A 129,138-nucleotide genomic window follows, 5' to 3' on the forward strand; every position below is an offset into this window, starting at 1 on the left:
GGAACAAAGACCTAGTATGTTTTCTGGAGGACCTTGGAAACCAAAGTCTTAGGTGCCCCAACTCACGATGTCAGCTTGGAGGAAAGATTTGGGTTAGCACCAGTTTCTGAGGATTTGCGTCCCTCAGATCTTTATCCTCCCAGGTCGTCCCTTGCTCCTATGTAGCCCTAAGTGGATTTGTTTGTTTCCCTTTGTAAGTTCTTCTCTCATAGCCTGCTGCATTCAGACCCGTCCTCTGCTTCTCCAGGAGAGGTTAGTAATTCTCTCCACCTTGTTCAAAGACCCCCGTGACTGACGCCATCCACAGTGTTAGAACTGTCCAACTGGTCTCCTCTGTTCCAGGTCTGCCATTCTCTGCCTCCCCATCACCCTTACTTTTACTTTGCCAGGAAGAATTTTAGGGTCTGATGGGCATTTTGTGTGTTGTCTCCTTAGCATGATTTCCCAGTTGGAAACAAAAAACCCCAACTTTTTCCAGGTATCTATTCTCAACTAGCATACCCAATGTGTCCTGGGAGCAACTGGCTCCAAGCCTAGCTCCAAACGCTGGCCTGAGTAGAGCAGGAAGGTGGCATGGATGGTGACAGAAGGCTCACCCTCTGCATCACTGACAGATGCAGACTTGAGTATGCGACTCAAATTGGTCCAATGGCATCAAAGGAAGGTGTGACTCAGAGGGAGGCAGACATGGCTGCTCCCCACTTGCTACCAGGATGAGGATGAAGCCAACTGGCAGAGCTGCAGAGCAAGGCAATGGTGGGAAGGCCACGCCGGAGCTGCTGCTGATGTCAGCCCCAAAGCCTCTGCGTTGTCCAGACACAAGCGTCAATCCCTGTCCTCGTTGTTTAAGCCAATTTGAGTTGGGGTTTTTGTGTATGTAGCTGAAAACATCCTAAGCTCTACAAGGCCCCTTGAATACCAAAAATTAAAGTGCTTGCTCTTTAGAGTCTTAGAAGAGTGAGAACCATCACCTGCTAAAATCCTCCAGGCTGAGCAGACCTGCCATGGCGCCTCATTTGGGAGATTCCAAACAGCTTGGGCAGGTGGCGCCACAGAAACCTCCAAGGTCCCTTTGACAAAATGCCGACTATGACAACTTCTCAGAGGCCCTGAGGCACATATGCATATGGATCCTTCTATTTACTGCCTCACCAAAATCTCCAGAAGCCAGCCACAGCCATCAGAAAATACAGCCATCTAAATTACAAGAATAAGCAGAGGGAAATATGCAAAACATTATGCTTGGGAAACACTCATCCTGAAGATTTACATAAAATGGTTGTTATTGAGTAAAGTAACGGTAATCTATTGACTGGGCTTCCGAAAATCAAATCATGGAAAGTCAGGCTATGGCTAAACTCCAAGCCCTTATGCTTGTAACTACAGCAAAAATTCCATCTTCATTTGGCAGTGTCTTTTCCTGTGCTTATTTGTTATCTATCTTCTGTGAAAGAAAAATAAAAACTCCAAACTTCAATTTACTATGCCAAAAGGAAAAAGGAAACTAAGCTGAAAGCTGAGGCATGCAAGAAGCTGCCTTTCCTTTTGTTCCTAAGCAGAAAGCTACAGATAAAATGTTAAATATCTCCACAGGTAGTTACTCTATGTTCACCTTATCTTATGTAAATGCCTATTTACTGAGTGTGAGACAAACTCATGATTGACTATCCCCTACCTGCTCCTTTTCTTAAGACTTTAAAAACATTTTTAAAGTAATTGAGTTAAGATTATTGATTGGGAAGGAAAAAAAATTAACACAATGAAATGTAGGAACAGAGATTCAAGAGAAGTTGCTTAATCCTATGCCTTCCAGCCTGAGCCGCACAGCATAGACATGTGGATGACCACACCTCCCTCTTTCCCTGCCAGCCATCTTTTCCCCTTTAAGTATTGAAGCCCACAAAATCATCTTGGGACCACAAGCTTTTTCTGTGATTGTGTGTGTGTGTGTGTGTGTGTGTTTGTTTTTTCTATTTCTAGTCATGTCCTTAACCTTGGCAAAATAAACTTTTAAATCAATTGAGACCTGTCTTAGATACCTTTTGGTTTACAAATTGGTGACCAACTGAAGAGACTCTGAGTGGAGGTGCCCCTGACCTTTGATGCATCTCCTATGGATGTTTGGTACCAGCTTGGGCTATCTTTATTGCTCAAACCAATGGGACAATTTGCTGAGGCCTTGGAGCTTCCCCACTCCAGAGAATCCCTGATCTCCCCCAAAATTGGGTGAGATCTAAGGTGTATTTCACCGTACAACTGCTTTTCTGGAGTTTTACTCACTTCTAACAAGGAAGGCAAGTTGTCCTGCTTTCCATGACATTGGAAACAGGAAAGCAAGTCCTTCCTGGAATCTCCACTTACTTGCAACAGGGAAGGTGAGTTTGAGTTTCTTTCCTGCTTCTAAGATGGTAGACAGCGATCTTCAGCCTGGGCCCCATTCCTGGGTAAGTAGCTGAATTGGGATATTGTGTTGAAAATTCTCCTTAATGACTACAAGTTAAGACTGATAACCAGCTGGTCTTAATTTCTCCTTACCATTAGAGCGTTCAGTGGGGCAGGTGGTGACACAGAAACCTTCCAGGTCCCTTTGACTAAATGCTGACTATGTCAACTTCTCAGAGGCCCTGAGGAGCATGTACGTATTGGCTCCTTCAGTTTACTACTTCACCAAAATCTCCCAATAGCCATCCTCAGCCATCCAAAAAATACAACTATGTGAATAAGAAGAATAAGCATATTGTTTGGCTTTTCACTGTTTTTATTTTTTTTTCAGTCTTTCTCCCATTGGATTTGACCAACTGTACTGGACTTGGTCAAATCCGGATAAGAATTCCAAATTATGGAGGCCTCTGAATTGGCTAAAATCCCCCACAGCTGCAAAAAGAAAAACAAAAAGGCGCTTGGCTTCTCAGTTCACTTCCTTTCTTAAAAATTGTTATTTCACTTACTTCCACCCTGTTGCCATCTTCAGTACCAAGTGAAAAAAATATGTAGAAAGGCTTCTAATAATTTGGATCTCTTAAAGAGCTCAGGATAAAGGCACCACTTTCAAGAGTCGTCGGCAGATTGTTCTCAGGTCTAAAGCTCTTCTGTCTTGTATTGCATTACCTGGTTTCTTTGGCTTTGGGGGATACCAGAGATTACCTTGTACTGTGAGAGGATCTGACTTTAGTGTGTGTAATGGCAGACGATAGCTACAATTTTAGGGGTGGCTGAGGACAGTTGGCAGGAAATGGTCATTACTACAGGGAGGTACTCCTTTCTTCACATATTGAGATACTAACATTGTGGTTCAGTCCTTAAAAAAGGCATGCATTCTTGGCCCTGTTACCCAAAGATCTGTACCCTAAAGCTGGTAATCTAATCAAGCTAAGTTAAAAGACCACCTGTCATTAGCCGGGCATGGCAGCGGGCCCCTGTAGTCCCAGCTACTCAGGAGGCTGAGGCAGGAGAATGGCATGAACCCAGGAGGCGGAGGTTGCGGTGAGCCGAGATTGTGCCACTGCACTCCAGCCTGGGCAATAGAGCAAGACTCTCTCTCAAAAACAAACAAGCAAATAAAAACACCTATCAAATTAACTCACTTTAATAAAAACATTTTGTAAAGAAAATTTACATCATTAAAGGAAATCTCCCTTTTGTAAGAGTATCTCTGTCTCTACATCTGTACCACTAGGAACCTTAACTAGGGGGAAGACAATGGCTTAAAGTTTACATAACAGACCTTGACTTCGTTTAGGTCTAAGTCTGTGCCTTTGAGATGTACATTTTCTACCCTGTTTCACCAAAGTCATGACTTTGGAGTTGTATATTTAGAGTTGCTTAGTTAACAATTATTTTGGACATGGAACAGATCATCAGGAGATTAATAATCTGAAGTAGGGGACAGAAAAATTTTGAAAACACACAAATGAAAAATCTAAAATGTGTAAGATCTGCCTCTGTCTGTGTCCATCTATAGAACTGTATGTGTCATGTGGAAGTGATATTTCATGACCAAGTTATATGAAACAGCGCTAATTAATTGTCTTAAAGAAAAGTCTAAAGAACTCTAATTAATTGTCTTAAAGAAAAGTCTAAGTGTTTATTAGACTAACAGAAACTAGTTCAGAGGCTTTTCAGTTCACATGACTTTGGTAATCTTTGGTAAGATTAATTTGGTAAATTTAATTTTCTCTATTGATTTGAAATCTTAAAGTCATGTTATGTTAAATTAAGTAATCCTAGAATTTTCACTGGAAATTAGAGTTACTAAGAGTTAGAGAGGTAGGAGTATAAGATGTGTTTTTGGTGAAACAAAAACATAAGGATATGGTTTTTGTTTAAGAAAATATATTTTTTTCTAGTTTAGAGGACCATTCTACTGGTATTAAGATAAAAACTACTGCTTACATCCAACCATTTTTTTTTTTTTTTTTTTTTTTTGAGACGGAGTCTCGCTCTGTCGCCCAGGCTGGAGTGCAGTGGCGCAATCTCGGCTCACTGCAAGCTCCGCCTCCTGGGTTCACGCCATTCTCCTGCCTCAGCCTCTCCGAGTAGCTGGGACTACAGGCGCCCGCCACCACGCCCGGCTAATTTTTTGTATTTTTAGTAGAGACGGGGTTTCACTGTGGTCTCGATCTCCTGACCTCGTGATCCGCCCGTCTCGGCCTCCCAAAGTGCTGGGATTACAAGCGTGAGCCACCGCGCCCGGCCACATCCAACCATTTTTTAATAAGCTGGTGAGTTTGTGTTGATATCTCTTGGCTAGAGTTCCAAAGTAAAAGCTATAGGATCTTTGTATGAGTGTGTATGTGTGCTCAGATGTATTTACATGTGCATACATCTGTTTTGTTATGTGTTGTGGCCAGAAGGTACTAAACTGGCTTAAAAATAAAGGAGTACTCATAAATTAAGGAAATATGCCCAAATGTGTGAGATGGCCCCATGCACTGGAGCCCTTTCAGCACTTTCTTGAAGAAAACTACAAAACAAAATAGAGGACCAGTGACTTAGAAGCCCACCTGAGCAGATGACACCAAGCCCTCACCCATGGCCACAGTTACAGGAGAGCAAGTTGTTGTTGGGGCAGCTCCACAGGAGCAGCTCTGTTCCGAGCAGAGCGGGGCCTCCAGGAAGAAGGCCTGCAGCCCTGGCCAGACCAGGCACTTTTCAGGGCCAACACTTCAGCCTGATCTACCACCCCTCGTCTTCACTTAGCCCCCAGTGCATTTCCTGCTCCCAGGCGGGAGCCCAGAGGCTCTGCAGGATAAGAAGATAAGAGCGGCACATCCCAGAACAGCAGAAATACTGGGACGTTCTGTACTAGTTTTCCTATTGGCTGAATCTTGAGCCTCTTGGTGACAGGGACAGTCAGAACCAAAAAACCTCTGAAAAAGGAAAGGGTCCTTAGGAAAATGTTCCAAACATCTCCCTCTTCTGACCCCGGAAGAAATAGCGACACAAGAAATGCCTGGTTCATTCAGCCCTGTCCTCCCCTCAACCTCCTTCTCTCTGTTCCCTGAATCATGACCTTCATGAACATACCATTATCTGCTGTCTTATGAAAACAAAGTTTGTGTAGAGGGTTGTAGCACTGCTTGTGTAAGAGCCATTTCCCAGGTGTCCTTCATCCTAGAAAGCCCCGAGTAACTTAGTGGGGGTCCTGACACCACTCCACCTCTGGAGAGGGAGGAGCCCTTAGTCACTCAGATCTCATCACCTGTCTCATCCATTACTGTGGCCTGCACTTGACCTTGTCTGGAGTTGATGGAAATGTGACTCCCACGTTAAAATCCATGATGATGGCCCTGTGATAGCAGGGCAGTAACTTACTGCTATGTTGCTAATGCCTTCCGTGATCTTATCACACTAGTCACAAATTCATTCATTTAGGAAATATGGCTTGAACCCAAAGTTAGAGTTTCCATAGTGGCAGACAAAAATAAAAATGCAAATAACATTTTATGCTCAAATCCACTATAGATTTTCATGGGGTGACTGATAGGGCAAAAGGAGAGAGAGACACAGTCACCTGAGGAGTTAAAAAAGAAGTGGCATGGAAGAGGTGTTCTAGGATCCGATATGTTCCTATTTTAAAAGGTTTGTTCTGTACCTGGCAAGTCCTCTGTCCTTGGTAAAGAATAAATTAATAAGCTACCTGCATCACAAGGAAACCACTCCTGCCCCCAGCCCGCATCCTCCACACTGCGGTTCTTCCCTTTTCCTTCACAGCTCTCACTTTTGACTCTGAAGTTGGAGCAGCCCGTTCGCTCTCCAGACTCTGGGTGTTTAGAGGAGGCTCCTGTCCCCCCTGGGACACAGGATCTGTGGAGAGGCAGCTCCTTTTCCTGCCCAGTGAGGCTTCCCAGATGGGAGGCCAGAGGGGCCCCCCATGCTGGAGAGGAGTTGACAGAGCTGGGGGGATGTTCCAGGAAGGAGACCCCTAAGAGGTCCAGCCTCATGTCTGAGCCTCTCAAATGCTCCACCCAGCTGTCCTGCCCCAACCCATCCCAGTGCACACATCTCTGGACCAGCAATGCCCACAGGGACCATGAGGAAGTGCCTGTCTCTCCTTGTCCTTCAGTTCACCCCACTCAGGTGACTCCACTCCTGGTCATGGAACCTGCCCAGCATGTCCTATTGCAGTCTTCCCAGACCTCTCCATGCTGGAGGCCAGGCCTGAGCTCCACCTCACTGGGAAGCCTGGTGTGATCAGTGCAGGTGGGGCTGACCTCAGACCTCACAGTGTCTGCAGCTTCCACCCGCTGCCTGGTGGATGTGTCAGGGGCCATTACTTCTTGTGCTGCCACTTGACTCTGTGTGAGCTGGTTTCAGTCCTTAACTGAACACAGGCCTCTGGGGATACAGACTGGGCATTGTTCTACTCATATGTCAACATGAGTTGCTCCAGGCTATAATCGTATGTCCCAATGCATTTTTTTGTACTACCTGTACTCAATACTTGGCCACTGGAAGGCGGCCTCACCTTTTTTTCTGGCAGTCACAGAAACATCTGTATATGCAACGTGTCACTCAGCTGGCTTCCACAGAGAAGGGGAGAATCGGCAGGATTCCCCCTTCCTCGCCTACCTTCTGAGTCACTATGGTAATATGCATTAAAGAATGTGGATGGTTGGTTGAAAGTTCTGTTATATATGATGGTCATAATATTGGAAGAGGATTGGTAGGCCAGGGACGTATCTTTACACATTTTGCTTGGGGATCTGGACCCCAGAGATCCATCCAAGACTTCTACCTGTTCACTCCCACAGATGAGGCTGTGGGCAGAGAACTGACAGGTGTCAGCATTTGGAATCACCCTAACTCCAGCAGGCAGCTTCCTCCCCAGCGAATGGCACCAGCTCTCATTAGCTTCACTTCTCAGAAGTGCAAGGCCCGGGGTGGGCAAGGAATGGAAAGTCTAACAGCTCTTCTGCAAACAGATTAGTCTCTTTCCATAATCCCTGAATAAAATAAATGTTTTGTTCACCAGGACTGCAGGCATCTTCCGAGTCCCCTTGGAAGCCCTGCCTGTGGATGGGAATACCACTCAGGAATTTTAATTCCAGGCACCAGCTGTGTTTCAGGCCCCACAAGCTACAAAATCTGCATCTCAGAGACATGTGTTTTCAGCCACAGCCTCTGTGTCTGGATGAGATGCTCCAGACATGAGTGTGTGGATGCCACTCTGTGATTCCTGACTCTCCTTCCCTTGGCAAATAGAGGGGCAACAAGGGTCCCCAGCCCAAGCTTGACTTCCCTGACTCAAGGCAGGGAGGGGCCTCCATTTCTTACCTACAGTGAGATATTGTGGACATGGAATGTCACCCTCCTGAGGGGTCTCCCCACTCCTCTCACCCCCTTCACTCTTCAAACCTGACCTCCCATCCTCAATTAGCCCCCAGCAAGCTTTATGTACATGGGAGAGTGTTTACAGCTGATCTGAAGTATGAGAAGACAGTTAAGACATATCCCATTAGGACACACACAGGGTTGACTTTATACTAGTTTTGCTTTTGGCCCAGCCTGAGTCCTTCCTTGATGCCAAGGACAGTGAGATCTAAAACCAATCTTTGAAAAGGGCGAAGGGACAATACAGGAAAATGCTCAGAGCTGCCAATCCTTCTGAGCCTGGAAAAATGGCGGCACAGGGAATTCCCAACTCCAACCTCCTTCTCTCCTTGTTTCTCCATCTTGGTCTCCTGTGCTGCAAGTCCTTTTTCAGAATCACTGGAGCCCGTATTGGGCAAATGGTCTAAGTTCTATATCTGAGGCAGCCATCCGAAAGATGTCCTTCATCACACAGACACCTGCATAACCTGGAGGTCCCAGCCCAAAAGCCAGTATGGAGGGAAAGGGGGACCTTAGTCACACAGATTCTATCATCTTTCTCATCCACATCCTGGGTCGTGTTTGGCTTGGTCTGGAATCGATGGAAATGTGGCTGCCATGCTCAATCAGAACAGACTGTCTTGGGTATAAATGCTACAGGGTTTTCTGCCTTCTGGGATCTTATCACTGCTTTCATTCATTCAATCATTCATTCATGTATTCATTCATTATCAATTCTGCCTTGAACCCCAAAAGAGAGCTTTCATTGCAGTGGCGTCAAAGAATGAAACAAATGTCGGTGTACATTGAAAAGACACCTTGGCCTTTTCTGAAGGTATCTAGTAGGGTGCAAAAGAGAGAGCTCTGCCCATCTGGGAAGGAGTCACGCAGACACTATGGAAGAGCTGGGCCTCCAGCTGAATCATGAAATCCTTGTAGAGGACCCTAAGGAGAGGGCAGATGAGTCTGACAGGGGTAGAAGGAGGCGTTCTCATCAGAGCCCACTGTGAGCAATGGCATAGAGCTGCTTCACAGGTGGTGCCAGGAACCCCAGTGTGGAGAGGCCGAGGGCAGGAGTGGGTGGAGGGGAGGAGAGGTCCAGGAGCCACATAGGGAAGTATTTTGCAATGCAGGCTAAGGAGAGAGCACCTGACCTGGAAGACAGGGAGGCACTAAATGCATCTGCAGCAGGAGTGGAAGCCTCCAATTCTATTTAGAGGCCTCTGGGTTGGGTGGGGGTAAACTGGCAAGATGCCATGTGGATTTCATCCCAGAAAACTGTACCATCAACAAAGAAAACGCATCCTGAGCACTCACTTGAGGAGAGGAGATGACAGATGGATTTTCTTTTGGTTTCACCTGGATGGCCCAGACACATTCCGTTTTGTTCCTGACAGAGTTGAAAACCTTCCCAGAGAATGCGTGAGGACAGCCCCCACACTGAGGACACCCCCACACCGAGGACACCCCCACACCGAGGACACGCCCCACACCGAGGACACCCCCACACCGAGGACACCCCACACCGAGGACACCCCCCACACTGAGGACACCCCCCACACCGAGGACACCCCCACACCGAGGACACCCCCCACACCGAAGACGCCCCCACACCGAGGACACCCCCCACACTGAGGATGCCCCCCACACCGAGGACACCCCCCCACACCGAGGACACCCCCCACACCGAGGACACCCCCCCACACCGAGGACACCCCCCACACCGAGGACGCCCCCCACACCGAGGACACCCCCACACCGAGGACACCCCCACATCGAGGACATCCCCACACCGAGGACACCCCCACACCGAGGACACCCCCACACTGAGGACGTCCCCACACCGAGGACACCCCCACACCGAGGACACCCCCACACCGAGGACACCCCTACACCGAGGACACCCCCACACTGAGGACACCCCCACACCGAGGACACCCCCCCACACCGAGGACACCCCCACACTGAGGACACCCCCCACACCGAGGATGCCTTCACACCGAGGACACCCCCCCACCGAGGACACCCCCACACCGAGGATGCCTCCACACCGAGGACACCCCCCACACCGAGGACACCCCCACACTGAGCGGGTCCTACAACCAGAGAATCAGGAACCACCATGGCTCCAGGGCATCTCCTGAGCTGAGGAACTTTGCTATTTCTGGGGCAAATGGTTGTTAATACTCACAACTTTCAGGAGTTCTCAGAAAAATTGGTGATCAGGCCAGGTGGGGTGGCTCACACTTGTAATCCCAGAACTTTGCGAGGCCGAGGCGGGCGGATCACTTGAGATCAGAAGTTTGAGACCAGCGTAGCCAACATGGCGAAACCCCATCTCTACTAAAAAGTACAAAAATTAGCTGGGTGTGGTTGTGCACACCTGTAATCCCAGCTACTCAGGAGGCTGAGGCACAAGAATCACTTGAACCCAGGAGGTGGAGGTTGAAGTGAGCCAAGATAGCGCCACTGCCCTCCAGCCTGGGTGACAGAGCCAGACTCGGTCTCAAAAAAACAAACAACAACAACAAACAAAACAAAAACAAAAAAAGAAAATTGGTGACCAGATAGCCATTCCCCCAAAACTAATGTGGCTTCTGTTTCATACACTCAGAGATTTTGAGTTCTGACACCCATTTGTAGTATAATTTCTTTTAGATCACTGGGAAATAGCAGAAATTTAGCACCCCTCACCAAGCATTCTTTATCATCTACCCCACTGCCACAGTGGAAAGCAGAAAGTCAGCACGAATACCTCCTTTCTACCACTCTGACTGTCCTTTCCTAAGGAGGCCAGAAAAAATAGCAAATAGGCAGTGTTCTTGCCCCCAAAGAGGCCTAACCCCCCATACATGAGAATCCATGTCACCGTAAGACCTGAGGATGTGGTTCCAGAACACTGTTCAGTGAGGATGAAAGTAGCACCTAGCACCTAGCATAATGTGTTCAGGTGTGTAAAGTGCCCGGCAGCTACCCAGCAACTGGCTAAGCAGTAAGTAAATGAAACCTCTCCTCCCTCCGACCCACCTTCTCCATGCTGCAGTTCTTCCCTGTTCCTTCAAGGCTTTCATCTCTGACTCCGAGGATGGAGCAGCCCCTCAGCTTTCCAGGATTCCAGGTGTTTAGAAGAGGCTACCATTCTCCCAGGACACAGCTCTGTGGAGAGGCGGCTCCTTTCTCTGCACAGTGAGGCTACAGAGAAGGGAGGAAAAGAGAGGAGGCTCCATGGGGCTGGAAAGAGTTGAGGGGCACACAGAGGAATACCATGTGTGGAGAGAGAAGTTTCAGGATTGATGTGAAGTTGTATCAGTGCTGAAGCTGATATTCAGATACATGTACCACATTCTTCAGCCCCAGAAAAAGGCTCAGGTCCTACACTTCCTGTCGAGACATATGGTGTCCAACTCAGAAATATATAGTCCTTGTGTGAGGAGAGGGAAAGGGTGAATATATATTGCTCATGTTTACTTCTTGTCATTGTTGGTAAATGGATTATTCCTGAATAATCATGAAAACAGAAAAGCAAAATGAAAAGCCGAAGTCACCAATGAGTCAAGGGAGGAGAATGGAAAATGACCACACTATGAAGAGGAGCTTGAGTGCAAAGGGACAGAGCTGGGCAGGGAGAGGAGGGGACATTGCTGTCCCCATCCCTGGAGCAGCCCTGGGTCACAAGGAAAGAGGGAATGGCTCTCAGCACTCACGGCCCAACTCACTCACTGCTTTCTCCTTGTTTGGTTCGACTCAAAATGTGATGTCCACATTCTGACACCATAGTCTGAAAAACTGCTCTGATCAAGGGGACTGTCTTGTCCTAGTTTTTGATGATTTTTGTTGCTTTAGCATGGAAGATCACTTGTCCATGAAACCTTTCATCCTGGGCAAAACTGGAGAGTTTTTCATACTAAACGTTTTCTAAACATTTGTTGTTGTAAATTTCATAATAAAATCAATGATCAACTTGAATAAAATTGTTAAGTGAAGGGAAATTACATGTTTATTTATGGAAGGCTCACCATTTTAGGGACATGTCACGGACTTAGATGCAGGAGCTCTGGGTGCAGTCGCAGGGCCTCCCTCAGGAGACGTGGCTCTGTGGCTCACACACTTGTGACAGACCTGGTGGCAGGAGCCCAGCCTCTGCATCAGATGGCCCTCATCACAGTCCTAGCTGGCATGACAGCATGTGCCTCTAGGGAAGCTGTTTTCAACTTATTTACTTTCTCAAACCCTAAAAATTTTGGGAAAATGATTACTATTCAAAAAGTTCTAATCATGATGAAATTAGACAACTTGTATGAAATTATCGATGTAGTAGCTAGAGAATGTTGAGTGTTGAATAAGTGTTTAATGGTCTTCACCATTATTATTTCTTTGCTACCTGTTTCTATCTCCAATTCATAAATGAGAAAATCGTGGTTGACAGAGGTGAAAGGTCTGACCTGGAGCCGCATGACAGTCAGCAGGAGAATGGACATAGGCACCTTGTTATTTTTATTTCTTTGGCTCCTTTTTGGCCAGGGTTTCCATGGACACTTCCCAGTCAAAGACATCAACGTGCTAAGCAGAAGCTAAGACTCAGCTGGTCCCATCATATTATTCTACTCCAGGGTGCTCTGGGAACATCAAAGACCTGGATCTGCTCTCACTAAATCCCAGGGGACCATGTGCTTGCATGCCAGAGCTAGAGGACAAGGCCTGCCTGCCACACCTCTGTATCTGTTAATTTAGAAAAACCAGAAAGGGCAAATAAAAGTAGGATTTGTTTTTCTTCTCCAAAGGTGTCAGTGAGTTTCAGGCAATCCTTCAAGCTCCAGGACAAACATTCAGAACAACTTAGATGACATGACAGAGATGTTCGCTTCATGTGAGGTTTACAGGATCCAAACGCTCCTTCCAGCTTCATGAGTGGAGGGAAACTCTGCAAAGTCAGCTCTGGAAGGTCCCTGACCCTGTGTCCTCCTCTCCCCCAGTCACATTCATGGTGGACTGTGGGCCTCCCCAAGGCCCTCCAAGTGTCTTGGAAAAAACCCAGGGCCATCTAGAACCAAGACCAGGAGCCAAGCCCTCTTCTGTCGCCAGAGAGACCTCACGCGTGGTGAAGCAAGACGCAGCCACTTCAGCAATGTGCCTGAAATGCACTCAAATATGCTCCAATGTGCCTAACCCAGGCCCTAGTGTGAGCTTTGCCCTTCCTGGAACACTTGGACCATGGAGGGAGCACCTTTCTCTGTGTTCTCTTTGTTCCTAAATTCACCCCACTCGGGTGACTCCACCTCTGCTCACAGCACCTGCTCAGCACATCCTACTCTGGCCTCGTCGGACCTCCCCATGCTGGAGGCCAGACCTGAGCTCCACCTCACTGGGAAGCCTGGTTTGATCAGCACAGCTGGGCGAACCCCAGACCTCACGGTGTCTGCAGCTGCCACCCACTGCCTGGTGGGGGCGTCGGGGCCGTTGCTTCTTGTGCTTCTCTTTGACCCTGTGCGAGCTGGTTTCAGTCCTCAATTGAATACAAGCCTCTTAGGGATGGGAAATGTGTACTGTGTGTTTCAGTACAGAGAGTGATTCATAGGGCACCAGCTGTCATCACATTCCGTGAGTTATGAGTTTCTTTATTTTATATATTTTTTCTAGGATTATATATCTTATATAGACATTGGGTATTATACATCCTTGATATTATAAAGTTCATATGCTACTCATTTCACGTAAATACATTGGGAAATGCCATAGGGCTTATAATAAGATCAACAAAGAGGAATAAGATAGAGTCTAAGAGACACATGCTCCAATATCAAGAGGACAGGAACCATAGAATAGTTTTCCCATCTGACCTACTGACCCCAAAGGAGTAGGTGTACAGAAATGCTGGAACAGAATCCACGTATGTTTCTGGAAGGGTCACTGGGTCATACTCCTTCTCCCTCACCCAAGGCTGATCCAGGAAAACTGTGGCTCAGTCTTATTTCTGCAGTCACAGGTGCAGCCTCTGCCCAACATGTGCAGAGCCAGGCTAGCATGGGCCAGGGGAGCATTGGCAGATTCTCACACCACCTGGAATGCCTCCAAAGCAAGACCATGTCTCATTCTCTCAGCCACTTCTGGGTGAGCCCAGGCTGGCCCCCTGTAGAATCTCAGCATAAGTTGCTTAAGGCAAGGAAGAGGCCCATAGATCCAAGAGCGGAGAAATGTTAAAAATTGTGCTGAAAGCAGCCTAGTGACCAGAAAAATCCCCGTCTGTCCCTTCCTCCTCCAGTACTAAGGAGAATGTGACACATTTTGTGTGGAGGAGAGTATCTCACAGCCAATCAGCCATGAGCTTCTTCCTATGCAAAAAGCAAATTACAACACCCCCAGAGTGGAACAGGAAAGCAAAGAGAAGCCCAGGACAAAGGGCTCAGGGGCCACACATTACCTGTACTGCACAGCAGTGCCCAAGTGAAGGTTCTGGACAGCCTCACCCTGAGCAGAGCCTGGCACCAGCCTCAGGAGTAAGCACAGCTCTGGTGGCTTGGGGCTATATAGAGCCACTCCTGAAATCTGATCTCCTCCCTTTCACCTGGAGCCAAGGTTGTCCAAGCTGCAGGATCTGATTGTGCTGCAGGATCACCTGTAGCACTGGGTGGTCTAGAGAGGGAGGTGTGAGGTGTGGCTAGATGCTAATGAACACTGATCTTTCTCAGTCTGGTTCAGAGTCTTCTGTCACTTAGAATGAGACATAATGATCAGGTTCTCCTCCTTTCCTCTCTGGGTGGTCTCAGAGGAAGAATCACAAGTTGACTGCAGACCGTAATGACCTCCTGATTGGACAGCCCACCTGCCTTAGGTTAGCTCATAGCACTTTCACCTGTGTTACACTGCAAAAGCCTCATAACACCTGAGAGGTGAGGCCGGGAGTCCAGGTCAGGAGTCCTTGGACAAGCAAGAAACCAAGACCCACAAAGACCAGGAGACTTGCCCAAAGTCACAGGGTATCAGAGGTGGAAGCAGCGCGAGGTCCCGACCTCTTGACTGCCTGTGGCTCCCACGGCCCTGTGTCCATGGAGGACAAAGGCACAGAATCAGGCCCTTGAGCTGCTCGAGGTGTGAGTGGGTCATGGTGGGGCCACTGCAGAGGCAGGTCCACCTGTGTGGGAATGTCCAGGTGGATGGCATGAGTATCTGCGTCTGTATTTATTATACATGGGTCATGCTAGGACCCACACAGCTCAGTCCCAGGGCAGGGTTGTGGTTAAAATAACACAGCACAAGCCTCTGTAGAAACAGGTTGGCAGTTTTCCTTAAGGTTACACAGAGAGTGCCCTTATGGCCCATAAATTCCATCAGATATATACTTAAGAGAAATGAAAACATAAGCCCACACAAAAATTGGTACACGAATTTCCATAGCAGCATTGCTCATAATAGCCATCATGTGGAAGCAACCCAAGTGTCCATCAGCTGATGAATAAGTAAATAAAACGTGGTATGGATTTACAATGGACTGTTCCTCTACCATAAATAGGAATGTGAGCTGCAATACCTACCAAGGACTGTTGCCGATTTATACAACAACCAAGACAACAGGAGTATCCACTTTTCTGAACTATTTACCAAATCTTCTAATGTGTCTTGCTGATAAAATATGCTAGAAACAATACCTAACTTTATTAAATGTGTGTTTTCCTGAATTCCAGTGGGACTGGCATCTTTTCAGTGTCTCTGCTCCAGCTGAGGCTCTTTTGGAAATGCCAGTCCATGCCTTCAGAACAGTTTTCTCTTGCATTGCTCTTCTTCTTATGAATCATAGAGGCCACATTTGTCCTTTCCTTCCCATAACTTTACTTGCACAGGCCCTGATGGGTTCACAGTATGAAGGAGCTTTCCAACTCAAGTAGAACAGGCCGACACTGCTGGGCTAGGAGCCATCTAGCCACTCATAGCATCCCAACTGAGGAAGGGAGGCAGAAGCGAAGTTGGTAAGTTTCCTCTCTGCTCAGAATTCAGTGCTAAGGCTGTTTCAGTGTTAAGCTCCCAGGTATTACCAAAGTAAACGACAATGCTTCCTCACAATTCTCTTTCCTGCTCTTACTCCAGATACCCTGTCACATTACCCCTCATTCATCTTTCTTCTGGCCCTGGGCTGGGGGAGGACAAAGCTCCCCACCATTGGATGTGAATACCCACATAGAGCAAATGCGGGAGCCCATGGAGAGGACAAGTCCTTCCTCTCGTAGTCCATGCTGAGGATGCTACCATGGGCTTCAGTGTGTCAGGGCAGCTGTGCTCCCCTCCAGCAGCATCCCAGCATGGCTGCGGCTGCCTGGGAAGAAGAAGCAGTTAATCTCTTACTATCTAACTTGTTTTCTGGGGGACCTCAGAAATCAAAGTCTTAGGCACCCCAAGCAGTGTCCTGTTGGAGGAAAGATCTGGGTTCACACCAGCTTTTGAGGAGTTATGTCCCTTGGATCTTTGTTCCTTCAGGTAATTCCTAGTTTCCAAATGGTCCTAGGCAGACTGGCATTTCTCCCCTTTGTATGTTCCTTCCTCACGGCCTTCTGCACTGCAGTTTTTCTCTCTGCTTCTCCAGGAAAGTTTAGTAATTCTCTGCATCTTGTTCAAAGACCCCCTCTGACTGTCTGCCCCCGACAGATTCAGAACTGTCCCACTGGTCTTCTCGCCACTGCTCCAGCGTCTGTCATCATTCACCTCCCTAGCACCCTTGCTTTTATTTTACCAGGAAGAGTTTAAGGATCTGGTGGGCGTTTCATAAGTTGCTTCTCCAGCATAGTTTCCCTCCTTTTTTATAGAACCCCAATTTTGTCCATGTATCTATTCTCACCCGATGCACCCAATGTGCCAAGGGGGCAACTGACCTCATACTCAGGTCTGAGAACTGGCCTGAGTTGCCACTTCCCACCTGCCCATTATTCACTTAGGAGCCATCTGGGTTACACATTGAGTGTGTTGGATAGCAGTGCTTGCATCCAAATAACCTTTATTTTATTTAAAAATGGCCTTAAGGTGCAGGACATGGAATCACGGCAATCCGGATATGCCATAGAGAAGTCATGAAGTGCTTCTTTTAAGTGAAAATATGAATCTTCTCGGCTTAATAAGGAAAAAGATGTGTATGCTGAAGTTGCTAAGATCTACAGTGCAATAAGATGTTTTGAGAGACAAAGGCAGACCACCTTTACATAACTTTTGTTATAGCATATTTTTATAATCGTTCTATTTTATCATTGTTGTTAATCTCTTACCGTCTAATTTATGAAATAAACTTTGTCATAGGTGTGTATGAATAGGAAAAAACACTATCTGCAATTTCAGATATTCATTAGGGTCTTGAAATGTATACTTTGTGGATAAGGGGGAACTACTGTATTTGTCCTTGTTGTTTAAGCCAACTTGAGTGGGTTTCTGTTACATGAAGCTGAAAATATCTTAATCCCTACAACGTCCCGTGAATACCAGAAAATAACCCTTAAGAGAGTCTTTCAACAATAAGAATAACACTCCATCACCTGTTAGTCACGCCCCTTCCAAAACTAACCAGACATGCTCTGCCTGTTCACTTTTAGAGATACCAAACTCCTTGGAAAGGTGGTTACAAAGAAATCTTCCAGGTCCCTCTGACAAATGTTAACTTCACCTTCTTAGAGGCATATGTGCATGTCTGTGACTTTGGTTCAGTGCTTCACCCCAATCTCCAAAATCCTGTCAAAGCTCTTCTAGAATACAACCAAATAAATATCAAAAATAATCAGATAGAAATATGAAAAATACTATGCTTGGAAAATACCTATCATGACAGTTTACACAAAATGATTCTTAATGACTTTCCTAATCTTAAACTATATTGACAGGGCTTGCAAAAATTAAACCATGGAAAACCAGGACATAGCTAGAACCAATGGACTATATATTGCTAACTACCACTACAATTCCATATTCACAATGCAACAAATAACCCCAGTACCCTTGTGAGCAATTATTGCTCATCTTTGGTACAGACTCAGAATGCTTTAAGTTACACAGACCCAGAAAGTTCAAAAGACTTCATTTTCAATGAAAATATCCAAATTCCTATATAGATTAATTGATGCTTTCGTTGAACCTCTCTCTCTTTTTTTAAATTCTGTGGTAATAGCCATCAGAGAGATGAAGCACTTAAGACTTAAAGTCTACAAAAATACCAAATGCATCACTGAATTTCACTCCATTCCAAATTGGCCTATCACTTGTCATTCGGTAACTGCTCTTATTGAAGAGTTGTATAGCTTTTAGCTTTCAAGTCAGCCATTATCTTGAAATCCTGTTCATTCACTGCTTTTGACCATCCAATTCATCTCACGTATCAGAGGTTGTTTCAGCCATTTTTGACATTGAGAGCATAAAATATTCTTTCCTGCTTATAGGGGAGTTTTTTCTATTTAAACATGAAATGTTTTCAAAGAGAAATACCATGGCTTTTAAAGAGTTAAAAAGCATTCCTGTCACGGTAGTATTTATTGCTTGTAATGTGGGGGTTAAATGTTAGCCAGTTATATTTACATCCTAATGAGTAACTGGTTCATAGCTACTAAAAGATAAATTTACATTATGACTTTAGTAACTATGTCTCCAATAGAAAAAAGAAAGAAAGAAAGAGGAAAGAAGAAAGAAAGAAAAAGAAAGAAGAAAGAAAGAAAAAGAAAGAAGAAAGAAAGAGAAAGAAAGAAAGAAGAAAGAAAGAAAGAAAGAAAGAAAGAAAGAAAGAAAGAAAGAAAGAAAGAGAAAGAAAGAAAGAAGGAAAAAGAAAAGAAAGAAAAGGAAGAAAAGGAAGGAAGGAAGGAAGGAAGGAAGAAGGATCAACATCAACCTACTTTCACATTGCTCCTTATATCGAAGGTGATTGCGGACACCCACAAATGTAGGCTTAAGAAACTTTTATTACAATTATCCAGGCTTATACAGTTCAAGGCTGTATGCCAACTGATGAATTTATTTGTTTGAAGAAAAAATGTCCAAGGCAGAGGGAAGGGTGATGTGAGCAAGATGGCAGAATAGGAATCCCCAGCTCTCACTTCTCCACAAAACAACAATTTAGCAACCATTCACAGATACACATACCTTTAAGGAAGCTTCAGGACCCAGGTAGGAGGTTATGACACACCACTGGAACGTAAGAGTATAGAAATCTGCTTCTAGAAGGTATGCCTGTGTCCCAGGAACAGGTCAGCTATCATAGACTCAGCCACAGACTCAAAACTAGCCTGCATAGTCAACTCTAGCCCTGCTTTCCATAGTGTTAAAGGCAGTCTCTTTTCTCTGGGGACCCCACAGAAACTATACTCACCCACACCCAGGATAACAGGACTGCCAACCATGGACCCAACTGAAGACATGAAAGAAGCCCCATGACCAAGGGCCATCCCAGCTTGACTGCAGTCTCAGAGGCAGCATATCTCTCTTGAAACCCAGTAGATCTTTTCCTACAAAATCCAGTCTTTAAAGATCAGAAGAGGCGACTGCTCCTTCAGATGCACAGACACCAATGCAAGATTACAAGAACCATGAAAAATCAGGCAAACATGATTTCATCAAAGGAAACTAATTAGGCTCCAGTAACCAACTCTAAAGAAGTGGAAATCCATTAACTACTTGACAAATAATTCGAATAATTGTCTTGAAGTTCATTGAAAAGAACAGATCTAGTACTACATGAAATCTATGAAACAACAATGAACAAAATTATAAGTTCATTTAAAAAATAGAAACCATAAAAAAGAAACAAGCAGAAATCCTACGCTGAAGAATACAGTGACTGAGCTGAAAAACTCAAGAGATCTTCAACAGTAAGCTTGATTAGCAGAAGAATCAGTGAACTCAAACACATGTTATTTGAAATCATCTGGTTAGATAAACAAAAAGAAGAAAGATGAAAAAGCGGGGGAAAAGACTGTGGGACTTATGTGACACCGTCAAGTAAACCAATGTACATATTCTGAGAATTTCAGATGCAGAAAAGAGACAGAAAAGGGAGAAAAACATATTTAAGAAAATCATAATTGAAAATTTCTGATATCTAGGCAGAGAAATGGACATCCAGATTCATGAAGATCAAAGGCTCCCAATAGGTTGAATCCTAAAAGATTTACACTGAGACACAATATAATTAAATTTTCAGTAGTCAAAGAGAGAATTTTGAGAGCAACGAGAAAAGCAACTTATCATATACAAAGGAGCTTCCCTTAAGTCTATGAGTTAATTTCTCAGCGGAAACTTTGCAGGCCAGGGGAGACTGGGATAATTATATATTCAAAATACTAAAAGACAAAAAGTCAGTCAACCAAGAATACTTTAGACAGGAAAACTGTCCTTTGTAAACGAACGAAAAATAAAGACTTTCCCAGACTAACCATAACCAAGGCAGTTCACCAGTTCATCACCACTAGACCTTCCCTACAAGAAATGCTAAAACGAATTATTCAAATTGAATTGAAAAGAGACTAAAAAAGTGAAAGTCTAAATTTCATTGCTAAAGGTTTTCCAGTCTTCTGTGTTTGATGATTGTTGCAGCATCTGGACCTCCTCTTCCCTATAGCCTTGTCCAGAGGCTCTAGAGTGACCAGCCATTCTGGCTTGTCTGGGATTGAAGGGTTCCAGAACTTGAGATTTTCAGTGCTAAAACTGGAAAAGTCCCAGGAAAATAGTACTGAATTGGTTCCCCTACCAAAGTTCTGGGTGTAATTTAAAGGAAAATCCAGTGATCAGAGGAAGGGAGAAGAGACAGAGATTTTATTAACCAAATCCCAGGAAAATAGTACTGAATTGTTTCCCCTACCAAAATTCTGGATGTAATTTAAAGGAAAATCCAGTGATTAGAGAAAGGGAGAAGAGACAGCAATTTTATTAACCAGACAGCCATCCTGACACAGTGGGAGCCAACCAGATCCTGACCAAACTTAACCAGAGAGAGGCTTCCACAAAGATTTAAGAGTTCCAGTAGCTTCCTGATACTCCCTCACCAACTCCACTGCTCTCCTCACAGCACACAGAAGGCATCCCTCTGGGAGAAGGTGACAAGCTGGGACAGTCACTGTGGGTCTCTATCCTGAGAAGTTACTGATCCTGTGTCCCCTGTGAGTTTCTTCATAATCTTCCACCCCCGCCCACCCCTCCAATACAAAAGTCTGAGCTTGGCACTATGCCTAGGCGCCCCAGGCCAACACTCAGCCCTCCAGTATTTACATACTTGGGAGAAGACAGGTATCAAGAAGCAGATTCTCCATCTTTGCCACCTGTAGTCCCATACGTAGAAAGCTGCAGTGGTGCATGGGGTGGAGGTGGGTTGGTTGAGGAGAGATTCTAACTCATCAGAACACAGGAAAGCCTGGGTGGCTCTGCACCCATTCCAAGCCTCCTTGACCATGGAGAGCTCCCCAGCAGGCTGTGAATGAGGATGGAGCAAATTTTGAAAGTGTTCACTCTTCTCGTTCCCTGCTAGCTCTGTACAAATCTTAGATCTCAATCAGATGAGTCATAACCCAGCATGGTGGCCTCACTCTGCCTTGGCCTCTCTTTTGTCCTGAGCAGCTGTCCCAGGCCAAGCCCTTTGGGCCATCAGTGCCCCCACATGACTCCATCACTTAATCTTGGAGCTTAAGCCTCTTGGAAGATGCTGTTGCAGAAACAAATGTTTGTCTCTGACTCAGCAGGGAGGCTGTTCCTCATTTCGAAGCTTGGACAAACCATATGGGCTCCCAGGCACTTATAGGTATAGAGTTCCAGGGAAAACAGAACTGTCACCTGAAGGTTGGCTCAGGCCAGATATCCAAAGATGGGGCTGAGGGATATCAGACTTCCTCATGGCTAAGAGGAGCACGAGAGGGAATTTGGTGCTGGACTCAGGCAGAGGGAGATGAGGCAGGACTCTGACGTGTGCCATCCCATAGCCTCCACCACCTGGCTCTCCGTCTTTGGCCTGCCCCTAACCTGCACCTGGACAGCTTTCCCTTCCCCAGGGGCCAAGAGTAGGCCAAGTGCCACAACCACTGCTTTCATCAAAGCCTGTGGGAGCTTCCCAAGGCATCTCCTTGCCGAGGTAGCTTTGGATTCCACACTTGCTAAAATACAGATGCTTTCCAAAAAAATGTAATGCCAGTGAAGGAAACTTGAACATGGTGGCAGGCCAATGAAGGCTTTTTCCAAGCTCTCCTAGTGTATTTGCCCCTTTCTGGGTGAGCTGTAGGCAGTGGGCCGTTGTGAAATCTTTAACAACAAGCTCTGGGAAGGGGGAAGCTTCCTTTGTAGCGTGACTTCCATGGTGTGAATCGTCCCCCCCTGGCCATTTTATGCCAGCAATAAGACGCCACTGCATGTGGAGCTGGGAGAGCTGGGCAGTCACTCCGCAGGGGACAGTGTTTCCAGCAGACAGACACAATGTGATGTAAATATCCTTGGGCACAGTAATAGTAAAATGGAGTCAAATAACCAGAAACTGCTGAGTTTTGGTATTTAATATTTTTATTTTTAATATAATTTACTCAATTGTAAGACTCTACAATTTAATTTTTAATAATGGCGATCTAACATCCAGCTTGTATGATTTCTGAAAATGCAGCATTTCACAGACACAGGTTTCCCGAGAGGACCTTCTCCCTCCAGTCAGTGCACACCTGAGTGGCCTCACCAAGCACTCGGGACACTAAGTACTCCAACCAACACAGGCAATGGGGAGAGACGCTGAGGCCAAACGTTTCATCCCCTACAGGAAACAACCATTGGCTGGGGCGGTCCCTGATTCCCACACACCAGAAGCCATTCAGGTGCCATCAAACCTGCAGAGGATAGAGCCCCTGCCCAGGGCAGAATCCCTTACTAGCCACTGCAGGGATTCGGATGCCAGGAACAGGGATAGAGGGGACGAGATTTCAAGCAGCTGCTGGATGCCACCTTCAGCCTGTGGTAGGGACCAGGCAGAAAGGGTAGCTACCATCCACTCTGTTGTCAGACAGTAGATCAGATTCTGTCCCATTGAAGTATTGGAAAGGAGCCAGTACAGGCTTTCACAAGAGTCCTTTATTAGAGCTGAAAACTGTGGAACCCCTTCCTGTAATGGACAACCACTGGCGCTCACAGCAAGCACAGTAACAAGTTCTTCAGGAATAAAATAGCTCCAAGGTTGTTCTGCAGCGCCCTCTGGCACTGGCAGATGGGATAACAGGAGGGTGGTGAGATGCTGTGGTTCGAAGGGGCTGGAGAGCAGCCTATGTCCCTACAAGGTCACAGGAGACAGCTCAAAACAGGTGCCATGTGGCCCGGCCTTGTGTTCCCCTGGCCCCTGGTTGTCAGTCACTCTGCTGAGGGTGGAGCCTGGGGCAGGATCACTGGGCTGTGAGCAGGTCCTGGAGGTGCGGAGAACTTGGAGGAGCCACCACAGGTCACGTGAGTAGTCCCGTGGGGCCAGCTGGGGTGTGGGTGTGGTGTCGACATCACAACCCTCCTATAAGCCCTCCTTTTGCACCTGGTACCACACCCTACACAGGAGCTGCAGACAGGAGTGTGTCTGATGCAGTTCTCTGTGCAAACTCAATGTGAGGCCAGGCCTCCTGGGCTCCTGGTGCCTTGGGGATGATGGAACAGGGAGGAGGGACCAGAAGTCAGTGACCCCGACTCAGACCCCAGCTCTGCCACTCGCTACCTGAACCCTGTGCAGTTCTGTGCTGACTTGCCTCTCTCAGCCTCAGTTTCCATCCCTGCCAGGTGAGAATAATACCTGGCCACACAGAGGATTAGAGGATTATGTATGTCCAAGGAGCCAGGCTGGCCGAAGATGCTTAATCAGTGTTTCCTCCATGCCATGTTCTTATGGATGGCAGAGGCTGGGGCAAATGTGAATCAGCAGAAATGAGGCACTTTAGGTCAGTGGGATTTTGTTATGGTCTTTCGGGACTTGGAAAGTAGATCTTGCAGGCCCACTCAGGGGAAGCCTGCTGAGACCCCGGCCCCAGGGTCCCCCTCACCCTCACAGCAGGGACCCATAGTCTCCAGTGCTCCTTCTTAAGCACAGGGCACAACCTGGACTCTCTCAGAGGGATTTAAGGAGCCTAAACCAGCAGCTCTCAGTCTTGGAACAACCTGAGTCTGGTGGGTCACCAATGTCCAGGCCTACCCTCTGGTTAGATTCTGATCTAACTGGCTTGGATGCAGCCTGGCAGCAGCAGGTTCAAAAGCCCCTGGGCCATTCTCATGTGCAGTAGAGTTGAGCACCCTTGCCTCAAACCACAGTCTCAGTTGCTGGGAATCACAGCCACTTGGTGTCAGCCCAATCCTCCCTGAGTGTGGTGATGTGGTGTGGATGGGGAGGATGAGTCCCCGCTCCCAAGCAAGCCCGCTTCTCTGTGTCCCCTGTGACTGGACCCTCAGTCACACTCTGACAGCTTTAGTCCAGAGCCCCTGTCACCAGTGGCCCTGTCTTCTGCTCTACCTGTCACCTGGACCTCACTGCCTCTTGCTACCAAACTCATCTGTCCCTACTAGCCACTGTCCTGGCTGGGCCCTGCTGATAAAGGGGCCATTATCTCCTTCCTTGAGAGGCTGCCAAGTGGCTAAGACTGTGGTGGTTATCTGTGAAGAAGCACTGGCTACTGGGGCTATTTTTAAGGAGAGAGGACACTTCAGGAGGTGGAAATGTTTCCAGTGGAAATAAATTTCCCCTTTATAATGGTGACCCCTGCATGACCCCTCTTTGTATCCACAGGTTCAAGTACAGAGCCTGGCTTGGGGCTGGCACCCATGGGGACCACTCAGGGGAAGCCTGCTGAGCCCCCAGCCCCAGGGTCCCCCTCACCCTCACAGCGGGGACCCACAGCCTCCACTGCTCCTTCTCAAGCACAGGGTACAACCTGGACATTCATGAATGAGTGAATGAATGAATGAATGGAGTTGGGATTCCATGTTGGGTTCCCAGACTCTGAACTTTTTTCAATTCTTGGATGTCTGACTTGCCACTTTGTTACTCTAATTGACGTGTATCTCAAACCCGCACGCCACTCCAGCTTCCTGCTGCATCTGCATCTGCGCAGATCTAGTCCTGGGCTGGCGCCTGCATTCCACTGCATTGACATTGCTTTTCAGGGCAGACTCATGGTCACAGGGGGACCCTCAAGGCTTTCCTTAACTGCCCCAGCCTGGGAGGTTAAGGGTGAGTGTTGGGGGTGATAGCAAGGAGAATGGAAACCAATAAGAGACAGTCCCTGGGGCCCCCTAGCTCCTCTGACTCCTAGTAGGGCTCAGGACTCACTCTGCATCCCCCAGAGGCTCATGGTCTCTCACCACAGCTGCCGGTGGTGGGCAGCTCTAGGGCAGCCCTAGTCAGAGCTGGCAGCTATGGCCAAGTCTCTGTGGAATTCTCTGTCCCCTCATGCTGGGGTTTCCCCTGTAGCTGTTGCCCTGCTGGGATCTCATGCAGCTCAACTCACACATCCAGAGTTAGGCTGTCTTAGCTGTCCCCTCTTGGGACAAGGGTCCTGAGATTGGCTTCATGGGGCAAACACTGGCATTGCCAGGGCAGTACACAAAAGCTCCCATTCCTGCCAAGCCTGACCTAGCAGTCCTGAGCCTGATTTCTCTCTGATTTTCTAGGCAAATTTACTGCTTCCTTGGAACCCAGCTCATCGCTTTGGTTCTTCTGAGCTCCTTGGGTCACCTGTCAATCTCCTTCTCTCTGGAGACCTCATGCAAACAGGACTCCCTTCCTAAGGGCCCTAAGGAGTTTGCTTCTTTCCCTGAACTGCCCCAGCCCACAGTTCTGGAGATGATGTGTCAAAAACCAAAAGAGGCAGTTCCCTAGAGAAATGGAGGCAATCATCTTTAATTTTCAATCACAGCCACTGAAACTTATGATGCAGTTAGCATTCTTGTCTTTCTCCAGGCTGCATCCTGCATATCCTGCTTTGGGAAGGACCAAAACATTCCAAGGACACTGGGAAGACACACGAACTGCCCCTTCTCATTCTGTATGACAACCACCCCACCTGTCTGCTTAATTTGAAGGGATCTAGTTCTTAGCGGAAACAAAGGAAACAGTGGCCAAACTGACACTTACTCTGAAAAAGGTTCTTTATTCAGCTGGCTCTACCCTAAGGAAAGGCTGGGATTTATGCTACAGGCCTAAGAAGCGAGCTTATAAAAGGTCAGAAAAGAGGCTGGGTGCAGTGGCTCACACCTGTAATCCCAGCACTTTGGGAGGCCTAGGCAGACAGATCACTTGAAGTCAGGAGTTTGAGACCAGCCTGGCCAACATGATGAAACCCCGTCTCTACTAAAAATACAAAACTTATCTGGGTGTGGTTTAGCGTGTCTGTAATCCCAGCTACTAGGGAGGCTGAGGCAGAAGAATCTCTTGAACCCGGGAGACGGAGGTTGCAGCGAGTTGAGATTGTGCCACTGCACTCAAGCCTGGGCAACAGAGCAAGACTCTGTCTCAAAAAAAAAAAAAAAAGGCTCAGAAATTCCACCTAGAGAAAGCTCTGCTGTTGCTAATGTTTGACTTAGAGTTGCAGGTGAGGCTTTAGACGTTAGCATCTGTTTACCTTTGACATTTTGACCCAGTACTGAGCCTTTGGATCTGGGGAAAACCTCGCTCCACCTTTCTTCACCCCACCTCCACCCACCCCATCTTTCTTCACCCCACCTCCACCCACCCCACCATACACCTGTGCCAAGGTAAACGGAGTTCAGGTGCTGCTGGGCGCCAAGCTCTGCACCCTCGTTTCTTCCATCCTCTCTCGGGTGCCTGGGCTGGCAGAGCCAATATCTAAACACCTTCTCTGGGCTTCACATCTTGGAGCTCAGAGGCCGGCCACTGGTGCCGTGTGTCTTTCTCCCCAGGGTGAAGGCTGCCACAGCCAGGACCACAGCCAGGAAGACCCCAGCAGAGATGGCAGTGCTGTGATAGCTCCCCTGGGAGCTGGCTGTCTCCTCCACATCAGCCACCAACACATCTGGGAAGGAGAGGAGACCACAGTAACAGAGAGAGGACCAGGACAGAGCCTGGCAGACGAGGAGAGGAAGACAAGTAAAGGCCGCGGCCCCCTGGGCATGGTAAAGGCAATCACAACTGTTTGGTGGGAAGGGATAAAAAACTTGGAGAAGGAAGTGCTGAACGGGAAACTGAGGCCAGACCCCAATGGGCAGCTGACTGTCAGACTAGAGGGATTTCACGTTTGTCAGCCAAGGAGAGTCAGGGAAGGTTTTCTTAGCAGGAACTGGGAACTGGGCTTTGGGAGAACAAATCTGGCCTGAGGCTCCAGATGGATGGGAGGGGAGAGAGTTGGGCATTTTAGACCAGCTGAGAAATGATTACAAAAGTAATCATGTAGTGAGCTACTACAGCAGCTGCAGGGAACAGGAGGGAGAGGAGGGAAGTGACCCTGTGCCCGCAGGCGCCTTCGCCCTGCCCTGATGTCCTTTGCTCCTCACTCCGACCCCACTGCATGCACCATTCATGAGACTTATTCTGAATTGCATCTTTTCCTGCAAGACTTTATCTGCCTCCTGGTGCATAACGGTCCTTCATTAAACATGCATTGAATGAATGAACAAGTGAGGAAAGAGTCTGGAATCAGCTGGACATAAAGACGGCCTGAATAGGAATCAAGAGGAGAGAGAGCTGTCAAAGATGCCCCATGGGCAGTGCCCTGACCAAGGAGAGGGCTTGTGACAACTACTACTGCCCCACACACCTCCAACACCATGGCCACCACATCCGTTGACGTGGCCCCAGACTGGGCCAGAAATCCTGGGCATCACTCTGCAAACATTCATTCCCTCGTCCATGCCCACAACACAGCAGCACAGCATCACAGCAACACAGCCACACAGCCGCACAGCCGCACAGCAGCACAGCCGCACAGCATCACAGCAGCACAGCAGCACAGCCGCACAGCCGCACAGCAGCACAGCCGCACAGCCGCACAGCCGCACAGCCGCACAGCAGCACAGCAGCAGAGCATCACAGCATCACAGCAGCACAGCCGCACAGCATCACAGCATCACAGCATCACAGCATCACAGCAGCACAGCAGCACAGCATCACAGCATCACAGCCGCACAGCCGCGCAGCCGCACAGCCGCACAGCCGCACAGCAGCGCAGCCGCGCAGCCGCACAGCCGCACAGCCGCACAGCCGCACAGCCGCACAGCCGCACAGCCGCACAGCCGCACAGCATCACAGCAGCACAGCAGCACAGCAGCACAGCAGCACAGCAGCACAGCCACGCAGCCGCGCAGCCGCACAGCAGCACAGCAGCACAGCAGCACAGCAGCACAGCCGCAGAGCACAGCAGCACAGCAGCACAGCCACACAGCACAGTAGCACAGCCGCACAGCACAGCCGCACAGCCGCACAGCAACACAGCATCACAGCAGCACAGCAGCACAGCAGCACAGCCGCACAGCCTCACAGCCGCACAGCAGCACAGCCACACAGCAGCAGGTGCACTCCCTGTTCTAGAGAAGAAAAGTGACATGGCTTGTGCCGAGCAGAGCCTGCCAATGATCAGGACAAATCCATACAGCTGGTGTCCCCACGGCCCTGTCTAGACTCTGATGTCAACACGTCTGCTGTTATAGTCATTATCATTGTGAGGAATACCGTCATCATTGGTGTTGTTAACATGGGTGACAGTAACAGGAGTAACAAAAACTACCATTTACCAGGCACTCAATGACTTGCACCAGGAACAGGCTGAGGCGGTTTCACCAAAATTCCTTTATGTAACCCTCTCAACAGTGCTAAGAAGTAAGTATTGACATTTTCATTTTGCAGATGAGAAGCACGGATTCTGGGACATCAGGTCTATGGGCCATCCAGGTCAGAACTCTCTTGACCTCGCCCTGCAACGGGTCCTCCAAGGACCATGAGCCTTGGGGGAGGCGGGAACCAGGTCTGATTCAACTCTGTATGACCAGGTGCAGCACAATGTAGGGCTCAATATGAGTTGGAATATGACACCAAGAGAAACATCCCAAGTCCCCGAGAGTCAGGGGTCTGCGCCCTGGTGGGCAGTGGGGTCTCACAGCGACCACCTACCGAGGCTCCTCTTCTCGGCGTGGGGGGTCTGCAGCTGGATGGGACCCAGGACGACGTCCACCTTTTCCTGGTAGGAGCCCACATCCCTCTTGGACCTCACCACACAGCCTCGGTAGCAGCGGGAAGAGGAGTCATATGCTCTGCACACCACCATTTTACAATGCAGGTACACGGAGGGGAAGCGGTTCAGGAAGTGGAAGGCCCTGAACCGGAAGCGGGCAATGCGAGGAGACGGCTGGGAATAGGGTCCGTAGGTGTCATCCCTCACGCATCTGGAAGAGAACAGTAGCCCCTTAGCTCTCATCAAGGCCCAATTCTTCCTTCATGACTCAGTTGTACCAGGTGAGGAACTCCACAGCCTGTCCTCACTGCCCCTGCCTCCTGCCCACCTCACCTTCCTTCTGTCAGAATGTGTGGATCAGACACTCACTGTGGGGCCTGCGGACAAATCCTGGCAGCTCCGGCACCTCACCGCCATCCTTAGGCAGCAAAGCCTGCGAGGGCTTTCCCGATAGACAAGCAGGCCCCATACTGCACACTGGGTTGAGGCCTAATCCCACAATGACCACATGCTCCATGCACCCAGGTAAACCAGATGAGTCAGGGAAGTAGCTGGAGTTTGGTGCCCAGGAGCGGGACCCGGAGACAGGGCAGAAAAGTAAATGACCTTCCCTTCTCTCTCCTGGTGTCAGGGCCAGGCAAGGTCTCATTCGGCTTCACTCTGAGTACAGTGCCCTGGCCCTCCCTCTCCCAGGGCCTCTCTCTCCTGACCCTCCTCAGCCTGCCTTGAGCCCCATGCAGCTCTACTTTCCACATTGGCCTGTGAACCCTCCAGGAGCCCCTACACCGATATCAACCCCCTCCTCATTCCCTTGGGCACCTCCTCTCAGCACGGGTCAGAAGGAAAATAACCTAAGGATATGCTTACAGGAATTTTCCTAAGATATGGAAGAAGCAGCTCACACTAACTCAGTTATTATAGATTGGTGGGATTTTGAAGGGCGTGGCAAAGAGAACAGCCAGGAAAGCTGGCCCACTGGCCTAGGCTGGGCATTTCTCATGGGTGGTGGATGTGGTCTCCAGGGCAGTCTGGCTCAGCCTGGGAACACGGCCAGGATCTGCTCCCCTCCTTCCGTCTTCTAGAGCCTCCTTCCTTCCTCTATAGGCAACCCAAATTCTCTCAAATACCAAGTTTTCTTTTTCTTTCTTTTCTTTTCACAGTAGCTCCCTTAGTGGCAAAGGAGGAAGCAAAAATAGCCAGAGGCTTGTTCAGAGGTGGGACACTTCGGAAAAAGTTCAGGGTCACTCAGAAGCCCCCAGGCAGTCATTGCATTTGCCATAAAACCCTGCCATTCAGGGCTCCACGCAGACCAGAATGCCACAGCGAAGCCGCAGCCAAGACTCCACCTCAGAATCACTCAAGATTTTGTAAATGTAACATACCCAAGCCCCACCAGGCCAAATTGAGAATTTATGGGTGGGGCCTGGGCAGGGTGTGTTTGGAGCCCCAGGTCATTCTAATGGACATCCAGGTGGATGATCTAGTTGATGGCCAGGTGTAGCCAATAAGTCCCTGTGCTCCAGGTATAGCCAGGATACATCTACCCCTGCACACACATCCCCGTCTTCCCAGCAAATTGCATTGTCATATAGAAATGGCAGGATTTAACCAGAAAGAATCCTTTGGCAAGGAAGAACTAAGGTCACCCACTCGTTTTCATTAATGTCAATCAATTCACACAAATTCAAAAGTCACCTTATGACTATTTGTACAAAGGGAATCTGGTTAAGCTTTCTCCCCTCCTCTCAGCCACCAAGGGGGCTGCTGTGAATTGAACTAACTGCATAGACTGTGAACAAGGTGAGCCTCAACACCTGCTTACTGAATTGACATATGTTCACACGGTGCCTGGAAAGAGGTGCTATGTTTAGCATATCAAGAGGGTGTCGAATTGAATCTGCCCACCTCTAATTCCTAGTAGAACCCTTTACCCTATTGGTATAACTTCTCTTGGAAGGCAATGGCTACTGAAGTGTCCAGGTCTATATTGTAAGCCAAGAAGTGTGGTACACACCCATCAACAGAGACTTCAGAGGGGGCTGGAGTTGCACATCACGGTGTCATCATGAGTGCAGAAGAGTCAAACCCCACTTCACCCACATGCAGTCATCCAGGGAAGCTGGGCTATAGTAGAGCAGCCCAGCCTGCACACCCTCTGGCCCCAGCCTGACATCTCTGGCCTGACCTCTGCACCTCCTGAGCTTGACTGGAACCCGTGGACTCCCAGAGCTTCTATTCCCAGGCTGAAGGAGGGCAGCAGGACTCCTGCCATCTTCAGTGCACATTCCTGGTGGACCACCTGCCACACACTCTCTGTGCTCAGTGCCACATCCAATCTCTCTCATCTCATCCTCCCAACAGCCTTATGATGTGCGTGTCATTATCCCCACTTGACAGGCGAGCAACTGGTCCATAGAGCTGCTTTCACTGGCCCAGAATCATGCAACTGGCACGTGGCAGGGCTGGCATTTCAACCTTGGTCTGCTCCAAATCAATGCTTTTCCCAATATACGCAGGTCTTTTTAACCGTATGGCTGGAGTTCAGTCACCTAGAGTCTAATCCCGGTTTACAGCTAACCTGCTGAGTGAACACTGCTGAGCTGTTCTATTCTCCAGACACCCATCTCCCCAGATGTTAACTGGAGATGATACATGGTCATCCTACCTGAAGAGAAATCAGGGATGTGATACAGAACACAGAGTAAAAGCACCTCAAAGGTAAAAGCTACAGGACGTCACTACATGTAGAAAGGGATCTAGTTAAGCTTGAAATACTGGGAACTGCAGTTCATCAAAATTTGCATTCTTCAAGCCTTTGGGGCTACTCATGTTTGAGTTATCAAGTAAAGGTTTAAGGCCATCACATAAAGACAGTCCTTACCCACTCCGGATTAGATCGTAAGTCAAAGACGTGAAGTCATTGGAGTATGGTGATGCCACGCAGGTGTCCACAAACAAGGTGAGTGCAGCATCAGAATGGAGGATTTCAGCCTGAACGTACAAGTCCTGGTTCAGGTCCACGTAGTAAGGGTGGCTGGTCACAGGATACAAGAAAGAGGAGGAAGTATAAAAGGAAATGTTCACGTCAAAATTGCCATACTGGACTTTCTCGACCTGGATGGTGTCATTAGCAATGTACATGGTGTTGACCCAGGTGTTCTGAAGCATCCTGCAGCTGACGTGAATACGGAGGTCCTTCCTCCTCTTGATGATGCCACCTGAGACAGCTGCTGTGAGGAAGTTGGAATAGTCGATGGTGTCATTGTCTGCCTAGGAGAGGCAGGCAAGAGAGCAGAGTCAGGCACATGTCACCTGCTAAGAGAATCCCATAGCTGATTTGGGTGTGAATGAGAGGGACGTGACTCAACAAGACTTCCACCCCTCCCAGAACCACTCAGAGATGGCCATGGCACGTGCCTATCCTTTGGCTATGAGCCAGCACAGGGCGCCAGAGCTCACACTCTGGGTTTAGGTCTGGGGAAGACCCACAGGAAGGGGTCCATGTTGTCCACCTGCTCTTAGTGTACATTTTCTGACTTTAAACTCTTAAAAAAATTTTTTTTTGGCTTTATATTTCAGTGCCAACAGTTGTCACAATAAACCATATGACTTAAACCATATGACCACAATAAACCCTTTTGTCAGGCCTCTGAGCCCAAGCCTGCACATATACATCCAGATGGCCTGAAGTAACTGAAGAATCACAAAACAAGTAAAAATGGCTGGTTCCTGCCTTAACTGATGACGTTACCTTGTGAAATTCCTTCTCCTGGCTCAGAAGCTCCCCTACTGACCACCTTGTGACCTCCGCCCTGCCTGCCAGAGAACAACCCCCTTCGACTGTAATTTTCCACTACCTACTCAAATCCTATAAAACGGCCCCACCCCTATCTGCCTTTGCTGACTCTCTTTTCGGACTCAGCTCGCCTGCACCCAGGTGATTAAAAAGCTTTATTGCTCACACAAAGCCTGTTTGGTGGTCTTTTCACACGGACGCGCGTGACAGTATGACCCTTCTTACTCTTTCAAAGACGCTCTCAAGTGCTTTCCATCGAATCCTGTACATTAACATGATCATTTGCATGGATGTCACATTTGCCTATGGTGCCTACAATGGAGGTAAATTCTGGATCCACTCCAGATAATGAACGTGGAGTGCAGATTTATTTCTTGGTCAGAAGAAGCAGTTCTAATTTTAGATTAAAATTCGCTATCACAGGCCAGCCTGGTGGAGCTGTGGGAAGCTCCAGCCATGGATGGCACAGCCCTACTTCTGTGTCCCAGACTCACAGCTCATGGCCATATGGTCCTGGGCAAGTGGCTTACCTTCTGCAAGCCTCCATTGCCTCGTAATTAAGTGGGAATAAAGTTGTCCTGAGAATTTTAAAAGTTATATAGCACACTTAGTTCAGTGTCTGATATCTGTATGAGCTGTTAATAATACTATATCAACTCTTAGGCTCAGGACCAGGGGTACTGGGGTTGCAAAGATGAACAAAACATTGACCCTGCCCCTGAGGCACTCAGTGTGATAGGCAATATGGTTATTTAAAGAAATAGAGGAGGCCAGGAGCAGTGGTTCATGCCTGTAATCCCAGCATTTGGGAGGCCAAGGCAGGAGGATCACTTGAGCTCAGGAGTTCGAGATCAGCCTGGGACACATAGCAAGATCCCACCTCTACAGAAAAATTTTTTTTAATTAGCTGAGTGTGGTGGTGCATGCCTATAGTCCCAGCTACTCTGGAGGCTGAGGCTGGAAGATCGCTTAAGCCCAGGAGTTCAAGTCTGCTGTGAGCTATGATGCACCCCTGCCTGGGCATCCAGCCTGGGCAACAGAATGAGAACCTGTCATTAAAAAATTAAATTAAAATAAAAATAAATAAATGAGTGGAGGAATAAGAATGTGGCATGTGCTGTGCATGATCAGCCAAGTTAGAAGAAACGGGGCTGACAGAGCTGTCTGGCTGCTCCAAACGGGTGTGAATGGGTGTGAATGGGTGTGATCGGGTGAATGGGTATGAATGAGTGTGATCGGGTGTGAATGAGTGTGATCGGGTGTGAATGAGTGTGAGCAGGTGTGATGGGGTGTGAACAGGTGTGAATGAGTGTGAACGGGTGTGAACGGGTGTGAATGGGTGTGGAGGATCCTCAGCGGGGCCGCTCGGGCAGTCTCCAGGCTGCACATTGGGCATAGGAACAATGGTCACCTTCAGTGGACTGACTTCCACTGACCAGACTCACAGCAAGCCAGAACCCAACACAATTAAGGCCAGGCCTTCACTGGGGGAGTATGACAAGGACTAATCACAGCATCTGCCACTTGTAAGGTGACTAACTGTCCTCATTTGCCTGGGAGTGAGGGGTTTCCTGGAACGTGGGACTTCCTATGCTAAAATCTGCCAAGTCCCAGGCAAATCACAGAAATCTGTGCTGTGGTAGGGGCTGTTGAAAACTTCAGTATAATCATAGTTGCAGCCACCTTCAAGCCTGTAGAGAAGGGACACATCATTTTGGCTTCACTTTCACCCCAAATTGGATGCAGGGGGCCATCTTAGATGGTGATAGCTCAACAAATGGTAGCTGCAGAGGCCAATTGACTGTGGAGCTAACGAAGCTGAAGCTTTTGGGCCCCCTCTTCCCCGCCTAGTGCAATGTGCAGGCCTCCTCCAAGGCCTAGCAATGTGTTTGCACAGCCATACGTTTTTGCAAAGTTTATAAAAGTTCATAGATACTGCATTCTTTGACTTAATGAGGCCCCTGCCCATCTCAACACCTGCCCCTCACCCCTGACCCTAACTGTATAAGCTTCGGGCCCTGCAAAATCCGGAGCTGCTCCAGGAGCTGCTGTTGTTACTGCTGATGGGAGTGGCGGCCTGCCAGAAGCCCTCTCTGCTGGACACCGCTGGAGATACTCTGCCTGCTCAGCTTCCTTCCTCCTATTTGGAAGTGGGCTGCAGCCATATCATAGCACCAAAGGTTTTTTGTCTTCCTTTATTCCAATTATGTCCTGATTATACCAAAATCATAATTTCCTCATCCCCAGAATTCAAGAAGCACAGGACATACCACTATAAGAAAGCCTGTGCACTGGGAAATGGAATGGGAAGCCCCGGGCTTACCTGCTTGAAGGTGCCGCAGCCTGAGTAGGGAATTGTGAATATCACCAGGCTCGGCGTTATCTGGGGCCGACACTCGTAGTATCCGTTCCAGGTGGAAATGACAAGGTCACTGGCAGAAAAGCCCAAGGATTGGAGGTAGCTCCTGCTCACGCTGGCTCGCATGTGATTTGGCAGACAGAGCAGATCTGACAGACAAGGACAGATAAGGTACTCAGCCACCGCCCCAGACTCCACAAGTCCTACAGGGCCAGAGGCTCTTCCACTTAAAAAGTGCACAGACCAGGGTGGCTGACAGGGAGGGTCGGCACTTAGGATGTGGGCATAGACCTCACTGCAATCCCCCAAGGACCCTAGGGTCAAGTCAGCCCCACCCTTATGAAAGCCCAAGGAGAGCACGTGGACTCAGGATTTCTCTGATGGAGAATTGGAGGCAGGATTTTTAAATAAGTGGAATGTTTGGCCAAGTTACCACTTATCTATAAAGTAACTGTATGGTCAAATTGTGGGAATATCATGAAACAAGGTCTTTTAGCCATGAAGCAAGTCAATCTTTAATCCTGACTGCATAAGAGACCCTGGATGTCACCTTGCCTGGCCCTTGGCCAATCTACACATCAGTCCATACAGCAACTCAAATCATGGCCATACAGACTCTGCTGGAAGTGACTGAGTGACCTTATCTCAGCCACTTCCAGCCACCCAGCTCAGTCCATCTTCACATAGAAACCAAATGTGTTAGGTCTCAGGCCATGGCCACAGTGTCCCACACTCTGAGAAGGTCACAAGGTTTCAAGCCAAGAGGTCACTTCTGCCTTTGGCACTGACTCATCACTCTCCAGTAAGAGCATCATCTGGGACCCTCTACTTAGTCTCTGCTGACCACAGTAAGACCAATCATCACCCGTCAGCCAGTTCTAGCCCTGACTTTATTTCTGGGCAGCCAGAGTCCCGAGGCCCACTGCTCCTGGCCCCTTTCAGCTGAAAATCAAGCCCTGGTGACCTGAAAGGGTTTCTTCATTTCTTATTTCACAACCACAGGACAGTTGAGCCACAGATGCTCTCAGGATGTCCCCAGTTCCAACAGAGCATTTCCACAAGGGGACTTACTGGTGCTGTCATTGGAAGGACTGGAGTAGTACTCAGCCCGGAACCCTTTCCTCGTGATGCTGCGGTCACTGATGAAGCGAACGGACATGAAGTTGGAGGAAGAAGTGAAGGAGCCTCTGGCCCCATCACAAACTCGAGCAATGAGAGGGGAACTGCGGTAGGGGCCATCGAAAACTTCAATATAATCATAGTTGCAGCCACCTTCAAGCCTGCAGAGAGAGGACACACCATTTGGCTTCATTTCCTCCCAGAATTTGACGCATGGGGTCAGATCTCAGGGTGGGGTCACACCTCTGTGCCAGAAACTCTGACAAAGTTCATCAATGAAAGTCATAGGTCTCCTTGGCTGGGCGCAGTAGCTCACACTTATAATCCCAGCACTTTGGGAGGCCAAGGCAGGTGGATCATCTGAGGTCATAAGTTCGAGACCAGCCTGGCCAAAGTGGTGAAACCCTGTCTCTACTAAAAATACAAAAATTAGCCGGGCGTGGTGGCACAAGCCTGTAGGGTGAGGGAGGCTACTCAGGAGGCTGAGGCAGGAAAATCACTTGAACCAAGGAGGCAGAGGTTGCAGTGAGCCGAGATTGTGCCACTGCACTCCAGTTTGGGCGATAGAGTGAGGCCCTGTCTCAAAAAAATAAAAAGAAAAATAAAAATTGAAAAAGAAGAAAGTCATAAGTCTCCTTAAATCACGAGAGTCTCATCTTCCCTCAACCTCCATGCCTGGGTCTTAGTCCTGCCCTCTGCGGTCACACGTGAAATCTATAGCCCCTCACCTGTCAGCCCTTTACATCAGGAAGGGAAGGTTTCGCATCCTGATTTAGACCATTTTTCTTCCATCGAAAAGTTCCTAGTGCCCCCACAGAATAAAATAAATACGAATGAATTCATAGTGAGAGAAATAATTGAATAAATAAATATTGGGCAAGTCAAATAATCTCTCTAAAGCCTTTCCTATCTACAAAGGCAAAGGAATCTGATCCATGCACGCTGAAGAGGGCTATGGTGAAGCTCAAATAAAACAACATACAGAAAAGGGCTTTGTAAAATGTCACAAATGATGATGGTCATTGCTATCAAGATGCTGGTTAAAAAACCAGGCATGGTCAACCTTTTCCCATAGGACTGCAACAGCTTTAAGTGCAATCTTTGTATTGTAATGACAAAGAGAATAAAATTATGTATCTTTTGCAAAATCCCAAATGAATTACTAAAGCAAAGACTCCAAAGCCCACTGCAAACAGAATTCAAAAGGGAAAACTATTTTGTTCAACAGTGGCTGTTAGAGAAGAAATTAGTGTAGCCCCTTGTTCAGGACACTAGAAAACACTGGTTCCTCTTCACAGTCAGCTGGGCCACCCGCCTCCTTGGATAAATCATATATTAATGTGCTTTTGACAGTAATCCCAGCACTTTGGGAGGCCGAGGTGGGAGGATCACCTGAGGTCAGGAGTTGAAGACCAGCCTGGCCAACACGGTGAAACCCCGTCTCTAATAAAAATATAAAAATTATCCAGGCGTTGTGGCGTGTGCCTGTAAGCCCAGCTACTTGAGAGGCTGAGGTAGGAGAATCGCTTGAACCCGGGAGGCAGAGGTTGCAGTGAGTCGAGACCATGCCACAACACTCCAGCCTCGGTGACAGAGCGAGACGCTGTGTCAAAAAAAAAAAAAAAAAAAGAGAAAGAAAAAGGAAGGTAGGAAGGAAGGAAGGAAGGAAGGAAGGAAGGAAGGAAGGAAGGAAGGAAGGAAGAAAGAAAAGAAAGAAAGAAAGAAAGAAAGAAAGAAAGAAAGAAAGAAAGAAAGAAAGAAAGAAAGAAAGAAAGAAAGAAAGAAAAGTGCTTTTAGTAATGTCCCCTCTGCTTAAAACAATGATTTCTACTTATGATTGGATGCAGAGAAGATACCCTACCCTCTGCAGCAGCAATTCCTCCGTCTCTGCCCGACCCCTGGTGAACTCACATGAAGAAAGGAGAGGGTGGAGAAAAAGGGCTCCACAAAACAGATACAATTGTTCTTTTTGTTTTGTTTTGTTTTCCTGAGACAGGGTCTCATTTTATTCCACAAGCTGGAGTGCACTGGCGCTATCATAGTTCACCACAACCTTCAACTCCCAAGGCTCTGGCGATTCTCCCACCTCAGCCTCCTGAGTAGCTGGGACTACAGGTGCAGGCCACCACGCCTAGCTAATTTTTGTGCTTTTTTGTAGAGATGGGGGTCTCCCTATGTTGCTCAGGCTGGTCTTGAACTCCTGGGTTCAGGTGATCCTCCTGCCTCGGCCTCCCAAAGTGTTGGGATTACAAGCCTGAGGCACCTTACCTGGCCAGTGTGGTTGTTAATAGGATTATTTGTGCTATTATTGCCCCTAAGTCTATCATTACTGCTTAACAACCATCTTTTCCATTGGACAACATTTTGTAAATATTTTCATATCTCTCTCCCTCTCTCTCCTCTGTCTTTCTCATGACCTTCCCAGTAACCAATAAGGTGAGGAAAGCAGGTATTTTATTCCCCTCTTTTGACTGAGGCTCAGGAAAGCTGAGTGACTTCCTGTGGTCACACAGCAAATTGGTGGCAGACCTAGGACTTGAAACCAGAGCTTTTGTCCACTCCAAGGCTCTTGTGCCCCCTCCCCAACTCTCCACGGGATGCCTCTGGGCTAGGTCAAAAATGGCTCCCAGCAAACATCTCTCCTGACGTTCTAAGTACCATTTATTCCCTCTTGAAAGGTCTGTGAGGCCCTAAGGCATTCTTCTTGGCGCACACTTACTGGACATCTCTGAAGATCACAGTCACACGGTAGTTTTCTTGCACCTCAATGTCCCACACACACTTGGCATTGTTTGGATAGTTCCCGGGATAGAATGGGCTGGAAAAGTGCCCTGATGGTTGGGATAGGAAGCCTCCGCAGGAATAATTTGCTGTCAGGACAAAAAGTGGGAATGTCGGTGACCCCCAGAGCACACTGCACAGTCATCTGGGGACTATTTTAAATTTAAATTACTTTGAATTTTTAAAAAATAATTCCCCAGACAGAAACCACGTAAGAGCAAGAGGTGGCCTAGATCTGGACCGTCCACTGAGGGCTGGCGGGGCACTCTTGCAGGGAGACCACTTTGGGGGAAGCCATCTCCTCCCCAGCCCCATTGTCACTGAGGAAATGCGAAGGGGAATTTCCAGGCCACTCTGCCACAGACTTGTCAGGGAGCTCAGAACTTACTGTTTGGACGGGTGATGTTGGGAAAAGGAGCTGTTGACAAAAAGAAAAGATGAGGATCAGTTTTATGGCATCCCTGACACAGTTGTCAACTGCTCGTGAGCTGTGCAGATGCTGTGCCAAGCCCGAGTCCACAGGGAGGAGCTGGACACAGGCCTTGCCCGTGGGGAGCTCACTTGCCCTTGGGGAGGTCTGGAGGAAAGCGAATCCCAGCAGAGTGGGAAGAGGCTGAAATTGACCAAAGCGTGGGGAAGGAGAGGAGCCGGGAAGTCTGGCCCCTGCCCCAGATAGAGTGGTGAAAAAAGGGCAGTAATTAGGGGGCAGGCAAAGAGGTAGAAATGCGGTGTCCCAGGCAAAGGAACAGCAGGTGCAACTGCACCCGGGTGGAAGAGATTTGGGAACCTCTGTGTAGATGGAGTAGGCAGAGGATGGGGAGAGGGCACCAAGCATAGGGAGCAGATCATGGGAAGCCCTGGCAGTCATGCTGTGCTGAGGAGGGGGGTCACCACCAGAAGACCCTGAGGAATCACTTGAAGGGGCTGCACAGTGGAGAATGGATGGGAGGCAACGGGCCTGAAGCTGCTGCTGTGGGAGGCCAGGAGGGGATGACAAAGCAAGCAGGGGGCAGGGTGGGGTGGGGGGGGGGTTGGAGAGGGGCCAGGGCCATGCTGGGAACACTCAGAACAGCTCAGGGGCAGGCAGGGAGGAGCTCAGCGATGCAGTGGGCCCCATTTGGCCAACACTGGTCAGGGTCTGGTGTCTGTGAGGACAGTCAAATCTGACAGGTGGCGGCCTCGCCTCGGGACTGACTGGAGATTCTAATCTTAGGTGGGTCAGGCCACTGAAGCGCAGAGAGGGGCACACCATCCTGATGGCCAGCAGGGGAGGGGACAGGGGCTGTAGAGGATGGCACCACAGATGAACTCCTTGGAGAGTGAGCAGCATGCCCTGCACAGTCTAGGCAGCAGCAATGGAGAGACCTGGAGACCAGGGAAGTGGAATGGAAATTGGGGGGACTTACCAGGTGTCGATAGCTGGTTTCCTGAAAGGGAATAGAAGAAAAGCATAGGTCACAGACGTCTGGCTCGGAGGAGGGGCCAGAATGCAGCAGAGATACACTTACATGGCTCATAACCTGACCCCCCTCGCCGAGGGCCCCCAGGTCCACCCAGCAATTGCTGTTGAGAAGCCTTCCTAGCTTCCCCAGATGCTCCCTAAGTCCCGTCATACTTGTGGTCATCAGGATTACAGCTGAGGTCATAACACCCATCACCCTCTCCTTGACCATGATTGTTCTAAAATCATCCCAACTGTCACCAGTAGCAAGTACTATCACAGCCACCCTGACTTAACAGTCAAGGAAACCAAAGCATAAAGAAGTTAAATCATTGCTGGAGGTCCTTTAGTCAGATGAGTATTCAGCATAATGGCCCTGGGTCCAGAAACTGGCCAAAGATAAAGCAGCCCCCTGCATGCTCTTCTGGAGTGCGCAGGCCACGAGGACACAATGACCAGCTCCTGCCTGGGCCACAGACACCATCAGCCACTGGCCTTAAGCTGTCCCTTTATAGCAGGTTACAAGTGAAATGGGCCTTCCATGGCATGGGGCCATACCTGAGCAGATGACACCAGCATCTTCGTGGTGTTGACAGTTGTGGGAGAACCAGCCTCGGTTCCGGCACTGCCAGAGAGTGGATTCCGTCCCTGAGCATTCTACATCGTCCAGGGTGATGGGGCCAGAGCCAGAGCCAAAGTAGGCATTTCCAAGGGCTGAAACTGCACGTCCACACCCTAGCTGTCTGCAGACCACCTCAGCTTCCTGAATGGTCCAGGAGTCATCACAAACTGTCCCCCAGGTGCCACCATGGTAAATTTCTACACGCCCGGCACATAGACCATAGGATGAATTCAAATTGACCAACCTCAAGGCGGCATCTGAAAGACACATTAACTGAGAGATCATGGCCATGTCCCACAACAAATGTCCCACAACAAATGTCCCACAACAAACCTCAAAGGCCAAGCATCCCAGAGGCCTTTCCCCACCTCCAAAGTCACCAAATAGAAATGTGGAAAAGCTGGGGTGGAGGTATTGGACTGCTCCATGCAGAGCTAAAAGGGGCTCTAGAGATTGCCAAGCTCAGATCCCCTCACCTCCAGATGGAGAGGGGTGGCTCTGCAAGGTGAGTCACCAGGTCCCCGGAGAGTTGGTAGCAGACCCAAGACAAGGTGTGACCCCCAGTCTGCACCCTTTGCTGCCTTCCCAAGGGCCTACCCCTCCTTGAGGCTCACACAGTCTGTGCCAAGAGCAGGAGAATGGGCAATGCATCACCGAGGCCCTTCTTTGATTTCCTTGGGGAACCATGGTGCCCCCAAAGAGGCAGCTGGGTAAATCCACCAAGCCTCGTAGGCATGGTCTAGTGTGCACTTACCGCTTGGGAAGGAGTTATACCAAGCCAAGAAGCCGGTGTTTTGGAAACTGACGTCACTTCGAAAGTGAATGGTCATTCGGTTGTAAGAAGATGTAAATATTTGCCTGGTATCATTACAGATTTTCCCCAGCAGGAGACTGCTATTCAATGACCCATCAAAGATTTCAACATAATCAAAACTGCAGTTATGGTGTGCCTCCAACCTGTATGGAGAAAATGTATTCAAGTCAACATTGAAATTCCTATTGCCCCTCCATTTTATAAATAGTTTCCACTTTACGAGTGATGCCATTGAATACAAGTTTTTCTTCTAGCTCTTCCTCAATTAAGTCAAAGGACATCAGTGTTCCCTGATGCTTTATGGTAGGAATCAAAGCCACCAAAAGCTTGTCCATGGCACACGAGAGTGAAAAGCATCCCAGCTCAGGACACAGTCTAAACCAGTGGATGTGCTGCAGAGGGACTCTCCCTTCACCAGATGACCAGGCATTACTTACTGCAGATTACTGAAGCCCAGGTTTATGCGATAACCAGAATTCACTTCTATTTCCCAAACACACTTAGCATTGTTGGGGTAGTATGCAGGGTAGGATGGGCTGGAGAATGTCCCACTGGCACTGAATAAGAAGCCACCACAATTTGAAGAGGGTCCTAGAGAGGAGAGAGGGGATATCTCCTTTGTACCAGATCTTCAGGTATTTTATGACAAACAATCATCTGTGTAAGTATCATCTGGTTTCATCTTCTGCACTTTATAACATGAATTAACTTTCCCTGTAAACAAGTCCCCTCTCTTGGGCCTGGTTCTGGGTGGCCCAACATTAGAAGCTTTGATTCGAGTCCCTGCTTTCCCTGTTGGGCCTGGACAGCAACCCTCTGGGAGGAGGTGATCCAAGCTTCAGAGGGAGCTTGTGTCACTTCTAGCAAAAATACCAAGAAAGCAACAAAGTGACTGCTATCATTGTTCAATCAGCTACAGACAGGGATGTGGGATAGTCCTGGCTGAACACAGCGCTGACCCGTGGAGAGCACTCCATAACACAGTGTGTTCCCTAGCGTCTTCCATGAGCACAGGACTCTGCCAATTCACAAGTAGCACAGCGTTGGGTTAGGAGCAGGGTTTCTGCAACAAGAAGCCTGGGTTTGCATCTTGGCTCTGCCTCTATCAGCTCCATGATCTGGAGCCAGTTACTTAACCTCTCTGCCTCCGTTTCCTCATCAGAAAAATGAGAGTGGTAATGGCATCTGCTTCATCAGACTCTTACGGGTATTAAATAAGATATGTATATATGAACATTTATACATAAACATGAGATATGTTTCTATGTCTATATAAACTCTTAGAGAGTGCCAGGCACATAAGCACCCAGCAATATTAGCTATTGTTATTTATCAGAAAGGGATAAATACTAAACCGTCAAACATTTTGTTGGTTTATAGTAATAAAAACTTTTTAAAAACATGTGCACACTGAGTGATAGAAATTAAAACGTTTTCTTTTTTTTTCTTTTTTATAACTCTTTATTTACTTTTTCTAAGGGGGTAAGTCCATGGTTTTTAGCATACTCAGAGCCCTGAAATCACCACAGTCGATTTTGGATTATTTTTTATCACCCCAAAAAGAAACCTTGTACCCATTAGCAATCACTCCCAATTTCTTCTCAACACTCTCCATTCCTGGCACCCACTAATCTACTTTTTTCTTCTTTTTTTTTTTTTTTTTTTTTTGAGATGGAGTCTCGCTCTGTCGCCCAGGCTGGAGTGCAGTGGCGCAATCTCGGCTCACTGCAAGCTCCGCCTCCCGGGTTCACGCCATTCTCCTGCCTCAGCCTATCCGAGTAGCTGGGACTACAGGCGCCCGCCACCACGCCCGGCTAATTTTTTGTATTTTTAGTAGAGACGGGGTTTCACCGTGGTCTCGATCTCCTGACCTCGTGATCCGCCCGCCTCAGCCTCCCAAAGTGCTGGGATTACAAGCGTGAGCTACTTTTCTGTCTCTATAGATTTGCCTATTGTTGACATTTCATATAAAACAAATTGTACAATATGGTAGTCTTTTTTGACTGACTTAATGTGTTTTCAAAGTTCATCATGTTGTAGCATAAATCAATATTAAATTTTTTTTTTTCTTTTTGAGATGGAGTTTCACTCTTGTCGCCCAGGCTGGAGTGCAATGGCACAATCTCAGCTTACTGCAACCTCCACTTCCCAGGTTCAAGCGATTCTCCTGCCCCAGCTTCCCAAGTAGCGGGGATTACAGCTGCCCACCACCACACCCAGCTAATTTTTGTATTTTTATTAGAGACGGGGTTTCACCATGTTGGCCAGGCTGGTCTCGAAGCCCTGACCTCAGCTGATCCACCCATTTTGGCCTCCCAAAGCGCTGGGATTACAGGTGTGAGCCACTGTGCCCGGCCACTATTAAATTCATTTTTATTGCCAAATAATACTCTACTGCATGGACTTATCATATTTGTTTCTCGATTCACCATGATGGAGATTTGCATCGCGTTCACATTTGGCTACTATGAATAAAGCTGTCCTGAATATTCACATACAAGTTTCTGTGTGGACACATGTTTTCATTTCTCCTGGGTATATGCCTAGGAATACAAGTGGTGGGTCATATGGTGACTCCAGGTCTAACCTTTTGAGGAGCCACCAAACTGCTTCTCAAAGTGGCTGTACCGTTTTACATTCCCTGCAGCCGTGCATAAGGTTTCCAATTTCTCCACATCCTCATCAACACTTGCTATTATCTGGCTTTTTGACTACAGCCCACCTACTGGGTGTTTCATTTGCATGTCCCTGACGGCTAATGACACTGAGCATCTTTCCAATGCCTTCTCTGCCATCTGTGAATCTTCTGTAGAGAAATATCTTTCAGGTCTTTTGCTCATTGTTCAGTTGGGTTATCTGACTTTTTATCATTGACCACAAGAGTCACTTATATATCCTAGGTACAAGTCCCTTATGAGATAGAAATACGTTCTCTCATTTGGTGGGAAGACAGTGCTTCTTGAAGATCATGTGGCCTGCCCTCCCATTCTATTTCTACACTGGGAAATAATTAAGGATAAAGTCAAACTTTCAGAGACAAGGATACGAGTTACATATTTCTAAACATTAAATATAAATGGTTATAAAATATGCTATTGTATATAGTCACTTAACATTATAAAATATAATTGGAAACAATGTTTTTGCCCCACAATTAGTAACCATTTAACTAAGTGATGGTATATCTATACAGTGGAAAATCATGTAGTCATTAAAACTTCTTCTATACAAATAATTTCAATGCTATAAAAATGTTAATTTTAAGGTCATGAAAAAAGTATTATATACACTTAAATGAAAATGATGGGTTCTACAATGGGATATAAAGCATGCCATACTGTGTGTGTGTGTGTGTATATACAGTGTATGGAATGTATGCCAAAATGCCAACAGTAATTATGTATTTATTCATTAATTTATCCATTCATTCATTCACTCATTTATTCTTTTAATAAACAGTTCTTGAAAGGCAGACACAATGCTAGATAATAAGGATACATTATGAAAAAGGCAGACATGGCCCCTGCCTTCAGGAAATGCAGTTTGGCAGAAAAGATAAACATGATCTTTTGCAAGTATATTTCCAATTAGCTAATTCTCAAGATTAAAATCTTTCTGCAGCCTCCCTACCTTTAGGATAAAGACAGTAGTCTTAACCCACTCACAAGGCCCTGAATGATCTGGCCTCACCCAACAGATTTCCTGCAGTCCCTCCTTGCCCACACCCCACCCTCCTTCAAAGAGCCAAGCTCCTTCCCACCCTAGGGCCTTCAAAGAATTCCTTCTGGTTAGAAGACACTTCAGCAAATGAACCTGCTCCTCTATTAACTCCCAGCTTAAATGTCACTTCCATAAGGAACTTCCCCTAACTCCCCAATCAAGGAAGATCTCTACTAATACTTCCTCTTTGCACACTGAACTTTTCCTTGGAAACAGTTGTGACAACTGTAATTTTCTAGTTGGTTGTGTATTAAATAATACTGTGAGCTCTGAGGAAGAAGATCAGTTTGTCTCTTACATCATTCTATAATTTTACAACCATTCTTGATGGTAGTTTGACTATACACACAGCAAGATCTTAAAATACCTAACACAATAAAAGTTAATATGCATGAAGTACATTCTATGTACCAGGCACTACAATGACGTTGACTTTGGTCCAGTAAACCCATTTATGTCCTAAAGGAAAAACTAGTGAGGTATGCAAAAAAATTGTCTATAAAAATATTATTCATCACAAAATCATTTACAGTAATGAAGAAATACAAACAAATATCTAGCATCTGAGGATCTATCAAATAATTCATGGCATATCTGTATAATAGAATACAATACAGGCACTTAAAATGATTGTGAGAAAAGATTTAATGACACAGAAAAGTAGCCCTATTATTTTTTAAAAGCAATGAAAATCTATTGAAACATAGCCATATAGTGAAATAAAAATGACATGGGAAAGCATAATTTGTAGTAAAATTATCCATTTACTATTTGTCTCCTTGCTTCCTCCTAAAGCTTTGGAGATACCCCCAAAATAAAAGCCTTTAAGTCTATTATTTTAAGAATACTTATCTCATTGATTCAAATGAAGAGGTGAAGGGTGTAGTGGGACAGGCCAGGGCTATGTGCAGATTGAGGAAGGCTGGGGTGGGGCAGAGCATTCGCTCATGGATAGCCAAGCTTGGGGATAAGAAATGTATGACCTATGGTTCAGGTAGAAAATGTGATACTTACTTGCAGTGGTTGTAGTTGTTGGATGCCACCAATCTAGAATAAAAATGAAGCTGTTTAGGATTTTACTAGATAATTTTTCCATCCCATAGTCATTTGTTTGACTGACAAAGTTAAATCATTTTCCTTAGTACAGGACTTCTCAGAGCCTTGACCATTCCATTTTACACTGTTCATGGCCAGCAAGGTCTAGAGTATGTAGCACCTCCCAACATATTTGGCCTAGGATATTTTCACTGTGGCACAAAAACACTTTGAGGATGGCTCCCTCAAAGGGAAAGAATTCTTTATTTTTTTATTTTTTTTTTTTTTTTGAGACGGAGTCTCGCTCTGTCGCCCAGGCTGGAGTGCAGTGGCTCAATCTCGGCTCACTGCAAGCTCCGCCTCCCGGGTTCACGCCATTCTCCTGCCTCAGCCTCTCCGAGTAGCTGGGACTACAGGCGCCCGCCACCACGCCCGGCTAATTTTTTTTTTTGTATTTTTAGTAGAGACAGGGTTTCACCGTGGTCTCAATCTCCTGACCTCGTGATCCGCCCGCCTCGGCCTCCCAAAGTGCTGGGATTACAAGCGTGAGCCACCGCGCCCGGCCAAGAATTCTTTATTTGACAAATACGTGCAGAAGTATTACTTGGCTATGTTTCTAAAATGAAGGTCCTAATTTCCCATGGGTTAATTTAGACAGTTATTTTCATCTGAAATGATGGAGGACCAAAGCCTCCTTCCACAGCAGCATCTCTGCCAGCACTTAGCACTATCAGTAGGCAATAGCAGGAGGCCACAGGGGCCCTCCACGGTGAGCCGGACATGAGAGTGATGGCAGTGGGAACTCAGCTCGTCACCCTAACAAAGGTCAGAGTCCTCAGAGAGAAATTACCCCCCAGGGGGAGGCTACCCTACTCCTCCTACTTGTGGAAACAAGAGAGGGTGGAATTCCCAAGAGAAATATTGCTGGGCTGGGGTGTAGCAGACTCACCTGTCGTAGTAGAATTTATTTGGGTGGCTGCAAGGAAAAGAAGAAAACATGAGTCAGTCCCAGTGCCCAGGATGATGAGCGAGAGAAATGCTGAGTGCCTGTCCCAATCTTGTCACTTAGAAATGCTCCCCAAGAGTCATCCAGGAGAGTGGAATAGTAGATATAAACCTTAATGGTTAGTCTCAAAAAAAGATACTGGAAGAATTCACTCTTACAGCCTGAAAGTAGATTCAACCCTTGTTTGCTATAGGAACCTACATAAGAAAGAAGCTAGTGCCTACCCATAAAATTCAAAGACACCAACAACATTTGCTGAGGTTATTGCCCTGTTGAGGTATCAGAGAAACGGGCCATCTTGAAGAGAAGCTCAGGCTGGGAGGAGGCCAGTGCAAAGAGAAGCCTTGTCATGGAGAAAACCACACAGTAAAATAGAGGCCCAACGTCTTGGAGGCCCATCTGAACAGATGACACAGCGTCTTCACTATGCTGACAGCTGTGGGAGAGCCAGCCATTGTGGGGGCAGCTCCACAGTCAGGACTCATTCCCTGAGCAGCACACATCATCCAGGATAATGGGTCCTGAGCCCTGATCAAACCAGGCATTTCCTGGGGCTGCCATGGCCCAGCCACAGCCCAGCTGACTGCAGACCACATTGGTGTCATTGGTGTCCCAGCTGTCATCACACACAGTGCCCCAGGAACTTTGGTACAGGACCTCCACCCAGCCCTGACACTAGTCACCTCCATTCACCAGCCTCAGAGCCAAACCAGAACTGGATTCTAGAAAAGACAGGTAAATTAACTCTCTCCTGTATCTCCTAAAGGAAGAGCATCTGAGGTCAGAGTGAAGTTCAGAATTCTTCCAGAAAGCCAAGGTTTCTGGGTCTCCAGTTAATGTTCTCCAGCAGCATAGACATTGACGGAAGCCTGTTCTTCATCATGTTATCTTTAAGGGTTGTTTTCTAGAACCGTTGGGTGTGGACCGAGCTGTGCATGTTCCCCGATGGAGTCATCCCAGTGCCCAGCAATTCAAGTGCTGAGCCAGGCCTTCAGATTCAGAGGTTAAAGTGCAGGAGCCATCATCATGGATGTGCATGGACCACTGGGCTCAAGCGCCTCTGCAGCAGGATGCAACCGAGACCAGCTCCCAGCTTCCTGGCAAGGTGAAGCCTAGGACCTGGTTCTTGGGAGATTCCACCTCTCTACCTCTGGCTGACTCACTCTGCTCACAGGGACCACTCCATCAGGCCCAAGGCTTGTTCCTGAGTCACTTTCAAACCCACAGCTTGCCTTCAATCCAAAACAAAACATGGACCCACTGAATACCATGAGCTACAGGGACAGTGGTCAGAAGCAACTATGAGGACACTTAGTTGTGCATATCTAGAGGTGCCTATGCCTGAGAATGGAGGAAAAATGGCAGAGTTAGTCCTCCATGAAGGAATATTACATGCTAGACACAACACTGGGCCAGGCATCCTGATCCCTCTGTGTACCTGAACCCTGTCCTGTGAGCCTGGGAGCTGGGCTAAGATACTGACATTAGTCTGGTTCCTCTGGCCTTCAGCTTAGTATCTATAAAATGAAGCCCCTGTTCTCCCAAGAATATATACAAAGGGCCCACCAACACATGAAAAGATGCTCAACATCATTAGTCATCAGGGAAATGCAAATCAAAACACCATGAAATACCACCTTACACCCACTAGGATGGCCATGATGAAAAAGACATCATAAAAAGTATTGGTGAGGATATGCAGGAATCAGAATTCTCAGGCATTGCTGGGGGGAATGCAAATTGGTGCAGTGGCTGTGGCAACTGTTCAGTGTTTCCACAATAAATTAAACATAATTACCCTATTACCCAGCAATCCCACTCCTAGGTATATATCTCCCAAAATTGGAAACACAAATGCAAACAAAAAATTGTACACTAATGCACATAGCAGCCTTATTCACAACAGCCAAAAGATGGAAGCAACCCAAATGTCCATAAGCTGATAAATGGATAGACAAAAGATGGCGTAGCCATACAATGGAATATTAGTTGGCAATTAAAAGTAATGGAGTTCTGACACATGCTAAAACATGAATGAACCTTGAAAACATTATGTTAAGTGAATGAAGCCAGACAGAAAAGGCTATGATTCCATTCATAGAAAATGACTAGAGTTCTTAGTAAAATCTGTATACAGAGACAGAAAGCAGATTAGTGGTTGCCAGGGGCTGAAGGAAAGAGGAATGGATTATTAATGGTTAAGGGGTAAGAGCTTTCAGTTGGGGATAATGAAAAAGTCCTGGAACTAGATAGGGATGATGGTAATGAACATGGACAACCGCCAGGGAGAGGGAAGTTTCCAGCTTGGGATAGAGGGCTAACGTCAACCAGCAAAGGGCAGAGAGTATCAAAGGAAAGGAAGGGTCCGACTGAGGGACTGCTATCTCTGTCACAAACATCCTGCCTGTTTTTTATTCTAATAGAAACAGTCCTTCCTATTTTAAAATGTAGCATCCTACAAGGTTCAAGTAGAGCCTAATGCCTCCATCCTTCCCATAGCCCCAAGGGAACACAAAGATGGGTATAGAACTCTGGCTGAGCTGTCAGAACTAATAGAGATGGTTTGTAAGAAAGCACCTGTTTACAAGCAGGTCAATCACAGTCCTCCCAGGCCTTGTCAGCCAGAGGTACTGGGACAGACTGAGTCCTTCTCCTGGTGGGATATAGACTTGGGGCTGCCCACTGCTGTCCTTCAGCCATATGCAAAAAGCAAGTTGATAGTGAAGCCCACACAGATAAAAGAGTAGATGTAAGCAAAGCATGGGGAAAAAAGACTTGGAACTTCTGGAACCAGCTGTACCTGAAGCTCCAGATCCACCACTAAACATTCTGGATACCTGAGCCAATGAATTCCTTTCTAGCTTAAGAGTGTTTGAGTTGAGTTCCTGCCATGTGCAAACAAAAGCATCTCTAATAATAGATCCTCTTTAAAGATCATTTGACAACTGGTAGATAAGGGAACCTTCCACACTGAATGAGGTAGGGAGTGGCCAGAGGCTTCAAGCAAGACCCAGGAGTTTCACCCAGACCTGCTGAATGCCAGTGCTTTGGATGGACTCAAAGATTTTCCTTATAAGGGGTCCAGGCAGATTCTGGCCACCATTTCCAGCTCCAAGGAGATTAACTCTGTGTCTGGATGTGATGTCCAAGTTGAACCAAAACCAACCCTTTCCCTTGCAGGTTTAGCAATTCACCAAGTCAGCAAGTCTCAGGATACCACTCCAGCAAAAATCCCCTGTGTGATCTTCCATTCCAAACCACAGGTAATGACAAGGATTTGCCTGGCAGATCTCATGGGGGCTGCCCTCCCGCCACCAGGCTTGTTAGACAGGCAATGCACTGCAGTTCTTTGGAAGGAGCTGAAACTGACCAAGATCCAGGTCACACGTGCACAGATACCCATTTGCACTCCTAGCCCATATGCCTCCAATCCAAATGCTTCTTACTGGGGCCTCAAGTGAGAATTCCCTATCCCAACATATGTCCTTTCCTTACCATGAGCCTCCTCCCAAGGAGAGGATCCCTCCTCTGCCCCACTGTCTGTGCTGTGTCCATTATACCCTCACCAAGTGCTACTCAGTAGGGGAGAAATGGAGCCCTGGGGAGCCAGAACTTTTTTCTTCTGCCTCTTCCTTGCACTGCCTCAGGAAGGGGATAAAGTCTGGATTGTTGTTTGAATTTGGTCCCCTGTCCTAAGTGACCACTGGAACACTAGGCAGTGAATTCATATGGATTCTTAGCAGAGAGCTAACAAGTCTTCAAAAACATAGGAAACATAGAAGAAGCTTTGAGTGAGGAGATCAGAATGTAATTAGGACTTTCTTCTGGAGCAAACTCCAGCCTAGGAGATGGAGCCCAAGGTCTTGGAGGCCCACCTGAGCAGATGACACCAGCGTCTTCACGATGGCCACAGTTGTGGGTGAGCCAGCCATTGTGGGGGCAGCTCCACAGGTAGGACTCATGTCCTGAGCAGCGCACGTCATCCAGGACAATGGGTCCTGAGCCCTGGCCAAACCGGGCATTTCCTGGGGCTGACATGGCCCAGCCACAGCCCAGCTGCCTGCAGACCACATTGGCATCATTGGTGTCCCAATTGTCATCACACACGGTTCCCCAGGAGCCTTGATACAGGACCTCCACTCGGCCCTGACACCTGTCACCTCCATTCACCAGCCTCAGTGCCAAACTGGATTCAGATCCTACAGGGGAACACAAGAACCCTTCATCCATACTGATTATGAGGTCAAAGATTTAAGGAATGTTCCACACTCAGGGCACTTCCTAATGGCCAAAGTCACGTGTGCAGGTAATCACCTTTGAATACGAATACAAACAGAGGTTCAGCTTCATCACAGTGGAAGAAGCAGTGATGTCCTACTCTGCCCAAGTCTATGGAAGCTCAAGTATTGGGGAAGTACCTGTGACCCCACTGGAGGTGACAGGAATGGACACCTCACTCCTCATTCTGAGCTCCATTCTCACACAAGATGAAGCTGCACAGCTGCAGATAGGAGGCCGAGACCTGCCTCATGTTCAGGAGTTTGGTGGCACCCACATGGTCCTCTCTGGCTTCTAGCAAAGTGCCAGGAATGGCAGGACATTGGCCAGATAGCTACGGGGACAGGCACTTTCCCCGCTATTCGCAGGTCTGCAGCCTGTGGCCTGAGGGCCAGGAACAAGGTCCCAGTAGTATTAGGGAGCCCTCCAGGGCTTGTCCTGAGCACCTGGCTGAGGATCTTTCCTGACTTAATAAAACAGAATCCCAGGGGAGACAGGTCACCAGCACCCTCCAGCCTCCAACATCAGACCCAGGACTAGGTTCCCAGGGAGTCTACCTTCCTCCCCAGGCAACTCGCAGAAACATGAAAAACAGAGGTGCCGCCTTGAGCCTCATTCTATTATTTTCAAAAGAAACGTTTGTCCAGAGGTAAAGAGTGAGCCCTAGGGAGGGGTGAGAGGATGATTTACCTATTGGCGATGCCGGTAAGTTGGTGGTCAGCCAAGTATCTGCAAATTGCAACAAAGAGAAAGGACAAAATTAGACTTGAGGGTGAAAAGCTACAAAAAAAAAAGTCTCTGGACCAGGCAAGCGTCATGAAAACTATTCGATTTCCGGTTCCTGCCACGTGCTCCAAGTGCTACCCAAGTCTTCAGCTCAGTGAGCACAGCCAGGAACAAAGGCCTTGCTGGAGACCAGTTCAATCCCTCCTACCTCTGAAGTGTGAGATGTCCTCTTCTCGGCTACAAAGGGTTAGCCTGCCCCATCCAGTGACACGTGGACTCATGGGCACATCTGACACCATTGCTGAGACTCTGATAGTTTGAGCTAAAATGTTAGGGGAACCAAGGAGCTGCCCAAAGGGATATCAAGTTTCCTGGTAAGTGGAGGCACCAGAAATATTTATTATATCTCTCCCTGCCCGAGCATGGCCTCTGCCTTTTCTGGATGCAGATGTGGCCCTGCAAAATCTGGAGTGTTTGAAGGAGTGAGGGATGGAGGTATCAGGCCTGTGCTGACATTGCTTGCCCATGGCAGAAGTCATGTTTAAGGCTTGAACTGACATTGCCTTCCCAGCTGACTTTGGCAGTCACTCTCAATTCTCAGAAAGGTTATATCAGCTCTGAATATAAAGGAGCTAAAGCTCATTAAACATGAGTCCACTTCCTGAACCTGTAAGAGTTGTCCATTGTACAGTATGAAACTGCTTCATGAAAGCTGAGATAAATTGAACAGAAGACAGAAGCCTTCTGAACCCTATGTCTGTTGAAGCACTGTGCTGGGGTCTCAGTTACAGAGTGGTGGGGGGAAAAATAATATGCCCCACAGTATCCGCACAGAGAAGCAGGGGAGCTCTGTGGAGTGGGGAAGAGGTAAGTGGGCAGAAAGAGAAGGGACATCCCGAGGAAGGATGCTGGGGACTCACCTGGCCTGGGCGTTGACTGGGACTGAGCAGCTGTGAGAAAGAGAAGAGAAGGTCAGATCAGATGCACTATACAGAAAACGGCAAAACTGGAAAAAAGATAGAAGGAGCTGGGCAAGCCTGACACTCAGTCCATCCCAGTCCCTATCACAGGAGGAGGGCCATGGCCATGTACATCCCCACAGAGATGCACCATATAAGGGGTGCAGGCAGATCCTGGCCACTATTGTCAGCTCCGAGGTGATTAACTTTGTGTCTGCCCAGGGTGACCAGGTTGACCCAAAACCAACACTCTCCCTTGCATGTTTCGGCAGTTCCTGAGTCAGCAAGGCTGAGGAGGCCACTCCAGCCCAAATGCCTTGTGTGATCTTACAGCCCTGATCACAGGCAATAACAAGGCCATGACTGGCCAGCCTCATGGGGGCTGCCCTCCCCACACCAGACCTGGGGCACAGGCAGTGCTCTGCAGCGTTCTGAGAGGACCTGAGGTCAAGGACTCCAAGCAGGCCTGACATAAACAGACATGCATTTGCACTCCTAACCCTTGAGCCTCTATTTCCAGACCTCCTCACTGGATCTCAGCTGAGAACCCACTTCCAGACAAGCATCTTTAGTTCAGAGTTCCTCGCAGTGAGAGGATTCCTCCCCTGCATTGCTGTCTGTCCTGCGTCCATGATACCCTCACCCAGTGCTACTCAGCTGGGGAGAAATGGAGCCCTGGGGAGCCAGCACTTTTCTCTTCTGCCTCTTCCTTGCACTCCTCAGGAAGGGGATAAAGTCTGGCTTGTTGTTTCAGTTTGGAGCCCTGGCATAAGTGGCCACAGCTGTACCAGGTACTGTAGCAAAATTCATACAGATTCTTAGCCGAGAGCTAACAAGACTACATAAATATAGGAAACACAGAAGAAGCTTTGAGTGAGGAGATCAGAATGTAATTAGGATTTTCTTCCTGAGCAAACTCCAGCCTAGGAGAGGGAGCCCAAGGTCTTGAAGGCCCACCTGAGCAGATGACACCAGCGTCTTCATGATGGCCACAGTTGTGGGAGAGCCAGCCATTGTGGGGGCAGCTCCACAGGTAGGACTCGTGTCCTGAGCAGCGCACATCATCCAGGACAATGGGTCCTGAGCCCTGGCCAAACCGGGCATTTCCTGGGGCTGACGTGGCCAAGCCACAGCCCAGCTGCCTGCAAACCACATTGGCATCATTGGTGTCCCAGCTGTCATCACACACGGTGCCCCAGGAGCCTCGGTATAGGACCTCCACTCGGCCTTGACACCTGTCACCTCCATTCACCAGTCTCAGGGCCAAACTGGATTCAGATCCTACAGGGAACACAAGAACCCTTCATCCATCCCCACCAGGAGGTCAACAATCTAAGGCAAGTTCCACACTCGGGGCACTTCCTAATGGCCAGAGTCACCTGGGCAAGCAAAGATTGCATACGACTGCTACCAGAGGTTCAGCTTTATCACAGGGGAAGGAGAGGTGATACACTATGCTGCCTGGGTTTATGGAGGCTCAGATTTTGGGGAAGTACCTGTGACCCCAGTGGAGGTGACAGGAACGGACGCCCCACTCCCTACTCTGGGCACACACAGGATGGAGCTCCACAGCTCCAGAGGGCAGGCCCACACTGGCCCCATGTTCAAGAGTTTGATGGCACCCACGTGGTCCTCTCTGGTTTCTGGCAAATTGCCAGGGATGGCAAAGACTTGGCCAGACAGCTGCAGGGACAGAAATTTTCACCCACCCTTGCAGGTCTGCAGTGCATGGTCAGAGGGCCAGGAAAGAGGTCCCAGCAGAATTAGGGAGCCTTCCAGTGCTTGTCCTGAGCACCTGGATGAGGATCGTTCCTGAACACTTGGAACAGGGTCCCATGAGAAACAGTCACCAGCACCCTCCATCCTCAAACATCAGACCCAGGGCTGGCTCCCTAGAGACTCCACCTTCCTCCCACGCAACCCACAGGGACATGAAAACAGAGGGGCCCACCTTGAGCCTCATCCTATCAGTTTCAAACACAAAATATGTCCAGAGATAGTGAGCCCTAGGGAGGGGTGAGAGGATTATTTACCTGCTGTTGATGCAGGTGAGGTCGGCCAAGTGTCTGTAAATTGCAACAAAGAAAAAAGACAGAATTAGACTTGAAGGGAAAAGGCACAGAATAAAAGGATCTCTGGGAGGGGGAGTCAACCTGGCAACAATTCCACTTCCTGTTTCTGCCACTTGCTTCCCAGGTGTCTTCCCAGGTCTCCTCTGCTGTGAACTCATCCAGGGACAAAGGTCCTGCTGGAGACCAGACTGAGCCCTCCATTTCTCTAATCCTGGGGTATCTTTCTCTCTGTTAGGGGATGTTCCCCACCATGCCATCCCACATCTGCTGATGCATGGACTGACTAGGACATCAGATGCCATTGCTGAGGCTTGGACACTGGCAGCTAAAATGTTAGGGGAACCAGGGGCTGCCCAGGGGACAATCAGGAATCAGGTTTCTGGCTAAGCAGAGACACCACAAACCTTTATTATCCCTCTCCCTGCCCAAGCACAAACTCTGCTTCTTCTGGATACAAATGTGGACCATCATAATCTTGGAATGTTTCCAGCAGTGATGGATAGGGGTATCGAGCCCGCCCTGATGATGCCTTGAACAGGTCAGAGGGTGACACCCTCAATTTTCAGAAACTATATGTGAGCCCCAAATATAAAAGGACCAAAGCTCATTAAACATGGGGCCACTTCCTGAACCTGTAAGGGTTGTCCACTGGGACAGTATGAAACTGTTTCATGAAAGCTCAGAGGGGCTGAAAAGAAGACAGAGGCCTCCTGAATCCTGTGTGTGTTTAAAAAGCACTGTGCTGTGTTGCGGGAAGTCAGGGACCCCAAACAGAGGGACTGGCTGAAGCCATGGCACAAGAACATAAATTTGAAGATTTCATGGACATTTACTAGTTCCCCAAATTAATACTTTTATAATTTCTTACGCCTGTCTTTACTGCAGTCTCTGAACATAAATTGTGAAGATTTCATGGACACTTATCACTTCCCCAATCAATACTCTTGTGATTTCCTATGCCTGTCTTTACTTTAATCTGTTAATCCCGTCATCTTTGTAAACTGAGGATGAATGTCGCCTGAGGACCCTGTGATGATTGCGTTAACTGCACAAATTGTTTAAACAATATGAAATCTGGGCACCTTGAAAAAAGAACAGGATAACAGCGATGTTCAGGGAAAAAGGGAGATAAAGTTAAAGGCTGACTGCCTGTGGGCCAGGTGGAATAGAGCCGTATTTCTCTTCTTTCAAAAGCAAATATCGCTGAATTCTTTTACTCAGCAACAAACATCCCTGAGAAAGAGAATGCGTTCCTAATGGGAGGCCTCTGAAATGGCCGCTTTGGGAACGTCTGTCTTTTATGGTTGTAGATAAGGGATGAAATAAGCTCCAGTCTCCCGTAGCGCTCCCAGGCTTATTAGGATGAGGAAATTCCTGCCTAATAAATTTTGCTCAGAGTGGTTGACTGCTTTCAAACCCTGTCTCCTGATAAAATGTTATCAATGACAATGCGTGCCCGAAACTTCATTAGCAATTTTAATTTTGCCCCAGTCCTGTGATCTTGCCCTGCCTCCCATTTGCCTTGTGGTATTTTATTACCTTGTGAAGCATGTGACCTCTGTGACCCACACCCTATTCGTACACTCCCTCCCCTTTTGAATATCACCAATAAAAACTTGCTGGTTTTGCTGCCTAGGAGGCATCACGGAACCTACTGACATGTGATGTCTCCCTCCGACACCCAGCTTTAAAATTTCACTCTTTTGTACGCTTTCCCTTTATTTCTGAGACCAGCCGATGCTTAGGGAAAATAGAAAAGGACCCAAGTGAAATACAGCCGGTGTTGGGGGGAAGAAATAATATGCCCCACAGTATCCACACAGAGAAACAGGAGAGCTCTGTGGAGTGGGGAAGGGGTGATTGGGCAGAAAGAGAAGGGACATTTTGAGGAAGGACACTGGGAACTTACCTAGGCTGGGTGTTGGCCAGGACTGGGAAGCTGTGAGAAAGAGAAGAGAAGGTCAGATAAGGCACGTTACACAGAAGTCGGCAAAACTGGAAAGAGGAGCGAAAGAAATGGGTGAGTATGACATTCAGTCCATCCTAGTTTCTGTCACACAGGGAGGGACACTGCCATGCACATCCCCACAGAGATGCACCATGTAAGGGGTCAAGGCAGATCCTGTCCACTATTGCCAGCTCTGAGGTGATCAAATTGTGTTTGCCCAGGGTAACCTGGTTGGCCTAAACCAACCCTCTCCCTTGCACATCTTAGGCGTTCCTGAGTCAGCAAGGCTGAGGAAGCCACTCCAGCCAAAATCCCTTGTGTGATCTTCAAGCCCCAACCACAGGCAATAACAAGGCCATGCCCGGCCAGTCTCATAGGGGCTGCTCTCCCCACACCAGAACTGGGGCACAGGCAGTGCTCTGCAGCATTCTCAGAGGACCTGAGGTCAAGGACTCCAACCCCACGAAACCTAGGCCTGACATGAATAGAAACCCATTTGCATTCCTAACCCTTGAGCCTCTATTTCCAGATCTCCTCACTGGGTCTCAGATGAGAACTCACTTTCAGACAAGCATCTTTAGTTCAGAGTTCCTCGCAGTGAGAGGATTCCTCCCCTGCCTTGCTGTCTGTCCTGTGTCCATGATACCCTCACCCAGTGCTACTCAGCTGGGGAGAAATGGAGCCCTGGGGAGCCAGCACTTTTCTCTTCTGCCTCTTCTTTGCACTGCCTCAGGAAAGGGATAAAGTCTGGGTTGTTGTTTGACTTTGGTCCCCTGTCCTAAGTGACCACATGAACACCAACTCCTGTAGCAAAATTCATACAGATTCTTAGCAGAGAGCTAACAAGACTGCATAAATACAGGAAACATAGAAGAATCTTTGAGTGAGGAGATCAGAATGTAATTAGAATTTTCTTCCTGAGCAAACTCCAGCCTAGGAGATGGAGCCCAAGGTCTTGGAGGCCCACCAGAGCAGATGACACCAGCGTCTTCATGATGACCACAGTTGTGGGAGAGCCAGCCATTGTGGGGGCAGCTCCACAGGTAGGACTCATGTCCTGAGCAGCGCACGTCATCCAGGACAATAGGTCCTGAGCCCTGACCAAACCGGGCATTTCCTGGGGCTGACGTGGCCCAGCCACAGCCCAGCTGCCTGCAGACCACATTGGCATCATTGGTGTCCCAGCTGTCATCACACACAGTGCCCCAGGAGCCTCGGTATAGGACCTCCACTCGGCCCTGACACCTGTCACCTCCATTCACCAGCCTCAAGGCCAAACTGGATTCAGATCCTACAGGGGAACACAAGAACCCTTCATCCATCTCAATTATGAGGTCAAGGATAAGGCATGTACAACACTCAGGGCAGTGGGCAAAGTAGTCAAGTTTGAATACAAATGCCAAAGTCACCAGGGCACGCAGTCACAACGGAAGACAGCTGCACCCAGAGGTTAAACATTGTCATAGTGGAAAAAGTGATGCCCTATTCTACTCAAGTCTATAAAAGCTCAAGTTATGGGTAAGCATGTATGACCCCAGAGGAGGGGACAGGAATGGACACCCCACTCCCCACTCTGGGTACACACATGATGGAGCTACACAGCCACAAGTGATAGGCCCAGACCCCCTCCAAATTCAGGAGCTTATTGGCACCTGCATGGTCTTCTCTGCCTTCTGGCAAATTGCCAGTGATGGCAAGGCCTTGGCCACACAGGTGCAGGCACCGACACTTTCACCCACTCTTCAGAGGTCTGGATCCCATGGCCTGAGGGCCAGGAATGAGGTCCCAGTAGCATTAAGGAGCCCTCCAGTGCTCGTCCTGAGCACCTGGATGAGGATCTTTCCTGACCACTTGGAACAGGATTCCATGGGAGACAGGTCACTAGCACCCTCCATCCTCAAACATCAGACCCAGCACTGGCTCCCCAGAGATTCCACCTTCCTCCCACGTGACCCACAGGGACATGAAAACAGAGGGGCCCACCTTGAGCCTCATCCTATCAGTTTCAAACACAAAATTACTCCAGAGACAGTGAGCCCTAGGGAGGGGTGAGAGGATTATTTACCTGCTGTTGATGCATGTGAGGTTGGCCAAGTGTCTGTAAGTTGCAACAAAAGGAAAAGACAGTCAGACTTGAAAGGAAAAGGCGCAGAACAAAAGGATCTCTGGGAGGGGGTATCAACCTGGCAACAATTCCACTTCCTGTTCCTGCCATTTGCTTCCCATGTGTCTGCCCAGGTCTCCTCTGCTGTGAACTCATCCAGGGACAAAGGTCCTGCTGGAGACCAGACTGAACCCTCCATTTCTCTAATCCTGAGGTATCTTTCTATCTGTTAGGGGATGCTCCCCACCATGCCATCCCACATCTGCTGATGCATGGACTGACTAGGACATCAGACGCCACTGCTGAGGCTTGGATACTGGCAGCTAAAATGCTAGGGGAACCAGGGGCTGCCCAGGGGACAATCAGGAATCAGGTTTCTGGCTAAGCAGAGACACCACAAACCTTTATTATCCCTTTCCCTGCCCAAGCACAAACTCTGCCTCTTCTGGATACAAATGTGGCCCATCATAATCTCAGAATGTTTCCAGCAGTGATGGATGGGGGTATCGAGCCTGCCCTGATGATGCCTTGAACAGGTCAGAGTGTGATACCCTCAATTTTCAGAAACTATATGTGAGTCCTGAATATAAAAGGACCAGAGCACATTAAACGTGGGCCCACTTCCTGAACCTGTAAGTGTTGTCCACTGGGACACTATGAAACTGTTTCATGAAAGCTGAGAGGGATTGAAAAGAAGACAGAGGCCTCCTGAATCCCGTGTGTGTTTAAAAAGCGCTGTGCTGGGGTCTCAGTTACACAGTCAGTATTGGGGGTGGAAATAATATGCCCCACAGTATCCACGCAGTGAAACAGGAGAGCTCTGTGGAGTGGGGAAGGGGTGATTGGGCAGAAAGAGAAGGGACATTTTGAGGAAGGACACTGGGAACTTACCTAGGCTGGGTGTCGGCCGGGACTGGGAAGCTGTGAGAAAGAGAAGAGAAGATCAGATCAGGCACGTTACTCAGAAGTCGGCAAAACTGGAATGAGGAGGGAAAGAAATGGGCGAGTATGACACTCAGTCCAGCCTAGTTTCTATCACACAGGGAGGGACATTGCCATGCACATCCCCACAGAGATGCACCGTGTAAGGGGTCAAGGCAGATCCTGTCCACCATTGCCAGCTCTGAGGTGATCAACATTGTGTCTGCCCAGGGTAACCCGGCTGACCCCAAACCAACCCTCTCCCTTGCACGTCTTAGGTGTTCCCGAGTCAGCAAGGCTGAGGAAGCCACTCCAGCCAAAATCCCTTGTGCCGTCTTCAAGCCCCGATCACAGGCAATAACAAGGCCATGGCTGGCTGGCCTCATGGGGGCTGCCCTTCCCACACCAGACCTGGGGCACAGGCAATGCTCAGCAGCGTTCTGAAAGGACCTGAGGTCAAGGACTCCAACCCCACCCAACCCAGGCCTGACATGAATCGAAACCCATTTGCACTCCTAACCCTTGAGCCTCTATTTCCAGACCTCCTCAATGGGTCTCAGATGAGAACCCACATTCAGACAAGCATCTTTAGTTCAGAGTTCCTCGCAGTGAGAGGATTCCTCCCCTGCATTGCTGTCTGTCCTGTGTCCATGACACCATTACCCAGTGCTACTAAGCAGGGGAGAAATGGAGCCCTGGGGAGCCAGCACTTTTCTCTTCTGCCTCTTCTTTGCACTGCCTCGGGAAGGGGATAAAGTCTGGGTTGTTGTTTCAGTTTGGTCCCCTGTCCTAAGTGACCACAGGAACACCAGGCCCTGTAGCAAAATTCGTACAGATTCTTAGCCGAGAGCTAACAAGACTACATAAATATAGGAAACAGAAGAATCTCTGAGTGAGGAGATCAGAATGTAATTAGGATTTTCTTCCTGAGCAAACTCCAGCCTAGGAGAGGGAGCCCAAGGTCTCGAAGGCCCACCTGAGCAGATGACACCAGCGTCTTCATGATGGCCACAGTTGTGGGAGAGCCAGCCATTGTGGGGACAGCTCCACAGGTAGGACTCGTGTCCTGAGCAGCGCACGTCATCCAGGACAATGGGTCCTGAGCCCTGACCAAACCGGGCATTTCCTGGGGCTGATGTGGCCCAACCACAGCCCAGCTGCCTGCAGACCACATTGGCATCATTGGTGTCCCAGCTGTCATCACACACGGTGCCCCAGGAGCCTCGGTATAGGACCTCTACTCGGCCCTGACACCTGTCACTTCCATTCACCAGCCTCAGGGTTAAACTGGATTCAGATCCTACAGAGGAACACAAGAACCCTTTATCCATCCCTACCATGAGGTCAAGGATCTAAGGCACGTTGCACACTGAAGGTAATTCCTAATGGCCAAGGTCACCTGGACAAGCAGTCATGATTGAATACGACTGCAAGCAGAGGTTCAGCTTCATCATACTGGAAGGAGAGGTGATACCCTATTCTGCCTGGGTTTATGGAGGCTCAGATTTTGGGGAAGCACATGTGACCCCAGTGGAGGTGACAGGAATGGATGCCCCACTCCCTACTCTGGGCACACACAGGATGGAGCTCCACAGCTCCAGAGGGCAGGCCCGTGCTGTCCCCATGTTGAAGAGTTTGGTGGCACCCACACGGTCCTCTCTGGCTTCTGGTAAATTGCCAGGGATGGCAAAGACTTGGCCAGACAGCTGCAGGGACAGAAATTTTCACCCACCCTTGCAGGTCTGCAATGCATGGCCAGAAGGCCAGGAATGAGGTCCCAGGAGTAGGGAGCCCTCCAGGGCTTGTCCTGAGCACCCGAATAAGGATCTTTCCTGATACTTGGAACAGGGTCCCACAGGAGACAGGTCACCAACAACCTCCACCTCTAACACCTGACCCAGGACGGGCTCCCCAGAGACTCCAACATCCTCCCAATCAATGCACAGGGACATGAAAAAGACAGGGGCCCACCTTGACCCTCATCCTATCATTTTCAGAAAAAACATTGGTCCAGAGGTAGAGAGTGAGCCCTAGGGAGGGGTGAGAGGATTATTTACCTACTGTCGATGCAGGTAAGGTGACGGTCAACAACGTGTCTGTAAATTGCAACAAAGAAAAAGGCTAGAATTAAAGTTGAGGGAGAAAAGCTCCAAAAGGAAAGGTCTCTGGACAAGGCAAGCATCATGAAAATTCCTCCATTTCTGGTTCCTGCCACTTGCTCCCCATGTGTCAGCCCAAGTCTGTAGCTCAGGAAGCACAGCCAGGGACATAGGCCTCACTGGAGACCAGTCCGATCCCTCCTACCTCTGAAGTGTGGAATACCCTCTTCCCAGCTACAAAGGGTTTACCTGCCCCATCCACTGACACATGGACTGATGGGCACAACTGACACCAATGCTGAGAAACTCCCACTTGAAACTAAAATGTTAGAAGGATCAAGGAGCTGCTTAAAGGAGTACAAAGTCTCCTGGCAAGTGGAGGCAACAGAAATATCTAGTATCTCTCTCCCTGCCCGAGCATGGCCTCTGCCTATCTGTAGGTAGATGGGGCCCTGCCGCATCTGGGGTGTTTGAAGGAGTCAGGAATGGAGGTATCAGGCCTGCACTGACATTGCTTGCCCATGGACAGGCATGTTTAAGGCTTTAGCTGAAATTGCCTTCCCAGGAGACTTTGGCAATCACTGTCTATTCTTAGAAAGATCACACTTTCTTAACCATGTCTGGTTAAGAAGCTCCATGCCAGGGTCTCAGTTACAGAGCAGGGAAAATAGTATGACCCACAGCATCCACACAGGTAAGAAGGGTTAGGTCTGCGGAGTGGGAAAAAGGATAATTGTGCAGAAAGAGAAGGGACATCCCAAGGAAGGACACGGGACTCACCTGGCCTGGGCGTCGACCAGGACTGGGCAGCTGTGAGAAAGAGGAGGTCAGATCAGATGCACTATACAGAAGCTGGCAAAACCGGAACAAAGGCAGAAGGAACTAAACAGGTCACGCCTTCAGTCCATGCTAGGTCCCCATCACAGAGGGAGAGGCATTGCCATGCACGTCCCCAGAAGGATGCTCCTTGAAAGGCGTCTGGGCAGATCTTGTCTACTACTGCCAGCTCCAAAGTGATTAAGTTTGTGTCTACCCATAGTAATCAGGTTGACACAAAACCAACCCTCTCACTTACATATCTTAGCAGTCCCTGAGTCAGCAAATATGAAGAGGCCACTCCAGCAAAAATCCAACCTGTGATCTTCTAGCCCAGCCCACAGGCATTCATAACAAGGCTTTGCTCAGCAGGCCTCACAGGCACTGCCCGCCCCACACCTGACCAGTGTACAGGCAAGACACTGCAGTGCTCTGGAGGAAATTGCAGTCAAGCACTCACACCCCCAAAACCCAGGCCAGACATGGACAGACACAGATCTGCACTCCCAGCCTTGTGTTTCCAGTCTGATGGCTCCCTACTGGGCCTCAGCAGAAGACCCTCCCTTCCCAGCATGAACCTTTGGTTCTCGGCTTCTCCCAGTGAGATCATCCCTCCCCCAACGCCTATATGTGCTGCATCCACCTCACCCTCACCTAAACCTTTCAGTAGGGGAAAGGTGGAACCCTGGAGAGCCAGCGTGCTATAGTTTGGATGCTTGTCCCAGCCAAGAGTCATGTTGGGATTGGATCCCCAAGTATAGAGGTGAGGCCTGACGCGCCATGTTTGGGTCATGGAAGCCAACCCTTCATGAATAACTTAGTGCCCTCCCTGGTCAGGGGTGGGTTCTTCTCTTAGTTTCTAGCAAGAACTGGTGGTTGAAAAGAGCCTGGACCTTCCATCCCTCTTGCCCTCTCTTGCTTCCTCCGTTGCCATGTGACGTCTGCTCAGGCCACCTCCCCATCTCCTTCTGCCAGGAGTGCAAGCAGCCTGAGGCCATCAGCAGAAGCCAAGCAGATACCATGCTCCTATGCAGCCTGCAAAGCCAAGACCCAAATCAACCTCTTTATTCGTGAACAACCTGGCCCCAGCCATTTGTTTCCAGCCACACTAAAATGCAAAGACCTGCGCTTTCCCATTCTCCCTCTGCTTCTGCTGCCTCGGTAGGGGAACAAAGGTGTGACCCTTATTTCACTTTGGCCCATTGTCCTCTCTGACCTCCTCAAAACCTGGCAATGTAGTGAAGATTCATACAGTTTCCTAGGAGAGAGCTAAGGAGATATCAGAAATACAGGAAAGGTTGAAAAAGCTCTGAGTGAGGAGATTAGAACATAATGAGACCTCGCTTCCTGAGCAAAATCTACCCCAAGAGAGGAAACCCAAATTGCTGTAGGCCCACCTGAGCAGATGACACCAGCGTCTTCACCATGGCCACAGTTGTGGGAGAGCCAGCCGTTGTGAGGACAGTTCCACAGGTAGGACTCATTCCCTGAGCAGCGCACATCATCCAGGACAATGGGTCCTGAGCCCTGACCAAACCAGGCATTTCTTGGGGCTGACGTGGCCCAGCCACAGCCCAGCTGCCTGCAGACCACATTGGCATCATTGGTGTCCCAGCTGTCATCACACACGGTGCCCCAGGAGCCTCGGTATAGGACCTCCACTCGGCCCTGACACCTGTCACCTCCATTCACCAGCCTCAGGGCCAAACTGGATTCAGGTCCTACAGGGGAACAGAAGAACTCTTCATCAATCCCTATCAGGAGGTCAAGGATCTAAGGCACATTCCACACTCAGGGCACTTCCTAATGGCCAAAGTCCCCTGGGCAGGCAGTCACGATTGAATATGACTGCAACCAGAGGTTCAGCTTCATCACGGTGGAAGGAGAGGTGATACGCTATTCTGCTTGGGTTTGTGAAGGGTCAAGTTTTGGGGAACCACCTGTGACCCCAGTGGAGGTGATAGAAATGGGCGCCCGACTTCCTACTCTGGGCACACGCAGGATGGAGCTCCACAGCTCCAGAGGGCAGGACCATGCTGTCCCCATGTTCAAGAGTTAGGTGGCACCCACATGGTCCTCCATGGTTTCTGGCAAATTGCCAAGGATGGCAAGGCCTTGGCCAGACAGCTGCAGGGACAGAAACTGTCACCCACCCTTGCAGGTCTGCAGTGCATGGCCAGAGGGCCAGGAACGAGGTCCCAGTAGGAGTAGGGAGCCCTCCAGGGCTTGTCCTCAGCACCTGGATGAGGATCTTTCCTGATACTTGGAAGAGGATCCCATGGGAGACAGGTCACCGGCACCCTCCACCCTCCAACACCAGAACCAGGACTGGCTCCCCAGAGACTCCAACATCCTCCCACTCAACACACAGCGACATGAAAAACACGGGCCCACCTTCACCCTCATCCTATCATTTTCAGAAAAAAACATTTGTCCAGAGGTAGACAGTGAGCCCTAGGGAGGTGTGAGAGGATTATTTACCTACTGCTGATGCAGATAAGGTGGTGGTGGGCAACATGTCTTTAATTGCAACAAAGACAAAGGCTAGAATTAAACTTGAGGGTGAAAAGCTCCAAAAGGAAAAGTCTCTAGACATGGCAAGCATCATGAAAACTGCTCGATTTCTGGTTCCTGCCACTTGCTCCCCATATGTCTGCCCAAGTCTTCAGCCCAGTAAGCTAAGGAAGGGACATAGGCCTCGCTGGAGACCAGTCCAATCCCTCCTACCTCTGAAGTCTGGGATGTCCTCTTCTCAGCTACAAAGGGTTTGCCTGCCCCATCCACTGACACATGGACTAATGGACACATCTAATGCCATTGTTGAGCCTCTGATTGTTAGAGCTAAAATGTTAGAAGGTTCAGGGAGCTGCCCAAAGGAGTATAAAATCTCCTGGCAAGTGGAGGTACCAGAAATATCTAGTATCTCTCTCCCTGCCTGAGCACGGCCTCTGCCTTTCTGGATGTAGATGGGGCCCTGCTGCATCTGGGGGTGTTTGAAGGACTTTGTGTCTGCCCATAGTAATCACGTTGACATAAAACCAACCCTCTCCCTTGCACATCTTAGCAGTCCCTGAGTCAGCAAGTATGAAGAGGCCACTCCTGCAAAAAAATATCCAGCCTGTGATCTTCTAGCCCAGCCCACAGGCATTCATAACAAGCCTTTGCTCAGCAGGCCTTATGGGCATTGCCAGCCCCACATCTGACCAGTGCACAGGCAAGACACTGCAGTGCTCTGGAGGCAACTGCAGTCAAGCACTCACACCCCCAAAACCCAGGCAAGACATGGACAGTCATAAGTCTCCACTCCCAGCCTTGTGTTTCCGGTCTGATGCCTCCTGATTGGTCCTCAGCAGAAGACCTTCCCTTCCCAGCATGAGCCTTTGGTTCTGGGCTCCTCCCAGTCAGACCGTCCCTCCCCCAACACCTATATGTGCTGCATCCACCTCATCCTCACCTAAACCTTTCAGTAGGGGAAAGGTAGAACGCTGGGGAGCCAGCATGCTATAGATTGGATGTTTGTCCCATCCAAGACTCATGTTGGGATTGGATCCTCAAGTATAGAGGTGAGGCTGGATGTGCCATGTCTGGGTCATGGAAGCCAACACTTCATGAATAACTTAGTGCCCTCCCTGGTCAGGGGGAAGTTCTTCTCTTAGTTCCTAGAAAGAGCTGGTGGTTGAAAAGAGTCTGGGCCCTCCCTCTTGCTCTCTCTTGCTTCCTCCCCCGCCATGTGACCTCTGCCCAGGCCAGCTCCCCATCCCCTTCTGCCAGCAGTACAAGCAGCCTGAGGTCCTCAGCAGAAGCCGAGCAGATGTCTGCACCATGCTCCTATGCAGCCTGCAAAGCCACGACCCAAATCAACCTCTATCTTCATGAACAACCTGGCCCCAGCTATTCCTTTCCAGCCACATTAAAGGCAAAGACCTGGCTTTTTCTTCTTCTCCCTCTGCTTGCGCAGCCTCGGTAGGGGAACAAAGGTGTGACCCTTATTTCACTTTGGCCCATTGTCCTCTCTGACCTCCTCAAAACCTGGCAATGTGGTGAAGGCTCATGCGGTTTCCTAGGAGAGAGCTAAGGAGATATCAGAAATATAGGAAAGGTTGAAAAAGCTCTGCATGATATTAGAACATAATAAGACCTTCCTGAGCAAAATCTACCCCAAGAGAGGAAACCCAAATTGCTGGAGACCCACCTGAGCAGATGACACCAGCGTCTTCACCATGGCCACAGTTGTGGGAGAACCAGCCGTTGTGAGGACAGTTCCACAGGTAGGACTCATTCCCTGAGCAGTGCACGTCATCCAGGACAATGGGTCCTGAGCCCTGACCAAACCGGGCATTTCCTGGGGCTGATGTGGCCCAGCCACAGCCCAGCTGCCTGCAGACCACATTGGCATCACTGGTGTCCCAGCTGTCATCACACACGGTGCCCCAGGAGCCTCGGTATAGGACCTCCACTCGGCCCTGACACCTGTCACCTCCATTCACCAGCCTCAGGGCCAAACTGGATTCAGATCCTACAGGGGAACACAAGAACTTTTCATCCATCTCCATTATGAGGTGAAGGAAAAGGCATGGACAACACTCAGGGCAGTGGGCAAAGTAGTCAAGTTTGAATACAAGCGCCAAAGTCACCAGGGCACACAGTCACCATTGAAGATGACTGCACCCAAAGGTTAAGCTTTGTCATAGTGGAAAAAGTGATGCCCTATTCTACTCAAGTCTATAAAAGCTCAAGTTATGGGTAAGCATGTATGACCCCAGAGGAGGGGACAGGAATGGACACCCCACTCCCCACTCTGGGTGCACACATGATGGAGCTACACAGCTACAAATGGAAGGTCTAGACCCCCTCCATATTCAGGAGCTTATTGGCACCTGCATGGTCCTCTCTGCCTTCTGGCAAATTGCCAGTGATGGCAAGGCCTTGGCCACACAGGTGCAGGGACCAGCACTTTCACCCGCTCTTCAGAGGACTGGATCCCATGGCCTGAGGGCCAGGAATGAGGTCCCAGTAGCATTAAGGAGCCCTCCAGTGCTCGTCCTGAGCACCTGGATGAGAATCTTTCCTGAACACTTGGGACAGGATTCCATGGGAGACAGGTCACCAGCATCCTCCATCCTCAAACATCAGACCCAGGGCTGGCTCCCCAGAGATTCCACCTTCCTCCCACGTGACCCACAGGGACATGAAAACAGAGAAGACCACGTCAAGCCTCATCCTATCAGTTTCAAACACAAAATATGTCCAGAGATAGTGAGCCCTAGGGAGGGGTGAGAGGATTATTTACCTGCTGTTGATGCATGTGAGGTCAGCCAAGTATCTGTGAATTGCAACAAAAGGGAAAGACAGAATTAGACTTGAAGAGAAAAGGCACAGAATAAAAGGATCTCTGGGAGGGGGAATCAACCTGGCAACAATTCCACTTCTTGTTCCTGCCATTTGCTTCCCATGTGTCTGCCCAGGTCTCCTCTGCTGTGAACTCATCCAGGGACAAAGGTCCTGCTGGAGACCAGACTGAGCCCTCCACTTCTCTAATCCTGGGGTATCTTTCTCTCTGTTAGGGGATGCTCCCCACCATGCCATCCCACATCTTCTGATGCATGGACTGACTAGGACATCACATGCCATTGCTGAGGCTTGGACACTGGCAGCTAAAATGCTAGGGGAACCAGGGGCTGCCCAGGGGACAATCAGGAATCAGGTTTCTGGCTAAGCAGAGACACCACAAACCTTTATTATCCCTTTCCCTGCCCAAGCACAAACTCTGCCTCTTCTGAATACAAATGTGGCCCATCATAATCTCAGAATGTTTCCAGCAGTGATGGATGGGGGCATCGAGCCTGCCCTGATGATGCCTTGAACAGGTCAGAGGGTGACACCCACAATTTTCAGAAACTATATGTGAGTCCTGAATATAAAAGGACCAAAGTTCATTAAACATGGAGCCACTTCCTGAACCTGTAGGGGCTGCCCACTGGGACAGTATGAAACTGTTTCATGAAAGCTGAGAGGGGTTGAAAAGAAGACAGAAGCCTCCTGAATCCTGTGTGTGTTTATAAAGTGCTGTGCTGGGGTCTCAGTTACACAGCCGGTGTTGGGGGTGGAAATAATATGCCCCACAGTATCCACGCAGTGAAACAGGAGAGCTCTGTGGAGTGGGGAAGGGGTGATTGGGCAGAAAGAGAAGGGACATTTTGAGGAAGGACACTGGGGACCTACCTGGACTGGGTGTCGGCCGGGACTGGGAAACTATGAGAAAGAGAAGAGAAGGTCAGATCAGGAACATTACACAGAAGTCGGCAAAACTGGAATGAGGAGGGAAAGAAATGGGCGAGTCTGACACTCAGTCCATCCTGGTTCCTATCACACAGGGAGGGATATTGCCATGCACACCCCACAGAGATGCACCGTGTAAGGACTCGAGGCAGGTCCTGTCCACTATTGCCAGCTCTGAGGTGATCAACTTTGTGTCTGCCCAGGGTAACCCGGTTGGCCTAAACCAACCCTCTCCCTTGCACGTCTTAGGCATTCTGGAGTCAGCAAGGCTGAGGAAGCCACTCCAGCCAAAATCCCTTGTGCCGTCTTCAAGCCCCGATCACAGGCAATAACAAGGCCATGGCTGGCTGGCCTCATAGGGGCTGCCCTCCTCACACCAGACCTGGGGCACAGGCAATGCTCAGCAGCGTTCTGAGAGGACCTGAGGTCAAGGACTCCAACCCCATCCAACCAGGCCTGATACAATCAGACACCCATGTGCACTCCTAACCCTTGAGCCTCTATTTCCAGACCTCATCACTGGGTCTCAGATGAGAACCCACTTCCAGACAAGCATCTTTAGTTCAGAGTTCCTTGCAGTGAGAGGATTCCTCCCCTGCATTGCTGTCTGTCCTGTGTCCATGATACCCTCACCCAGTGCTACCCAGCTGGGGAGAAATGGAGCCCTGGGGAGCCAGCACTTTTCTCTTCTGCCTCTTCCTTGCACTGCCTCGGGAAGGGGATAAAGTCTGGGTTGTTTGAGTTTGGTCCCCTGTCCTAAGTAACCACAGGAACACTAGGCAGTGAATACATACGGATTCTTAGCAGAGAGCTAACAAGTCTTCAGAAATATAGGAAACATAGAAGAAGCTTTGAGTGAGGAGATAAGAATGTAATTAGGAGTTTCTTTTGGAGCAAACTCCACCCCAAGAGAGGGAGCCCAAGGTCTTGAAGGCCCACCTGAGCAGATGACACCAGCGTCTTCATGATGGCCACAGTTGTGGGAGAGCCAGCCATTGTGGGGGCAGCTCCACAGGTAGGACTCGTGTCCTGAGCAGCGCACGTCATCCAGGACAATGGGTCCTGAGCCCTGACCAAACCGGGCATTTCCTGGGGCTGATGTCGCCCAGCCACAGCCCAGCTGCCTGCAGACCACATTGGCATCATTGGTGTCCCAGCTGTCATCACACACGGTGCCCCAGGAGCCTCGGTATAGGACCTCCACTCGGCCTCGACACCTGTCACCTCCATTCACCAGCCTCAGGGACAAACTGGATTCAGGTCCTACAGGGGAAAACAAGAACCCTTCATCCATCCCTGTCATCAGGTCAAGGATCTAAGGCAAGTTCCACACTCAGGGCACTTCCTAATGAACTAAGTCACCTAGGCAGGCAGTCACCTTTGCATATGAACAGAGATTAGGCTTCATCACAGTGAAAGTAGCACTGATGGCCTACTCTGCCCAGGTCTATGGATGCTCAACTTTTGGGGAAGCACCTGTGACCCCAGTGGAGGTGATAGGAATGGATACCCCACTCCCCAGTTGGGTACACAGAGCATGGAGCTGCTCAGCTCCAGATGGCAGGCCCAGATCCCTCCCTTATTCAGGAGCATGGTCCTGTCTGGGATCTGGCTGGCAAAGTACCAGAGATGGCAGGGATGAGGTCCCCGTAGGATCAGGGAGACCCCCAGGGCTCTTCCTGAGCACATAGATAAGGATCTTTCCTGACCACTTGGAACAGGATCCCATAGGAGACAGGTCACCAGCACCCCCCACCCTCCAACATCACATCTAGTTCTGGGTCTTCAGAGACTCCAGCTTCCTCCCTACCCAACCCACAGAAACATGAAAAAGCAAGGGGCCCATCTTGAGCCTCATCCTATCATGAGCCTAATGATTCCTAATGACCTTCTGGGAGGTCCTGCTCTTGTTTCCAGTGCCGAGCTGACTCTTGAGCCAACTGTTTATCACCTGCTGCCATCCTCCCACCCTTAGCCCACCTCCCCCCCTCTCTTCATGGCAATCATAAGTGAACTATGAAATCCAAAGTGTATCCAGAGGTAGAAAGTGAGCCCCAGGGAGTGTTGAGAGGATTCTTTACCTTCTGTGGGTACAGGTGATATCCTGACAGGCCAACTTTCTGTAAACAGCAACAAAGAGAAAGGATACAATTGGACTTGAAGGGAAAAAGGTAAAAAACAAGCAGTTCTCTGGACCAGGCAAGCACTGAGAAAATAATTCTACTCGAAGGTCTGGCCACTTGCTCCCCATGTGCCTGCCCAGGTCTCCTGCCCAGGGAACTCATTCAGGGACAAAGGACACCATGCAGGCCCTTCCATCTCTCTCTGAGATAGGGATGATCTATTCTCAGTTAGGAAACCTTCACTACCCCCATCCCCCGCCGTCCACTGATGTATGGACTGACTGGCTCATCTGACACCACTGCCAAGACTTGACACTTGCAGCTAAAACATTCGGGGTACTAGGGGTCCGCCCCAGGGGAAATCAGGCTTCCCAGTAAGTGAAGGCACCAGAAACATTTCTTAGCCTCTCTCTCCCCTCAGCATGGCCTCTGCCTCTTTTGAATGCAGACGTGGCCCTGCAGAATCTGGGGGTCTTTCAAGTAGTGAGAGATGGGGGTATCAGGCCTGTACTGACCTTGCCTTCAACAGAACATTAGAGGGTCTCACCCTCAATTCTCAGAAAGGTTGTGTCAGCCCTGAATATAAAGGGGCCGAAGCTCATTAAACAGCAGGCTTCTTTCTGAACCTGTAAGAGTTGTCCATTGGGACAGCATGGAACTGTGTGATGAAAGCTGAGATGGACTGAAGAGAAGGCAGAAGCTGAATCGTATGTGTGGTTAAGAAGCCCCATGCTAGGGTCTCAGTTACAGACTTGGGGGGGAAATAATATGCCCCAGAGTATCTGCAGAGCAGCAGGAGGGCTCTGTGGAGTGGGGAAGGGGTAACTGAGCAGAAAGAGAAGGGGTATCCCGAGGAAGGATTCTGGGGACTCACCTGGCCTGAGTTTTGACTGAGGCTGGGCAGCTATGAGAAAAAAAATAGCAGGAAGGGGAACATCACACTCCAGGGACTGTTGTGGGGTGGGGGGAGGGGGGAGGGACAGCATTAGGAGATATACCTAATGCTAAATGACGAGTTAATGGGTGCAGCAAAACAACATGGCACATGGATACGTATGTAACAAACCTGCACATTGTGCACATGTACCCTAAAACCTAAAGTATAATAATAAAAAAAAATAGCAACATTAGACACCAAACACTCAGCGACTCCAACTAGAGTTAAGGTTGAAGTGACTTGGAGTATCCACACCCTGAGCTGATGCCCATCACATGCCCACCAAGTGGGCCCTGCCAGTGACCACCATGAAGCCTTCGGTCCCACAGGGACCCCATAGTCCCCGGCATTGCCTTCTCTGTGCCTGCGGCTCACTGTCCAGGGATATGAAGGTCACTTTGGTGCCTGGGACCGGCCACAACAACCTCGGTATTAACACCCAGGGAGCAGCAAACAGCCACCCTAAGCAATGAGTAGATGAAGACTCTAACTCTCCCCCCTTGAGCTGCAACGAGTCTGAGGTTTGACGTGGATTCCTGGTGATACTCTGGGAGGTCCCCCCTGCTCCCTATGCTGAGCTCGCTCGTGAGCCCACCATTTGTGACTCACTGCCATCCTCTCACCCTTACCCCACTTCCCTGCCTCTCTTCACAGCAATCATAAGTGAACTATTTACAATTGCATCCTTCCCTCTGGGTCAGCGGCTGACAGCACTCGAGGTAATACAGTGTTCAAGGGGAGGGGAGGCTTCACCAACCAGATCCCCAAAACGTGCTGTCCCTGAGAAGGAGCCTCGGGGAAAACGGGGGTATGAATTATGTGAATGTTCCTGGAGCAGAATAAAAAGCTCATCCTTTCTGATGTCAGCATGCTGGACCCTGTGTCTGAACACTGGTGCCTCAGTCACCTCCAAACCAATGTTGGGGCACTGCTCACAGCTTGGGGATTTGTGCTGATGGTGGCATTGTACCCACAGGCCAGTTGCCCCAACTAAACTCCAGAGCCACCGGATAACCAGGAAAGACTTGGGTGGGGGCCCTGGAGTGAGAAACCTGTTTGTTACTATATTCTCTGAATACAGTCTGTCCCCAGAATGGGCCCAAGTGATTTTCTTTTTTTAAAAGAGATGGGGTTTGCCATCTTGCCCAGAGCTGGTCTTGAACGCCTGAGCTCAAGCAATCTGCCTACCTCATCCTCCCAAAGTGCGGGGATTAAAGGCATGAGCCACCACACCCGACTCTCCAGAGATCTTTGATGCCTACCTGAGCAGATAACAACAGCATCTTCACCATGGCCACAGTTATGGGAGAGCCAGCCATTGTGGGGGCAGCTCCACAGGTAGGACTCGTGCCCTGAGCAGTGCACGTCATCCAGGACAATGGGTCCGGAGCCCTGGCCAAACCGGGCATTTCCTGGAGCTGACATGGCCCAGCCACAACCCAGCTGCCGGCAGACCACGTTAGCATCATTGGTGTCCCAGCTGTCATCACACACGGTGCCCCAGGAGCCTCGGTATAGGATCTCCACTCGGCCCTGACACCTGCCATCTCCATTCACCAGCCTCAAGGCCAAACCAGAATCAGATCCTAGAGGAAGGCACAGAATTTCTCTTGCACATTCCTACTGAGGCACAAGGTCTCAGGGCCTGCAGGGCATTCAGGGTCTTCCACATAGGCAGATATTTTTGAGAGAATCTCTAACTGGGCTGGGCTCTAACATGCCTTAAGGTTAGAGTTCTTCATGGGGAAGAGGACAGTGACTGCTTGGCCCAAACCCAAGCCTTAGAGCTTCAGCTGGAGCAGAATAAAAGGCTCCTCCTGATCTGCATCCTGGAGGGGACCTAGAGATACACATGACCCTTCTCTAAGCAGACCATGGGCTCTGCCTGATTCCCTCAGACAGAGGACACACAACACCCCACACTGAAGGGCAGCACGATAACATCAGGATGTCCTGGGAGAAGCTCTGATGTGTATCTGCAGCTCTAAGGTTGGTTTGGAGCACATTTTTCACGTGATATTCCTGGCCTTATAGCCTTCCTCAGGGCCAGGATGGCTGGGGTCAGCACAGAGCTGTGGAGATGGGGGAGCTCGGCTGTCACTCTGGACTGGAGACTGATCCCACTGGTCTCTGCTTCCAAAGCACACAAGCTCTTGGAGACACCATACTCTGACTGATTTCTCCCTACCTCCAGGAACATGGGCAATGAAGGAAGCTTCACTCTAGCTGACCTCTGGGATCCAGAAGGTCACTGTGTACTCACAACATTCCCTCCCATCCCATTCCCTAAAATTTTTCTTGAGTAACAGTAAAGCCAGTAGATATAGTCGGCATCATGACCTACAGAAAGGGATCCAAAATTACTCATTACCTGTCACAACAGTAGACTCGGTATTTGTAATGGTAGTCTCTGCTTTTGCCAATTGTAGAAGATGAAAAACAACCCCCCCCCCGCCAAAAAAAAACAGGAAATATAAAGTTAGGTCTCCTCTGAAGACACTCACGGGCTGAAAGTAAACTAGGATCTGCTGAGGGGCCATCACTCCTGATCTGGATATTGTCTTGCTGTGTAAATTTGGGAAAGTCAAGAAACCTGTCTAGCATTGAGCTCTCCAATTCTAAAGGGCTGCTTGTGGAAGAAATATTTCTGTACCAACATATTCACTCTGATTCTGATGTGCCTACATGTAACCTATACAGAACTCTAGAAGAGGGATGCAAAAATAACTTTTCCCATTCTTAGGCCTCTAATTGATTTCTCTTCTCTCATTGCATTGGCTACTATCTCCAGTACAACATTGAACAGCAGTGGGGATGGAGGCCATACTTGCCTTGTTTTTCACATTAGTGGAAATGCTTCTAATATTCCCCTTTAAGTAAGATACTGGCTTGGAATCTCTGTTTTTGAATTGCTCCAGAGCCCTGGAATTTGTCCAGGGCACCTACAGGAGCTGACTGAGTGCTGAGGCTTGGAGAGGAAGTGATCTGAGAGTTACCCTTAACCCACTGCAGCCACAGCACTCAGCTTCTGTCTGAGGTCTCCACTGGGCTGCTACATGAGGTCTCCAGATCTAGAAGAAATGTGACTCCCACTTGATACTGGAGTTCCTGATAAGAGCAACTCCAGGTAAGTCCTATCTGCAGTCCTGTGTGACAGGCAGATCAGCCAAATCCCTCCGCTCCCTCACTCCCATCCCTGGCTGGACCAGTTATACCAAAGGGCTTGTCAGGCCAAGGTGTGGTCCTTAACATGTAACAGGGACCTCAGGGGAAACCACTCAAGAGGAAGGAACAGACTCTCCTCTTAAAGCTGCTGCAAATAAGAAAATGTGGGAATCTTGGGAACGGACATGGCTAAGTCAGAATAAAGCCAGTCTCACCCTTATTTCTAGTGTCTTCTGTGTCCTTCATCATAGGAAAGAGAAAGAGGTTAAGTCAGGCCTCACCTCATGGGCCAGAGAGAGAAGAAAGAAGATGGCCTGAGGAACAGGAGGGCCCGATGCATGTACCATCAGCATTCCCAACTGCATGCCAACCCTGGGCAGGGCAGAGGCCTTGGTGAGAATGTTGTCCTTGAGCTTCTCCTAGGGCCAAGTTTTCCCATGGGAAATGGGAAGTGACTTCCCTTCCCAAAGCCCAGGCTGCCAGAATCCCAGGATGTATTGACTATGTCTCCCAGATTTCTCACTGGAGATACCCAAGGGGGAAGTACATGAGCTCTGATGCCCATGAGCTGAAGGATTGTGATTTCTCTCTGTTAAGAAGAAACAAGGGTGGCATAATATAGGCTTAAAGAAAGGGCAAGGGCAAGGATGCTGTCCTAGCAATTTGGCTACATTAGCAGGTAGGCACCTGACTCTCAAGGCCCTGTAGCCAGAGATCCAGAACTCTAGGCTGGCAAGGGATGAGCGCAGCTGGGTGAGGAACACAGGAGTGAGCAACAAGCAAAGATAACAGAAGCTCTAGAGACAGAACAAAAGGCTCCACTGAGAACTCCTTGGAGATGCGTCTTCAAATTGATTCCTCCTCAGTCTCAGACAAGATCGATGCAAGATATACCTGTTCAGACCTGAGGCCTTATGTGGAAGGGCCCCTCTTGGGAGCTAAGCACCCTACTTTCTATGCCCTCTGCACCTCATCTGAATCAGAGATGAACTTAGGGGTACAGGGGGGTAATGAGCCCATAGGGATTCCCCATAGTAGACGTTACCATCTGCTACAGTTGACTCCAGGGTCGACTCCGAGGGAATCAGAGAACCTGCAGGGTGGAGAAAGGAAGAGCTCATTGATTGTAACCCTCGCTTAGGGAGGGTTGGTCCAGGGCTTGCTCAGCTCTGAAGCAAGGGCTGGAAGCACAGGGCCTAAGGGCACCATCCATTGCTAAAAGCCAACCATGTGCCAATCGCTTTGGAATTGTACTGGCCCCAGACTGGGCTAGGATGCCACATGAGCATCCTTTACTCTTATTACCCTACCCCCATCTCCTCTGCTGCCACAGCCTGTATTCAAAAAGTCACCCAGTCCATTCACAACCCCATGCTAGTCACAAGATTGAATGTCAAAAGACATCTGGCAGTTTCTATGGCTCAAACACACTCTCAAATGACAAATATTCACCAGCACTGAAATATTCCTGAGAAGGTGGTTCAACTAGAAAAAAGGTGGTTTCCAAAGAAAACCAACCTTTCCAGAATGCAAAACTAAACCATTCACAAAATGGCTGCATGGAGGACGATGCCCCCTTGGGGAGCCCAGTCCCACTTGGTGGTTGGATTACCAAGGGCATATCCCAGGCATGGCAGCATGGGCTCAGTCCAGCCCACACTCCAAATGCCAGAGTTGCTCTTGAAGTAGACAGTTTAACCAGAAACTCCTCTTTGGGGATCACGCCATGGGACAGCGTCCTTGTAGGTTTCTTTCTGGGTTGGGTCCAGGAGAAGTTCTCTTTTCCATTGAGCATGTTAAGTATCTTTTATTTGTCACTTAATTTCCAGTAAAGAGAATGCCTGGGTTCCCTCCTCAATTTGATGTTGATATACATTTATGTCTTAAGTCCCAAGAGTTCTCCCACCCTCCTCAAATTTTAAAAAGGGAGAAACTGCCACTTAGGAAGATATATATTTAGTATCCCAGGTCAGGTCATGATGCTGCTGAAGTGATTGCATCAGCAGGCTCTGACGGGCTGAGACTGAAGCCTACCTCCACCACATACAGCTTCAGAAGGACATGCAGATGGTCTCTTGGCCTTCATTGTCTATGAAAAGGGGCGGTACCACTTACACTCCAACATCAATTAAGACACCACTTACAGCAAAGCAAGTAAAATGCAGAGCACACACACGTGTACAAACATGTGCTCATGAGTGGTGATATGGACTCAGAGTTGCACATACACAGCACAAGGTGATATCCACACTACCTGAGCACCTGACGCCAGCACACTACTTTGTATGCCCCCTGCACCTCATCTGGATCAGAGATGAATCTAGGAGTACAGAGGGGTAATGAGCCCATAGGGATCTCCCATAGTAGACTTTACCTTCTGCTACAGTTGACTCCAGGGTCAACTCCAAGGGAAACGGAGAACCTGCAGGGTGGAGAAAGGAAGAGCTCATTGATGGTAGCCCTTGCTTGGGGAGGGTTGGTCCATGGCTTCCTCAGCTCTGAAGCAAGCGCTGGAAACACAGATCCTAAGGGCAACCTCCATTGCTAAAAGCCAACCCTGTACCAATCGCTGTATCACTGTACTGGCCCTAGGCTGGGCTAACATGACGCACAAGCATCCTTTGCTCTACTTACCCTCCCCCAACCTCTTCTGCTGCCACAGCCTCTATTCAACAAGTCACCCAGTCTATTCACAGCCCCATCCTAGTCACAAGATTGAATGTCAAAAGACATCTGGCTGTTTCTATAGCTCAGACACACCCTCAAATGACAAATATTCACCATCACTGAAATATTCCTGAGCAGGTGGTTCCACAAGAAAGAAAGGTGGTTTTGAAAGAAAACCAACCATTCCAGAATGCAAAACTAAACCATCACAAAGTGGCTGCATGGAGGACCATGCCCCCTTGGGGAGCCCAGTCTCACTTGGTAGTTGGATTATCAAGGGCACACCCCAGGCATGGTAGCCTGGGTTCAGTCCAGCCCAAACACTGAATGCCAGAGTTGCTCTTGAAGTAGACAGTTTCACCAGAAATTCCTCTTTGGGGAGCACACCATGGGACAGTGTCCTTGCAGGTTTCTTTGTGGATTAAAAAACCCCTTGGTGTCTGCACACATCCTGGCACTATGTGAACAAAAGAAATCAGCACTGGGATTTGCTGGGTTGGGTCTAGGAGAAGTTCTCCTCTCCACTGAGGATGTTAAGTATCTTTTATTTGTCATTTAATTCCCAATAAAGAGAATGCTATGGTTCACTCCTCAATTTGATGTTGGTATACATTTATGTCTTAAGAACCAGCAGTTCCTCCACCCTCCTCAAATTTTTTAAAAAAAGAAACTGCCACTTAGGTAGATATATATTTGGTATCCCAGGCCAGGGGTGGTCGTGATGCTGCTCATCAGAACTAGTTCATGAGGTGATTGCATCAGCAGGCTCTGAGGGGCTGAGACTGAAGCCTGCCTCCACCACGTCCAACTTCAGAATGACCTTCATTGTCTATGAAAATATGTGGTACCACGTACCCTCCAACATCAGTTAAGACGTGACTTATAGCAAAGCAAGTAAACTGCAGAGCACACACATGTGTACGAACATGTGCTCATGTGTGGTGATACTGACTCAGAGTTGCAGATACACAGAGCAAGGCACATGACGCCAGCACCCTACCTTCTATGGCTTCTGCATCACTTCTGGATCAGAGATGAACCTAGGGGTGCAGTTGGGTAATGAGCCCACAGGGATCCCCCATAGTAGACATTACCTTCTGCTACGGTTGTATCCAAGGGCACCTCCGAGGGAATCAGTGAAGCTAGAGGGTGGAAAAGGAAGAGCTCATTGATGGTAGCCCTTGCTTGGGGAGGGCTGGTCCATGGCTTCCTCAGCTCTCAAGCAAGAACTGGAAGCCAGGGCCTAAGGGCACCCTCCATTGCTAAAAGCCAACTATGTGCCAATCGCTCCGTCACTGAAATGGCCCCAGGCTGGGCTAGGATGCCACACCAGCATCCTTTGCTCTTGTTACCCTCCCCCTACCTCGTCTGCTGCCACAGCCTCTATTCAAAAAATCACCCAGTCCACTCATAGCCCCATCCTAGTCACAAGATCCGATGTCAGTGACATCTGGCTGTATCTATAGCTCAAACACAGCCTCAAATGCAAATATTCACCATCACTGAAATACTCCTGATAAGATGGTTCAACTATAAAGAAAGGTGGTTTCGAAGGAATACCAACCTTTTCAGAATGCCAAAATAAATCACTCACAAAGTGGCTGCATGGAGGACGTTGCCCCCTTGGGGAGTCCAGTCCCACTTGGTGGTTGGATTATCAAGGGCACATCCCATGCATGGTGGCATGGGCTTAGTCCAGTCCACACAGCAAATGCCAGAGTTGCTCTAGAAGTGAACATTCTAACCACAAATTCCTCTTTGGGGAACACGCCATGGGACAGTGTCCTTGAAGGTTTCTTTGGGAACTAAAGGACCCCTTGGTGGCCACACACTTCCTGGCACTACGCCAACAAAGGAAATCAACACTAGGATTTGCTGAGTTGGGTCCAGGAGAAGTTCTCTTTTCCATTGAGGATATTAAGTAGCTTTTATTTGTCATTTAATTCCAAATAAAGAGAATGCTTTGGTTCACTCCTCAATTTGATGTTGGTATACATTTATGTCTTAAGGACCAGCAGTTCCTCCATCCTCCTCAGCCTTTAAAGGAGAAGAAACTGCCACTTAGGAAGATATATATTTGGTATCCTAGGCTAGGGGGTGGTCGTGATGCTGCTCATCAGAACCAGTCCATGCGGTGATTGCATCAGCAGTCTCTGGGGGGCTGAGACTGAAGCCTGCCTCCACCACTTCCAGCTTCAGAAAGACAGGCAGATGATCCATTGACCTGCACTATCTACAAAAAGGGGTGGTACCACCTGCCCTCCAATATCAATTAAGACATGACTTACATCAAGGCAAGTAAACTATACAGCACGCTCATATGTACACACACGAGCTCATGTGTGGTGATATTGACTCAAAGTTGCACATACACAGTGTCATGTGACATCCACACTACCTGAGCACACGTCACCAGCATACTACTTTCTATGCCCTCTGCACCTTGTCTGAATCAGAGATGAACCTAGGGGTACAGTGGGGTAATGAGCCCACAGGGATTCCCCATAGTAGATGTTACCGTCTGCTACAGTTGACTCCAGGGGCGCCTCCCAGGGAAACGGAGAAGCTGCAGGGTGGAGAAAGGAAGAGATCATTGATGGTAGCCCTTGCTTGGGGAGGGTTGGTCCATGGCTTCCTCAGCTCTGAAGCAAGGGCTGGAAGCACAGGGCCTAAGGGCAACCTCCACTGCTAAAAGCCAACCATGTGCCAATCGCTCTGTCACTGTACTGGCTCCAGGCGGGGCTAAGACGCCGCATGAGCATCATTTGCTCTACTTTACTTACCCTCCCCCAACCTCTTCTGCTGCCACAGCCTCTATTCAACAAGTCACACAGTCCATGCACAGCCCCATCCTAGTCACAAGATTCGACGTCAAATGACACCTGGCTGTTTCTATAGCTCAAACACACCCTCAAATGACAAATATTCACCATCACTGAAATATTCCTGAGAAGGTGGTGCAACAAGAAAGAAAGGTGGTTTCCAAAGAAAACCAACCATTCCAGAATGCAAAACTAAACCAGTCAAAAAAGTGGCTGCATGGAGGACGATGTCCCCTTGGGGAGCCCAGTCCCACTTGGTGGTTGGATTATCAAGGGCACACCCCAGGCATGATAGCCTGGGTTCAGTCCAGCCCACACTGAATGCCAGAGTTGCTCTAGAAGTAGACAGTTTCACCAGAAACTCCTCTTTGGGGAACACACCATGGGACAATGTCCTTGCAGTTTTCTTCATGAATTAAAAAAACCTCTTGGTGTCCACACACATCCTGGCACTATGTGAACAAAGGAAATCAGCACTGAGATTTGCTGGGTTGGGTCTAGGAGAAGTTCTCTCTTCCATTGAGGATGTTAAGTATCTTTTATTTGTTATTTAATTCCCAACAAAGAGAATGCCTTGGGTTACTCAATTTGATGTTGGTATACAATTATGTCTTAAGGACCAGCAGTTCCCCCATCCTCCTCAGCCTTTAAAAGAGGAGAAACTGCCCTCTAGGAAGATATTTATTTGACATCCCAGGTCAGGAGTGGTCGTGATGCTGCTCATCAGAACTAGTCCATGAGGTGATTGCATCAGCAGGCTCTGAGGGGCTGAGACTGAAGCCTGCCTCCACCACATCCAGCTTCAGAAGGACAGGCAGATGATCCCTTCACCTTCTTTGTCTATGAAAAGGGGCGGTACCACCTGCCCTCCAACATCAATTAAGACATCACTTACAGCAAAGCAAGTGAACAATAGAGCACACACGTGTACAAACATGTGCTCATGTGTGGTGATATTGAATCAGAGTTGCACATACACAGTGCAAGGTGATATCCACACTACCTGAGCACACGACGCCAGCACCCTACATTCTATACCCTCTGCACCTCTTCTGGATCAGAGATGAACCTAGGGGTGCAGTGGGGAAATGAGCCCACAGGGATCCCCCATAGTGGACATTACCTTCTACTATTGCTGTCTCCAGGCTCGCCTCCGAGGGAATCAGAGAACCTGCAGGGTGGAGAAAGGAAGAACTCATTGATGGTAGCCCTCACTTGGGGAGGGTTGGTCCATGGTTTCCTCAGCTCTCAAGCAAGGGCTGGAAGCACAGGGCCTAAGTGCAGCCTCCATTGCTAAAAGCCAACCATGTGCTAATCCCACTGTCACTATAATGGCCCCAGGCTGGGCTAGGATGTCCCATGAGCATCCTTTGCTCTTGTTACCCTCCCTCCACCTCCTCTGCTGCCACAGCCTCTATTCAAAAAGTCACACAGTCCATTCACAGCCCCATCCTAGTCACAAGATTGGATGACAAATAACACCTGGCTGTTTCTATGGCTCAAACACACCCTCAAATGACAAATATTCACCATCACTGAAATATTCCTGAGAACATGGCTCAACTAGAAAAAAAGGTGGTTTCCAAAGAAAACCAACCTTTCCAGAATGCAAAACTAAACCACTCACAAAGTGGCTGCATATAGGACCATGCCCCCTTGGGGAACCCAGTCCTACTTAGTGGTTGGATTATCAAGGGCACATCCCATGCATGGTGGCATGGGCTCAGTCCATTCCGCACAGCAAATGCCACAGTTCCTCTAGAAGTGGACAGTTTAATCCGAAACTCCTCTTTGGGGAGCACACCATTGGCCAGTGTCCTTGGAGGTTTCTCTGTGGATCAAAGGATCCCTTGGTGTCTGCACACATCCTGGCACTATGTGAACAAAGGAAATCAGCACTGGGAATTGCTGGGTTGGGTCCAGGAGAAGTTCTGTTTTCCATTGAGGATCTTAAGTATCTTTTATTTGTCATTTAATTCCCAATAAAGAGAATGCCTTGGGTTACTCCTCAATTTGATGTTGGTATACATTGGCGTCTTAAGGACCAGCAGTTCCCCCATCCTCCTCAGCCTTTAAATTGAGGAGAAACTGCCACTTAGGAAGATATTGATTTGGTATCTCAGGCCAGGGATGGTCGTGATGCTGTTCATCAGAACTAGTCCATGAGGTGATTGCATCAGCAGGCTCTTGAGGGCTGAGACTGAAGCCTGCCTCCATCATGTCCAGCTTTAGAAGGACAGGCCGATGATCCCTTGACCTTCATTGTCTACGAAAAGGGCCAGTACCACCTGCCCTCCAATATCAATTAAGACATGACTTACTGCAAAGCAGGTAAGCTGTAGAGCACACACATATGTACACACACATGCTCATGTGTGGTAATATTGACTCAGAGTTGCAGATACACAGAGCAAGGTGATACCCACACTACCTGAGCACACAACACCAGCATCTTCCCTGTGGCCACATTCGTGGTTGTACCATCCGCTGTGAGGACGGCTTGACAGGTAGGGCTCCCTTCTCAAGCAATGCAAGTCACCCAAGAGAATGTTTCCCAAGCCCTGACCAAAGTGGGCCCCGCCCAGGGCTGACATGGAATAGCCACAGCCAAGCTGCCTGCAGACAACATCTGCATCCTGGGCGTCCCAGCTGTCATCACACACAGTGCCCCATTAGCCTTGGTACAGGACCTCCACCCGGCCCTGACACCAGTCACCTCCATTCACCAGCCTCAGAGGCAGACCTGCAGTGACACAGCGAGAAGCCTTTATGTTGGTGCTCTCAGCCCCCTTGACTTGCATCCCTACTCTCCTCACTCCGGCTTCTTCCTCTCACCACCCTGCCTATTTACAATCCTTCTGCCAGCAGGATCTTAAGCATCCCTGTTCTTCCATGTTCTCTCTTTGCTTTCTTCTCATTCTGTATTTCCCCCCTGGAGAAACTCATGTACTGAGAACTTTCTAGAAGACCCCCAAATCCACCTCTCTGGTCCTGACTCAGCCCTGACAGCCCAGCCCTGAGCTGTAGACCAGCATTTTCAGTGGCCTCCCGGCCATCCTACCCCCCACATCATCCCAAACTCAACACAGCCTCCTCCCTCCATTTGAATTAAGGATGTCATCATGCTCCATATCAACCATGCTGGGAATGAGGGCATCATATTTGACTCCTCCTTCTCCTCACATCCTACATCTAACATCACCAAGGTCATTATTTCCGTGTCATTCCCACTGCCATTTCACTGGGATAAGCCTTCATCCCCTTGAACCTGGCCTCCTCCCAGCTGAATCCTCAATGTCTGCTCTTCCTTTCTCTAGTCCATCCACATTCATTGATTCAATCAGCATTGATGGAGTGCTTGCTCTGCGCCCATTTCTATGCTAAGAGGATTCATTGGTCTCCAGGTGGTTTTCAAGTTTTATCTTTACAAAGTACAAATGTATTTAATTCAATTCCTTGCTCAAAATGCTTCAGTACACTCTCCAGTCCCATCAGGATCAAGTCCAAGAGCAAGCCTCGACCTACTTTCCAGGCTCCTCTCCTGGGAGGGGCTGAGAGAGCCTGCTTCCCACCTTAGAGCTGGCCATGCTGGGAAGTCAATAAGCGCCATGTTCCTGCCCGACATGATGCCACTAGACCACCCACTGGGGTAAGGTGTATTGATGGTGTGAGGAAAATAGGCACAGGTCCCGAGGGGTGCAGCCCACCGTTCTGACAGTAGGAGCCAGATCCTGGGTGTGGCTTTTCAATGGTGAGTTTGAGATTATGAGAAACTGGTGGTCACAGAGTGACAGGCTGGAATGGGATGCAAAGGGAGGGGGCAGGTTGCTTTTCCTCCCAGAAGGAGGAAAGGCCAGCTGGACCATCTTCAGGGCATCCCCAAAGTACATTCCGGACTTCCCATGCTCTGTCCCTCCCCAGTCTCAGGGACATAATCCATGAGATGCCTGTTCAGACCTGAGGCCTTATTCAGAAGGGCCCCTCTTACGAGCAAAACACCCTACCTTCTATGCCATCTGCACCTCTTCTGGATCAGAGATGAACCTAGAGGTGCAGCGGGGCAATGTGCCCCCTCCTGGTCACCCTGTGAATGGTCCCTCCAGGAGAGTGCTCGGTCTCCCTGCCTCAGCCTCACCCTTGCTGGGTGTTGGTCAGAAAGCTGCCTTTCCCAGGCCATTTCTGGATCTCTCAAGTCATGTCCTGGAAGGGGAGAGACTGATCTCAACAGGGCCAAGGGCCCAGGAGCAGAGTCATTCTAAATGAACACATAAAAGACCCTGAAAAATCAAACTTGGGCACAAAGTTCTGCACATTCTCACTGGAGAGGCAGCGACATTTAGCCAAAGTCAAAGACCAGGGCAGGGGTAGGAGGAGACACCCATCCTAGGCTCAAATCTCTGCCCTGCTACTCACCAGACACATGATCTTAGACATAGAAATATTGACAAATTAGCTAACTGTGCCCTGGTTTTCCCATCTGCAAAATGGGTATAATCGTATTACTTACCTCAAAGTGTTCTTGGGAAGATTTCATGATAATAGCACTCATTATGTGCATTAGTTGAGCATTTATTGTGTGCCAGGTGGTATTTTAAGTATTTTTTTAAATATATCAATTCATTTCATACATGAAAATCATTTTATGCAGGGTATATAACAAGTGCTTGGTAGATGTTAGTTATCTTCAAGATACCTGTCATTATTAGCGAAAAGAAAAGGTAGGCCGGGCGCAGTGGCTCATGCCTGTAATCCCAGCACTTTGGGAGGCCGAGGTGGGTGGATCACGAGGTCAAGAGATCGAGACCATCCTGGCCAACATGGTGAAACCCCGTCTCTACTAAAAATACAAAAATTAGCTGGGCGTAGTGGCGTGCACCTGTAGTCCCAGCTACTCTGGAGGCTGAGGCAGGAGAATTGCTTGAACACAGGAGGCGGAGGTTGCAGTGAGCCGAGATTGCACCACTGCACTCCAGTCTGGTGACAGAGCAAGACTCTGTCTCAAAAAAAAAAAAAAAAAAAAAAAAAAAAAAAAAAAAAAAGAAAAGAAAAGAAAGAAAGAAAGAAAAAGAAAAAAAAAGGTACTGACCTTTATTTCCAACTATCTCTCCTCACACCAAACTGAAGCTAACCTCATCTGATAAATGACTGAGAGTCAGAGAGCAAGAGGAAGGAGAATGACAGCTGGGATTGGTCAAGTGTGCACTTGGGACATGCCCCAGGTCTTGGCACCCACGTCTCCTGTCCCCCCCGGCATTCCTGCGTTTGACAAGGCGGGCGTTTGCTCTGTGACCTCAGCTGTGCTCAGCCTGAACTAGCCAACAGCAGCAGAGGAGAACTGGCCAACCCCGCCAGGGAAGAGGAGTGAAGAAAAGGTCTTACCGTAGTCTCTAATCCTTGGGATCCACCCACCTGGAAAGAACGCCAATTCGTCTTAGAAACACTGTTTAGAAATGATTTCCTACAAGTCACAGAAATTGGCTTTCGCTTCACCGTACAATCACACCAGAGGGCGCTGTGGCTCAATCTTGGGTTTGTGTGTCCCCGACGTTCTTGCAAAATGAATTTTGCAATAGCAGATTAAAGCAAGTGGATTGGATATGAGGAGCTCAATCATTTTAGATGTAATGAAGCACATGTCTCTTTACTAGGCGCCTAACGCTACAGCTTATGGTGACAGGATGTAATTTATGCTTGGAAAGAAGGGCTGGACAAGAGAAGACAGCTTAAGCTGGTTGTCCAGTCTGAAATTTGAGTATAGCTGGCATTGACAACAGCCACTCAGATGACCCCTAAAGAATAAAATATGTTAATTTCAGATATTCTGTTCCTTCTGACTCATAACCTGAAAACATTTTATTCTATCTTGAAGCAAACGGAAATCTAGAACCTGGATCTTTATATTCAGTGAGGCCAGACAAGGTCCATCAGACTCAACTGTAGCTTTTGAGTTTCTTTTTGAGCAGTTCTAACTATACTTGTGAGTGTTGATATTTCACAACTTTTATATATTTTAGAGGTCTTTCAAAGATCAGAGAGAATATTTATTCATTTTTAAAAAAAGGATAAAAGTCGTCCTATCTTGTAATCACCATATGGATCCATTAGATCCTTTTATAAATCCAAGGTTCATTATTGGCTTTTGATTTTATTTTTCCTATACCTTGAAACATTTCACTATTTTATCATCCAAGAAAGTATTGCATCATTATTCATCAATTATTAAATAGTAAGAAAATGGTAGAATAGTGAAGTTGCCTAGAAAGAAGATGAACTAGTGAAATAAGTCATAATTCTTCCATGCCCAAAGTATTGTATTATCTTTCAAGAAGATTTTTTTTTGAGACTGGAGACACTTTCTTCATAGTCTGCTTTTAGCTTTCATTGAATGCAGTTAAGAATTTGAATTTTTTCATTTTCTACTTGTGATGGCAAAGAGAAGAAAACTGACAAAGACGTTTTTGCAATAATTAGATGAACCAGAAGAGGAACATAGAGACAAGATATAGCACTCCAGATACTAATAATGGTAGAATTGATTGTACAACAGAAATCTCAGACCATGAGTCTTCAGATGATGATATCCTAGATGAATTTCTCAAATTCAAGAATCCAGGAGTCAATGATATAATTCTAAGGACAAAAATAAAATACGGTACTCTTACACACTTCGATAGGGATTTCATCACATGATATTTTGCAACAAGAACTTCAACCATCTTATTTTGCTAAAACAAATACCTGTGATGGTATTCTTTTGTCTTTTATGATGTTTATATACCAAAATCTATGTGATAACAAAAGGTCTGCTATGTTTAAATTCTTATTAACAATTCCAGCATACTTTCTTTCATTAGTCCTTTTCTTTTTACTTCCTGGTAAAAGGAGGATTAAGGCATTTGACAAAATTATCAGACTATTATTTTATTTTTAGAGACAGAGTCTTGCTCTATTGCCCAGGTTGGATTCAAATTCCTGGGTTCAAGCGAGCCTCCTGCCTCCAGCCCTGGAGTAGCTAGAACTACAGGCATGTGCCACCACACCCGGCTCTTCAGATTCTTTGTAAATGTGGGTCCTGATAGCAGTGACAATCATGGTTCAGAGATTTGAATTTCTCTAATGGAACCAACAGGCCAGTGACAGGACTTGCTGTATGTCAGAGAACCTCTTCACCTGCCTCAACAGCCTGAATGTGAGCTCCACAATGGGCTTCCCCAGCTGCCCTGCTTCATATTGATGGCTTAGAAAGGAGGCCACTGAAACCATGTGGCTATGCATCCCTGAAAATGAAGAAGAAACTCGCAATAGAAACCAGGACATTCTTTCGACAGAGATAGCAAACTAGGGAACTCTGTACCAGAACGTCCCCACCTCTTTTCTGACATGCCATCCCTGCTCGCACACTCAAGAACGAGTTGATAGATGTGCCTGAGAGAGCCTTCCATTCAAAACTCGGCCATTTAAACACAGTCTACATGACACCATGCAATTCCCACTGCCAGGCCCCAGGTATCCTGCCTAATCCCATGGCAGTCAAACTCATCCAGCCAGAGCTTTGACAAGGCTCATCCACAGCATGGAACACAACATTGAAGTTGTTCCTGGTTCTCCTATGTCCACACATTTTGAATAGACCCTTCTGCACATATTGAGACCAATTTGTAGTCTTCCAAGAATCAACCACATAGCTGTAGATTACTCCAGCTGCCATTGTGGGAATGGTGGTAAATTGCCTGAAGGGAGAAGAATCACTCCTGGAAAATGATTTATTAATTTTTTTTTTTTTTGAGACAGTCTCACTCTGTCACCCAGGCTGGAGTGCAGTGGCACAATCTCAGCTCACTGCAACCTCTGCCTCCTGAGTTCAAGTGATTCTCATGCTAACAAACAAACACTGGTACCTTCCTACTAAGTTTACTCCAGGCTTTATCTGGATTTCACCAGTTTTTCATTTTCTGTTGCAGGATCCAATCCAAGAGCTCACGTTACTTTTAGGAAGCTGCTTTTGGATAAAACATGAGGAAAATGTCTAGAGTAGTAACACTAAATGGTTCTGAGGCTCTGTCCATGTGCCAGACACTGCATGGGTTGGAACATAACCTCCATTTATAAATGAGTAAACTGAGGCTCGAAGAGGCTCCACAGTGGGCAAGTGGCAGAGGAGGGGCATTGCTGGGGCTAGCAGTGGGTACCACAGCCTTTCCTGCCCAGCACAAACCTGGGCATACTGAGTTTTTCTCAAGAGTTTGCATGAAGACCAGAGCTGACAGGTGCCTGCCGCCTCGGTACTTCCAGCGCAAAGCTCTGTGGCCAGGCTCCAAGCACTGAGTTAGATGTCACGGTTCAGTTCATCACCTCAGCTCCCTGCAAGGAGCAGCAAGGGCCAGTAGGCCAGAGCTGTCATCTGAATATTAGTGAATTTGATCCGGATTCAAGCCCTAACCCAGCCACTCACCAGTGCTGTCTTTGGACAAGCCAATAACCTTTCTGAGCCTCAGTTTCCCCATCTGAAATGTGGAAATAATTGTTCCTAACTTCAGGAATGTTAGAAGATTTAAATAAGAGAATACAGGTCCACTTCAGAGAGCATGAATTCCCACCTCTGAATGGCAAACACAGGCATGCATGCACATGTGTGCATGTCTGTCTATATGCATGCACATAGCATCATGGGCAAACTACAAATGTCCTCAATCCAAGAGCACTGCTGCCTGTTGTTTCTTTGTAGCTAAAGACAAGGCAATTCACTCCCTGTCTACAGCGGCTGATGCGAATTCCATGTCACGGTTCAGAGACAATCTGGAGGGTGAACTCGATACTGACAAGAGCTGGAGCTGAGGACGCAGCCTCCCAGTTTCAGATGCTTCTGATGGCGGCAGGATGAGGATGCCCAGTCTCCACTCCCCTGAGGTCCTGTGCCTGGTGGCCCCCAGCCCCTCCACAAGCTCATCACAGCGCGTGGGCCTGCTCCCTACCACCCGGGTGTGAGGGCTGGGTTTGGGGGTGCTGCTTTCATGAAAGCAACCTCCCAAATGAACCTTAATCTTCAAAGCTTCCCCCACTGAGCCTAGGCGGAGAGTGAGAGTTCTGGAAGTTATCTGAAAATTAGGTGATTTTTACCCTGTATCCTGAAATTCATAGATCTAGCAAACGGTGACACAAAAGAAAAAAAATGGCAGTAGGAAAGATAAAAGATAAGAAGGAAGAAAGAAATGAATAAAGAGAGGGAGAGAAAGAAAAAGGGACGGAAGGAAGGTAGAAAGAATATAGAAACAAAGGGAGAGAGAGAGAAATAGGGAGGAAAGGTGATAAGAGCTGCCCAATAGATGATGAGAAAGAGCGAGAGAGAAAAAGAGAGGGAGAGGGAAGGTGATAATAGCTGCCTGACAGATGAAGAGAAACAGATAGAGAGAGAGAGGAAAGGTGATAATAGTTGCCCAATAGTTGAAGAGAAAGAGAGACAGAGACCCAGAGAAAGGTGATAATAGCCGCCCAATAAAGAGAAAGAGAGATGGAGAGAGAAACAGAGAAAGGGGAGGAGGGAAGGAGGAAAGGTAATAACTGCCTGATAGATGAGAAAGACAGGAAGATATGGTGAGGGGGGCAGGGAGAGAAAGGCAGAGACAGAAATAGAGGGAGGAGGAGGAAGAAAAGGTGATATCTGCCCAAAAGATGGGAAAGAGAGAAAGACAGAGAGAGAGAGAAACACAGACAGACAGAAACAGAGGGAGAGGGGAGAGAAAAGGTGACAATAACTACACAATAGATAAGAGAGAAAGAGAGAGAGAGAAGAGAGAGAGACAGAGGCAGAGAGAGAGGAAGAGAGAGACAGAATAGGCAAACTGAGAATCAACTGAGAATCACTTGTTCCTCTAGTATCTCTGCAAAATGCCATTGAGATGCAGCAATCAGAGTGCTCTACCGACGGCTCTCTCACGTTTAGCATCTGACTCTCTAAGAACATACGGCTATGCTTGAGTGACTGGGCTTCAAGTGTTTAAAGCTGTGCATGACAAACTTGGAATTCCAAGACAAACTTGGAATCCTAATGATCTTGTCTGCGCTCAATTACTTGACCTGATTTTGCTAGGCAAATATTAGCCATCAAGCCAGACACACCTGTAGAAAGAAGCCACATAAAGGGCATTTACAGTGGGAATCCTTTCTGCCCGTTTTCATAGCACACAAATTGTGTGTTTAACCAATTGCTGCAAAGTTTGAGGGCCTCTTAATAATACACATCCACCTTTCCTAAACTTCAGGGATTTTTCTAAGACAAATCAATCATTCCATTAGCTGAATGACTTACTACTGAAAATATTGACTTAATGACTGGCTTTTTCTAACTACAACCATTTATATTTCTCAGCCAGAAACAAAACAAAAAAGAGCCATTCCTCCTGAACACCTGCAACAATTACAATTATCAGCAAAGGGCTACCCACTCTTTGATATAAAACTTCCCTTGAAATGGAAAGTAGTAGATATAATTTGCCATGATTGGGTCTGCAGGAGAGAAATGAATATAATAATTAAACATAATACCTGTAGATAGAACTTGTCCCCATAAAAGACACATTTCAAGGATGACTGTGGAGATCCCCATTTTGCTGGGTTCGTCTCAATTGAATAGAAAATCCTGGACATTTATAGTTACCTAGCTAAAAGGAGGTGTGTCCTTTAGGGTGGTATATTTCTACTGCTGCTATAAATCAATATAAAGGAAGTGAGGGCTTTTGCTAACAGTCGATGGCTAATCTGTGGAAAAAACTTAGGTGTGTTTGATTGATTGCTATTGAACAATCTGGCTGTTGCCCAACTGCAAACGCACTGACATAAGTGAACAATTTCCAACTTCCTTCTCGGTGAACCTCGAGGACTCCCAAGTGTTTCCTGAATACGGGCTTGATTTTAATCTTGGGGAGTTCAAATTAACCTGTGGGAAGTCTGCCTCAAGGTTTGGGGCAGAACAGGATGTGGGCTGCTGAGCAAATACAGGACACAGTGCCAAGGGGGAAAGCATCTCTTGGGGATGGTTTTTCCTGGCAGGACATGCTCTCCTCGGCCCCTGTGCAGTGCGAGTAACCTCGCCTTGGAAGAACAAGGATGACATGAGTGGGGATGTGATTAGAGAGCAGAAGGCATGAGGGATGATTCCATGGAGACCATGGGTCCATAACAGCTTTGGCCACAGTCTTCTGGGTCTCACACTAATTCCACAACAGGAGCTGAGAAACACATGACCTCAAACTGAACCACTTCCAACCATTTCACACGGCTTTGATTTCTTGTCCTTGACATGCACATTGTACGACCCTTGGAGCTTGGCAAGCCCATAAAACCTGCCCCCAACCTCCAACTATATTGCACACAATCCCCCTCCTTGGATTTGCTATGTAAATATCACTTCACTCTTTGGGACCCTCAGAAGTCATTACCAGACTCTGATAATCCCCCCACACACTCTACCGAGAAGGTTGCCTGACACTTATTTTTTAACCAAGACACTTGATGGCCCGTAACTCTTGGTTAAAAGCAGACAGCTTTCCAGGACTTGCCTCTGTTTTCCTAGCCTGGGTGAGCTGTGCCCTGCTTCTCAGCTGAGAGGCTGAGGCTATGAAATGACACTTAGCTTCTTTACCATGCACTGTTCATCGGTGGTCTGTGCTGCATTCTAGAAGGGTACCATGAACCCATGGCCTGTGTCAGCCACCAGTCAGAATTTAGGGCTGGAAGTCTGCCTTTGGCTTCATGCAGATGAAAGTTACATTCAATCTTTGACGTCCTTTTTAATCCTACAACTCTTCCTGTTGTTTCCAGGTGCCTCTTCACCCCTTGAATAGAACAGGAACACAGAATAGGCTCACTGTGTTTCATCCTCCTACTGCCAGATCGGCAACTGATAAGCATTGGGTGACGAGAGAACAGGGTTACTCACCTACCAGGGAATGCCCAAGAACAGACAGGTGCTGGATTCCTCTTAGAAGGGGATTGTGATCTCTTGGTTCCTGGAGTGTTGGACTGAGAATGATAACGCAGCTGGGTCTGGGATCATTAGAGTGTCATGACAGATTAGAATTGTCTGCTGGGAGCACAGCAGGGAAAGACGATGGTAAGAATACTAAATACCTGTGAACAAGAAGCGGTAATAAGCATCCTTCCGAGACAAAAGCAGACTGCCTGGTCTTAGAGACAGACCTGCCTGGTGACAATTTCAACAGGGGGTGCCATGAGAAGGTAAAGAAAAGCATCTAAATCAGATGACGGAGGCCATCTCTCAGAGAGGATGGCACCAAACAGTCTTGAGATACCAGCAGGGGTCAGCCCAGCAAATGAGAGCGAGAAGATGGGATGAGGAACAGGAGCGATTCTCCCGGCTGTGCAGGAATGGGGGCAGGGAGCCTTCCCCTCCAGGAAAGCATGATGTCCCAGGTATCTCTCAGCTTGCCAGGGACACCCTTCTTGAGAATGTGTGGGATTTTCTGAACTGCGTAACCTCCCTGTTTTTATTGTTTTGACTGCATCCTTTGCCCACGGTGGTTAGCAGAAAACATCCTGAGACAACAAGGGCTTGTGAGCTTTTTGTTCAGGAGACACCAGGAAGAAGGAAGTGGTGAAGCCTAGCTGTCATTTCAAAGCCAGCCCAGGTAGGCATCCCAGGTGGGAAATGGGTGACGTCAGTGGAACAGGAAGGATGTGACGGTCCTGGGCATGCGGGCAGAAGACAATGGGGTTGAGGGCCACCTGCCAACACCGTGTGGGACCTCGGGCTTCACCGTCAGGTGCCCCATCTTGTCCCAAGGCCATTTTGTGGTTCATAAGACACCATTTAGAGAGGTCTTTCCTTGGACGAAGAGAAGGGTTCAGGGGGACAACCCCCTCCAGCAGCAGCTGCTCCCAGAGGACCCTCATCTTCCCCTTCCTACTGGTTAGAAGCATCTGCTTAAACAGCACGGGTTGGAAGACCACAACCACAAAGTTCCATGTTATTCACCCCAGAACTGCCATGAAGAACAACAGGAAGCAACAGAAGCCCATTAAAGCTCAGAGACTCGGCGCCCAGGCCCCATTTGCAAAGCACCTTCCCCAGGCAATTTTAAGCCAGTGGCACCCCCACAGCACACTCCAGGAGGTGGGACCAAGCCCCTAAATCCCAGTACCAGAGGACTGGTCTTCATGGGGAAGAGCCCCCTGGATCTTATGTGGCTATTTATTTATTTAAAGACGGAGTCTTGCTCTGTCGCCCAGGCTAGAGTGCAGTGGTGCAATCTCGGCTCACTGCAACCTCCACCTCCCGAGTTCAAGCGATTCTCCTGCCTCAGCCTCCCGAGTAGCTGGAACTACAGGCATGCATCACCACACCCAGTTAACTTTTAAATTTTTAGTAGAGACAGGGTTTCACCATGTTGGCCAGGATAGTCTCGACCTCTTGACCTTGCGATCCGCCTGCCTCGGCCTCTCAAAGTGCTGAGATTACAGGCATGAACCACCGCGCCCGGCCATATACAGCTTTTTTTTTTTAAAGCTACAGAATCCTTTCCTAAATTGGAATTCATGGGGAAGCCCCAAAACATAAAACAGGCCAGTGGAATGCTCCTGACTGTGGTGAGGGAGTCCCCTTCCAGGCCCCTCCCCTAGGGCCACCTGCCGTCAGAGCTGAGGATTACCTGTGGGAGGCCAAGCCCTCCCTTCATAAGACAGGGCACGGAGAGGCCCAGCAGGGCCCCTGGGGCTGCCAGGCACACATCCCTGCCACGAAGCTGAGCTGGGGTCCCAGGCAGACTTCCCAAAACAGCCCGTTGTTCTCCCTCTTCTAAAGACTCTTTCTACCCACAGACCAGTGCCCTGGGAAGCCAGAGGAAGATGGAGATCAGGGAGGCAGCCCAGAGCCCCTCCCACCTCCCACCTCTGAGGGGTCTCTGATTTCTGAGCCAGGAGCCCTGTGACCTGACAGACAGACAAGGGGGACAGAAGGACGGGGAGCCTGGTGGGAAGTGTCGGGGCTGTAGCACCTTCCGGCTGCTGCTGTTTGCCTTCCAGTCCCTGCATCCTGTAATCTGTGTGACCAGGGCTCCCCTTCAGGTGTCCGTCTGACCCCAAACTCTAATTTTCCCCTCATTGAGTAGCACACCATAATTGCCGGTCATTGTTACCGTTGTAACAATCTTTTGACATTGTATGTCTGATATTTATAGTGTCGCTCATTTTTGTTGCTCAGAGAGCCGGTCTTCCCAATCGGGTTATAAGGGAACCCCTTCCTACCCTCCTTCACTCACTGCCCCCGCCCCCCACCGCCCCACACCTCCCTGCTGGGCTTTGAGGATCAAGCTGAGACCCGTTGTCTCCCGCTGCCCCTCTGTAATCCTAGTGCCCTAGGCAGAGCAGGCGCTCGGCAGGCAATGGCTTTGAAGGTGGGGATTGTGAGCGGCTCACTCATGCTGTCCAGGGGTCCCCGGAAAGAAGTCTTGTGGTTCAATGGGGGCTGGTGACAAGCCAGTTCTCCTTCACCACTCAGCCTCCAGCTGGGGACGATGAGGTCCAGAGAGGGGAAATGACACCCAGAGCTGAGACCGTGTCCAAGACAGCACTCACAGCAGCTGCTGCCTCCCATCTGAAGGACAGATGAGCTCCAGGTTCATCAGGATGCCATCCAACTGTGGAATCTTCCAGCAACAAACACAGCCCTCTAGGGACCCTTGACACACAGAAATCCCATTGCATGCCTCCCGTCTTGCTCAGAGTAAGGCTCAAAGCCCTCCCATGGTTTATAAGGCCCTGCACGAGATACCCCTGCCTCTCTCTCTCCCTTGCCCCCTCTAACCATCATCCAGCCCCAGGGCCTTTGCACTTGCTGCTCCCTCTGCCTGAAGACTTTTTCCCCAAATGGCTGGAGACTCACTCCTTCCCCTCCTCCAGAGATTTTCCAATATAGCACCTCCTCCATGCAGCCTTACCGACTGCCCCTCCCCAGCACTCCCTAACACTCCCATCCTGTCCCCACAGCACTCCTTACCATCTGGCCTCCTTCTATTTCACTTCTTTATTCTTTTGCCTGTCTGCTCTGACTAAAATGCAAGCTGTACAAGGTGGGATTTTTGTCTGTTTTATCCATTGCTGTATACTCAGAACCTAGAACAATTCTTCACACATAGTAGTAGATGCTCAAGAAATATCTGCATTCAGGCCAGGCATGGTGGCTCATGCCTGTAATCCCAGCATTTTGGGAGGCCAAAGTGGGTGGCTCACTTGAGTTTGTGACCAGCCTGGCCAACATGGCGAACCCTGTCTCTACTAAAAATACTAAAAAATTAGCTGGGAGTGTGGCACATGCCTATAGTCCCAGCTACTCAGGAGGCTGAGGCAGAAGAATCACTTGAACCCAGGAGGTAAGTGTTGCAGTGAGCTGAGATCACAGCACTGCACTCCAGCCTAGACAACAGAGCAAGACTCCATCTCAAAAAGAAAAAAAATTATATATATGTAGATATAGGTTATATACATATATACGTATATATACACGTATATATACGTATATATGTATATATAGGTGTATATGTGTGTGTGTGTGTATCTGCAGATTGAATTGACTGGATGAGCATGGGCAGATCTGGAAGAGGAGGATCAGGCCCCTTTGCACAGATGATTCAAGTGAGTTCTGTGTTTGCCGAAGGATAATGCTGTTCATTCATTTGCTCATTCAGCAAATACACACTGATGCCTCCAATGTGCCAGACACTGCTCTAGGGAGTGCTCTAGGGAGCGGGGCTGCAGCCTGATGCCAGATAGACATGCTCCCTGTCCTCACAGGGAGGCAAAATGGACAACAGACAAGAAATCAATCAGTAGGGAGAAGGGTTTCAGATTGTGGTAAGAATTATGGAGGAAATGAACAAGGCAATGGCATAGAGAATAGCTGTGGTAGGGAGGACAACTCTGGATAGGGTATCACATATCACATTTACCTACTAACTGCCCCTGGTATGAGAAATCTGAGGCTCAGAGAGGTTAAGTAACTTGCTCAAAGTCACACACCCAGAAACTGGCAGAGCCAGAGCTTAAATCGATGCCTGACCCCAAAGCCTGGTATTTTTCCAAAAGACGCTGCACCTTTCCCCTTCCCACCAAAGACTATGTTTCCATTCAAATGGTGGGTTTGAGTCCTCTCCACCAAAGGACACCTTGCTGTTCAGAACCATTCAAAGGAATGGGTAGAGAAGGAAAACCAGCTCTGAGGTCATCAGGAAGAGTGCAGATTTTTTGACATAAGCCCTACAAAAGGTGGTAAGTGGCCTATCCCCGAAAGAGTAAAAGGAGAATATTTTTAACGGCAACACTAGATCTACACTAACCTGGTCATAATCACAAAGGCAACTAGCAGTTCAGAGGAGGCTTACAGCAAAGGGGGAAAATAAAAGGAGACTGAAGCTGTGACTCCCGCTCCCGGATCCTCTGTGCTACCCTGATTCCTCCACCCCAGATCCCAAGAGCCATTCTGTGTCACCAACAATCACCGTCCTCCCGAAGTTATTTTGCAACTCTTTCCCATTAAGTCACTTGAGGCTGGTGAAGCACAGTGTGCTGCCTCTCCAAGGGGGTTATTGGAACCGAGCAAAGAAACCCTGGTTTCAGGTCCAAGAACAAAGTGAACAAAGCACCAGCCGGGGGTAGCCATTTCAGGTGGGACAGCATCACTAAGGCTCAGCCTTTCGGAGTTTGCTCAGCCCAAAGTGATCGGGTTCCAGGAAACCCAGGTACACTAATTGTACTCACCAAACACTAATTGGTAAACCAGGAGGCCAATTCATTTATTTCCAATAGGGTGTATACTTTGGCTCCAGAATTAGTCTGCTTGAGGGACAAAATTATATACCAATAGTTTGCTTGGGGAGCAAAGAATGAGGACAAGGAAATTGGATGGTGTCCAAAAGAAACTCTCATCAAGATAATGGAACCTGTCCTCGTCCTTCCTGCATAAAGAACTGTTCTGGGCACCTCTAAATGCTTATCAGCATGACTGCCCTCCCAAATCCCACACATGAAGCCTGGTACATAAGAGATATGGGACTCTCAAAAAGGCCACCCCCAAGCCAGGGCACCCATGAGCTTAGGCTGAGGCCAATTCAATTCACTTCATAATTATTCACGTTCAATTCAAGTTGCTTCAGAAGGGTAATATCTGTTGGTCTTTTTGCTGAATTAAGAGGCTGGGGCTCAGTTCCTTTAGAGGAAGTCTTGTGGTTCAAAGGGGGTTGATAATGGTCAATGTCTACCCCAAGGATGTTCCCAGCTGTGGGACATTCTCTCATCCCCTTCAACACTTTTACGCATGACTTGGAAAGGACATAGAGGGAGGGATGAATAGGAAGCCAAAGATATCAGCATTATGCATGTCAATCTAGAAAGACTGAAATGAGTGACCAGACATGATCAAGTGTACCCCAAATCAGACCTGTCCTTAAGCCTAGCAAACAACTGCATGGTTCCTGAACAATGGGGACAGCGGGGTGGGTTTTACTGAGTTGTGTGAAAACAAGTTACAATTGGCTGGAATTGCCTGGAAGTCCAGTAGAATAAGGATGCCACAAAAAGCAGATGGATCGGGCCGGGTGCGGTGGCTCAGGACTGTAATCCCAGCACTTTGAGAGGTCGAGGTGAGTGGATCACCTAAGGTCAGTAGTTCGAGACCAGCCTTGTCAATATGGTGAAACCTCGTCTCTACCAAAAATACAAAAATTAGTCTGGCATGGTGGCAGCCTGTAATCCCAGCTACCCAGGAGGCTGAGGCAGGAGAATCACTTGAACCCAGGAGGTGGAGGTTGCAGCGAACTGAGATCACACCATTGCACTCCAGCCTGGGTTGCAGAGACTCCATCTCAAAAGAAAAGAAAAAAAAAAAAAAGCAGATGGATCTAAGGGCATTCTAATTGTTGCATGGATCCCTGAACCACTTCCATCTGAATGGACCAGACCATACCTTGAGTACCAGCATAGTTGCAGCCAATCAGTCCATGCACGAGAGCACTGGTTCTCAAAGCACAGGCCCTAGACCACTAGCATCAGCATCGCCTGACAACTTGCTAGAACTGCAAAATCGGAGACTGCAGAGTGGGACCCAGCAATCTGTGTTTTAACACACCCTCCAGGGGATTCTGAGGCTTGCACAACACAGAGAACATCTGCATGAAGCAAACCTGTAAGGAACACTGGTCTGTTTACCAGGCCAGCTCCCCATCCAGGCGCACACAGGTGAATAAGTCATGGACCCTGCACTCCAGGGATGAAGCAGAGCCAGCGGCCGTGGGGAAGGAAGATATTTCAGAGATGATGGGAACTACAGTGAGAAACATGAGCTGGGGGCTGGATATTAGAGGAGGGGGGACAAAGGGGACCAAGGAGCCAAATGACTCCCAGGTCTGATTGGATTCATTGCCACCAAGTGTGGATGCCACCACATGAGACACGTAACCCAGCGGGAGGGGTGGGCTCTGGGGACAGTGAGTGTATTTCAGGCTCTGCTGCATCCCTCTTCTCCCTCCCACCCCTGATGGGCTCCAGCTACTCCCACTGACCCTAGCCCTCTCCAGCCAGTGCCTGCTTCCTGTCCATCCTCCAACTACTCACTGGTCATCTCCACCTAAATGAAAGCTTAACCTGCACACCGAGGGCATTTAGCCCTGGAGAGGGTAGGACAGGGCCCTGACCTAAGGTACACAGAAGGACTAACAAGAGCCCAGCAGCAGCTGGGGTTGGGCCACAAATAAGACGAGCCCATGCCCACTCGACTGTGGGGTCTTCGGCAGCCGCACTCGGCCCCATGGGTTCGGGTGAAGAAAACAGCCCCAGGTGGTTCCAGGGGTGAGGGTCTGGAAGGCGGGCAAACAGAGGGTCATGGATGTGATATCGGGGCTGGGGAATGGTTGTAAGAGGTACCAGGGAAATGGGATGCAGCTCCATCACCACCCATGTGGCTGCCATCAGGGGAGGGAGGGCTGGGGCCCTGGGCCGAGTGGAGACTGGCACATCAGACCACAGTCCTGGAGGCTGCTATGGTCAGGGTGTGGCCATGGGGCTAAGGAGCCAAAGTGGAATAAGACAAGGCCCCTGGGCACAGAAGCTGGAGAGATCCCTAAAAATCACAAGACAAATCCGATGTTGTCCTGTGAAATAAACCCTTCAATGGCAACCCCAGTGGGCTCCGCATGAAGACCGAGCTCCATGGCAGAGCCTCTAGCTAGGGCCACAGGTCCCAGTCCAGCTGCATTTTTTTTTCTTTTTTCTTTTCTTTCTTCCTTTTTTTTTTTTTTTTTTTTTGAGATGGAATTTTGCTCTTGTTACCCAGGCTGGAGTGCAATGGCACAATCTTGGCTTACCACAACCTCCACCTCCCAGGTTCAAGCAATTCTCCTGCCTCAGCCTCCCAAGTAGCTGGGATTACAGGTATGTACCACCACACCCGGCTAATTTTGTATTTTTAGCAGAGACGAGTTTTCTCCATGTTGGTCAGGCTGGCCTTGAACTCCCAACCTCAGGTGATCGGCCTCCCAAAGCGCTGGGGTTACAGGTGTGAACCACTGCACCTGGCCCCAGTCCTGCTTCTTTTTTTTTTTTTTTTTTTGAGACGGAGTCTCGCTGTGTCACCCAGGCTGGAGTGCAGCGGCACGATCTTGGCTCACTGCAAGCTCCACCTCCCGGGTTCACGCCATTCTCCTGCCTCAGCCTCCTGAGTAGCTGGGACTACAGGCACCCATCCTGCTTCTTATCCCAGGGCAGTGATTGCTTCAGCCCCCTTCCCCTTAACCAAGCAAGCAGGTTGGGTTGTGATATTATGTGGTCACCTCCCCTAAAGTCATCCCCTGTGCACATCTGGCCCCTGCTCACGGTCCTCCTGCCCTCTGACCTACAGCCCAGCCAGCCTGCCTTCTCCTTGGGGCCCGGCATGCTCTATCCACTCCTCTTTCTCACCTTCAGCCAGAAGCATGGGCCTTTCAAGTCAGTGAAACCACACAGGGGCAGAAGAGGAAGGCAGCATGAGCAACAGGAGGCAGGGGACGCTGGTGACAAACGGTACTGTGCCTTCACAACTCACCGTGCCCCAGGACTGGAGGGAAGATACACAGGAGCCAGTAGGGCCCTTGTAGGGCCTCTGGGCAGGGCATCAGCCTAAGCCACCCACGCTCCAGTCATGGAGACGTTGTCTCTGCCAGCCTATTATTCCTACACTGAGGATGGTGGTCGTGGCTCGGGACTGCAAGCAAAGTGGGCCAAGTTGAGCGGCTCAGAGGACACCCATCACCCAGAAGGAAAGCCTTAAAAAAGGAGGGGGCAAGGATCTGTTGCTCGTGTTGGCTGAAGAGCCTACTGCAGTCCCAAAGTGAGCTCAGTGGCAGGTGTGGCCCTGGGGGCCCTGAAGCCCTGGCCGTGCCCTCTGTCCCAGAGAGCTGGTTCACACAGAGTTTAAGGCAGAGGCCCAAATCCACTGCTCACTCGTCAACAACTACCAAGTCAGCCGTGGCTGAGAGCTTGGCAGGTAGTATTCAAAACCACAACAAATACTCTAAGGAAACTGGAACAAAGAAAGAGTTTTAAACACATATAGGGCAATGACAAGCACACAACACTCAGCCAAACCAAAGGACAAAAAAGCCACTGGTGTCACCAAAGCTAAAGGGGGGCATGGCCACAATGGGGTCCCTGTGCCTGACCAGTGAGGAGGGAAACCGCGATGGATGGCCTCCATGAAGCTATCACTGGCACTCAGCTAGTTCCTTGAGTGGGAAATATTCCATTTATATTTCCTTCTTCCTCGTCACGGCACCAGGTCCAGGAGCCAGTGCCTCTGTGTGTGTGTGCACGTGTGCTGTGTGTGCAAGTGCTCGAGTGTGGACAGGTGCGTGTGTGCATAGGTATGGGTGCATGGGTGTGCACATATGTGTGCGTGGGCATGGGTGTGTGTGTGCACATGTACGGGGGCACATGTTTGTATGTAGGGGGTGCATGCATGCGTGTGCGCACGTCTGGTTGCATGTGTGTGCATGCAGGGGGGCACATGTTGTGTGGGAACACCTGTGTGTGTGTGTGCATGTGTGTGAGCATGTGTATGTTTGTGCCCATGCATATGGCAGTAACTCACAGCAGATGCATCACCAACACCCATTGCAGTGGATGTACTTGAACAAACTTGTTTTCTCGTGGCATTCAAGGCCACCTTGCTGGTAGTTTTGAAGGGACTGAGGGGTCAGCACCAGGGGAACCAGGAGGTCCAGCACAGCAAAGAGCTGGTCCCGGCAGTTCCGGGAAGGGGGAGTGTCAGCCCCATGAAAGGAGCTGCCACTCGTCCCCCAAGTGGAGTGAAGCAGCTGCACCCTCCATCACCTCTGCAGCAACACCCTCCCCAAGACTGTGGCAACTTGGGCAGTTTGTCTGCCTTGCTCCAAAGCATTCGATGCAATTTTCACAACCGTACACAATGTAACAGCAAAGAATGAAGTGGTTAGGAAGACCACATAAATGGAAAAGTAATGGTAGACTAGGGAAACAAAGGCAGGGTACATTGAGAACATAAAATTGAGGAATACCACAAGGCCTTCCACTAGAGGGACTTGGCTACAAGAGATCAACTTGAGTTGTGGCTCTAAGATTCCTGGCAGCCAAAGCAAACAAGGAAACAAGATCAGTGCTTATAGGACTTAATCCATTTGCTGTTCTTAGGCATTACTTCTGTTCTCAGGGCCTGGAAAAATGTTTCCCATGTGGCCTCCTGGAGGGCTTGCCTGGGAGAAGGGCTGTGGCTTTGAAATCATGTTTCCACATCTCAGAGATGTTGGAAGTGATGAAACGGGGGAGAAGGGATGAGCTCAGCTCCTGGGCCTTCTTCCTCCCCACAACCTCAGCTCCTGCAAAGCAGCTCTGCTTTTCTGGGTAACACTTAGAATGCTGCCCAGAGCTGGCAGCTGCTCATTTCAATTCACAGCTGCCACCTTTGACTTCGTTAAAATTTCTTCTGTCTGTTTTCTAGCACCCAAGACTCCCAGGAGCCTTTCCCTTTTCTAGGCCAACAGAGTGCTCAGTGAGACCCAGGAAGCCCACATCTGGGTCCCTGTCCCCTTCTCCTCTCCATCCTCCTCACTCCCAGCATCCCCAGGCAATGTTCTCAAGCCTTACCTGGGCTAACAAGGCCTCTGGGAGGGTAGATTTTCTCCTAAAATTGCTATTCTCTCGAGAATTCTCCTATAGGGCTTTTTTCTCCTCTCTCCTCAGACAGCAAAGAGAAGGGAAAAAAGCTAAACACTCAACAGAGAAGGAAAGGCTGTGTCCCCAACATAAAATATTCCAAGTGTTCTTGACTATAGTGCACCATGGATTATATCTAAAACATGTTAATGACCACAATGAGAGAGGAAGGGAGAAACAGCACATTAAAAGTACATCTCAATTGCAAGACAATTCCCAATTTCACATTAAAAATTGCATAAAAGACATGCATATGAGAATTAGCAAAATGGATTTATTAGAAAGGGCTGTCTTTTTATATTTTTTCCCAGTACAAGAATTTAGAGGCCCCCTAATCAATGTCTCTTATTTTTTGAGGAGGAAATTGAGATCTGAAAGGTTATAGACCTTCCCCCACCCCCTAGTTGAAGGTCTCTTGACTCACCTGCTGCCTCTTTACTGGTTTCCAATGGTTTATCACCTTGTAACTCCTTGATGAGGCACTGCCTTTCTAGTAGCAGCTGTTAGAAAGCTAGTAGGTGAGTAGAGATAAGATACAAAGAGGGAAAGATAGTCAGATTTTTCTACACTGGCTTCCTGGTTAGACTGCGAACCTACTTTCTTCTCATTGCTTTGTGGCCCAAAGGTTAGGAGGCCCTTTCTGAGGATACAGGAGACAAGTTCCAGGACCTTCTGGAAAGTGTCTTAACTGAACCATAGAAACTTACAGAGAGTAGGAGCCCATTAAAAGTCCTTTTTGTGTTTCTATGTTGCTAAATGCAGTGGCAGACTGACAAGTTGCTCAAGACTGATTCCAAATTCGGGGCCATGAGCTGTGCTGGGCTGTGGACAAGCATCCTCAGGTGTGTTGGTTTAAAATATGCATGCCTGGGCCTCGCACCCCACGGATTTTCATATGCTAAGGTTGATATAAGGCCTAGAGATTTTTTCAAGCTTCCCAGATGATTTTAATTGTGGTGAAATAGACACAATTCCCAGGCAATGGTGATGCATGGCCAGGTGTGTGAGAACTGAGGCCTACAGATGCTGAGCATGCCCGCCTGACTACAAACCCAGGTGGAGATTCACACTGACGCAGTCTCATATTCATTTGGGAATAGAAGAAACGAAGTGTGGGTTGCAAGGCAGTGATCTCAAAGATCTCATAGAGGACTCTGTATTTAATTCAGTAGGAAACGGGGAGCTCTGGCAGGTTCTTGAGGAGGGTAGTGGTAAGAGATGAATTTTATAAAGACAGAAGATAGAATAAGAAATGGCAGTGTGTCTGTATTGAGATGCATGGAGATGCACACATTTCTTGAGCACAACCGCACCAAATAGCCTGTGCCAGGCATCTGGAAAGCTACAATCCCAGCCCGAGGAATTTATAATCCAGCTGGGGAGAAAAGTCACTGGTGTGTCGGAAAATAACCGATGAAAACCACTAAGCCACTTCAAGACCTGTGAATCAGAACTGTCACTAGAGATGTGTCCTACAAACCTCAGAAGACACTTGACTTTAAGAAAAAAGACTTAGGTGAAATCAAAGACCTCTGTAAGCTTAAATTTGGAGAACAGCTAAGAGTTAGATGGACGATAGTGAAAGATTTCTGAGATGGTACCTGGCAGTGCCTAGACATTCATAAATTCAAATCTTCATTTATGTTATGGATTACTTTTTTAGAAATAGAAAACCACTGGTTGTTTTGAATTATTATTTGTAGAAATTGTTTTTTAAATTTAAAGGTGAAAATAAAGCCACTAACAGAGCCCAGGTTGTCTGTCATGCTATATCAGGAGGGCAGCACGTGCCAGTGCCTGGCAGAAGCCAGGACTGCATGGATCTGAGGGATTGGATGAGGCTTCCCAGAGCAGTGTAGGGCTTACTCTGGGCCCCATGGGATGCTGTCAAGGCGATCCTTCACATTCCTGGGAAACATGTCCTCAGATCTTACAAGCGTCTGACCACAAACCACTTTAGAAAATTCCAGGACTGGCGCGGTGCCTCACACCTGTAATCGCAGCACTTTGGGAGGCCGTGGCAGGTGAATTACTTGAGCCCAGGAGTTCGAGACAACATGACAAAACCTGGGCAACATGACAAAACCTTGTCTCTACAAAAAAATTAGCTGGGCATGGTGGAACACACCTGTAGTCCCAGCTACTTGTGGGGGGCTAAAGCAAGAGATCGCCTGAGCCTAGGAGGTCGAGGCTGCAAAGAGCCAAGATCGTGCCACAGCACTGCAGCCTGGGTAACAAAGTGAGAGCCTGTCCCAAAAATAAAAAAAGAAAAAAGAAAAAAGAAAATTCTAATGTCTTGACAACAAAGCAGTTAGCATGAGTTTAAAATGAGGTATAATTTGATTCATGCTTGGACTTAAAATGGTGTCTTCAACAAATTGCTGCAACAAGTGATCGAAATTTAATTCCCAAACCATTTTAAATTTTACAATGAAATAACAAAAGAAAGTCTAATTTTTTTAGAAGTGTCTTGCTATGGTGCCCAGGCTGGTCTTGAACCCCTGGACTCAAGCAATCCTCTCACCTCAGCCTCCTGAGCAAGAGTTACCATGACTGGCTCCATTTTTTTTTTTAAGGATAATATGTTTCATTTTTAAAGAGCAAAATATATCAAGGGAAGCTTTCACTTTACATTTTTTATAAAATAACCCTTCCAAACAAATGTGTTTAAGAAGGATGATATGTTTGTATTTTTATCACATGCAGTGGAGATACTCAGATGGAAGAAGCTCCACACTAATCTTCCTTGATTCAGTCAAACCATGTCACAAACCTCCCATTCCCCAGTGTTGCTTAGGAGGCCCACATCCATCATCCCCAGGGGTCCTCCTGCCTCCTCGGATCATGCCAAGGTCCCAAATGTGGTCTCGTGTGCCTCAGCCCCGACCCTGTCTCTCCCTGTGGTTCTCTGATGCTGTATTGAATCCTGGTCCTCCCCACTCTGCCCGTCACTGCAGCCTTGTAGAAGCAGATCTTGTGTGACATGCTTCCTGCCCAGGCCAGTTGGCTCAAGCAGTGGTGGATGACTCTAGTGTCCAAGCATCTGAGTTTAGTGCTCATGCCTTTGCTGGCCCCCAGGTAGCCAGCCCCAAAACTCTGCTCTGTGATTTAAAGTAACCATGGCACTCTATTACTGAAGAAGGACCCACACAAGTTTTCTTCCTGGAGCAGGGAAAGATACTACCAAGGCAGGAGAATGGAGTGAACCCGGGAGGCGGAGGTTACAGTGAGCCGAGATTGCGCCACTGCACTCCAGCCTGGGCGATAGTGCGAGACTCCGTCTCAGAAAAAAAAAAAAATTAAGGTACAAAGACAAAAAGTAAGTTTGCATTTTGATTATACCATGGATTATGTTTATTCAATGTATCAACCATACTAGTGAATTTCTAAAGGATAAATATAGCTTTCAAATGAGGCACAAAATAATAAAATGAACAACATAACATCATACACAGGCACCCACCTAATCCCAAAGGATTTATGGGTCACATGTCACCCCTAGAAAGGTTCTTCATTACATTCTTCTTCACATAACAAAACTGACCCAGAATATGTAGCATTCTGTGAATGAAACTCTATTTTTATGGGAACTTAGGGAGGTTGGCTATTTATAGGAATCTGTGAGGATTCCCTTTGTACATTGAAAAATCATTTCCTAGCTATTTGGGGGTGGAGATTAGTCTGGCTTCCTAAGCATCAGCTTGCTCAAAGAAGTCTTTGGCCAGGCACAGTGGCTCACGCCTGTAATCCCAGCACTTTGGGAGCCCGAGGTGGGCGGATCACGAGGTCAAGAGATCGAGACCATCCTGGCTAACACGGTGAAACCCCGTCTCTACTAAAAATACAAAAAAAAAAAAAAAATTAGCCCGGTGTGGTGGCGCGTGCCTGTAGTCCCAGCTACTTGGGAGGCTGAGGCAGGAGAATGGCGTGAACCTGGGAGATGGAGCTTGCAGTGAGCTGAGATCGTGCCACTGCACTCCAGCCTGGGCGACAGAACAAGACTCTGTCTCCAAAAAAAAAAAAAAAAAAGAAAAAAAGAAATCTTTAAAGTTCTCTTTCCATTTTACCTGAGAAAATAGAAATAAAAGTGGCAGTTGAGTTGGCCTTCTAACAACAGAGGCTGGGTGTGGTGGCTCATGCCTGTAATCCCAGCACTTTAGGAGGCCCAAGGCATGAGTTCAAGCCCAGCCTGGCCACCATAATGAGACCCTGCCTCTAGAAAAAAAAAAAAAAGAAACTTAAAAATTAGCCGGGCATGGTGGCATGTGCCTGCAGTCTTAGCTATTCAAGAGGCTAAAGTGGAAAGATCGCTTTAGCGCAGGAGTTCCAGGTTACAATGAGACTGCACCACTGCACTCCAGCCTGGGCAACAGAGTGAGACCCTGTCTCTAAAACAAGAGAGCAGGAGTACCCAGCCTTAAACCCACAGGAAGAAGGAAGGCCCCATCCCTTTGCTTCTCTGCTTCGAAACTGCCCCACCTGAAGTTGAAGGGTCCCTTAAATCCCAGGATCTGAGAACTAGCAAGGACATCAGCAAACATTCAAGCCCAGTCCTTCTTCCTCTCCTCATTTTAGAGATGAGAAGATAGAGCTCAGAGAAGCCAGACCATGGTGCCCAAATTCAAACTAATGGCTGCAACACCTCCTGCCCCCCATGGCATCATTCAGCCTCGGGAAAGGTCTCCAGGGAAGGGGCTTCTTGGGCCATGGCAGGGAGTTGCTTGTCATTCCAAGGCAGAAGCCCATTGTGGGGCCCCAGTTTCTCCCCCTTTGCATCAATACAGTTCAGCTGGGGAATGCATGGACAGGAAGGGGACGCGAACGTGACAGGAGGCCACCATGGCCTCCATGGGAGAAGGGCCATCTCACTCAGCTTCCACACTGTGCAAGGGGCCATCTCCAGGTGACTGTTCCAGAAAAAGGACTGAGCCACCTGTCTGCCTATTAATGAGTATCCACAGCAGGACCCCCACCACACCCGGAAACCAGGTGCGAGGGGCGGATTACGTCAGCTCTCTTTGTGGGGCAATGACTGTGACTGGGGTGGCTAAGGACTCGAGGGCAGCTTCCTGTTCATGCTACCAACGCAAGTCACCCAGCCCCCCTCAGTCACCCTCAGCTGTGTCACCTCACACAGTCGGTGCCCACAACTTCTCGCTCCTCTCCGCGAGGCCTTACTCTTTTCCCACGGTCTTCCTGGTCAGTCTACTCTTTCCTTCTGACTTGGCCTGGCTTTCTTTCAGGGCCTTCTTGGTTACCCTCTTACCAGCTTACTCCATACCTGGCAGCCTGGTCTCAGAATTCAGACTGGGTATTGCTGACGAGCTGTGGGCATCTTGTCCCTGGCATGGCTACCAGGCCTGAGACCTGCCTGCTATGCTAGCCCCTGCCTGTCTCCATGCTAACTACTTTCCCGTTGGCATGCATGCACCTGGCATGGGTATTCTCCCTTGGGACCTCTTTCACAGCCTTCCTATGCCGCTCCCACTGTTTCTCTTTGCCTCCGGGAGGCATCCAGAATGTTGCAGCCATCTGTCACCATGAGCTCTGAAATAACGCCTAAAGCTGCAGAGTGTGCATTCAGATGCTCTTCGTTAGGGCATCTGGCCAGGGCTTGCCAGCCACAACTGTCTTCATCACAGATCACATATCTGTAATATCTGAGGATCTCTTGACAAGAAGGGACTTGCTAAGAAGCCAACTTATCCACCTCTCAGTCTTCCAGTTAAAACACCTCTTGAACCACCCCCAGATGGGAAAATCTACATGTTTTCAAACATTTACAACATGAGCTTCTACAACTCTTAGTCACCCTTTTTTATGGGGAACAATGCACAAATGTCACGAGATAAACATTGTTAGCCACCGCCCAAAATGAAGAAAGGAAAATGCTCATCTCTCTCTGTCCCGGCCCTGCTGGGGCAATATCCCCTCTGTCTTCCTCTGAGACCTGCAGAAACAGGATTGGGCTGGACTGGCCAATGGTCATGCTCGGTCACCTCTCACCTGGCTGAGCTGCAGCCTCTCCCCTAATTAAGCACATGTGCACGTGTGTGCATGCACAAACACACCCAGAGAACCAAAAGAGATTCAGGTGGAAGCCAAATATGAAATGAAGCCTATCATTCGGGGTTTTTTTTCAAAATTCATTTTGAACTTTGTATTTCAGCAGCGGCACGCTCAGGTTGACATATTCTAAGAATGTATCTCCTGCCACATAACACGCTTCATGTTGACTTTCCTCGTTCTAAATGGGCCACATTCATGGACTTCAAAGGATAATTGTTTTAACATTTCCCCTTTCCTGATTTTATAAACTTTTCTTCATTCCCACTCCAGCTCATCTTTCTATTCCTAAGTGTCTTCCTTTGTGTGTCTTTGGATGGTGGCATATCTATATGTATGAGCAATATTTTCATTCTTTGACCATGCTCACTTCCAGTATTCCTTAAAAAGTCGTGATTATGGACCTTTGTGCTCACTCACACAGCCTCCGGAGAGTCTCCTGTGCTTTCTCTTGGCCCCTCTCCCGAAGAGCCTAGTGGCATTTAATCATTTGTCTTTTGGAGGGTTTTTGCTATTTTCTTCATTCTCTTCCACTGTGGATTAGAGGAATTGTGCTGATAGGGCTGACATCCCATATGTCACGGCATCCATGACTAGAGAAGACAAGCCCTCTTTTTTTCTGTTCCTATTCAAAAAATTGGGGAAGGATTCTGATTGGGCTAATTTAGGTCATATGCTTACCCTTGAGCCAATCAGCTAAGTCAGGCCAACTGTGGCATCTTCAAGAACATGGCAATGCCCACTCAAATGGATAGAGCAGTTTCCAGAAGCAATTGAAAATCTCTTCTCAAGAGAACTGAAGACAAAGTACTCAAAACAATAGACACTCACAATAATTAGCCAGGCGTGGTGGCGGGCACCTGTAATCCCAGCCACTCAGGAACCTGAGGCAGGAGAATCGCTTGAACCCTGGAGACAGAGGTTGCAGTGAGCCGAGATCAAGCCACTACACTCCAGCCTGGGTGACAAAGCGAGATTCTGTCTCAAAAAAAAAAAAAAAAGACTCTCACAATAAAGTATTTGTAAGCCTGCATGTAGGTGTAGTGAGCTACGATAACATTGCTGCCTGAAGACATGTTTATACATAATAAACACATCACAAAGAAGTTATCAAAATGCCAGTAACTACTACACTCATTTGGTATAGCTACTGAATAACTTTAAGTTTTTCTAGAAAAAAGTTAGAGTTAAGTATTAACTTAAAATATAAAATTTAAGGGTAAGAATTAAAAATAAGAAATGCACAATTTACAGTTTCCACATCAGCAAAGGAAATAGAAAGGGGAACATTAATAAACTTCAAAGACAGGCTGGGAAAGAAATGCAAACAACAAGGATGGTAAATAGAAAATACAGAAGATGTTTGAAATAAAGTTTAAATGTATAAGAAATCACACTAAAGAGAAATGGATTAAACGAACTTTTTATAAGAGACTATCCATATGTATTTTTTTAATCAGGCTGCTTCTGTCCTATCTATAAAAGTTATGCCTAAAACAAAATGACATAGAAAGATTGGGAAAAGATGTACTATGCAAATACTCAACAAAAGTTTGCATGGTGATATTAATTTATAGTAAAAATTATTAACAGACATAAAGAGGATGTCTACCTAAGAATAAAAGAAACATTGCACCAAAATTTGGTTGCATCTACCAAAATAATCTAGAAACATCCTGAGCAAAGCCTGACATAATTGCAAGCAGAAATTAATAAAACCACAACCATCATGGGAGATTTTAGCTCAGACACTATACATCAAACAAGCACAAAATTCGTGAAAATATAGAAAGGTTATATATGAAAGGGAGCTAGTCACCAAATCATGGTTGAAATCCAACCTGTGATGCAATATTAGGCAAGTTATAAAAAACAGAAGCGTTCACACTGTAAGCCCATTGTCAGCGCCCTTTCTCTTATCACTCCAAAAATCATTTACCCACGAATAGCATGACTGAAAAACGATTGCTGCCAGGAAATGATTAAATAATCTGGATTACAACACACATTTACAAAACTTGCCAAAGGGTGACAGTTTTGTAAAAACAAGAGGAAGGCAGTCCTTGGCTTTTTATCACATTATTGATTTGAAAAAATGGCATCAGGCTTAAGGAACAACATCTCCCATAGTCTCTGCCAGAAGACTTGCCACCTGCTGACAGGCGGGCTGGTCACTCAGGAACTCTTTCTAGGGCAGGGCTTCCCACCTAGAATTTTTGCAGGAACTTAAAGAATAAAAGACTCAAAACAACACTAAAGATTACAATAGAATTTTCATGCTGGCTATGAAAGCATCTACAGTTAGTGTGATATTCCCTTGACTGCTGTTTACTAGCTATCCCTGGTCAGGAATGTTTATTGCCCTGTCTGGACTCTTTTATATGCTCACGTTCACATCTGGCTCAAGCTCAATTGTACACTAAGCCTCTTAACTCTTCCTCAGGAGAAAGGTCAGGAGAAAAGCTACTTCTCTTCAAATGCCCTGCTTCATTCAATAAGCCTGTGATGAACACTATCAGAACAATATATATCATTTATTTTAACAAAAGGTATCTCATGTGTTGATCCAAATCCATTGACCCTCTTGAGAAGAATTCGTAACACATCAAGATGCCATGGCCCAACACCTGAGAACCATGGTCCCAGGGTCTCACCATCCTTACATCCTTTCTGATACTTCATAACACACAACATTTTACTTTAGTTTAAACTAGCTCCTGGAAGAAAAATGAAGAGTTAATCCGCATCATCCATTCACTAATAAATTATAGAATACCTACTCCATGTGAGGTCTTGGCCCAGGCATTGAGAGCCAACATGAATAAAATAAGGTCCCTGCTCTTGAAGAGCTTATGATGCAGGTGGGGAGACCTAGGCAAGCAGGTAATAACAACACAGTGCAATCAGGTAACCAACGAGGCCATGAGGGCACCTAGGAGAGTCCCCTTGCTGGAGAGAGTGGCACAGAGTAAGAGCATCAAGTCCTGAAGGTGGTAGCTGGACCAAGTCATGAAAGAAGAGTAGGCAGAAAGGAGGCGGGGGGCAGGTAGTGACAATGGGGAGAGCATTAGGGCAGAAGGTTTAGCATGTGCAGGGCATAAAGATAGCAGCAAGCACCAGACACTGGGAGGATTGTGAGTGCAGAAGAAAGTCTAGGAAGCGGGTGGTGAGAGATGAGGCTGCAGAAGCCATCAGGAACCACGCACAGCCTTGTGTGCACCCTGAACAAGGAGAGACACACATGCCTGGCCCTACAAGAAGGCTTAGCTTCATCTCTACAGCAGTTCTTCATGGATCTGGAGGCTCAAAATAGCCTATTTCTTTGTCTTATCTTCTTGGGGCTTTGAATCAATTCTTTAGCCTTTTGTCCTGTATTTCCAGCTGCCATGGGAAGATTCCCATGGCCTAAAGCACAGACTTCCAAGTTTGACATTTCAGGTGTTACACCAACTCCAGGCAGCCCACCTGCCTCTCTGCAGACTTTCTTCTCCTACACACATGTGTCCTAGTAACAGAACTTACTCTTCTCCAACTCTTTTCAATTGCTTGCAGCAGCCTAGCTTTACCTCTGTAGCCACATTCACTGTCCAGGACTCACCTCGAGCTGCCCCCTTTGGTGGAGCATAAGAAAATGTCTTGCCAATAATTTGGCATTTTCTATGCGCCACCTGGCATTGTCAAATTTCTTCTCATGTTTACTTCTCATGTCCTGAGCTCCTGGAGGTAGCGAATGTGCTCTGAAAGACACATTCTACATTTCAAAAAGTCAGTTGGGTTAGTATAGATCAGAGCCTGAGTTGTGCTCTCTCGTTGTTAAAAGGGAGCACCTTGGTTATAAGACAGTGGTAGAGGCTAACCCCAAACTGAGACATCTTGACCTAACAGACAAGTGCAGGACACCTGAAAAGGACCCACTTCCTCCCAGTGAGATTCCAACTATTTAATGCTGGTTCCTCCACTGTCAAGATCATCTCCAGGCCCGGTGACCCAGAGATCTTGGGTCACTGGATGGAAAACATGAAGACTATTTACCTCTGAAAGTGGCAATGTACATTTTTGAGGTGACCTTCCCCTTTTTCTGTATAAATTTTGGTATTGTTCAAATCTATGGCACACACATAAAATACATTCATAAGAAAAACAATTATTAAAGTTTTTGATCGCAAAATAATCAAGAAGCTCATAAAAATGATGCCATAGTTGGATGATGTGGGAGGTTATTTGTTACTCCCAAACACCTCAGCACCTGGGGGACAGAAATGAGTAAAATAAAAAAAAGAGTATCAATCCTGCCATTTTAGAGATCAGTGTTCATGCATGTGTGAGTGGCTGTGTGCACATGTGGAGCTTTTTAGTGAATGGTCAGAAGAGGAGTGTGAGGGAAGAGAGGAAGACTGAGAAAGAACATGTAAGAAGAAGAAACACCAGCAAATACCAGGATATGGAAGGATATGGAAGTCCTTCTTCTAGCCCTTGAGAGAAACACTCATTTCTTGAAGCAGGAAAAGGCCCAAGAAGGATGAAGTCTCAAAGTTTTGGGAGGAAGTTTTTAGGAATAGAATTGATTCTCCTTGTTATACCTCCAGAGAGGAGAACTGGAAGTAACACCAGGTGGATGTTGCAGAAAAGTACAATACAACACATCCTGGGAAGGTGCTTTCTTCTGGATCAAGAGTTTCCAGGGGGCTGTGTGGAGCATGAGCTCCCAGTCCCGTGCAGTATTGGAAGCACGTGTGAAGGCCATCCAGCAGCATACAGGCTCAAGTGACCTCCAAGGCCATCCGAGGCAGTGTGGTACAGCAGAGAGCACTGGGGTTTCCCCTTTCCCCTACTTCTCATATCTCCCATATACAATCCATAGACACGTCCTGGTGGTGCCAGAGCCAAAATATATCCCAACCCATCTTTGCTGCCAGCTTCCAGCATCCCAGTCCAAGTCGTTCCCTTCTCCCCTGGAAAGCTGGTGTCCTGGCCTCGACTCTTAGTACTCTGTGGTAGGCTCTCCCCACAGCAGCCAGAGTGGTGTTTCTTTATTGTGTGTGCGTGTGTGTGTGTGTGAACAAATATTTCTTTATTTTCATTGATAAATGAAAATTGTATATATTTGTCATGTACAACATGTTATTTTAAAGTATGTATACATTGTGGAATGGCTAAGTTGAGCTAATTGACATATGCATAACCTCACAGACTTATTTTTTGGTAGTGAGAACACTTAAAATCTACTCTCAGCAATTTTCAAGAACACAATACATTGTTATTAACCACAGTCATTCACCATGTTGTACAATAGATCTCTTGAACTTATTCCTCCTAACTGAAATTTTGTATCCTTTGACCAACATCTCCCCAACACTCCCCACTCCCAGCACCTGGTAACCACCATTCTGCACTGCTTCTGTGAGTTCAGCTTTTTTAAAATTCCACATATAAGTGAAATCACACATATTTTTCTGTGCCTGGCTTATTTCACTTAATGAAATGTCCTCCAAATTCATCCATGTTGTTGAAAATGATCGGATTTCTAGTTCTGTGAAGAATGATGGTGGTATTTTGATGGGAACTGCATTGCATTTGTGGATTGCTTTTGGCAGTATGGTCACTTTTACAATATTGATTCTACCCATCCATGAGCATGGGATGTGTTTTCATTTGTTTGTGTCATCTATGATTTCTTTCTGCTGAGTTTAGTAGTTTTCCTTGTAGTGGTCTTTCACCTCCTCAGTTAGATATATTCCTAAGTATTTATTTTATTTTTGCAGCTATCGTAAAAGGGATTGAGTTCTTCATTTGATTCTCAGCTTGTTCACTGTTGGTGTATAGCAGAGCTAATGATTTGTGTAGGCTAATTTTGTATCCTGAAACTTTGCTGAATTCACATATCAGTTCTAGGAAGAGGTGGTATTTGGTTACATGAATAAGTTCCTTAGTGATGATTTGTGAGATTTTGGTGCACCCATCACCTGAGTAGTATACACTGAATCCAGTTTGTAGTCTTTTATCCCTCACCCTCCTCCCATCAAGTGATTCTCCTGCCCCAGCCTCTTGAGTAGCTGGGACTAGAGGCATCTGCCACCACACCTGGCTAATTTTTGTTTTTTTTTTTTTTTTTTTGAGACAGAGTCTTGCTCTGTCGCCCAGGCTGGAGTGCAGTGGCGCAATCACGGCTCACTGCAAGCTCTGCCTCCCGGGTTCACGCCATTCTCCTGCCTCAGCCTCTCCGAGTAGCTGGGACTACAGGTGCCTGCCACCACGCCCGGCTAATTTTTTTTATTTTTAGTAGAGACAGGATTTCGCCATGTTGGCCAGGCTGGTCTCAAACTTCTGACCTCAAGTGATCGGCCCACCTTGGATTCCCAAAGTGCTGGGAATACAGGCGTGAGCCACTGTGCCCGACCTATATGTCTTTTTTAAAATGCCAATACCATGTTGTTTGGATTACTATAGCTTTGTAGTATATTTTGAATTCAGGTAGTGTGATGCCTCTGGCTTTGTTCTTTTTGCTCAGGATTGCTTTGGCTATTTGAGGTCTTTTGTGGTTCCATACAAATTTCAGATTTTTTTCTATTTATGTAAAAAAATCATTAAAATGTTGATACAGATTGCACTGAATCTGTGGATTGCTTAGAGTAGCATGGACATTTTAACAATATTAATTCTTTCAATTCATGAACATAGGCTATCTTTTCTATTTGTGTCTTCTTCAATTTCTTTCATCAATATTTTATAGTTTTCAGTGTACAAGCCTTTTATCTCCTTGGTTAAACTTTTTCCTAGGTATTTTTCTATAGCTATTGTAAATGTGATTGTTTTCATGATTTCTTTTTCAGATAGTTCATTGTTAATGTATAGCAGTGCTATTGGGTTTTGTATGTGGAAGTTGTGTTCTTGACCAAGAAATGAACAATAAGTAAATCATGGATCCCCAAAATGCTATTAAAGCACAGTTGAGCATAACCATGAAAGAATGATTTTTATTAGCATCAACTGTGTCAGCTTTGTTAGAATTTATAAAAACTTTGGAGAAGATATATTGGGTGTCTCAATGCTCTATATGAACCTATGCTTTTTTTGTCAATAAGTTTTTCTACAGCAAATAAAGAAGTCAAAACCATTCCATGGATCCTAGGTTCTCCAAACACCTGTGGAATCACAATCTACTGGTTGATGACAGAGTCCCTCCTACAGAACAGCAGTTTGAGAATCACAGATTATCATTTAGTCCACAAATACTTATTGTACCTACTCTGTGCCAGGTGCTGTGTAGTGAGCAAAGAACACAGAGCCGCTGCCCTCCTGGGACTTCCAGACTGGTGGAGGAACAATTAAACAAGTAAACATGCTGACAAAGAAGGACTGAACCAATGTTTCTCCCCTTGAGCCTGTCTTAATTTAGTCACCCAAGTAACTTATTTAGACATTTAATGACCACCAGAAAAGAACGATGCAAGCTGTTCAGGATTTGGTTCCTTTCTTGTGAGAGTTTCATTGGGCTAGCTTGCTTAAATGACTACAAAAGTACTTCTCATTGAGTTGAGAGCCATAATGCAACTCTCATTAGTATGAGTATTTGTTTTTTAACTTTTTATTTCATGGGTACACGTACAGGTTTGGTATATAGGTAAACTTGTGTCATGGGGGTTTGTTGTACAGATTATTTCATCACCCAGGTATTAAGCCTAGTACCCATTAGTTATTTTTCCTGGCCCTCTCCCTCCTCCCAGCCTCCTTCCTCCAATAGGCCCCAGTGTCTGTTGTTCCCCTCTATGTCTCCACGTGTTCTCATCATTTAGCCCCAACTTTTGAAAAAAACTCAACATCGCTGATTATTAGAGAAATGCAAATCATAGCCACAATGAGATACCATCTCACATGAGTCAGCATGACTATTATTAACAAGTCAAAAAATAACAGGCGCTAGCAAGGTTACAGAGAAAAAGGAATGCTTATACATTGTTGATGAGAGTGTAAATTAGTTCAACCATTGTGGAAAACAGTGTGGCGATTCCTCAAAGACCTAAAATCAGAACTACCATTTGACCCAGCAATTCCATTATTGGGTTTACAGCCAAAGGAATACAAATCATTCTATCATAGAGAGACACGCATTCATTGCAGTACTATTCACAACAGCAAAGAGAAGAGATGCTGAAACCAACTGCAGCAAAAGCAAAAATTAACAGATGGGCTATAATTAAGCTGAAGAGCTTCTGCACAGCAAAAGAAACTATCAACAGAGTAAACAGACAACCTACAGAAAGGGAGAAATTTTTACAAACTGTGCATCTGACAAGGTCTAATATCTAGCATCTATAAGGAACTTAAACAAAATTACAAGAACATAAACAACCCCATTCAAAAGTGGGCAAAGGACATGAACAGATACCTTTCAAAAGAAGAAATACATGTGCCCAACAAGCATATGAAAAAAACATATATAGGTATTTGAATCTGAGCATCCGGACTCCTCCAGGGAGCTAGGAAGACAGAGGAGATGCTCCCCTCCACTGAGTACCTAGATTATGACCCTGAAAGAACTGTGACTCAAAGAAGAAGACCAGAGTCAGCCCACTGGACACTCAACTTCCAGAGAGTAGAGGGCAACTGAGAAGTATAATAGTAACTGCCAGTGCAATTTTACATCCTACTGAACTGGAAGCATGCTGCATTGTAAGTGCTCCCCTAATTCCTGTATTATTCATTTCCTGAGTTGGAGATTCCCAAATCTGGTGCCACAGACAAATGGACTTCAGGTATCCATGAACTCCTAAAATGCAGGGAGTGTGTGTACACTTCCTAGGTACAGAGTACATGGCTTTTATCCAATTACCAGAAGCCTGAGCTTTAGAGGTTATACTCTCATCTAACCAGCCATTATGAGCAGAGGCCCAGGTGCAGGATGCAGAGCAGTGAATCCACATTCTGCAGTCATGGTCATCCTCAGGAGAGCCGAGCATTTGACCGATTGGGGAAAAACAGACAACGATGATAGCAATAAGCTTTCTTAGGCTCCACACATTGTGCCGAGTGTCTTAGCTGCTGTATTTCATGCATCCTCCCCATGGCTTCTAAGACAAGTCCTAATATCATTACGCCCACTTTCCAGATGAGGAAACTGAGGCTTGGGAAGGTTAAGTAACTAGCCTATGATCAGAACGAATAACTACTCAGATTCAATCCCACATCTAAATGATTGCAGGGCTGCTTGCTTAACCACTACCCTAGGCTTTCCCCATGGCCAGAAGCACTTGACATCTCTTATGGGAACCAAAAAGCACTATTATTACAAAGAGCCTCTAGCTACCCCCTTTGCTATCAAAATCAAGTCCAAAGACTGGTACCAGAAAGTCCCAACAGTGTCTCTGGCAAAATCTGATTTAAAAAAAAAAAAAGTAAAGGGAATCGAGACAAGCTCCCAAGATTACAGGTGCTAGCAGCTCTGACGCCTGGTATGTGTATACTTCAAAGAGTCATTGTGCATCTTAATTACAGGTAAATAGATAGGTATAATAGTCTCTGTTGATTCTTTTCAAGTCTAACTACTTAATTGTGGTCTACTCAAAGGTGAAAAACCCAAATTCCCCATGCCCTGTCAAGATTACTTTGCCAAAGTTTATAATTCAACTCAATTCAACCCAAACCTACATGGTACCTACTACCTACAAGGCAATAGGCCTCAGGCAACTGTAGGAGGGAGGGTGAATCACAAAGATGAATGAAACATTTCATATATCCTTCCTCGCAAGAAATAAGGATGCAGGATGCATTTGGTATAATTGATACAGTCCTGATCGTTAGGTGCAAATCTTTGCTTTAAATGTTTCTAAGGGATCAGATTGAAGAATAAGAACAAGGACCAAGAACAACATCGGGCCTGGCATGTTATATGCAGTGTCTCAAAACCCTACAACAACTCTATGAAGGAGGTTTTATCGGCCCATTCTGCAGGTGATGTACAGTTGAGAAAACTGCCTGGTGGCACATAGGTAGTAAGTGAGAAGCCGAGCAAGAGCCTGAGCCCAATTCTCATGGCCTGGAGAGCCTTCATCCTCCCCATGGCCTCCTGCTGAGAACTCTTTGCTATAAGGAGAATGCAGTGCCTAGTTTATCTCTTTTATCTACTTCATCTTCCAAGAAGCAAATTCAAAATAGTGATATAAGAAATACATTTTAGGCTGGGCACAGTGGCTCACACCTCTCATCCCAGCATTATAGGAGGCCAATTTGGGTGGATCGCTTGAGCCCAGGAGTCCCAGACCAGCCTTGGCAACACTGCGAGACCCCATCTCTACAAAAATATACAAAAAATTAGCTACTGGGGAGGCTAATTTTTTAGTCCCAGCTACTGGGGAGGCTGAGGTGGAAGGATCACCTGAGCCAGGGAGGTCAAGTCTGCAGTGAGCTGTGATCGTGCCACTGCACTCCAGACCAGGTGACAGAAAAAAAAAAAACAAAAAGAAATACATTTAAACTCTAGATTGGAGCACATGCGATATGGACCCATGATCTCAGGAGGGTTAGGGTTTGCATGCCGCACTTCCTTTTCAATGTCATTTTTAAGAAGTCTTCCATCCACCACTTGCATTCAACCTTTTCATGTGCAACTGACATCATCAGCAACAAGCACAGGTCCCGTGTTCCAGAGGCCCCCCTCCTCAGGAGCTGTGTGACACTAGCTGATCAAGCTGACTTCCTCTTTTTGAAAATGAGCATGAGAAATCGTACCTGCCTCCTGTCACCCCATGCAGGAATATTATCTAGCGAGCCCATCTTTACACTGCAGTTAATCATTGACAGTATTTCTCACAACTTAGACAATGCCAGTAATGTATAGCATAAAAATAATCTACAGAAAGATTAGTTTCTATGACCCCATTGTGTTATAAAACATCCAAATTACTGGCATTTAGATTATCAAGCACTTGGTTTGTGGGGAAATGCCTTATCCCAAGTGTTGCTTTATTATTATGGATAACTCTGATTACCAAAATTTTCGAGGCAAAGTCCACCATCTTCCGTTTTTCAGACATCAGGCTCATTAGAGCCACACACTCTCAACTTACGGTATGCCAAGTATTGCATAAGATCTGATATGAAGTGTTGAACAGGTGCGGTAATACATTTTAGTTTACTGAAATTGATATATGCTAGAGATGCCATAAAATGCCTACCGTTATTACACCTGATAATTGTTAACAGAAGGCAATTATGAAATACTTTATTCGGACTTTTCCGTAGTATATAGAAATTTAAAAAGAAAATTAATCACAAGAATCAGGTGGTACAACATGGGTATACTAAGCCCCTCCAAACTTCATGTTAATTAAGTTTCTAAGATTGCTAAGATTATTAATATTTTGAAAACTTTTTGTCCAATAAAGGGAAAAGTTACCCTGTTCTCAAATCTTAGGTGACATCAGAATCCAGGGGTCTGGAATAGGCATAAGGATCCTAATATATGCTCGGGTCATTCTAATTCAGGTGATTTTGGGGAATTGCACATTAAAGGGATGTAACTGACCTATCTCAGTTCAGGGCAATCTCTCCCCTGGCAAGAAGCCCATCAGAAATGCCCTGAGGCTCACCCACACCCTGGTGCAGGGAAGTGATTGAAATCGTTCCAGCCTTTGCTCTCCACTATCCTTTTCAGACCTAAGAGCTAAGGTGTAATGATAAATGCCACCTTAACCTTGGAGAATGTGGCTAATTTGTTTGCTTAGCAGTTCAAAGGCCAGGATAAGAGGTTATAACTCACAGAGGTAGGCGTGATTAGAGTTCACCAAGCCCTTCTTCATCCCAGAAACTCCCAGCCCCTTGGCACCTACAGTATTCATCTTATCCCTTCCTCCTGCCTCTTCCCAACCTCCCCTTTCCTTTGTCTCTCCTGGGCTCTGGCTGCCTCCCCTTTTCCTTATTGTTCGTCATTTGGAGTTAAACTTTTAAAAATGTTTGTCATCACGGCCATTCATTTAAAAAATCAAGAGTCCCCTGCTTCTAGATCATTTATAAAACATTTACTATATTTATTTGTGTTTTGTTTTATATGACCATATGTTTTCTCTGTAGTCACTAGCTAATTCCTACTCATCTTTTTTGTGCAAGATTTTGAGCTGGGACCTCTAGCCATGCAAAATCTGAGACACTTGTTTTCTGGAGGACAGAGGTATGCTTTACTCATGCCTGCATTGCCTCCCCACACAGGTAGTGTGCTCAGAAATAAAGCAAGTGTCCAAAATATTTCTAATGAATGGAATTAAGTGCATCTACGTGGCCAGAACTCACCTCCTGGCTGGGAGATGGATGCAGATGCAGAGAAAGGAGATCACAACACAGACTATGTGAGCTTCCCGCAGCTGCTATAACAAATGACCCCAAACTGAGTAGCTGAAAGCAACACAAATGTATCATCTTACAGTTCTGGAGGGTAGAAGTCCAAAATGGGTCTTACAGGCTGAAGTCAAGGTGTCACAGGACTGTGCTCCCCTAGAGGCTCTAGGGGAACACCCATCTCCTTGCCTTTTGCAGTTTCTAGAGGCCACCCACATTCCTAGGCTCGTGGCTCCTTCCTCTATCTTCAAAGCCCATCATTCCAACCTCTGCTTTGGTCATCCCATCCCCTCTTCTTCCTTCTGATCCTCCTGACATCTTCTTATAAGGACCCATGTGATTTACACTGTGCCCACCAGAAAATCCAGAACAATCTCCCTGTCTCAAGATTCTTCATTCAATCATGCCTGCAAAGTCCTTTGGCCATATAAGGTCACATATTCACAGGTTTCAGGAATTAGGAGAGAGACATCTGTGGGAAGGGGCAATATTCAGCCAAACTTGCAGGCAAGCACAAATCTAGGAATCCAGAAAACAGAGTTGGGGCAGGGAGAGCCCCCAGGCGGGATGGCAGGGGTTGGCTTTCTGGAGGGAAAGGCCTCCAGCTGAGCCATGAAGGACAGATCAAATTGGGGGATAAGAGCATAAGTTTTGAAGTCAGGCAAAGCTGAAGCCTTGATTTCCTTATTTGTATATTAGTATAATGTCCATTTCATAGGGTTATTTTGAGGATTCAATAAGATAATGAATGTAAAGGGCCTGCATGTGGTGAGCATGCCGTGTGACTAAAATCTAGGACACGAAACGGCAGACAGAGGATTTCGGAAACATCAGAAATGACAACCAGCTTAACTGCTCATTTCAGACTATTGCCCTCAAGGCTAAAAGGACACAGCAAAAGAGAAATTGTGGGGGGGAAAAATGTAGTGTCCTAAGAGTGACCATGAAAACAAACTTCGTGCCATTCTCCTTCCCAGAAGTTGTGAGCTCCACATCCAGAGGTCCCAGTCTCCTGCCAACCATACGTGGCTATTTCCGTTTAGAATCAAAGATGCTTGGGGTGTAGTCCAGCCAAAGGAAATGCTTATGACCACGATCAGGAAACCGTTTCCACAGCAACCCGGTGCCAAGTGGCAGCCCGGCAGCGGTCATCTTGGGCCACGCCTGGGGAGCTGGCTATTGTCCTCACCTACCGCGAGAGAGCGCTCCTCCTCAGGCTTCCTCAGACGTTTTCTTTTAGAACGTTGGTTGGGTTCATGAGAAAAAGAAACCTGACAGGGACTGTTGGTTATAATCCCAGTGGTGGCTGGCCGACTGGACCGTGACTTCTGGTGACCACCTTCTAAATGTGCAAAGCCAATGAGTTTGGGGTTTGACGCTGCTGAATGTTTATGTTACCCCCAAAGTTCATGTGTTGAAACCTAGTACCCAAGGTGATGGTTTCGAGGTGAGGCTTTGGGAAGGCGATTAGATCATGAGGGCAGAGCTTCATAAAAAGGATTAACTGCCTAATGAAAGGGACCCCAAAGACAGCCCTCGCCCACAGGAGGACACAGCAACAAGACAACAATCTGTGAACCTGGAAGAGGACCCCCACCAGACACTACAACTGCCAGTGCCTTGCTTTTGGTCATACTGGGCTGCTGGGGGTGGGGCAGGAAGGGGAGTGGACCTCTTTCTTAGGTGACGTGATTTTTCCAGCAATTAGATGAAACTGATGGAAGCAGGCCCAGATATCGGCATATTTCCTGAAGCCTTGAGTTGGATAGTTCTCCTGGTTGCATAAACTTCAAGATAAGTTACAAGCACAGGTGTTTCCCACTGAGAGCTGATTTCCTCGTCTCTGGACCAGATGAAGTGGTGGAATGGGGTCCCTAACAAAGTCCAGATTGACCTTTTTGTACAAGGCAATGACTTGGCCCTACTTGAACTTCTGGTTCAGTTTCCCCTGTTCCTCCTGTGTTGTATTTATGTCAGCACTGTGTCCTGCTGCCTTCCAAGTCAATAGAGATGGCTTAGGATAAAAACACATTACAAAAATGGACACTTAGAGGCACAAGAATAGAAGCTATGCCTGGGGGCAGGGAGTAGAAGGGGCACAAGGGGGCAGACTTGGCTCTGCAGGGGGTCAGAAGATCACTTCAGCAATAGAGTTGGTGTGACTCCATGTTTGCATGAACCAAGACTTTTGTGGTTGCAAGAAACAGAAACTTAACTGGAACCCCCAAGCAGAAAGGGTGTTTTTAATGCGTGTCTAGGGTGTCTCATGGTCCCCAAGGGCTAGGGTGCAGTCAGCCCTCAGGAGTGGATGGGAACTAGGGGCTTGGGCTCCTTCATCATCTCCCAGTCCCTCGTCTCTGCTCCCTCAGCACTCTGGAACTCCCATCTTGCTCACACTGCTTCCTTCCCCTTCTCTCTTACTAGTTTCCTCTGCAAGGAAACCTCAGGCTACCAGCAGCTCTCCAATTTGTATCTGCTCCTTTTAAGAAACCAGCAAATTTGAACCAAGAATCTCTTAGTTCCAACCTAAGAAAATCAGTGCTTGACACTGCATTTAAATGGCAATTTATGTTAGATTGAGAGCCACTAATTGTCTACACATCAAGAAATGGGGCCCCAGAGGGAGACTAGGGGCCTTGAGAAGGAGAAGTGGAGGTTTTAACCCCTTCTCAGAGCTGCCATTATCCTGGTCCAATCAACTGTGCCAGGAGGCAGAGCCACTTTGCAGAAATGGTTGCCTGGGTGTTCACTGCACTTTCCTTGTGAACTGAGTAAGGGAGAGCTCCAAGAACGATTGTGGATGAGGGAAAGAGAACTAGATAGAAAAACTAACAGGTATTCAGTACCAAGCTGTCTGTACTTAGGCAAAAAGCTTCCACCGAGGATGGGTACCTCAGACTTATTTCTGACATAATACTGCGGGCCCAAGCATTTCAGCAGGAATTCAACCCAAGCAGGAATTTATCATCTAGTACTGGAAACAGGAACACATTCAGAGGATGAACACAAGGGTGAAGGCATGGGAGCCCACAGTCTAGGAAGGCTGCATTCCTTTATTATTTTATGTTTTATTTGATTTTGTTTCTCGTGGCTGTTGGTTTTCTATAGTTTCAATGGCTAGAAATCGTTTTTAAATGGTGGCTGTTTCACCTAGAAAATTAGACAGGAGTCGAGATGGGCATAACTGTGGCCTTTCAGTATGCAACAGGCTTGCTGCCAAAGTGGGATTCGGTGGTTCTGGTTAGCCCCACAGCCACAGCTGGGCCATAGAAACAGAACTTACCAGGACACAGATTTTTCAACCCAATGTAAGACTGAGTTGCCTTTGGGTACAGGGAGTCTCCCTTCCTAGGTGTGTGCATTCAGAGGCAGATGCCTTCAGTAGCACAGTAGCACTTTGAGGGATGCCAGGTCCCATTCCTGGAGGTGTTACTCAGGATGGGCATCTCACAGTGGCAACTTGTTGGGGGAACTGGGTCAGAGGACTCCCCAAATTCCCTCCAGTCTTAGCATGGAGCCACCAGTGCCAGCCCTATTCTGTGGGTCACAGCCCTCCTTGATAGGTGCAGCCTGAGAGGCTGCCATTACCAGACACTGGGGAAGACATGGGGGCACAGGTGTTCTGCAACAGCAGTCATCATGGGGGCCAAAATCTCCTCTCCGTGGGAAGACCTGAGAAGGTTCTGGGGCTAATCGCCTTGGCCAATCACCTGTGCCCCTCACATAGCCCCAACATATGGGAAAGGTGTAAGGATCCCCAATACAGATAAACACACTGAACCCCAGCACCATAAAGGCTTATCATTCAGGAAATAGAAAAATGGGTTGTGGCATATGCATGTGATAGAATACTATGCAGAAGTCAAATGGAGTGAAATATAAATATGTATGTATGTATACACATGCACATATACGTACATATACATATATCTCTCAACAGGATAGACCTCACACTATAAAGCTGAGTGAAAAACAAAGTTGTAGAATAACACACACTACAATATCATTTATGAAATCCTTAAAACCCACATAAGACAATGTGAACTGCCCATGGATATATATGTAATATATAAACATGAAAAAAGCAACACACTAAAGTAATAGCAGTGGTTGCCACTAGGGTGAGGAGGCAGGAAGAATGGGATTACGTTGGGGTGATCAAAGAGAGTTTCTTTTTTACTTATAAAAAAGCAAATATAACGAAGTGCAAATCGTTAAATCTGGTTAGATGGAGCATGGGTGTTTGCTATGTTGAGAGGCAGAAACAAACTGAGGCCCCAAGAGATTAAATCATTTCTCCAGCATTGGCTGGGATGCTGTTTAACACACACTTTCCAGGCTGCGCACGAAGCGGCAGTGGATATTGACCCCAGGCTGCCCAGAGGCCACCTCCACTCCACTCTGGACTTGAACCGTCATACTTGACCGCCCCTCCTCCACACATGCCTGCCATCTCTCCCCTGTTCATCGCCTGGAACCCCAGCACCTTCAACTTTTAATAACAGGGAAGGCTCAAGATGTCGAGGGAGGCCGGGCGCGGTGGCTCACGCCTGTAATCCCAGCACTTTGGGAGGCCGAGGCGGGCGGATCATGAGGTCAGGAGGTCGAGACCATCCTGGCTAACACAGTGAAACCCCGTCTCTACTAAAAATACAAAAAATTAGCCAGGCGAGGTGGCAGGCGCCTGTAGACCCAGCTACTCGGGAGGCTGAGGCAGGAGAGTGGTGTGAACCCCGGGGGTGTGGAGCCTGCAGTGAGCCGAGATCGCGCCATTGCACTCCAGCCTGGGCGACAGCGAGACTCTGTCTCAAAAAAAAAAAAAAAAAAAAAAAAAAAAAGATGTCGAGGGAAGGTGAACTGCTTGCTCCTCGTCCCTGTAGAAGTGACTAACATCAGAGCCTAGCTGTTGGTAGGGGGAGGCCTGGGGGCTGGGTGGTGGATGGGAACAGAGGAAGGCAGAGGTGGCTGTAAATTAACACTCTTGCCACCCTGGAGAAGACTGACTTATCACCACCAGTTCCCAGCATTTCTTCCTGGGAGGAAGAGGGCCCAGCATGAGATGGAAACAGATTTGATCTTTGGTGTCAGGGGTTCTCATGCCTGAGTGCCTCAAGTCACCCCGGGCCACTGAGGCAGGACTTCCTCTGTGCCCTGGATGGGTCTAGGTAGGTCAGGAATCCATGATGGTGGGGGACCCCAAACCAGGTGTGTCCCTATGAACAGATAAGGAGTGGTTTAAACCAGATCACAACCCAGGGCCAATAAGGGAGATTAAGCCCTGGTCATCAAAACGGGGAGAAATGCTTAGCAAGCAAAGAAACCATGAGTAGGAAAGATGAATACAGCGGAAGAGGACAGAAGCCACCCAAATTAGGGAACAAAAAGGTGCTCTCAGCCCTAAGTGATGCTCACCTGCCCCTTAGGGCCTAAAGTAGCCTCATGTTTCAAATTGCATGAAGCCAGAGGCAGCAGATGCTTCCCATGGAGCAAGAAGGAGGCTGTAAATGCCTGCGGGTCCCTGTGGACATCTCTCTACACCCCTCCACTCATTTTTCATTCATTCCTCAACTGCTCATGGAAAGGGCTCTGGAGAGTCTGTGCACAAGGTCCCTGCTCTCACAGGTTTTATACTTTAGTGGGAGAAACAAGCAATGAATAAGCAAGGCAACGAGGCTGGGGTGTACGGAAGGGGCCAGACATGGCTGGGGCATAGAAGGGAACAGACAGGGGCAGGTGGTCTTGGAGCCACCTCCCCTGAGCCTGACAGCGCTGCCCACAGTCTGGCTGGAGGAAGCTGCCCGCCCCTACCAGCAGACTTGTGTGTCCATCCTCTCTCGATTACTTCCTCCAGATATCCGTCCCTTTCACACCCAGGTCGTCTGACACCTCCCTGGAGTTTCGCGAGGCCAGCTCACCCCCTGGTGGACATACCTCCACCATCATCACAAAATTTTTTAAAAGGTGTTTGCTTTTTAATTTTTATGTTAAATTCATGGATACATGTGTCTGAACAAGTTTACCTACACAGCCACAATTTTTAGTAGGGCCTTGCCTTCTCTCCTAGCCCAGTAATAAATATTTGAAGCGTTCTGGGTCTCCAATGCAATATACCTACCTCATTGTACTAGTCAGGGTTCTCCAGAGAAATAGCACCAGTAGGACATACAGAAATCTACAGAAAGAGATTGACTATGGGAATTGGCTCACATTATTATGGAAGCTGAGGAATCCTAGTTTGCTCTCTGCAAGCCAGAGCCCCGGGAAGCTGCTGGTGTAGTTCCAGTTCAAACCTACAGCACCAGAGGTTTAGGTTTAGAGGGCAGAAGACAGATATCCCAGCTTAAGCAGAGAGAGAACTTTTGCCCTTACTCAGCGTTTTTGCTCTATCAGCGCTCTCCACTGGTTGGCTGATTGATACCCACCTGCAGTGGAGAGGGTGAATCTTCTTTACTTGGTCTGCTTGATCAAATGCTACTCTCTTCCAAAAACACCCTCCAAGACACATCCAGAACTGTTTTACCAGCCCTCTGGGCATCCCTTAGCCCAGTCAAGTTGACACATAAAATTAACCCTCACCTCTATGAATAAAGAGGATGTAATGTGGTTATAAAATGAACCAGTGGGAGGAGGGGGCCCTGTGTGAGCAGGGACCAGGTTGTACCAGATATAGCAGCCCTGGGCACTGTAGAAAGGGTTTGGCAGATGAACGAAGGAAGCGGGGAGAGCGCATTAGCCAGGCAGGCGCACCCGGGGTGGTGGGCAGGGCACAGCGGCAAGAGGCACCCCCAAAGAGCCCAGGGGGGAGGTGATGGTGGCTGCATGGAAGACAGGCAGCTCAGGCCTTTGTCACAAGGACAGGTCACTGCCCCCCGCCCCGCCACAGGAGAAGGGTTTGTGTGCCCAGGGTGTAGGACTGCATGGGGAAGGCGGCCTACCTGGAGCACCTCAAAGAGTCACACTGACCCAAGGCAC

General features: G+C 47.8%; 1 protein-coding gene across 1 annotated transcript; it reads right to left on the reverse strand.

Annotated features, from left to right (window-relative positions):
- Window positions 1–28,778: 28,778 nt before the first annotated feature.
- DMBT1 (deleted in malignant brain tumors 1) lies at window positions 28,779–92,149 on the reverse strand. The gene is given in 40 exon segments (XM_063624018.1): window positions 28,779–28,904; window positions 28,907–29,148; window positions 31,819–32,207; window positions 35,057–35,241; window positions 36,164–36,372; window positions 38,931–39,081; window positions 39,381–39,410; window positions 40,399–40,419; window positions 40,992–41,312; window positions 41,810–42,012; window positions 42,307–42,460; window positions 46,604–46,636; window positions 47,574–47,600; window positions 51,506–51,829; window positions 52,599–52,637; window positions 53,555–53,584; window positions 54,551–54,874; window positions 55,627–55,659; window positions 57,575–57,604; window positions 58,581–58,904; window positions 59,679–59,711; window positions 60,609–60,638; window positions 61,615–61,990; window positions 62,204–62,344; window positions 62,700–62,734; window positions 63,518–63,547; window positions 64,951–65,274; window positions 67,746–68,069; window positions 68,844–68,876; window positions 69,776–69,805; window positions 70,772–71,095; window positions 71,914–71,952; window positions 72,830–72,859; window positions 74,155–74,478; window positions 77,103–77,150; window positions 78,432–78,479; window positions 81,243–81,290; window positions 82,670–82,717; window positions 86,926–86,955; window positions 92,089–92,149. Coding segments are annotated over 40 exon segments (5,457 nt in total). The 3' UTR covers window positions 28,779–28,872.
- Between the last annotated feature and the right edge of the window lie 36,989 nt (window positions 92,150–129,138).

The sequence above is a fragment of the Symphalangus syndactylus genome, chromosome 2 (assembly GCF_028878055.3).
Source record: "Symphalangus syndactylus isolate Jambi chromosome 2, NHGRI_mSymSyn1-v2.1_pri, whole genome shotgun sequence".
NCBI lineage: Eukaryota > Metazoa > Chordata > Mammalia > Primates > Hylobatidae > Symphalangus > Symphalangus syndactylus.